Below are 110,424 nucleotides of genomic sequence, written 5' to 3'. Positions count from 1 at the left end.
TCCAGTCTCAAGCTCCAGCAACACAACTCACCGGGATCCCCCGACCCAGTTCATCTCCCTGAAACGTCTGAGGCCCCAGAGGCTGGAAGCTCAGATGCCTGGGTTGTGTACGGAACCACTTCTTCAGCCTCAGCCAATTTATTAGGCCTCGGCCACCTACTTCCGCCCCGCCCCAGGGCCGACGGCCCACCCTCCCGACAGCCTCTGCGCCCAGGCTGGCTGCTTGTTAGCCTCCCGAAAGCCTCTGCGGTTTCTGCGGAGACAGTGGCCTGATAGGGCGGCAAGGGACCCTGTGGGAAAGCAGCCAGTCCGCCTAAGGGAAGAGGAATCAGCAGTTTTAACCGCTCAGGCAAGGGAAGCCTAAGTAAATGAAGTTTCGGACTGTGGCCACAGGGTTAGAGTTTCAAGCCACCGCCACCATAATTTCATTTAGTTCTATATTGGTCTCAGCCTTCTTTTTCAGATCAAAGATCAGACTTGGGGGAGAAAAAGAAGGCAAAGAGAAAGTTATAAGATTCCTAATCCTAACGATGTTTGCATTCCCCGTTTATCACTCTGTATCCAGTTCCTTTAAATATCTTTCACATACGGTTTTAATATTCCGTAAACAGTTGTTTATTAGAAATCTTGCACGTTGGTGATTTACTCTTCGGTACATTTTTATAAGTTTCTGAGAGTGATCAAAATTTTATTTAAGCTGTAAAGGCCCAAAGACTCTCAACTTCTTAACGAAAAAAAAAAATCTCAAAACAAAAATTGAATTTTGCTATTCATTTCTGTGTTATGTTTGTATATCTTCATAAAACATTTATCCTACAACCTGCTCTATGATATTTTGGCTGGAAACTAGAAATCTCTTGTCCCCCCAAAAATGCACAAAGTAATTCCACCCGTTCCCCAATTGTCAAGATCGTTTCCCAGAATTTAACCTAGGGAATATCTCATAATTTCAAATATAAAATATCTCCTATTAAGTCATTGGGAATAAATATTTAAATAGGATTACCTCCCAGGGTAGATATCTTGTTTAATGATATAAATACCAATTTTTATAATAAAAATTCATCAAAGTATATCTATTATTGGTTTGAATTAGACCAAGTGAATATTTCAGAACAAATTTCAGAACAAATCAATCTTCCACATTGTATAGCTGGTCATTCTCAGTAACCAAACCATACAGTTAAGTTAGAAGCAACGACCCAATGTTATTAGCTTTTCCTACTTTTAACATTTTTTGAACAGGAACAAATTGACTAAAAGGGTAAAATAACTTGCTAAAAGATTAACTGACTTTTGGTATATTATTGTATGTGGAAAGGACATAAAGGAGAGGTTAACCAATTTACTAAAAAAATCAAGAACTGGGAGCTGGATATAAACATCTCTTCTCCCTGACTAAAGTTACTGCTTTCCTTCCAGTCAGTCACAGGGAGGCAGTAGATGTGGTGAATTACGCTAAGGAAAAATTAATCTAGGAGACACATCTTCAGACAAGATATTTTCTGGGTTTTCCTTCACAGCAAAAGACATTTCCTCATGAACTAATTATTAGGTGGTTATTTATAACAGCTGAAATGTTGACCTAAGATCTCATCTTCAGTGTTGTTTTATACCTCACATGAATAAGACTAGCATGATCAATAGATAATGAGTCAAACACAGTGCTATTTTAGGGCCAGTAGGGCAATTAGGTAATCTCTTGGGTCAGTAAACAGTTCAAGAAAGGAATACAGCACAGATGAAATACTACTTACCATTTGTTGAAAGGAAATCCATCTAAAATTCTTAAACCTTAATTTATCTTTGTTACTAAAAATTACTTACTTTCTGGTGATTTACTATATAAACATACAACATATATATAATCTACAATATATATTGTTATTTATGTGTAGATGTCTTTATTATAAAAATCATTTCTGATGTTTTACACTTTTAAAGCATATAGTTTTATATGTTTTGTATATATCCTTGAATATATATAAGCATGGGAGTAGAATTTAAATGGTTTTAATTAGATCTGTACTTAAGGGGCTCAACATCAAGTCATATCTCACATTGACCTTTTCCCCAGTTCTAGTAACTGGCTTTCAACCTTCCTTATACCACAATTCTAGCAACCAAATTTCTATCTTATTTTCCTCATACCTAGTCTTTTGCTCCAAGACATTAAAAACTTGTTCCTGCACCTCAGCGTCAGTATCAGTTGGTAAACTGACCTACCTACAATTAAGTGTGGGCCCATTTGGATCTCTAATGTTCTATGCTTCTAGACTCCCCCTGCACTGCTCCTTCTATACAATGGCTTGGCCTCCAGTGATGTAAGCCACTTGCCTCGATTGCCGGCTGCTTTCTGACCTACACATCCCTCTGTGTAGCATATTCTGCCTGGCTGAACATCCTCCTGTCACTTCCATTTAAGGTTACCCTGGCCCTCCACTTCTCCTGTCACAGTCAGGAGATGTGATATAAAGAATTAAAATTTATAAATGTAAGACAGCCTCATTTTGACACATGAAAAGCATGAGATTAGGAGTAAAAGATGTTGAAAATAAACACCTTAACACTACAATCTCTACATACAGACTTTGTAAATTTTAATGAAATGATTGTGCTGCTAATATGGCCAGCTATCAAAGAGACTTGCATGACTTTGCCACTCACATGTTAGTAAATTTGCTGAATTGAATGCAAACAAATGAAAAGAGACCTGTGATGATTCTTGGAATTAATATAGGTACATGGGAAAGTTAAGAATATTGTTACTTATAAAAGTCAGAATAGTTCTTTACTCATAGTAAAATGAAAATGAAAATCATTCAACACTGAGACAGGTTATATATTCTATCACAGAGGTTGGGAAACTTCTTCCGAAGGGGGTCAGATAGGAAATATTTAAGCTCTGTTTTATCTACCCCATTCTGTCACTGTAGCTTAAAAACCAGAAACAATAAATAAATGGGTATGACTGTGTTCCAATAAAACTTTATTTCCAGATGCTGAAATAAAAACCTCATAAAAGTCTCACATCACAAAATATTATTCTTCTTTTGATGTATTTTTGACCACTTTAAAATGTAAAAACTGTTCTTGGCTCAAGGGCCAAATTTGGCTCACTGCTTGGGTTGTAATTTGCCAACCTCCATTTTAGTTTAATGCATATTTTCCCAGGCTTCCAGATGACTAGAAATGTGTATGTATGTTGTGTATGGGGGTGGATGGGGAAGCAAAAATGTTTTTGCATATTCAAGAATATACTCATCCTTACCAAAAAAAAAAAAAAAAAAAAAAGGACCTTTACATTTTTTTTAAATATGCAAAATTTTGCTTGGCTATTTAGCAGTTTAAGTCCTCCATTCGTGATGTAGAGAATTTTTTTAATGCTCTTGGTTATTATCAAATAACAAAAATGGAAGTGGGAAGTAATCAAATTATCTCAAAGCCTTAACAAAAGCTAGAAAAAGACAAACAAACAAACAAACAAAATCTCTTAAAAATAAGGTTCTCGAGAAGCTATTTCTACCATCTAACTGGGGTTGGATTCCCAAATGGTTAACTTTTGATTATAGAGTCACATACCTCCAAGTAACAACTATCTAAAGGACACAAGGAAGGAGATAGAAGTGAAACCTTGCACTCGTTTATTTAATAGTTACATTGTAAATAAATATGCTCCATTGCTAAAAATAGCCGTTATGGAGTTGGAAGATTTTTACTATAAGGACAAGTAAACATACGGATGGGAGTATAGCAAATAATTATTTTTTATACTACAGAAGACTTCTATTTACCAAAAACAAACAAACAAACACCCCCCCCCCAAACAAAACAAAACAAAACAAAAAACCCACAAAAAGGAATATCCTCAATTACAACTTGTCTGATAGGTTCTAGGACTTCATGTGGAACCACAGAAAAAAACAAAATGGGGGTTGGGGCAGCGGCACCAAAGATCATATCTAAGTATTTGATACTTTGTTTTTTCCAGTGGCCTCCATACTTGTCACTTTCTTTTCTCTCCATTTTAGATTCATTCAATACTCTTTTCAGACTCTTTATGTTGACACTCTTGTCCCTCCTCCCCCATTTCCCTCGTTCCTTCTCCCTCATCTCGTTTTACAGCTCTTGAAAAATCTCCCTTCCTTTTTGCTCTTCCCCTTGTGGTATCCACTAAAACCTTAGAGAAGAGACGTATATCCTGAAACTTCTGTGGGTTTCTAAGTGACGCTGAGCATGCTCAGTAGCAAGGGCAGGTTTTGTTGCCAGCAGCTGCCCTGATTCGACCTCTCCAAAAATAGACATTTAACTCTTTGAACTCCCGGGTAAAGATGTAATTCGTTTTGCTCTCTCCTCATTTTCAAGGTTCAAAGGGAGGCAGCGAGGATTCCAAGGTCCCACCGCTCTGCCAGCCAATGAGGAGCCTGAGAGGGAGGAGCCTGGGGCGGCTTGGTGCAGCTTGAGCTTCTGAGAGATTCATCCCCGTAGATGCAGTGGAGTCTGAGGTCTGCTGCATCTGTCACAGCAGAACAAAATTAAAACAAAAACAAAAACAAAAACAAAAACAACAGAAGAGGAGAAATGCTGCAGACTATGGAACGCTGTAGGACTTTCTGAAACATTTGCTGGGGATTCCCGCGGAGCATGATCTTTTAAAACCAATTCTTTTTGAAGCCGGTTTGGGTAACTGGGAAAATGACAAATATGCTAAATGCAGCAGCTGATCGGGTGAAATGGACCAGATCGAGTGCTGCTAAAAGGGCTGCCTGCCTGGTGGCTGCGGCATATGCTCTGAAAACACTCTATCCCGTCATTGGCAAGCGTTTAAAGCAATCTGGCCACAGGAAGAAAAAAGAAGCAGTTTACCCGGCTGCAGAGAACAGAGAAACACTGCATTGCACCGAGAACACTTGTAAAAAACCTTGTCCTGGAGTGAATGCAGATTTTTTCAAACAGCTACTAGAACTTCGTAAAATTCTCTTTCCAAAACTTGTGACCACTGAAACAGGCTGGCTCTGCCTTCACTCAGTGGCTCTAATCTCAAGAACCTTTCTATCGATCTATGTGGCTGGTCTGGATGGAAAAATCGTGAAAAGCATTGTGGAAAAGAAGCCTCGAACTTTCATCATCAAATTAATCAAGTGGCTTATGATTGCCATCCCTGCCACCTTTGTTAACAGTGCAATAAGGTACCTGGAGTGCAAATTGGCTTTGGCCTTCAGAACTCGCCTGGTAGACCATGCCTATGAGACCTATTTTACAAATCAGACTTATTATAAGGTGATCAATATGGATGGGAGGCTGGCAAACCCTGACCAGTCTCTTACTGAGGATATTATGATGTTCTCCCAGTCTGTGGCTCACTTGTACTCCAATCTGACCAAGCCTATTTTAGATGTAATCTTGACCTCCTATACGCTTATCCAGACTGCTACATCCAGAGGAGCGAGCCCAATTGGGCCCACCCTATTAGCAGGACTTGTGGTATATGCCACTGCTAAAGTTTTGAAAGCTTGCTCTCCCAAATTTGGCAAATTGGTGGCCGAAGAAGCTCACAGAAAAGGCTATTTGCGGTATGTGCACTCCAGAATTATAGCCAATGTTGAAGAAATTGCCTTTTACAGAGGACATAAGGTAAGATAGAAATTAAGGTGATGGGTGAAATGTGAGACTCTTCCAGCTGCCACTGCAGTGCTAGATAGCATCTGTTGTGCTGTCGATGGACCCACTTCTTTAGCGTTTTAGATTTCTATGACGTCTAAACCTGTATTGAAGTATATGCTTCCTTACCTTTCCGATTACAAGCTGTTAAAGAACTATGGAGTGCAAACTTTTCTAAAGTGTCATAAGAATACGATATCCAACAATCTGAAAAACAGCCTGCTTAGCCTCAGGTACCCAAATATGCTCAGAAGTTTCTCTAAAGCATTTTCTTAAAACTAAAGTTCTAACTAGTCCTAGAGCATTAGAAGAAAATGTTTGTTTGGAAACTAAGTAAACACGTTTCCACTGGGATGGAAAATTTAGGATGGTATTCTTGTTGTTGTTGTTCTTTTGTTTTTCAAGAAGGGGAAAGAAAAACAAACCCGATGCTTTTACATGAAAGACAAGTTTGACAATTTTGCCTGCCTGGTCAATGGACTGACTTCAGTCCTAAGAATTGCAGGAGAATGTGTCTCACAAGTAGTATTTGCATTACTATTGGTTACTGTTCAGTACCATATTTTGACACAAATAAAAAGAGGCAGTGAAATGAAATTTTGTCTAGCTTTCAGGGAAAAGCTAAGATTAGAGAAGAAATGAGGATGAGAAAAAGAGTTCCAGAATGTTATTTTTAAATATTAAAGATTTTCAACATGAAGCAGATCCCTAAAATAGTTAGCCTAATTACATAAGCAGGCAGTGCATTAAAGTAACTTCAGAATATTAAGTATGATGGAAATTTTTAAGGTGATGAATCTGAAATCTTAACACAAATGACTTCACAAATGAAATATTAAGGAATTCTAAAATTGAAGATGGTATTTTAATTACCAAGCAGTATTATTTAATTTTTGAAGCATCATCAATTATCAAAATACTTTTAAAGTAACAGCAACCTGAAGAAGAAAATTTAAAGCAAATTTAGGACTTTTACTTCCACTTGAAAATTGGTCTCATGCGTTATATTAATCATACTGATTGGTCATTCCTCTTGAATCATTGAACTCAGTGATGTAAATTATAGCATGTTGTAGGCTTCTTGCATTTAAGACAAAATCCAGTAAATTGAGTTAGTTCAAAAATGGAGTCTAATTACACGTATACGTGTCACATCTTTATTTTTAGGTATTTTTGGTGTGATCAAGAAAGATAAGGTTCTAACATTGCTTATTCATGTCTTACAGGATATTATTTAATCTTAACATCTTATATATATAATTTTGAAATCATAATTGTAAATCAGTTATGTGTATTTTATACTTACTATTCTATTGACTGAGTATCATGGTTTTTTAAAAATAATACAGGTGTGACCAAAATTAAAAAATAATGACTAATTCTGATAGTGATCTATATTTATTCATTGTTAGATCGTAGATAATAATATCCTAATTAAAACAAAATAATATGTACTTATCTTTTTAAAAAGTCCTCAAACGTACAGTATTTAATTTTATAGCTCATGCTGAGTTAATTCTTATCTCTGTTTGCCTCCATAGGTAGAAATGAAGCAACTCCAGAAAAGTTACAAAGCTTTAGCAGATCAAATGAACCTCATCTTATCCAAACGTTTGTGGTATATCATGATAGAGCAATTCTTGATGAAGTATGTTTGGAGCAGCAGTGGACTAATTATGGTGGCTGTACCTATTATCACTGCAACTGGCTTTGCCGATGGTGGTAATGGCATTTATGCTCCATCTCAACTATATGTTTAAGATTATTTCTCTTGAAGGTGTCACTGCTGGTTTGGTGTGAGTGAAACTGTGTATATAGTCATTGTTCTATGGTCATTTATTGGTCAGAAACAACGGCAGACTTTGCAACATCCAATAATGAGACCAGCAATATGAAAAGAAGTGTCTCAAAACACCTTTCTAGTTCTGAGATATTTCAGAGATCCCTGATGCAGTGTTTCTGGAAGTTGACCTTGAGCAATCTTAATTATTCTACCTAATACAAAATGATTCCCTAGTTTGCATTTAAATTCAAAGCAAATTAATACCTTCAAAAAGAGTATTATACAAGTTTTCCGCGTGTGTTGTAAACTTCAGTTCTGAACATCCTATGCGTTTAGTCTGTAGATATTCTATAACTGGATTAGTCCTGATTTGTGATTTGAAGAACTGGTTGACTACATGAAGGAACCAGGAATATTGTTTCAAGGAGTGTTTCAGGCCATAGAGCAAGGTCTTCTCTACTTGTAGGTAATGTAGATAATTTCCTCGGTAGCATGATTTAGTGGCATTGTGGAAGTAGGGGTTGGCAAGTTGCAGGCATCTAATTCTACTCTATCACCATCTCAATGGTTTTTGCCAACATTGTCATCCTTTGGAATAAATGAAAAATATAAGGGCAAGAAGGACAACATTAAAATGTTGTGTAATACCTAAGATGGGAGTTTGGGTTGTAATTGGCAGGGACAGGAGGGAATTAATTAAAGAAGTATCATTTTCTGCTCTTCCACTGATATAAAATATTCCCCTTCCTCTTTAGAAACCACTCGACCAAAATGGGCCTTGGTGTTGAAGGCACTAGAGAAAAGCGTGGGCTTTTAGTAAGACAACTCTTGGCTTTCCCTCTTCTTGCCTGCATCCTCTTAGTCATGTTAATTAAACATTCTAAAACTCAATTTTCTCATCTATAAAATGAAAATCAGAAGGACTACTTCAGAGAATTGTGAGACTTTAGTAAAATAATGTTTTTACAGTACAGAGCATACTCTTGATGTTCTTGATACATGGTGATAATTATTACCTAGAAAACAAAAGGCAACACTAAGAATAGTATAACAGAATATAGTGTAACAGAATAGTTACAGTTATTTTTGGTATGGAATTGAGAATCAATAGCTATTCGTTGGAAGTCGTCTAATAAAAACAAGTACAAAATTACCTTTTCTTTAATGTTTTGAAACAGTGCTTCAATGCTTTAACCAATTCTTACAAAAATATTTGTCAAATTTGGGTCATTCTTAACCTAAAATTGTTCACTTTAGTAAATTTAGATTCGTCAATTCCTTGTGATGTGTGCTATACATATACCAATAAACTCCACAACTTAACTGTCTAATAGCCAGTGCATTTAGACTGCTAGGGAAAGTGACTTTTATCTGTTTTAAAATTTTATTAAAAAAATCATTTTAATAAGTTTATATTGAAAAAGGTATTGTTAGTAATAATATTTTTAGACTTAATCCTTCTGTAATGAAATAAATTACTTTTCAAAAGAGTATTAGAGAAAAAAAAGACACTTCAAAACCTATGGTCTTAAGATTAGTTTTACTAAGAAACTTGACAAAATTATCAGATATTTGTAGTAAGTCTCTTTAAATGTAGGGGTATTTTTAAGGTTTCATATATGAGGAATATTAGAGACAACCCCAATGATGAGATAATGGTGTAGTTCTATTAGTCCTTAGAAGCATTGGTCTTATTAGAAAACCCTGGAGTATTCAACAAAGAACAGAGAAAATGCAGCTATTAGTGGGTGACAAATTAACCCTACAGAGACCAGTTGGAAGTAAACAATGTATGCAAAGAATCTAACAATCTTACTTTCATAGGTGATGTAATAAGATATTTAAAAATAGACCCTATAAATTCTAAAAAATGCCTTATTAAACTAAAGAAACAACATTAAAAATTTAAATAGAAATTATGATAATGATTACATTTATGCAAATGAACAAAGTAATTCTCAAAGCTTCTTTTCAAATTTTTTTTTAATGCTTATTTATTTTTGAGACAGAGAAAGACAGAGCATGAGCAGAGGAGGGGCAGAGAGAGACAGGGAGACACAGAATCTGAAACAGGCTCCAGGCTCCAAGTTATCAGCCCAGAGCCCAATGCAGGGCTTGAACTCACAAACCATGAGATCAGGACGTGAGCTGAAGTCGGACACTTAACCGACTGAGCCACCCAGGTGCCCCTTAAAGTTTCTTTGAAAAGAAAATTTTATACAAAGAGAAGCAATATGGCAATTAAATAGACAAAAAATGAATTCACAGATCAACATTATAAGAGTATGCTTCCACTGGGTGTTGTATGGAAACCAATTTGACAATAAACTTCGTATATTGAAAAAAAAATGAAAAAAAAAGTATGCTTCAATATTTTCTGTAACTTCTAAAGTTACTGTATGATGCTTATAATGTTTATATGTATATTTTTACTAAATGTACTTGACCTACAATGATTTAACACACAAAAATATTAGCTTACCATTTTACTCAGACAAAATTATTTATCTATTTTTTTAATGTTTATTTATTTTTGATAGAGACAGAGTGCGAGTGGGGCATGGGCAGAGAGAAAGGGAGACACAGAATCTGAAGCAGGCTCCAGGCTCTGAGCTGTTAGCACAGAGCCCAACGCGCGGCTCGAACTCATGAACCATGAGTCATGACCTGGGCCGAAGTCAGATGCTTACCTGACTTAGCCACCCAGGCGCCCCTATTTATTTATTTTTTTAGATAATGACATATCTTTGAGCCCTTAGGTCTTGGAATTACATACCCTATATTCTACTCTTGTCTTTAATCTTAATTTACACTTATGCCCTGCATTGCCCTTTATGTTAGAGATGAATTAAGTACATGATACTGTATATTTTAAGACAAAAAGACATGAAAAGAAATGGGTGATTAAGAGAGGAATGGCAGGCGTGCCTAATTGTCTGTCGGTTAAGCATCTGGCTCTTGATTTCAGCTCACGTCATGATCTCAGAGTTCATGGGATCGAGCCCCAAGTTGGGCTCTGTGCTGACAGCACAGAGCCTGCTGGGGATTCTCTCTCTCCCTCTCTCTCTACCCTTCTCTCACTCACTTGTGCTCTCTCTCTCTCTCAAAATAAATAAACTTTTTATAAAAAGAGAGGAATGACAAAGAGAAAAGGAGAAAAAGTAGGATAGAGAAAAGATAGAATGAAGAAAGAAGCAGGCCACTGCTCAAATTTTCACTCTGCTGTTTAATACTTAACCATCCTTGAGAAAGTTACATAAGCTTTCTATGTCCCAGTTTTCTCATCTTAACTATAGGGATAAGAATATATATCTTACAGAATTGTTATGAAATTATATGTAAAGTATTTAATGTGCTTTGAAACAGTCCTTGGCAACAAACAGAGGGTTACTGGAACGGTTGTGGGAGGGGGGATGGGCTAAATGGGTAAGGGGAATTAAGGAATCTACTCCTGAAATCATTGTTGCACTATATGCTAACTAATTTGGATGTAAATTAAAAAAAGAAAATTAAAAGAAAAAAAAAAGAAACAGTCCTTGGCAAATAGTAAAAGCTTAGGTGGAAGCAACTGTTAATATTTATTATATTCTTAACATGTGGGCACTGGAGTCAGATTTTCTGGGTTCAAATGCTGACCCTTTTGCTTACTAGGTAAAGCTGTGACTACAGGAAAATCATTTAACTTTTTTGTGCTTCAATTTTCTCATTTCCAAAATGGGGGAAATTATAGCAGGGTTGTTATGAGGATTAAAACTGACATACGTAAAACTTAGAATATTCCCTGCCTCATAAGAAATGGTCAATAGATGTTTGCTGGCATGGTTCTCATAGTTAAAGGAGCAAAGCATTTGGAAATGATTAGGAAATCAGAAGTATAGGAGCATGCACAATTTTTCTTTCTTCCTTTCTTTCCTTTTTTTTTTTTTTTTTTGGAGGAGAAAAGGAAAATAGTTCTGTAGTAGTTTTGTTATACCATTTACCTACAGCTTTAAGTGAAATCTTCTGGTAAGGGCAGGATTATGTTTATGTTCAAGTTCCCATTACAAAATTGCATACAGAATCATGCTATTTTCACATCAGAAGAGGAGCTTCCAAGTCATCTATTCTGGAGCCCCAGAATTGCCTACATTCACACAAATGGTTAGTGGAAGCACTAAGGATGGAAGGCACCACATAATTCCTAGTGCGCTATGTTTTCCCCCGTCACCATGTGGCCTCCATATTAGATACTGGAACTTGCTCTAGAAGCGATTTAACTTAGTTTGACACTAAGTAATCATGTGACCATATGGTTGAAAAAGAAGCACTGATATAGTTAATTATGTATATTTTCTATTTTATTTTTTAGAGGATATTACTTTTATCTGGTGTCAAAAGAGAGATTGAAATGCTATGAAGAAAATCTCGAAATTTTTTTTATTTTAACTTCCAATGAAGTTAACATACAGTGTTATATTAGTTTCATGTGTACAATATTGTGATTCAACAATTTCATACATCACCCAGGGCTCGTTATGACAAGTGCACTCCTTAATCCCCAGCACCTATTTCACCCATCCCCCCCAACCACCTCCCCTCTGGTAACCATCACTTTGTTCTCTATAGTTAAGAGTTTGTTTCATGGTTTGTCTCTCTCTCTCTTTTTTTTTTTTTTTTAACCTTTGCTCATTTATTTAATTTCTTAAATTCACATATGAGTGAAATCATACAGTACTTGTCTTTCTCTGACTTATTTCGCTTAGCATTTTACTCTCTAGCTCCATCCATATTGTTGCAAGTGGCAGGATTTCATTCTTCTCTTATGGCTGAATAATATTCCATTGGGTGTACATACCACATCCAGTCATTAATCAATGGATACTTGGGCTGCTTCCATGATTTGGTTATTGTAAATAATGCTGCTAAACATAGGGATGCATGTATCCCTTTAAATTAGTGTTTTTGTATTGTTTGGGTAAATACCCAGGAGTACAAGTACTGGATTATAGGGTAGTTCTATTTTCGGTTTTTTGAGGAACCTCCATACTGTTGTCCATTGTGACTGCGCCAGTTTGCATCCCCCCAATAGTATAAAAGGGTTCCTTTTTTCCACATCCTTGCCAACACTTGCTGTTTCTTGTGTTTGGATTTTAGCCACTCTGATGGGTACGATGTGATATCTCATTGTAGTTTGGACTTGCATTTCCTCCATGATGAGTGATTTTTGAGCATCTTTTCATATGTCTGTTGGCTACCTGGTATCATCTCAATTTTTTAATGTTATAGGCCCCTTTTCTTCTGTTCATATCAAGAACAGTTCTGGGCAAGGCCAAAGAAAGCTACTTTAGTTCTCTCCTACCAGATCTTATCACAGGCATGTAACAGGGAAGCAAGCTTCTAAGCTGCTAGCACTACGGGTAGTACCTGCCTGTTGGTGGTCTGCTAGTGTAAGGCGGCAGAGCAGAAATAGTAACTGACAGATACTGCGCTTAAGAACTGAACTAAACTCTATCATCACCTAGTAACATGGGTGATGTTTTTTATTCCTAAAAGGTACCTCCCACAAAATCATAGTTATAACTCCTGTTGTGTTAGTGTCTCATATTCTAATGTCAAATCATTGGAATATAATTTTATATCATGGGTCAATTTGGATGTAATTCGTCTCCTGTTGACCAATTTATTGTAACAATAATTACCAAAACATATGAAAGACATACTTTTTTAGCTGTAATTAGCTATGCCTATTACATAGCTATAATTTTTAAAGTATAACATACATGCAGTAAAGGACCCGATCATTAGTGTACCACCAATGAACTGTCACAAAGTTAACAAATATAAATAATTACCACTCCCAAGAAATAGAAACTTACCTACATCCCAGAATCCCCCATGCTCCTTGCTAGTTTTATTCCCATCTTCAGCCCCCTGTCCCCAGTCCCACTTACTCCCATTCCCAGTATGCCCCAGTAAAGGTAATTATTCTACTGACCATTCATTAGTGTTTGCTGGGTTTGAAACTTGTATAAATAGTATCATACAGTACACATAGGAGTTCTAGTTGCTCCACATCTTTGTCGATGTTTGATGTCAGCCTTTTTCATTTTAGGCATAGTGGTAAATCACTGTGGCCTTAGTTTGCATTTCTCTGATGACTAATGAAATTAAGCAATTTTTTTTTTAACATTTATCTATTATTGAGAGACAGAGAGAGACAGAGCATGAGCAGGGGAGAGGCAGAGAGAGGAGGAGACACAGAATCCGAAGCAGGCTCCAGGCTCCAGCTGTCAGCAGAGAGCCGGAGGCAGGGCTCGAACTCGCAAAACGCGAGATCATGACCTGAGCCTAAGTCAGATGCTCAACTGACTGAGCCACCCAGGCCCCAAGAGATTAAGCACTTTTTATTTGTTTATTGGCCATTTGGATAGCTTTTCTTTTTAAAGCAATTTTTTAGTGTTTATTTTTGAGAGAGAGAGAGCGTGTGCGTGCGTGCGCGCGCGCATGAGTTGGGGGAGGGGCAGGGAGAAAGGGAGACACAGAATCTGAAGCAGGTTCCAGGCTCTGAGCTGCCAACACAGAGCCTGACACTGGGCTCCCAACTCATGAATAAGTTACTTTGGTTTTTTTCATTTTAATTATTATTCTTTTCTTTTCTTGTTTCTTTAATGTTTATTTTTGAGAGAGAGAGAGAAAGAGAGAGACAGAGCACAAGTAGGGGAGAGGCAGAGAAAGAGAGGGAGACACAGAATCCAAAGCAGGCTCCAGGCTCTGAGCTGTCAGCACAGAGCCCAATGTGGGGCCCAACGCAGGGCTCGAACTCAAAAACCTCGAGATCATGACCTGAGCTGAAGTCGGACACCTAACCAACTGAGCCACCCAGGCACCCCAGATAGCTTTTCTTATGAAGCGCCAATAAGTTTTTTGCTCACTTTTAAATGGACTTTTCTGTTTTTTTCTTATTGATTTGTAAAAATTCTTATGTACTCTATAATGTGACTTTTGTCAGACACACACACACACACAATCTTAAATATCTTTTCCCACTCTATTCTTACCTTTTCAGTCTCTTAATAGTGTGTAAGAGGAGTTCATTTTAACAGTTCAGTTTATCAATCATTTTTGCGTGTATGGTTAGTGGTTTTATGTCTTATTCAAGAAATATTTGCCTAATCCAAGGCCATGAAGATATTCTCCTACTTTATCTTCTAGAAAATTATTGGTTTTTCATTTCACATTGAGATCTTCAATCCAATTAGAATTGATATTTTATACAGCGTGAGGTAGGGAAAGACCATAAGGTTTTGCTGAGATTTGTCAATGTGATAAAGATAAAATTCAAGTGCAAAGAAATAAACTCAGATTATAAGTCCAAAGAAAAAAGTACGGAGGAATAACCTACTATTTTAATTCTTAAAAAATTAATAGACTTAGGGTGCCTCGGTGGCTCAGGAGTCACCTGCTGAGAGTCCAATTCTTGATCTCAGCTCAGGTCTGAATCTTAGGCTCGTGAGTTGAAACCCTGCTTTGAGGTTCTGTGCTGGGCATGAAGCCTACTTAAACAAAAAATTAATAGACTTAATTTTCTTAGAGCAGTTTTAGGTGTACAGAAAAATTGAGCAGGAAGTACAAAGAGTTCCAAATAAATATCCAGTTTCCCTCACAGCTTCCCCTGTTATTTACATCTTGTATTAGTGTGGTACATTTGTTACAACTGATGAACCAATATGCACACATTATTAACTGAAGTGCATAGTTTACATTAGGATTTATTCTTTGCATTGTACAGCTGTAGGGTTTTTGACAAGTGCATCATGACATAACCTTAGTTTTTAAATTTTTTCTCACCTTTGCAGTGAATAACAGATGTCACCATCTTTCAATATATACTTTTTATTAGCAGAGCTGAAAGGTTGAAGTAAAATGAGCAAATAATGTTAAATATTACATCCTTAAATGAGAAACATTTGACAAAATATTTAAACTATTTGGTGAGGAAAATAAAATGTGTTGACCTATGATACAAAATACGTGAGTGCCCTAGGTCATGAATTTATATTCTGCCACTAAGGAATTTGGCTTTTTCATAGAAGTTATGCAGTTGGCTGTTGTATGCATGACAAAATACTACTGGCACTGTCCTCATAGTACCTGCCAAAAAACAACCAATAGAATAAAAGTCAAATGAAATCGGTCCACAGCTATTTGTAATTTTGTTGCTAAAAGCATGAAGAAAACCCAGTAAGCACTAATCTGCCAGAGCAACATGGAAAGTACCATGCCGTATCAAGCACAAATCCATCTGTGCTAGTGTTTTTCCTTGTTAACAGAGGCTGTTGATGAAAGCTGCTACTCAAACCCCTTTTAACCTAAATTCATAAAATTCCATAATTATTTTAGATCATCAGCCAGATTCTCTATGAGCCAAACCTATTCTTAGAACTTTAACTGATACAGCAATTCATTATTTTTGTAGCTTGCTGAGAACCCTTCTGTAATTTTTTTGTGACTATCTAAATTTTATCACATTTAAATGTGTTAAGAATATCTACATTCTGTTCCCAGTCTATTTATCCAATCACATCCTTCACTCCTCACTTCTACCAGCACTCAAAGCCTTTCTTTTTTCATTCTTCAAGGAAACTAACTTCAAGGGACTAATGGTAGTTCTGTAAAGCAGTGATTAACAGTAGGGCCAGGAGGGACCATAGTGGATTATCATAAAATGTCTCCATGGACACATGGTGATTCTGATATTCAAGTGAAATCTGTGCCTGCCACCACCCATTCTGTAACATGAGCAGGCTGTTTATCATCCAATTGGCATTGCTTGAAATTTCCCTTCTCTGTGCCATTACTTACGCTGTACTTGTGATTTCTTAATTGTACATAGTCTTCAAGGCCTCTGTCACAGTCGGCTGCTCCGTGAAACATTTCCTGTGTCTTGCAGCAAGAATTGATTTTTGCCCTCTCCAAACACCTCACACTAACTCTTGTCATAGGCTACCCTGCGTAATTTAGGAACTTGTCTTCTGTCTCCTACCAGACTGTAAGTCCCCCAAGGAAAGAGTCTGAAAATCACATTTATCCTTGCATGTCATATAATACTGTGCCTAATTTCTTAACACATCTAGTTGTTTAGTAAATATCTGCTGAGTGAATTTTACCTTATATTATGCATGGAACCCTTTCAAACTCAGCTGAGCTGTCTATGAGCAAGTAAAGGTAAAAGTATTTGGTAGTCCTAGCAGGGCACAAGTTAAATATTTGCACTGTTGTAGAAAAGAAAACACAAAAAACGAAACAAACAAACGAAAAAACACTTTACACTGAGATAAAACAGAGAGAAATATATATCAAAACGGGCCTATGGCTATCTATAGCATTCTAATACTTTCATTAATTTATAGTATTTAATTTAGAACTTTGGAGATAATTTATGGGAGAACCATGTTGAAAATCCTATAGACGATGGGAAATATAAAGTAATGACTGGGGAGAATAATTTAGAAGAATAAGACTAAATTGAGTACATACGCAATAATAACCAAAGAAAGTAATCACCGCTAACACTTAGAGCACTTATTATCAGCCATGGATTAGACTAATACTTCATTTGTATCTCACCTTTAAACCTCACAACAATCCTTTGAGATACAATTGTTTAAGATAGTAGTATGAATTCCCTCATTTACACATGAGAAAATAGGCATGAAGAAGGTCATTGGCTTGTTTTATTTCTCTTACCATTTGTCATTAAGTAGTAGAGCCTGCATTCAAACCTAGTCTACCTCCTACTCTTGACCGTAATTCTGCTTTGACAGTAATTTAGGATGTTCATCCATGTATCCATTTATTCATCCATGCATTCAATACACATTGAGGTGTACTCTGTGCTGGACACTCTGCTGAGTACTGGGAATAAAGAGTCAAAAACAGTCTTGACTCTTAAGGAGCCTATAGATTATTAGAAAAGGCAGACGAGGGTTTCCAGGGAAATCTCTTCTAACGAGTTGACTTTCTTAAAGAAAGAGCTAGGCAAAAAAAGGAAGGGAAGTGTAGTAAGTATATATATTAATGGTATATATGCCATTTCAAGGAAATGATATATGCAAATACCAAAGGATAAACAGAATTTTGTATGCTTGAGGTGAATGGAATATTGTATGTTTGAAGTGCTGTAGGTACAGTTTGGGTGAAACATATAAACTAAGTCTAGATTATGAAGATCAGCTAATTTACATTTCTATTGAAGGAATCACCCTAGAAATACTTGCTTATATTCCAGTTATTACTAGTTTATTGAACAAATCACTAGCATTTTATTGCATAACTGTAAGAAGGGCTGAATGTTGAATTTGGAAAGGTTTGAAAAAATGCTAAATGAAAATAGTCTTAATTGGTAATTTAATTGCTCTAACTCTCTCCTAAAAAAATAATGAAAGGAAGCTTTAAATAAAATCCGGTAAAAATACTGTATTTTCAATAATTCATTAAATTTCTAGAAAATTGCTGATATTAATGAAAAATTTACACGTGGGTTTTTTAGTCACCATTTCATTTGTAAAAATGAAACAGTTACTTGAAAAAACTCAATAGTTTTGTAATTGGCTTTTAGATCTAGAAGATGGCCAAAAACAAGCTATGGTTAGTGAACGGACAGAAGCCTTTACTACTGCTCGAAATTTATTGGCCTCTGGAGCTGATGCTATCGAAAGGATTATGTCGTCATACAAAGAGGTACTTGCATATCTTGTTTTCAATTTGATTAAAATAAAATATTTGAAAATCAAGAAAGATGTAAATTATCAGATATACTTAGCATTTTGAAAGCATCTTTTCTCTACTATAAATTCCTAAAACTGTAATCAAGATAAAGGGCAGCAACTCCTAAGTGTTTTGATGCTAATACTATTTGAGTTTTACACTCTCAATTGAAACTCCCCTTTTTCGGTGTATAGTTTTCTTTTCTTTCTTTTTTTTTTTTAATGTTTTTTTGTTTATTTTGAGACAGAGCGAGTAAGTGCACAAGGAGGGGAGGGGCAGAGAGAGAGAGGGAGAGTGAGAATCCTAAGCAGCCCCAGCCCTATCAGCTAGAGCCTGACTTAAGGGCTTGATCTCAAGAACAGTGAAATCATGAACTGAGCCCAAATCAAGAGCAGGGCACTCAACTGACTGAGCCGCAGAGGCGCCCCTAGTATGACATATCTGTTTAAAAAAAAAAAAAAGTCCATTAGGTGTGGATTCTGGAACCAGAGAACCTACATTTAAAAGCTTACTCCAGTATTTACAAATTATGTGAACTTCATCAAGTTCCTTAACCTATCTGCATTTGTTTCCTCATATGTGAAGTGGGGATAATGACGGCATTGATTTTGTAGGGTTGTTGTGAGTCAATGCATGTAGAATATTTAAAACAACAGGGGCATCTGGGTGGCTCAGTCGGTTAAGCATCCAAGCTTTGGCTTAGGTCATGAGCTCATGGTTTGTGAGTTCAAACCCCGTGTGGGGCTCTTGCTGACAGCTCGGAGCCTGGAGCCTGCTTTGGATTCTGTGTCTCCCTCTCTCTCTCTCTGTCCCTCCCCTGCTCACTCTCTGTCTCTCTCTGTCTCTCTCAAAAATAAGTAAACATTAAAAAAATCATAATAATTATAAAAACAACACATATTAAGGAATTCAATCACCGCTAGCCAATAATATCATTTATATACTTTGCAAACTTGTACTCATCGTTCATGACAAGTCAAGCCTCACCAACCGCATATAAAATCCTCTTGTGATTCCACCTTCTTCCCCACCTTCCTTGCAGAGTCTGGGTCTTCCTTCTCCGTGTCCCAGTAAATCTGATGCTTTACCACATTACAATTGTCTGTCTGCTCACCAGACCTTGAGTGGAAAGCAGCAACTTACTCATCTTTGCAGTCCTAATCATTTTAATACTTGGAATATTGTATGTGGTCAAGAAATATTTGCTGAAAGAATGGTATTAAGACCTGAAGATGTCACAGTGTTAAAATTAGAAATTATTTATTTCAGATATTATATAATATTCCCATGATTAATCATTTTCACCATTAATTTACTCTTTTGGCTTTTGTATCAATATGAATCACCAGACCATCATTATAAATTTATCTGCCTATTAAATCAGCCTTGAATAGACCATATAAAAGAGTAAGAAAGTTTGTGATTTGCTGACAAAAGTTTTCAGTGTCATTCAACAGCTGATTTATTGAAAGGATTTTTTTTTTTTAAAAAAAGTAAAACCGATTGTTTAGGTCATATACCAAAACAACTCAGCTTTAAATTTTTCTTCAAATAATAATTTTGATAATGTGTACATCGTTTTTAAGATAGGTTTTTGATGTAATAAATCATTTATTAAAATTAAATGACAAATCAAAGTTTTACGCATCTCATATTAAAATACTTTGCTACCTAAGTCACAGAAAGAAATCGACTAGTTTTTTCTACATTGTATCCAATACAAGAAATAATTTAATTTTGCTTTATTTTCCCTGAATATACTTGGGATCATAGAATGTTCACATCTAAAGAATCTTACCATTGCTGTAACAGCACAAGCAAGAACCATGCGTTCTCTCTGCTGGTTCCAGAAGAAACAAGATTCCTCTCTAGAGTAAGAGTCCTAGGGCAAACTCCCTGCCTTGTATCCCAAAGTAATTTGTCAACAGTCATATGCTCACTCTCCCTACTCCACCTTGCATTCTAGCATATTAACTCATTGCCTCTTGCCTTTCTTTAACTGACCCATACATTTCATTTTGGACCCATACATTTCATTTTGGGTTTTTTCCTCTATGCAAATACATTTACCTGAGTTTCTTTTGAATCTGTATGTTGTTAATTCTTGGCTCTGTTTTGCTCCACTTGGGGACTCAAGGGATTCTTCTAGATAACATTTTAGAAATTACCGATTAAAGAGTTACAACATTAATATACAGAAATGAATATTTCTCACATAGTAGAGACGTGTGCTAGAAGGCTATTGATAACTATACATACTCATTTACGGCTTAGGTTTTGCACACACATAAATCTTACACAAATGTCAGCATTGTTGTATTATCCCACAATTTATTAGTGACATGCCTTGGTTATTGGTACCAATTTCCTAGTAAATATTCCCATAAGGGAATGGTTTTTGTACTTTTCTTTTCACTGAGAAAGATGGTCTTGACAGGAGATGAGTCACCTTTCACATTACCCTGATAACAACAAGGTATTATTTTAATAGAAAAACAGCAAGGGATTCAACCTAAATTGGACAACTGGCAGAATAAGAGCAAGACACCATTCTACTTAGCCTTAGGGACTAAAACAGAGATTTATCTCATTTTTAATCTCACTCAGAATAAAAGTCAGATTTAATGTTTTTCTTTGGGCATGTAAATCATGTTTGGCTGGAAAAGAAGCTGAACTATGGGATTTGGACTAAAAAGGATTTGAAGCTTTTCACTGAGCTCACTTCCAGTATTGATATCCTCTGACAGGAGTGTTTTCTTTGGCGAAGCTTAGGAATTTTGACAATCGATTTGACTTAAAAACATTCATTTCATAATAAGGAAAAAAACCCTATTTTTCTTATATTTAAAATCTTCCATTTTAAATTGAAAAAAGATATCAAAACAAAGGATTGTTATTTCATTGAATGACGTTAAGCTTTTCACAAAATTTCTAATTTTCTGGAAATAAAATTTGTCATGCAAACAGGAGCCAAATCAGAAATTTGATTGAAAGATTTTAAGCCTCACTAAAATTCTGAAATCTTTACATTTTATTTTGAACACTCATTTGAATGAATAATTTTTATGGGTTTTATAATTCCAATCAAATTTACATTGACACTGTGTTATTTTGTTCTCTTGGTAAGCCTTTTCTGTTATTTTTTATCATTAACAGATGTATTATTTTTTTCATGTATTATGAAATAAGATCTTTAATATTAAATCAAGAAGCTAATAGATCGCATATTTATTTAAAAGTCTATCTGGAGTATATTAACTCTATTTTATCTCTGTGCTGATTTTAGATCACAGAATTAGCAGGCTATACTGCTCGAGTGTACAATATGTTTTGGGTCTTTGATGAAGTAAAAAGAGGCATTTATAAGAGAGCTGCTGTCATGCAAGAGTCTGAAAACCATAGCAAGAATGGAGTTAACATAGAATTACCCCTCAGTGACATGTTGGAAATCAAAGGTATTAAAGCAAATGTTTTATATTTTCCTATTTTGAAATGCTTACTTTATCAACAGAACCAAAATTTTTTAGAAGATCACTGTTATTAGTTACCAAGAGCTAATATTTACTTATTTAAACAACTATTCCTAAAGTTAGTGTCACAGTTTGAGGAGTGGTGACTAACATTACCAAGAAAAAATTATGCTATTTTATTTAGAACAAATTTCTAGAATTATTTTTAGAAACTGAACATATGGCAGGATGAATTGTTTGCTTTTAAAATTCAAATACAGAATTAGAGCTAACATTTTATTGTTCTTCATTATTCTATATTTTTTAACTTAACTTTAATTATCACATTTTAAAAAATTGTGTTATTCCACACCTTAATTCTCTTATTGCAGCATTGTATTTTTTCTGTAGGGAAGGTTAATTTAGTGAAATAAACAATTATAAAGAATATAGCTAGGTTATATCAGATAGAGTTTATCTCATTATGCTCTCATTATGATGTTGACATTAGATTATTGTATAATGTTTCTGAGAAATATTTTCCAAATATATGTGTCAGAATGTCCAAATTTACATTAAACCTCTTTTGAGATGTAGATACAACATATACTAGCTTTTATAACTTAAACTATTCCTTAACTTTTAGGAAGAGTTATTGATGTGGATCATGGAATTATTTGTGAAAATGTTCCCATAATTACACCAACGGGAGAAGTGGTGGCTTCCAGGCTAAACTTCAAAGTAAGATGATATTCAAGAATCTTCTGATTGTTGCCATCACACTAATACAAAACAACTCAGAATTCATGTACCTTATGTTAAGTACTTGGAGGAGCATATGGAAAGGAGGGGAAATCAAGAAAGGTATGCATAGTGGCTCAATTACAGAAGCAGTTCCTCAGAAAGCAAAGAGAAAGAGAAATTTGATTTCTACTGCTTTTTTGCTGGGATGAAAATCAAAATTTCTCAGTGCACTGAGGGCCCATACAAGGTAACTTTTGGGAATAATAGAGAAATTCCTCAGAAATTAATATCTGGAAAAAAGATTTTAATTTTTTCCTTATAGGGATTACTCAAAATATACAAGCCTATGTTGTAATGTATCTACTAAAATATAAGGAAGAGGTCATTAGCAAGTTTACTTCTGCTATTATATATTCTCTAAATATAATTTATATTTCCAATAATCACCTCTTCCATAGGAAGAAATAATCAGAAGATTCATGGATTGGAATTTAGTGTTTAATTTTGTTGAGATTAAGAGTTGTTATTTATTATTCTATGTCTTGGTAACAAAAACCAAGAAGTGAAAATTGCTTAGTAAACCAGAGGCCCTAATTTAAAGCATTGTAAAATTTGAACAAACATTTTTGGAATTCAAGCACACAATAATTCTCTGATAAGCATTAATGACTACAATGAAGGCATCTAAATTTACAAAGACATGATTGGACTTGGTAACAGAATTACAAACATGACAACACACATGCTAATGATTTCAGCATGGACCTCAGTCTAAGTTTAATTATTACAGATGTGCTTGCAAATGAATAAGCGTTCTGGAAGATGATAAGTACTGAACATGGGAAAATTCTGTGTTAATAAATATAGGAGAAATTGTGTTTGTTTTGAGAGAGAGAATGAGTGGGGGGAGGGGCAGAGAGAGAGACTCTTAAGCAGGCTCCTCAGTGTAGAGGCTGATTTAGGGATTAATCCCATGACCCTGGGATCATGACCTGAGCTGAAATCAAGAGTCGGATGCTTAATCGACCAAGCCACCCAGATGCCTGAGAAATTGTATTTAAATTACAATTTGGTTAGGCTTTATTTTTCCATTTATAGACTTACAGAATGATTTAATTACTTGGATATGATCATGAGTACCAATTAGGTGCTAATGATGCACCATAATCTTAAGTAGATTTGAAATAAAACATTTGAAGGGGCATATATGGAATGTTTAATTATTCATTAATAGTTTAGCAATTTTTTATTTATGACTTGTTATACAGAGTTTGTCAGGTTATGTTTTGTAGTATCAATTCTTGTTCCATTTATTAAATAGTATTAAGAGTCTTGAATTATACCACCTACTAACTACATTATTGTGGACACATCACACTCTTTCTGTGAAAAAATTCAGGGCTCAGTTTGTTTTTTATACAAAATGAATTTAAAAATACTTAATCTAATGAAATGTCATCAATTTTGAAGTTCTACAAAGATATATGTTAATATAGTATACTTTATGATAGTTGGCTTTGTTTCTGACTCGGGGAGTTTTATTTAAAAAGTGTCAGGTCCCTAAAATATAATGAAAATTCTGTTTCCTATATATACATTGACAAACAGGTTTCTAGAGGAAAAGGTTCTTATCCATTATGGGATTAAAAAACTATTTGATAAAGAAAATTCAATGATGTGGGAATTATTTTTGCTTCACACTCACTGTTAAACATAAGAAAACTTATGCTAATAAAATAATACGAATATAGAAAAGGCTTCTATTATGGCTCAAATGTGTTAAATTTCTGAGAATTCCTAATAGAGAATGATGCTATTAAAATATTTTGTGAATATGCCTTTTGCCATGCCACATACCTTTAAAAAAATCATTTAGGAGGTATTTATGCTTCTACAAAATTAAACTTCCTTAACCCTCTCTCTAGTGACAGAGTGCAGCAAATCACAAAATTAATTCTTTCTGGGTTCTTCCCAGGATTTTCTTCAAACTTTATTCTATCAAAATAACTTTTCAGTTGGCTACAATTAGGGAGAAAAAATATCTATAGTAAAATGTTTAGACTCAAGCTCACTGCTGTCTTATGTCCTTGTGGTAGCTGCCTTCAGTGCTTGAAATGTTCTTTCTCCTGCTCTGACTGGCTGTTTCTTGTCACGCAGGCTCAGCCTAAACGTTACCTCCTCAAAGAGGATTTTCCTGTCCACCCATTCAAAAGAAGCATCCCCCTACCACCTCCAACCCCACAATGCCACCATTGGCATTGGCATTCTTTCCCAAATGAATCTTTCTTGTTTTGCCATTATAAAAGTATTTATCACTGCTTAATTTTTGTTCACATGTTTCTTGCCGTCTTTCCCATTGGAATATAAGCTCTATGAAAACAGAAATGTGTCTTGGGTAGCACTGTAGCCCTTGTGCCTAGAGGAATGTCTGGCACATGGTAGATATCCAATCAGTGTTTACTAAGGAAATCTAATTATTTAGACAGAACATAAATCTGAACCATTTTGGCTTTACATATACTTATTGTATACATCCCTAGCTCCTTTATCTTAACCTCCTTCCCAATCCTTCCCTTTTTTCCTTCCCTTCCTTCCTCTTCCCACCACCTTCTTTCAACAAGAAGATTCCAGCTTATGTTATACACAATATGTAGACACGGAAGTGATCCCTTATACTGACATAATGCAAATAATATAGTGTTTTTTCACGTTTGAGTTTTCTTTTTTTTTTAAAGTTTATTTATTTATTTATTTATTTATTTATTTATTTATTTATTGGGTGAGGGGGGTAGAGAGAATGGAAGAGAGAGTGAATCCCAAGCAAGCTCTGTGCAGGCTAACAGCACAGAACCTCGGTGCTCAATCTCAAAAACTGTGAGATCATGACCTGAGCCAAAATCAAGAGTCAAACCCTTAACAGACTGAGCCACCCAGGCGCTCCTTCATCACTGAGTTTTAAATATGACATATTCTATATCACTGATACTTAGATATTTGTGTCCCTATTATACAAAACTGTATCTACAAGCATACAGATTTCTGCCTTTCATACGTTGATGCTCTATTCACTTTTTAGTACTGATTACAAAATATCATTTGTTCTTAGAAATGTTCTTATCAGTGTTCTTAAGGCAAATTTTTAAATGCTGTTCTTTTTCCTTGTTTTTTACAATGCCTTTTAAATACCACACTAAGACAACTTCCTGATTCTATTGGGTGGAATGGGAATTCATGAAACTTAACTGTTTAAATTTAAATGATAAATAAGATGGAAGATTCTAAAGAGAAGCATCCAACTGATAATGGATAAATAACTTATTTTATATATATATACACATATATGTTTTAATTCATTCCTAGAATTATATATTATACATATACAACATATGTAACATATATATAACACATATAACATATATATAACATATATGACATATATATGTATATATATATATATATACATATATATATGTTTTAATCCATTCCTAGACATAAGACTAAATTATAGTCTTCTTGCTTTCCTCTCTCTTGGCTTGGTAAATGTATTTTCCCCATCTGTGAACAAAACAGAATTAGAATCATTTCATCTCTCTGATGAGCTTTTGTGATTGTGTAACATTTCAGACTGCTGAAATAGAAAATTAAACCAACCATCTGGATCTTAGAATAAACTTTGCTTTATAGCTAATAACTCCAACTGACAAATACAACAAAGTTGTATTTGAATTCAGTATAAATTTAGTCAAATATTAATATAAATAAAGTCAAATTTAATATATGTTAATTTAAAATTTTATACTTTCTTATTTCCCATGTGGTTTTGTTTCTACATATATGTATAACATCTGATGACAGGACCTCAATTAAAATTTTAGAAATCCAGTGCTCATTCCAAGAAGGTCTATTTCCTTTGGAGTTGGATTATCTTATCATGCTATTAGCCTCAGAGCAAAGTCAAAGCCAAATTTGATGTTCTCAGTTGTGATATATATATTTTTTGAATCCTTGCTAATCCTAGGTTATCATGTGTTTCAAAATTTGCAAAGAATTGCTTTTAAATGCTGCCAAATGAAATCACTTTTAAATATTGCAGTTTATAATTCTATTTCTTACTCTAGGTACAAGAAGGAATGCACCTTTTGATAACTGGGCCCAATGGTTGTGGAAAAAGTTCTCTCTTCAGAATTTTAAGTGGGCTCTGGCCTGTGTATGAAGGAGTCCTCTATAAACCACCTCCCCAACATATGTTCTACATTCCACAAAGGTACGTACATATTTTATATCACAAGAACATTTCATTTTTCTTTTGAATTATATTGATTTCCTTAGGCTCCTCAGTTTGTCATCTTTAAACAAGTTTTCACTCAGAGCAGCTATTAAGGAAATAAAAATTTAGTTATCCAAAAAGTTTTATTATTGCTTTGATTAGAAGTTTCTGGGACAATACCACTTCTTTTTATTTTCACATCTATCTAGATATAATGAGCACTCAAAGACTACAGATGTTAATCTCAAGGAATAGCAAGCTAGTTGAAGGAATAATTTGATTGCTTTAGATGTCAACTTATCTCTTCTCACAGAAAAAATATTACCTGGATAGTATACTAATCTCTTCATCAAGCTGTATACATTCATATGTTCTAAAATTGTTCACTTATATTTTAAGAGCCTTTATAAAATAGTCTCTATTACTGTTATGCTATATTATTAATGATTTGAAACTACCTTAATTAAAATTTTACTCTAAGAATGAGTGTAAAGTAAGCATAGAAATATTTAAAAGGAACATTGTTTCTTTTGAAGTCTTTAGCCATCTTTCCTCATAGGCATTTAGAAATATCTGAATACAAAGTCATACGTGAGAATTTGGAATATTTATTCCTGCTCATCTTTTCCATCTGTCATCACCCTGGGTTAGGTAGACATCACAGAGTACTTACTCCTATTGTGTTAGAACATTCTTCTGTGGAACCTAAAAGAGCACTTAGGCTGGAGGTATAGAACCAGAGCAAATGTGAAATTTATATCAAGTATGGTGCTATCACATGTCTGTCTTGCTCCTTTTCTTTTGTCATAAAGTGCTTGCACCTTCCTGCCCTCTGGTCTAATTTTTAGACCGCATGTTGTAGTTAGGCAGATGAAGTTATGTGGGGTTCTTTGCTTTAAAGTAAGACTTATGGGGCGCCTGCGTGGCTCAGTCGGTTAAGCGTCCGACTCCAGTTCAGGTCACAATCTCGCAGTCCGTGAGTTCCAGCCCCGCGTCGAGCTCTGGGCTGATGGCTCAGAGCCTGGAGCCTGCTTCCGATTCTGTGTCTCCCTCTCTCTCTGCCCCTCCCCAGTTCATGGTCTGTCTCTCTCTGTCTCAAAAATAAATAAACATTAAAAACAATTTTTTTTAAAGTAAGACTTATGTTAGCAGTGGAAAGCTACTTGAAGTATAAGAGAATTAAGAAATGCGTTAGCAATAAGAAAATATTGGATGTGAGCAGTGTCATGAATTCTTATGTTTACCACAAAATAGATAACATCTTGTGATACCAGAATCCTTCTCTTTCTCTATATGATTTAAAGTTTCTTGGGAGATCTTCTGAATCTGACAACTAAATTATCCTGCCAAAGCTTAAGTTTCAGACACTAATGTGTTAAGTAAATGGATTTTTAATTTTTAATTTAGGTTATAAGGCATAGAATCATGAGGAAAATATTCTATCATAGAATTCTACTCTCAATTCAAATAAAATCATATATATATATATAAATTTTATATTTTAAGCTATTTTAGATTTCCTAAATAATATAAAAGGTACAGTTCGTTTTTTTTTTTTAATTTTTTTTTTATTATTTTTGAGAGAGACAGAGACAGAATGCGAGTGGGTTAGGGGCAGAGAGAGAGGGAGACACAGAATCCAAAGCAGGCTCCAGGCTGTGAACTGTCAGCACAGAGCCCTACGTGGGGCCCGAACTCATGTGCCGTGAGATCATGACCTGAGCCAAAGTTGGAGGCTAAACCGACTGAGTCACCCAGGCACCCCAGAAAGGTACAGATCTTGAATATAGCTGTAACCTGAACAACACAAGACATTTCCAAGGCATACAAAAGTGCATAATCAAGCAAAATCATCCTTCAGAAATTAAGGAAAAATAAAGACTTTCCCAGACAAACAAAAGCTGAGGGAATCCATCACTACTAGACCTGCCTGAAATGCTGAAGGGAGTTCTTGAAACTGAAATGAAGCTAGCTAGTAACATGAAAACATATGAACATATACAACACTAGTAAAGGTAAATATATAGTCAAATTCAGAATATTCTAATACTGTAATAAGATGGTATGTTAACCACTTAAATATTAGTATGAAAGTTAGAGGACAGAGTACTAAAAATCACTACAACTCGTGTAACTTTTAAGTGATACACAATATAAAAAGAGATAAATTGTGATATTAAGAACATAAAAGAAAGGGTCGAGTTTTTTAAAAAAAATATAATGATCATTCATTTTTGAGAGACAGAGAGAGACAGAGCATGAGCAGGGGAGGGGGCAGAGAGAAAGGGTGGCACAGAATCCGAAGCAGTTTCCAGGCTCTGAGCTGTCAGCACAGAGCCTGACACAGGGCTTGAACCCATGAACTGTGAGATCATGACCTGAGCCTAAGTTGGATCCTCAACTGATTGAGTCACTTAGGCACCCCAGAGTAGAGCTTTTATATGCAATTGAAGTTAGGTTGTTACCACAAAGTGAAAACCTATAGTAGATTCATAGATAAAAACAAGGGAATCAGCATACTACCACATAAAATCACCAATTCACTCAAAGAAATAAAAGGCATCCAAATTGGCCAGGAGGAGGTCAAACTTTCACTCTTTGTAGATGACATGATACTATTTGGAAAACCCTAAAGATTCCACCAAAAAAATCTGCTAGAACTGATTCATGAATTCAGCAAAGTTGCAGGATATAAAACCAACACACAGAAATTGGTCGCATTCCTATACACCAACAATGAAACAACAGAAAGAGAAATCAAGGAATCTATCCCATTTACAATTGCACCAAAAACCATAAAATACCTAGGAATAAATCTAACCAAAAAGGTGAAAAATCTATACACTGAAAACTATGGACAGCCTATGAAAGAAATTGAAGAAGACACAAAAAAATGGAAAAAGATTCCATGCTCCTGGATAGGAAGAACAAATATTGTTAAAATGTCGATACTACCCAAAGCAATCTACATATTCAATGCAATCCCTATCAAAATAACACCACCATTCTTCACAGAACTAGAACAAATAATCCTAAAATTGTATGGAACCAGAAAAGACCCCAAAGAGCCAGAGCAATCTTGAAAAAGAAAACCAAAGCAGAAGGCATCACAATCCTGGACTTCAAACTATACTACAAAGCTGTAATCATCAAGACAGTATGGTACTGGCACAAGAACAGACACTCAGATCAATGGAACAGAATAGAGAACCCAGAAAGGGACCCACAAATGTATGGCGAACTAAACGTTGACAAAGCAGGAAAGAATATCCAATGGAATAAAGACAGTCTCTTCAGCAAGTGGTGCTGAGAAAACTGGACAGCGACAGGCAGAAGAATGAACCTGGACCACTTTCTTACACCATACACAAAAATAAACTCAAAATGGATGAAAGACCTCAATGTAAGACAGGAAGCCATCAAAATCCTTGAGGAGAAAGCAGGCAAAACCTCTTTGATCTTGGCCACAGCAACTTCTTACTCAATGCGTCTCTGGAGGCAAGAGAAACAAAAGCAAATATGAACTACTGGGATCTCATCAAAATAAAAAACTTCTGCACAGCAAAGGAAACAATCAGCAAAATTAAAAGGCAACCGACAGAATGGGAGAAAATATTTGCAAATGACATATCAGATACAGGGTTAGTATCCAAAATCTATAAAGAACTTATCCAACTCAACACCCCAAAAAATATAGAATCCAGTGAAGAAAGGGGCAAAAGACATGAATAGACACTTCTCCAAAGAAGACATCCAGATGGCCAACCGACATATGAAAAAAATGCTCAACATCACTCATCATCAGGGAAATACAAATCAAAACCACAATGAGATACCACCTTAAACCTGTCAGAATGGCTAACATTAACAACTCAGGCAACAACAGAAGTTGGCGAGGATGTGGAGAAAGATGATCTCTTTTGTATTGTTGGTAGGAATGCAAGCTGGTGCAGTCACTCTGGAAAACAGTATGGAGGTTCCTCAAAAAACTAAAAATAGAACTACCCTACAACCCAGAAAATGCACTACTAGGCATTTATCCAAGGGATACAGGTGTGTTTCGAAGGGATACATGCACCCCAGTGTTTATAGCAGCACTATCAACAATAGCCAAAGTATGGAAAGAGCCCAAATGTCCATCGATGGATTAATGGATAAAGAAGATGTGGTATATACGGAGTATTACTTGGCAATCAAAAAGAATGAAATCTTGCCATTTGCAACTATGTGAATGGAACTGGAGGGTATTATGCTAAGTGAAATCAGTCAGTCAGAGAAAGACAAATATCATATGACTTCACTCATATGCGGACTTTAAGAGACAAAACAGATGAACATAAGGGAAGGGAAACAAAACTAATATAAAAACAGGGAGGGGGACAAAACATAAGAGACTCATAAATATGGAGAACAAACAGAGTGTTACTGGAAGGGGTTTTGGGAGGGGGGATGGGCTAAATGGGTAAGGGGCACTAAGGAATCTACTCCCGAAATCATTGTTGCACTATATGCTAACTAATTTGGATGTAAATTAAAAAAAATAAAATTAAAAAAAATAAAAAAAGAAAAAGAAAAAAGAAAAGAAAAAAAGAAAAAAGAAAAAAGAAAATCAGCAATTCACAAAGGAGGGCTGTGAAGAGGAAGAAAGAAGTCAGAGAACTACAAAAAAAGCCAGAAAACAATAAGCCAGTATTAGTAAGTCCTTGCCTATTAACACTTACTCTAAATGTAAATGGATTGAATTCTCCAATCAAAAGGCATAGACAGGACGGATGGATAAAAACAAAAAACAAAAAACAAAAAAACAACAAAAAAAAACAAAACAAGACCCAACTATATGTTGCTTACAAGAGACTCACTTCAGCTTTAAGGACACAAATAGATTGAAAGTGAAGGGATGAAAAAAGATATTCCATGTAAATGGAAACCAAAAGACACCAGGAGTAGCCATGCTTATATCAGACAAAACACACTTCTGGTGAAAAATGGTAACAAGAGACAAACAAGGTCATTATATAATGATAATGTGTCCAATGTGTCAAGAAGGTACAATAATTGTAATATATATGCACCCAACAGTGGAGTTGGGTGCATATATAAGCAAATACTAACAAATATTAAATATGGGTGCATATTAAGCAAATACTAACAAATATGAAGGAAGTTACACAATACATGAATAGTTGGGGACTTCAGTATCCTACTTTCAACAACAGATAGATCATTCAGACAGAAAATTAACAAGAAACATTGGACTCAAACCATACTTTACACCAAATGGACCTAACAGACATATACAGATATTCTATCCAAAAGCAGTAAACTACATATTCTTCTCAAGCACGCATGGAACATTGTCTGACATATAACACAAAACTAGTCTTAGCAAATTTAAGAAGATTGAAATCATACCAAGTATTTTTTTTTCATTATAATAGTGTGAAACTAGTATCAATAATAGGAGGAAAGCTGGAAAATTTACAAATATGTGAAAATTAAATAACACGCTCCTGAGCAACCAATATGGGTCAAAAAAGAAATCAAAAGAGAAATTTAAAAATCTTGAAACAAATGAAAATGGAAACTAAACATATGGGATGCTACAATAGCAGTTCTAAGGCGATCATTTATATCAATAAATGCCTGTATTAAAAATGAAAAAAGATGTTTCTAATAAACTTAACTTCGTGCCTCAAAGAACTAGAAAAAGAAGAAAAAATAAAGCCCACAGTTAACAGAAGGAAGGACATAACTAATATCAGAGCAAAAATAAATGAAATAGAGACCAAAAGAACAATAAAAAAAGATCAACAAACCTAAGAGCTAATAATTTGAAAAGATAAACAATATTGATAAACCTTCAGCTAGACTAAGGGAAAAAGAAAGAAGACTCATGAATAAAATTAGAAATGAAAGGGGAGATATTACAACTGATACATCTAAAATATATACGTTCTTAAAAAACTATTGTGAACAATGTTATACTAATAAATTGGATAACCTAGAAGAAATGGATGACTGCCTAGAAATAACCAATTTACCAAGACTGAATTATGAAGAAAGAAAATATGAAAAGACCAATAACAAGAAAGGAGATTAAATTAGTAATGAAAAACCTTCCAGGAAAGAAAAGCCAAAACCAGTTGGTTTCACTGGTTAATTTCTAACAAACATTTAAAGAAGAATTAACGTCAGTCTTCTTAAATTCTTCCAAAAAATCAAAGAGGAGAGAGCACTCCCAAACTTATTTTATGAGGCCAGCACTACCCTGATAACAAAGCAAGATAAGGACTCTACAAAATAAGAAAACTATAGACCAATATCCGAGATAAATATAGATGTAAAAATTCTCAACAAAACTAACAAACCAAATTTAACAGCTCATTAAAAGAATCATTCTATGATTAAGGAAGATTTATTCCTGGGATGTGTTCAACATATGCAAATCAATAAATGTGATGCACCACATGAATAGAATAAAAATCGTATGATTATCTCAATAGATGAAGAAAAAGCATTTGAAAAAATACAACATGCTCTCATGACAAAATCTCCCAATAAGGTGGGTATGTAAGGAACATACCTCAACATTATAAAAGGCCATATATGACAAACGCACAGCTAACATAATACTCAACAGTGAAAAGTTGAAAGTGAAAGCTTTTTATCTAAGATCTCAAGAACAAGACAAGAGTGCCTAATCTGACCACTGTTATTCAACATAGTACTAGAATTTCTAGCCAGAGCAATTAGGCAATATAAAGAAATAAAAGACATCCAAATCAAAAGGGAAGAAGTAAATTGTCTTTGTTAGTAGATGGTATGATCTTACATATATATAGAAAAGCCTGAAGGCTCCACCAAAACATTCAGGACAAATCAATGAATTAAATGAAGTTGTAGGATACAAAACCAACATACAGAAATTAACTGCATTTCTATACACTAACAACAAAGTATCTGAAAAAGAAGTAAAATAATCTTATTTACAATACCATTGAAAACCATAAAGTACTTAGATATAAATTTGACCAAGGGGGTGAGAGATCTGTATATTGAAACTATATGACTTTGATGAAAGAAACTAAAGAAGACACAAATGGAAAGACATCCCAAGTTCATGGATTGGAAGAATTAATATTACTAAAATGTCCAAACTACCCAAAGCTGTCTATAGATTCAATGCAATTCTGGTCAAAATCTCAATGGCATTTTTTACAGAAATAGAAAAAAAACAATCCTAAAAATTGTGTGGAGCCACAAACTGACCTGAATAGAGAAAGCAATCCTGAGAAAGAACAAAGCTGGAAGCATTAACTTCTGATTTCAGCTATACTGCAAACCTATAGTCACCAAAACAGTATGATGCTAGCATAAAAATAGACATAGACCAGTGGAATAGAATCAAAAGACCAGAAATAAACCCCTGCATATGATCAGAGGTTTATTATTAAATTATTATTTAATTATTATTATTAAATAAACCCCTGCATATTTGACAAGGGAGCCATGACTATACAATGAGGAAAGGATAGTCTCTTTAATAAAGGTTTAAAAAAAAAAAAACTAGATGACCACAGGTAGAAAAATGAAATTGGAACTGTATTTACATCACTCACAAAAAATGAACTTGAGATGGATTGAAAACTTGAATGTGAGACCTGAAACCATAAAAGTCCTAGAAGAAAGTAGGGGAAAAGCTCCTTGGCATTGGTCTTGGCAATGATTTTTTGGATATAACACCAAAAGCACAAACAGCAAAAGCAAAAATCAATAAGTGGACTACATCAACATATAGAAGGGGAGAAAATATTTGCAAATCTTATATCTAGTAAGGGTTTAATATCCAAAAAATATAAAGAACACATACAGCTCATTAGCAAAAACTCAAACAGTCTGATTTAAAAATGGGCAGAGAATTGAATAGACACTTTTTTCAAAGACAAATGGCCAACGGGTACATGAAAAGATGGTAACATCACTAAATGCAAACCATATCGACAATGAGATATCACCTAACGCTTGTGAGAATGACTGGTATCAACAAGACAAAAGATAACAAGTGTTGGCAAGGATGTAGAGAAAAGGGGATCCTTGTGCACTGTTAGTGGGAATGTAAATTGGTTTAGCCATTATGGAAAACAGTATGGAAGCTCCACAAAAAATTAAAAAGAACTGTCATATGATCCAGCAATACCACTTCTGGGTATATATAACTAAAGGAAATGAAAACAGGATCTTGAAGAGATATCTGTATTCCCATGTTCATTGCAGCATTATTTGCAATAGCCAAAATATGAAAACAACCTCAGTGTCCATCAACAGTTGAATGGCAAGAGAAGATATAGTACACACACACACACACACACACACACACACACACACACACACAGGAAACTTCTTCAGCCAAGAGAAAGAAGGAAATCCTGGTATCTATGACAACATGAATGGATCTTGAGGGCATTATGCTAAGTGAAATATCTGACAAAGAAAGATGAATACTATATGATAACACCTACATGTAGAATCTAAAAAAGCCAAACTTATAGAAACAGAGAATAGAATGGTGGTTACCAGGAGCCAGAGAGTAGAGGAAATGGGAAGATGTTGGTCAGGAGCACAAAATTCTAGTTAGAAGATGATTAAGTTCAGGGAATCTAATGCACAGTGTCATGATGACCATTAACAATAACATACACTTGGAAGTTGTTGAGAGAGTAAATCTAAAATGTTCTCACCATAATAAAGTAATGATAAATATGTGAAGTGATAAAGTCATCAGGTAACATTTCAGTGATCATTTTGCTATATATAAGTACATCAAATCAACATTTTTATATCTTAAACTTACGCAAAGTTGTATGTCAATTTTATTTCAGTAAAACTGAAAAAAAAAAAAACCAAAATAATGCCACTGGACTGTACACATAAAAATGGTTAAAATGGCAAATTTTATGCCACGTGTATTTTACCAAATCTTTAAAAAGTGGGAAAATAAAGAAAATACATAAATCCCAGTGTTTGCCCTCAGAGAGACCTATGTTATTTTGCAATGAACCTAAATCACTGAGAAACCTGTTTTTAGTTATGAAATTTACTGTTGGCTAAGCAAAAGGTCAACTGCAACTTAGTTAAGAAGAAATGAGACTGAAACTCTGTTTTTTAAGGCTAAATGTGTTTTAAAATAATTACTGTTAAAAGTCATTTTATCTTCATTATATAGCTTCTAGAAATATGAAAATTTGTATTTATATTTAAAATTTTATAAGACAAATATCTCATATGCAAAATAATATGCAAAAAAGCATAGAATGTACATAAATGTATATGTAAACCAAGAGAGACTAAATGTAGTATTTATTTCTTATATCCTAAACACTGCTGATTTTTTTCAAGAACATTTGAAAATAATCTCATAAGTGTTTATGATTTCAAAAAAAGCTGTGACAACCTACTTCAAAATATTTGCCAATAAACATTTCTTCTTCAAATATTCGTATTAATGAGAATTATTATCTAATGGTTTATTGCATTAATTTAGGGAAGCAGAATATTGATTAAGTACTACTTTGGCAGAAACAAAAACTGTAAAGTGAATACAGGATCGAGTTTTATGTACCTACAGAATAAATTTCATCAGTCACTAACAGACTTTATTAAAATCTCCCTGTTTTCACTTTTTATGACTGAAAGACTTCTTGATAGAGGGTGGATCTCATTGTTATTTTCATGGGGGAAAAGGAGTGGATTTTGTTAAGGTGCATATCTAATAATATCATTTGTATTCAAAAGAAAAAAGTGAACTGAGGAAAATACATGTTCTAATTAAGCAAATTGGGACACTTACATTTTATTTTATTTTAATTATTTTTAACGTTTATTTATTTTTGAGACAGAGAGAGACAGAGCATGAACGGGGGAGGGTCAGAGAGAGTGGGAGACACAGAATCTGAAACAGGCTCCAGGCTCTGAGCGGTCAGCACAGAGCCCGACGCGGGGCTCGAACTCACGGAGTGCAAGATCATGACCTGAGCCAAAGTCGGACACTTAACCGACTGAGCCACCCAGGCGCCCCGACACTTACATTTTAAATCACATCTTCAGAGAGTGTTGCTGTGGCTCACTTTGCAAGCTGGGAAACCTGAATTCCTAAGAAATTGTGAAATCTCCTCAATATCAGCCCAGATACTGTCTTCTAATACTTAAACAATGTTAATAATGAGAACCAGATAAAAGAAAATCTGGGCCTTAGTTCAATAGAAATAAATATTGTGCTAGATAAATTAGTTTCAAAACAGCTTCCTCTCATCCTATTTCATTAATGATTGGATACAATAACTACTAGAACATTTGATACGTTTTAGCAAAGAAAAATGTTACCTCTAATGTAGATTTAGTACTCTAAATCTATGGGATGATATATGGTGAAATGTTTTGTTTTGCTCAGATGTAACTTTAAAAAATATTTTGGCAATTTTAGGCTATTGGAGACTGAAATTCCTGAATAATGTGACTGTATTGTAATCTTCAAACTGATGACTGAAACTCATTGTTCCCTACTGTTAGCCATCTTGACCCTTAGGAAAAGTTTTCCACTTGAATACAGATCCCGAATTTCTTTTGTCAATTCTTGGTGCAGTTTCTCTGTCTTCCCAACTACCCAAGGGTAGATTTGTGATCTGCTTTTGCATTCACTAATCCACTAATTTATGACCCATTAGTCATGTTGTAGTTCTTCAGCCATTAAACCTCAAAAGTCCAATCTTTTACTTGTTTAGTTCACCTGCTAACAAAACATTATTATATGCTAACATTCACCTAAATGGGGAATTGAAACATTTTGGTGGGGTTTGGGGGCACAGAGAGTGAGGAGAGGGAAGGAGAGAGTGGGGAAGGAACAAAGAGGGAAGGAATGGAAAGAAGGGAGGGAAGGAAGAAAGACGTAAGAAATAGGTGTTTATTAACAAAAGGTAGCAAAATCTTGGGTCTTTCATATTACTTTTTCTTCTTTTTAATCATCCAGAGGACCATTTGTATACTTCACATATTTCTCCTCAGCAACAGTCTCCAGTTGGTCACCAACTCACTATGTAATTCTGTTCCCAGAGCTCTTGCTCTCACTACCCTTCCTTGGTAGAAATATCTTGGGACAGAAATTTTAACCATGATGTTGTTACTACTCAATCCTTATGCCTTAATACTTAACATTCAACAGATCTGAAATAGATTCAGACTTCCCATAATTGTGTATGAAAAGAAAACTTGTGCAAATTTTTGTCTATCTTTGACTTTGGGGGTTGAGAAGTAAAAGGTTAGGAAAGTGAGAGGACTGTATTATAAGGGTTGAATTAAATTTGACTAAACATTTTGTAAAAGAAACAGACAACAGAAAAAACAAAAGGAGGAAAAAGAGGCATAGAATGGCCAGGATATTATACTTCATATCTTGGGAACATTAATGTATATTATTTTTTGTCAGTACTCTTTTTTTTTAAATTTTAAGTGTTTATTAAAGCCCTGCTATAAGATACTATGTAGGATAGACAGTAAGACATAATCACTCTCAATGTAGAGCTTATGTTAAATTTGGTTATAAACAAAAACATGCAATCAACTTCAATAAAAGTAGGAAAAAGTGCCTCAAGAAAAGCAAGAAATGCTGTAGATGTTCAAAAGGAGGAAAACCATGATATAACAGTGTGTCATTTGACCCAGGTTTTGAAAGTTAATTAGGATTTTAACAGTTGTCATGAATTAGATGTTTCTCCCATGACTAAATAGATCAGAAATGCCTCAGATTCAAGTACACATACAATTATTGTTTTTCTTTTTGGACACTTCTAAGCAAGGTTGCCCTATACACCTTTCCTCTAATACACCACTCTGAGAAAAGCAAACATTTATTAGACTCACCTCCACTAATATTATGTCATTGATATATCCCGGAAATAACAGTACCCATCCCCTAGGTCCTTAAGCAGTGCTAAAGTGTTCTTCATGCTGAAGTTCTTTGAATTACTTTTTTTTTTTTTAATAAAAGTTTAAACAGTTGTTTGTTTATTTTTGAGAGAGAGAGTAAGCAGAGGAGGGGCAGAGGATCCAAAGCGGGCTCTGTGCTGACAGCAGTGAGCCTGATGCAGGGCTTGAACTTACAAACTATGAGATCATGACCTGAGCTGAAGTCAGATGCTCCACTGACTGAGCCACCCAGGCACCCCTCTTTGAGTTTTTAAAAATTTTTGGTACTTTGTGGGTCTGTCTGGCATTTGTCTAATTTCCACCTAAGGAACTTGTCTCCTCTTTATAAGTAAATGGTACATTTTCCTTATATATGTAATATAAGCTTATATGTTAAATTTTAGTCTGTTAATGCTCCTTGAGAAATATAAAAGATGACATAACTTCTATTATAATCATTACTTCTCATTCTCTTTTGTCAGCAGATATTCTGAAATTATAAAAAAAAAAAAACATTTTATTTATCAGTTCAGTAATTGTTTACTACTTCATTCCAGGAGAGTATATTCAAGTACCATGTAGCTTAATCTTCTAGACTAAATGTAAATACTGCTTAATAAAGTAGTTATGAACCACATTTTTAAGTTAAATGAAAGAGAAAAATCCTAAATTTGATTGTATGTAAGAATGATAGCATGATTAAAAAGATTGTAAAGAAAATTAAATATAGATAGTTACCTCTGACTATCTTTTAATGTATAAACAGCACTTACTGATTATGCTCTGCATAAGTCATGCTAAATAGAATATTTTGAATAATTAAATTGGAGTTCAAAGAGATTAGAGACTTTAATACTTTGAGTTACATAGCATTTCAGAGCCCGAAGTTAGAGTTCATCAAATCTCTGGATATAAATCCCTCTGCATTCACTGCCTCTTATTTTCAGATTAACAAAATAATCACATTAAAAACATCTACCTGTGATTGAAAAGAAAAAATAAACCACTGTTTGACCTTAAATGTTTTCTCAGACAATCATAGTAATTAAATCTTCTTGAGCGCTGTCCCAGATTTATGGGGAATAACAAACTATGATTCTTTTATAGTTTGCATTCACTTTCAAAAATTTCTGTCTTTTTCAATTGTTTTTCTTAGTTAGATGAGCTTATGACATGAAACTTCTTCTTTTAACAGTGCCAGCATTTAATCCATGCTTTCTGGGATGGCATTTCCACTCATGCCTTTAATGATTTAGCCTATGCATTTTTACTTTTTTTTTTTTTTAACTGAAGTATAGTTGACTAGCCTATGTTATTTTTTACCATAAAGTGAGTTAATATTGATTTTTAGTTGAGAATCTTATGACCTCTTGAAATAATTGATGGATCCTGAGGCATCTTTAGCAAGGGTTAAGTATCTCTGGACTTACTACTTTGTTTTTTGTTTTGTTTTGCTTTTTGTTAATTTAAAATACACTAATTATTATGCATTAGTCACTATTCTACACATATTATATGTTCTTAATTTTTCTGTATGAAAACACATAAAGTTGGCATTAGTATTCCTATTTTATAGGTGAGAAAACTTAGGTTGAAGTCAAGCAGCTGACTACAGCTAACATTTGAACTTACGTGTGTCTGACTCTAAAGTCATTTTCACTTGGGTATTGCTAGCAGCAGGGCATATTTCTCTAAAAAATTACTACTCTCTTGCCTGACCTTGCAAGTATCACCATCTAGGGTTGTTTGGTATGCTAAATCTGTATTAATATCAAGCTATTGTTCAGAAGCAGAGGTCCATACAATGCTAGGGGAACATGGCAACCCCAGGCAATTTTAGCATAGTACTGCCTGTCATTCATTTATGTTAATGTGAAGGAAACTATATTCTTGTGTAACATTGAAATTCCTTTAAACTATGTTCAGATCACTTTCAGATTAGAATATGTTCTCTATTCTTTCGTATTCTTCTAAAACCCACTTATCTATAAAGTTTTAAAAAATCTCTAAAAATATTCCCTTAATTTAAAATCAGTCTTCCTGAAGAGATATAAAACAAGCAAATCTTAATTTTAACAATGGATTATGGCGTTAAAAATCATTATTTAACCTTTATGTTGTCAAAAAAAGAGACTGTATTCTGCAACAGTGCAAGATTTTTGGTTTAAGTAGTTCAACAGAATGAACAAAACACTTAAATAACACCAAAAGCACCCACATTGACAAACTGCATTGCAGGCCAAGATGTGTATGTGTCAAATGAGTTTTGTAGATACTTAAAAATCTGAACATCCTAGGGCACCTGGGTGGTTCAGTTGGTTAAGCATCCAACTTCAGCTCAAGTCATGATCTCCTGGTTCGTGGGTTGAAGCCCCACATTGGGCTCTGTGCTGACAGCTCGGAGCCTGGAGCCAGCTTCAGATTCTGTGTCTCCCTCTCTCTATGCCTCTCCCCTGTTCAGTCTCTGTCTTTGTCTCTCAAAAATAAATAAACATTAAAAAATCGTTTTTTAAAAAAAATCTGCACATTCCTTTGAATTGTTTCTATATAAATACGTCCCAAATCCAGGATTTCCTATTTGGAGGGATAGAAGAACTATGTTATAGTAGACCATCATTTAAGCCACACATATAAAACCAGAGAATGACTATTAGAGAACCAGGAGCATGTGAGATCAGGAGGGAGGTTAGAAGACCTAGTTTGCCTCCTCTCTCCATGGCGGACAGAGTACCCTCATAGTCAATAAAGTATTTTCAGTGAGATCCTTGCTTTCCTTTGCTTTGCTTTTTTTTTTTTTTTCTTTTTCCTTTCTTTTGCCTCAGCTGTCAGATTTAAAAATGAGGATGTGGCTTGGAAAAGGACCTAAGTAAGAATATAGGGGAATGCAAGTTAAATATCTCAATTACCATTTTCCTCTGGGTTTCTAGCTTTCAGACTTTTTGATTCTTAATGAATCTCTAAGTGCAAAAAAAAATAGGGAGAGCCTCTGAAGGACAAAGAATGTGCTTATTTAAGTAAGATGCAGGCTACCCGGACCATTGCCTGAGTGGAATGTTGGTCTGAAAGGGTTGCTGGAATAAAGGAAGAATGTGATATGCTTAATTCAGGGCTACTCATGGAGCCCCATACCCAGTTGGTTACACATACACTGGTCTTGCTGCCCCCAAATTAGACAAATCTGGGCTTAGGGAGTAAGAGTTATTACTAGAACAGACTTTGCCCATGTTGAGTTACTATTGAACAAATCTTTATAGAATATAAGCTAGAAAGGGCATCTGCATATCTGTATGTCACTGGTGGTACCTACTGAATCTAAAGAATAGTATATTATAACAGTGCAATGAACACCTGATGAATGATTGAATAAATGAGTGGATGAACATCTCCATAGATTTGGTTTCTACTGCCAAATCAGTCTGGCTCCATATACTAATTAGGAAGCAAACTATTTATTTTGCTGCATGCACTAGATATGTCACGTAATCCTCTTTATGATATTTGCCACTTCACATGTCCCTTGTAAAAGAAATGATTTTTGCCATGAAGAAGGCTCAGTTATATGGCTGTAGCTAATTCACTTCTTTTCCTTTGCTTTATAACTATTAGACTAAAAGCAAGTAAACTTTGCATAAATATCTTTGGGCAATTGGCTGACAATTGAAAGTATACATTTTGGTACTTCCTGTGTAGTAGTTGGTACAGTTCAGTTTTTTAAAACTCTCTTAAAGAATCTATAAATGTAAACAATTTCCTGTAGCTTTCTTTTGCTTGGGAAAATATTTAGGATAATTTTTTTCATATTTAACTCTTCTATGGGTTAATTTATGAAAATAATAATGGAAATAATCTTCCTTTGCTTCTAAAAGTTTTCCTCAATTTATGAGCCAATTATTAGGTTGCACCATATGGAATTAGAATTTTTGTAGGTCAAAAAGTCAAATAATAGGGATTTCAAATGGTAATCTAATATAATGATAAATATTCTTAAAGTTGACTTTTACACTTGATCTTAGCCAAAAGGCCGAGAAGCGATTAAAGTTGACTTTTAAGAAGTTTGCATTCTCATCAGGTTAGCCATACTTTGATTATTCCACTACATTATTCTTATTACTTGGAAATAAATATAGTCCCTGCTCTTCAGGGGGCAGTGCACATCTCTCCTTTGGTGCCTAGGAATAACATTCTAAAAATATAATTTCGATAATAGTTCATATCTCCTTAGTTGAGTATTTCTTCTTTTTGCTACATATTTATTTAAAGAATATTAGGAATGACTTATGCATTGAGGACTCAAATTTAATTCTTGCTATTCATGAGAAAAATCAGATGACATGATTGGTCCCAGTGTGTACATTTATATGAATTATTAATAGCTAGACCTTATGGCTTTCAGATTGCTAACTTCTTATCACTATGGTTACACAGCAGTACTTAGCAGTACCTTATTCTTAAATTTAACACATATCATGTTTAAATCTAGTTAATATTGCTGTGAAATTTTTATAACCATTGTTGAAAATTAAATTCCAGATGACTATGAAACATTTCACATTTTGGGTGATCATTCCAGACTCCAAGCACAAGAGACAGAGCCAACATTTCTCAACACTTTCTCCTTCTTTCTACTTTTGTCTCTATTAAAGAAAAAAATAGAGATACCATGAGTATAAACCCTAAGAAATGTTAATACATTTTACCAAAGCAATCATAAACTGTCAGATTTTTAAATGTTAACACAGAAAAGTGGGAGTAGAATACAAATTATAAGTGTACCCTGAGACATTTGTAATATAAATATAAAAAGCCATAATCACTGCGAATTGATTTGATCTGAAATAATTTTAATTTTACTATTATAACTAATAGTTTTAAATATAGATGCATTTGAAGTCATCCCAGATTACAAAGAAAAACAATTATGATAATTGTTTAAATAATAATTATTATTTAAATTATAATGTGATACCTATGAATTTATTCCAATATCTTTTCCACAGCAAATAGTGGTGATTCTAAATGTTACTTAGAGAAGAGTAAATTGAAACTAGTTAGTGCTTCTTCTTTGATATCTGCTAATTATAAGCAATCTATTTTGTTGCTTGTAGTAGGTATGTTGCAGGATCCCCTCTCTGATGGGCCAGAGCAAGTAAGCTAATAACATTCTGACATGGTAACTGGTCTACCTGAAATATTTAGAAGATGATCTGAATAGGTCTATATGTCTAGAAAGGAAAGTTCAGTAGAGGGTACTTTAAGTGCTTATCAATTCTGTAAAACTCTAGTAGGACCAGAGGAACTTGAGCTAGCTTAAAACGTTAAACTTCAGGCCTATGAGCTGGAAAGGATCACATGCAAATTAATCACATAAACATTGGGTATAAGGTCCTCATCTGTTATGTTTCCGAAGACACTCAGTATCATCCCAACTTCTCTGGATATAGCTTTTCCAGAGAGTTTGGTGGTGGCTTCATAATATTTTTAAATGCTTATATTAATAAAACCTATCAAAATATCCTTAGTTGCCATGTACCTCATTGGACACATATAGAATGTGTTGTTTTTACCATTTTACATGATTTTTAAACAATAATTGAGAGAAAATGGGACTTTAATAAAGCAATATTTGTTGAGTCCTTATAAATATAAAATTTTATAAATTTTTTTATAATTTCATCTGTATTCCCTTTACATAAATTTTCAAACTAGCAGTTTTCATATTCTATTACATCATTTGATTAACAAATAGCTCAAATAATAAGTTATGTGGACATATTTGCTGTTCCTCATTTTGCATCATAATATGTTTATGATTTGGCATTTTGCTTAAATCTCACGTTGATTGAATTTTAAATACTTTGTGGCTAAACACCATGTTTGTTTTGTTTTGTTTTGACTTTTATTTCAAGAGTGCTTATTCAAAATGTTATTAGACTTATAAACCCAATAAAAACTTCAGCATTGCAAAAACATATTTACTTTGCCTTATAATGAAGAGCCATTTTGAAATAAATTTCCCTATCTATTCATCAAAGAGAACTGACATATTTCAAAAAGCGTAGCAAAATCATAAATAATGTAAATTAGCCTTTTAAAGAAGTTACAGAGTTTTTCTCGGAGCTCCAAGTTCTTCTTACAAAGAAAGCACATGGAAGGAAGCCTTACGTGCATTAATACCTTCGAGGCCCTTATAAGTTGCTCCAGTGAACTAAGTGGTGCTCCAGTTACTAAGAGAAGTACTTCTAGGTAAACCCAAGATGGTTTCTTGAGTGTTTAACAGAATACGATTTCTAAAATTTACATAATTATGTACTTGTTATTTATTAATTTTGTGAAAATAATAAAAATTTGCTATGTGGTATAAAATCACAAGTATCTTAGCTGGTTAAATAGGAATTCCTTTGCATCTGTTTTTTTTTTTTTTTTTTTTTTTTTAAGATGTTGCTTCTTCACATAGGTAGAGAACTTAAGCCTAAGTAGAGGTGATTTTTTTTGTGTGTAACAGTTTATTGAGTGCCTACTATGTGCCTATACTATACTAAGTGTTCTGACTACATTGCTTCATTTAAGATTTATATAAACCCACTGCTTCATTTAGTTTTCATAACAAATGCAATAAAGTAAGTTACTCTAAAAATGAGGTAGTTCTAGTTCAGAATTTGGGTCACATTGCTAGTACATAGTGGGATTGGAATTTCAGCCCAGAGCCTATTATCACAACTATGACTCTATACTGTCTTCCCTGAAATGTAGATATAAAATATGATTTCATCCAATATTACCAGTTAATCAAGTCTTATGGTAGAATCCTATAGAAACACTTGTGAAATGAATGTTCAGGTGTATTTTATTCATTGTAGTCTCCCTTATATATTGTGTCATGGCTGTTCTACAGATCAAATTATATCTGAGGTTTATACTAAGGTATAGAATATATCTGTGCTTCTAATTTACTTTGGAAATTAGCAAAAGTACTACCTACTAAGGTTTCCTTGGATTTCTTCCTTAACTTGTCTGAGTACCAGCTGAAAAACTACTCATTGACTCTGATAGTCAGTTTCTATTTTATGCTACTAATATTATTACCAGATATTAACTTAGGATACTGTCACGTTAGATGAATGCTTAATATAATGTAAACAAATAATTATGCATCCTAATTCTGATTTTTTTAAAAAATTACGGTTAGACTGGAGAAGGAAAGATAAAGAATAAGACAGAAGATATAGAAGACATATAGAAGAGAGGAAGATATAGGGACATGGTAGAAGAAATGTGACCAGAAATGGTGTAGTCACTTCAGAAAACAGTTGGGTGGTTCCTCAAAGAGCAAACAAAGAATTATCATATGCCCCAGAAATTCCACTCTTAGGTGTGTGCCCACTGTTTCTAATAGTCAAATAGCGAAAACAACTGGAACATCCATCAACTTATGAATGAATTACCAAAATGTGGCATATTCATACAGTGGAATATTATTCAGCCATGAAAAAGAATGAAATACTATGACATGCTACAACATGAACAAACCTGAAAACATTATGCTAACAGAAGGGCCATCACAAAAGACCACATATTGTGTGATTTCGTGTATATGAAATGTCCAGAATAGGCAAATCCATGGACACAGAAAGTATATTAGTGATTGGCAGTGACGGGGAGGAGGGAAGAATGGGGAGTGTCTGCTATTGGGTATGAAGCTTCTTTTTGATGTGAAGAAAATGTTATGGAATTAGATAGTTGCAATGGTTATATGAGCTTGTGAATATAATAAAAAAATCATTCAAAAAGTATTGTGTACTTTACTAGGGTGGATTTTATGATATGTGAATTATATATCAATTTTTAAAATATGGCCAGGGATTCCCATATTTTTAAAGACCCCATTGAAATCTTTACAGGAATGTATATATATCTCATTAAAATACAAATACTTTTATTTTCAAATATTAGTTAAACCTGTTGTAAAATAACCTTGTGTTATCTGTGCTCCAACTAAATCATTTGCACGTTATGGGAAAATAGGCAGACGAGTGACCTACAAAAATATATTTATATTTAAAACCTTCAACTTTCTCTCTCTCTTTCTCTCACACCCTTCCCCTTTAAAAAGTAAGTTGCAGTAATCATAAATCTTCATCCGTAACTACTTTAGGGTGTGTTTCCAAAGAGCAAAGATATTCTTTAGCATAACCACAGTACAATGATCAAATTCATGAAAATTCACATTGGTATTATTATCTAAACACGCTTTTGGTTCCCAAACTGGCCCCTGTCCCTGGAGGCAAAAGTAGACAGAAGAGACCATTCCTATTTGGCAGGTGGCAGGTGGTAATAAGCAAGGGAACTTACCATATGAGGCTTGTCCTGGGCAGCTACAAGGTGAGTGGATCTCTGCACTCGCCCACCAGAATCTTAAGTTTGTATAGAGGCCTTAACTGGATTCAGTCACATATAGCATCCAGACGGTCCCAATAACACCATGCTCTCTCACTCTGCTTCCTTGGAAACGGTTCCAGCTGTGGGAATGGTAGGCAGAGCATACATTCCAAGCATGTGCGAGGGGGTGAGGAGCCTTCGATTGTCCCAGTCCAGCTCATGGTCAACTGGCAGTCGTGTCCTTCAAATGAGCCCCAACAACTTCCCATATTTAAATTTTCTATTTTTAAATTTCCAATGATCATAATGCTATCCTTTATAATAACTACTTTTTCTCAATTCATTTGCATCTAAGATGCCATGTTACTCTAGTTTCTTTTAATCTCACCTCCTCAGCTTCTCTTTGTTGTTGTTTTTTTCTTTTTTATGACATTTATATGCATAGAGTGCAGAACTGTTGTTATTATTTTAAGAAAGTCCCTGGAATTAGTTTTGATTGGTAGTTTCCTGATGCTATGATTCAGGTTACATTTTTTTTTTTTTTTTTTTTTTTTTTTTTTAGTGCAAGAATAGTACCTATTTCCAAGATCTGCTGGGTAACCAAAAGCTTGGCAGTTTAAAACAACATAAATGTATTCTTTCATAGTTCTGGAGGTCAGGAATTCAAAATCAAGGTCTTGGTAGGTCTAAACCCCCTAAGCTCTAGGGTAGAATCTTTTCTTGCCTCTTCCAGTTCCTGGCAGTTTCAGGCATTCCTCTGCCTGTGACAACATAACCCCAATCTCTGCCTGCGTCTTCACATGACTTTCTTCCCTGTGTTTCTCTTCTGCTTATAAGGGCAATTATTGGATTTAGGGCCCATCTCGTTAATCCAGGATAATCTCACCTGGAGATCCCTAGCGCAGTTACATCTGAGAAGACCCATTTTTTTTCCAAATAAGGTCACATTCACAGGTACCGAGGGTTTAGGACTTGGGCATATCTTCTTGGGTCTGCAGTTCAACCCACTACAGTATGTAAATGATGCTGTGTCCTTCTCAGAGGATAACATCAGGACATACCAAATATAGACAGAACAGAAAATAGATTTTTTTTTTAAAGCATGGATTTATATGGACACTCTAATTCAAATTAAATATTACAGTTCTTTCCTTCTCACCTTCTGTATTTATATCTTCTTTCTTCAGGAGTGAGAACCCTACCTCCTAATATTATTAAAATGTTTACTTCTTTGGTCAATCCTGCAACATGGGTAAAACAATTTCAGAATTGCTACATCTATATGATTACCAACAAGAAACTTGCCAAATAAGGTTCAAGATTTCTTTGTGGTTCTTTTGGTCTTCAACTGAAATAGTGTAGCCACGCACAGGTTCCATGGATCACTACCTCCTCCCCCTTCCGTGTGGTTGTTATTCATTTGATATACTATTCAGTTCATGTGTTTGTGTTTGTACTTAATGTTAAGGTTTCTTCCTTCACCCTTATTGGTTTAATGCTATTTTTTTGAACAATGACATTTTAACATGATTCTAAAAGTAAAAATATATAGAAAGGATACTTAGGCCACTCCCTCCCCTATCCATTCTGCCTTGTTTCTCCAATCTCTAGTAGGTAACCAATTTTACTAGTTTCTGGTTTACTTTGTTTCCTTTTATGAATATAAGCAGATAAATGTATACTTTCTCATTTCGCTTTCATTTTGTATAAAGGTAGTATATTGTATATTAGTGGTTCTCAAATGGGGATGGTTTGGTGCAGGGGGTAATGTCTGGAGACTCTTTATTGGGGGAGGGGCATCTAGTGGGTGGAGACCAGGTAGGCTGCTAAACATTTAGAATACATAAGATAGCCCTCAACAGGGGCGTCTGGGTGGCTCAGTCGGTTGAGCGTCCAACTTCGGCTCAGGTCATGATCTCACAGTCCGTGAGTTCGAGCCCCGCGTCGGGCTCTGTGCTGACAGCTCAGAGCCTGGAGCCTGTTTCAGATTCTGTGTCTCCCTCTCTCTCTGACCCTCCCCCGTTCATGCTCTCTCTCTGTCTCAAAAATAAATAAATGTTAAAAAAAAAAAAGCCCTCAACAACAAAGAATTACTGGTTTCATTTATCCATAATGCTGCTGTTGAGAAACCCTGCTATACATCTACTTCTGCACTTTGATTTTCAACATAAAACTATTTTTTGGAAAATCACTCTGTAGAGATGGTCCACATCCTGTTTTACAGCTCCACAGTGTAGATGCTGTAGTTTATTCAGTCTCCTTTGTATGTGCATTTAGGTTGTTTTCAATATTTTGCAATTATAGATAATGCTGTGATGGATAGCCTTACACACTACTATCTTTGTAATTTTTGAAGTATATCTTTAGAATAAATTGCCAGAAGTGGTTCGAAGGCCAAAATATATGATGGTTTGCCAAATCCCCTCCAAAACGTTGTACATTTTTTCACTGTCACCAGTGTTTGAGACTACCTGTTTCTCCATAGGTTGCTAGTTGAGTAAGTTGTCAAGTTTTTGAACTTTTACCATCTGAAAACTAAGAAGCCCAGTGTAGTTTTAATTTGCACTCATTTTATTATTAATGGCATTTCTCTGTCTCTGTCTCTCTCTTTTAGAGAGAGGGATAGAGGGTAAGCAGGGGAGGAACAAAGGGAGAGGGGAAGAGAGAATCTCAAGCTGGGTGTGGAGCCTAATGTGGGGCTCGATCTCACAGTCTTGAGATCACAACCTGAGCCGAAGTCAAGAGTTGGACACTTAACCAACTGAGCCACCCAGGTGCCCCTAATTAATGGTATTTTTTTTTTTAAGTTTTGCTTGGGCACGTCTCTGGGCCAAAACCTCAAATTTTGTAATATTTAACTCAAATAATTTTAGACGATTACAGAAGCAATGTTTATAAAATACAGTGAAACAAGATAGGTGTTTCTGTGTGAAAGTATCCAACTATTCCTTGAGGAAACTTTTCTTTGTGGCTATGTCTCAATAAATTTTTACATGAACATAACAGAGTATTATCCTGTCATGCCTGAGAGAGAAATACTCGTCACCAGGTAATAAATGTAATTCTAGAAATACAGTATTTAAAACGTGCTCTCGAGCTTTCAGACCACAAGAACGTCACACTGAGTAAACTAAAATGGCTTTGTACGAGGATTCTTATGTGGTTGGTGTTTTATAGGCCATACATGTCTCTTGGGAGTCTTCGCGATCAAGTCATCTACCCTGATTCGGTGGATGACATGCGTGACAAAGGCCACACAGACCATGACCTGGAATGTATTCTACACAATGTCCACCTCTATCACATAGTTCAAAGAGAAGGAGGTAAAGTCTACCATTTTCTAAATGCATTTAACTTTGTTTCAAAAACTAAACTTATGTAAATCATCCCTATTTTAATTTGAACATGTGCTATCATTGGAACATAAACACACACATGGACTTCACAGCATTTATTGATTTTCCATTCTTGACGTCCTGTCTTCTGCTCGGGTTGTATTTCCTACAGCACACCAGGATTTTTTATTGTCTGCTGCTAGCATTTGAAAACAGTTTTTTGGGGGGGGGCGCCTGGGTGGCTCAGTCAGTTAAGTGCCGACTTTGGCTGAGGTCATGATCTCATGGTTGGTGAGTTTGAGCGCCGTGTTGGGCTCTGTGCTGACAGCTCGGAGCCTGGAGGCTGCTTCTGATTCTGGGTCTCCCTCTTTCTGCCCCTCCCCCGCTCGTGTTCTGTCTCTCTCTCTCAAAAATAAACATTAAAAAAACACATTTTTTTTAAATGAAAAGGGTTTTTTTCTTCATATTTGAATATACAAGTGTCTCTGAGGCCATCATTAATCTAGATGCATGTAAAATCTGTGGCAGAAATATCCTCCTGTCAAGTTCTCAACTTACATTAAACTTAATAATTTGAAGAGTGGTATCACAGAACTTCTTTTTTGTTTTCAGACCCACAGTCTTACCAATATGTTTTTTCCCTCTGTCAAGCAGCACATAGAGAATTAGATAAGATATAGAAACTTATTTTTTTAAGTATTTTTTAATGTTTATTTATTTATTTTTTGAAAAGTGGTGGTGGGGAAAGAGGGAGACAGAATTCCAAGCAGGTTCCATGCTGCCAGTGCAGAGCCTGATGTGGGGCTCGAACTCATGAACTGTGAGATCATGACCTGAGCTGAAATCAAGGGATGGACATTTACCCGACTGTGCCACCCAGGTGCCCCAGGAACTTCTGTGCTGTGTGTTTTATGAACAAGGCATTTTTTTTAAATATATGAAATTGATTGTCAAATTGGTTTCCATACAACACCCAGTGCTCATCCCAAAAGATGCCCTCTTCAATGCCCATCATCTACCCTCCCCTCCCTCCCACCCCCCATCAACCCTCAGTTTGTTCTCAGTTTTTAAGAGTCTCTTATGCTTTGGCTCTCTCCCACTCTAACCTCTTTTTTTTTTTTTTCCTTCCCCTCCCCCATGGGTTTCTGTTAAGTTTCTCAGGATCCACATAAGAGTGAAAACATATGGTATCTGTCTTTCTCTGTATGGTTTATTTCACTTAGCATCACACTCTCCAATTCCATCCACGTTGCTACAAAGGACCATATTTCATTCTTTCTCATTGCCACGTAGTACTCCATTGTATATATAAACCACAATTTCTTTATGAATAAGGCATTTTTGAAAGAGTAGAAATAACAGTTACACATATGAGCTTAAAAAAGAATTATTTTCTAATAGTCACACTTTCAAATAACTTGTAACATAATTTGATAGCCTAGAAAAAGTAGTGAAATAACAAGCTAGAATTCTAGGTTTAATTTTGCATAGATTTTATCTTTTACTTCCTAGCCCATTTACCTATCAGAAATACAGTGATTAAGAATGTGAGCTTTGAAGTCAGAGTTCTGGACTCAAATATAATTAGCACTGTTCTGTGTCTTCAGTTCTAAAATGGGGATAAATATCTACCTATAAGGATTCTGTGAATATTAAATAAGACTCTGCAGAGTCACCAACTATATGGTCAATTAATCTTCAACAAAGCAGGAAAGAATATCCAATAGAAAAAGGAAAGTTTCTTCAACACATGGTGTTGGGAAAACTGGACAGCAACACGAAAAAGAATAAAACTGGACCACTTTCTTACACCATACATAAAAATAAATTCAAAATAGATTAAAGACCTAAATGTGAGACCTGAAACCATAAAAATCCTAGAAGAGAACACAGGAAGTAACCTCTTTGACATGAGCCATAGCAACTTTTATCTAGATATGTCACCTGAGGCAAGGGAAACAGAAGCAAAAATAAACTATTGGGACTTACCAAAATAAAAAGCTTCTGCACAGTGAAGGAAACAATCAACAAAACTAAAAGACAACCTACCAAATGGGAGAAGATATTTGCAAATGACATATCTCAAGAAGGATTAGTATCCAAAATACAATGTTTTGGGGTATAAACAGATACCAAAAACCAAATAATCCAATTAAAAATAGGCAGAAGACATGAACAGACATTTCTCCAAAGAAGACATCCAGACGGCCAACAGACATGAAAAGGTGTTCATCATCACTTACTATCAGGGAAATGCAAATCAAAACTACAATGAGATATCTCCTTACACCTGACAGAATGGCTAAAGTCAAAAACACAAAAAACAAGTGTTGGCAAGGATGTGGATAAAAAGCAACCAAACCTCTTGTACTGCTGTTGGGGATGAAAACTGATGCAGCCACTATGGAAACAATATGGAGGTTCCTCAAAAAGTTAAAAATAGAACTACCCTGTGATCCAGCAGGATATTTACTCAAAGAATACAAAGACACTAATTCGAAAACATAGATACATCCCTGTTTTTATTGCAGCATTATTTACAATAGCCAAGATATGGAAGCAGCCAGAAGTGTCCACTTATTGAGGAATGGATTAAGAAGAGGTGGTATGTATGTGTGTGTGTGTGTGTATATATATATATATATATACATATATATATATATATATATATGGATATAACAGAGTATTACTCAGCTATAAAAAAGAATTAAGTCTTGCCATTTGCAAAGACATGGACGGAGCTAGAGAATACTATGCTGAGCTAAATAAGTCAGAGAAAGACAAATACCATGTGATTTCACTCATATGTGGAATTTAAGAAACAAAACAAATGAGCAAAGGGGAGAAAAAAAGAGACCGAGACAAGTCAAGAAACAGACTCAACTCTAGAGAACAAACTGACGGTCACCAGAGGGGAGTGGGTGAGGAGTTGGGTGAAAGAGGTGCTGGGGATTAAGGAGTGCACTTGTAATGAGCACTGGGTAATGTATGGAATTTTTGAATCTCTATATTTTACACCTGAAACTAATACAGCACTGTATATTAACTAACTGGAATTAAAATGAAAACTTAAAGAAATGCTCTCTAAAGAGCATTTGTAACAGTGGCACATAGTGAATACACAATAATTAGTAGCTAATGGTAACATTACTACTTGTAATATTGATACTATGATATTTTGTCTTTGTGTGCCAGTACTTGGTATATTACATGGCAATTTCATATACGTTGTTTCATTTATCCCTATAATAAGCAAATGAGGCAGACAGGAGAGGTATTATTACACTTATTTTTATGGTGTTTATAATCACAATTCATAAGTACTAAAAATATGGAAAGCAGATTATCTTTTTGTTTCATATGATCATCTCCTTCACCGTTTTAAAACACCGGGGAACCAGAATAAATGCTACATGTTAATCTTGGGTAGGTTTGAAATCCAATAATCCAAATAGAAATTTACAATAAACATGGGCTATTCTATTCTTTCAGAAGTCATTGAGAAGTTTAAGAACTGTTTTTAAGAATGTTCTTACCTTAATAATGTAACAGTAATTATGGTTTATTGAGTGTCTACTGTGCAGAATATATTAAGCAATGCACATTGTCATCTTATTTAATATTTAAAACTGTCTAATGATGGGGGTTTTACTAACCCCATTTTACAGGTGAAATTCAGAATTTTAGTAACTTCCTCAGGGGCCCACAGCAAGTGTTATGACAGGGATTCAAATAAAGATCTCACTTGAAAGTCAATGTTCTATAGTAGGCTATGCCACTGTGCTATGCAATCTACTAGCTTCTTAGACACTAATAAGAATTGTTATATCCTTACGCATAAAACAATTCCAAGGAAACCTACTCTACTTGCTTCATCCTTAAAACACGAAGCATGTTTTTAAGCCAAGCTGAAAAGCATCTAAATTTGCAAGGACGTCACTTACTTTGGAAGAAGTGTACTGAGGTTCTATTTAGACTAGCTAATACTTTGCTTAGAGAAATGCTTTGCTCTAGTAAAAGATGGAATGAAAAACTATGTTTCATTCCACGAAAAGAGATTAGAAAATAGAAAAGAGTAAAAGTGTTACCAAATGTTACCAAAAGTGTTACCAAATGTTAACATGAACTAAATTAACATGTACCTCTCAAGGAAGCAGGAAAACTGTCCTCAGCTGGCGTAGTCTCACTTACTCAGCATCAGAGATGATATTATGACTCAGAGGTTTGATTTATATGTTCTGTGATCAAGCAGTATTGCCTATTAAAACTTCTGGGTTTAGTGGGACAGAAGACATGATTTATTTAAATATGTCAAGCTAAAGTTTCCTTTGACCCAAATACTTTTCTCTTGCCCCTTCTCAGTTGGCAGGAGCAACAAATTTTTAAGCCCCAAATATTTCTCCACTATGAAGCAATCTGAGCTTATTTTTCAAATCCTTGCTTATGTTTCATAAATGTTATAAAATTCAGTTATCGAGAAAAATTATATTTCGACAGTTTTCACTAGAAGCAAGAACTTGAAATCAGATGGCATTTGGAGATTTTTCTCTTAACATAAAATTTTAAGGCTATATTTAAAATTTTTTTTATGTTTATTCATTTTTGAAAGACAGAGAGAGACAGAGCACAAGCTGGGGTGGGGCAGAGAGAGAGGGGGACAGAATCTGAAGCAGGCTCCGGGCTCTGAGCTGTCAGCACAGAGCCTGACGCAGGGCTCAAACTCACAAACTGTGAGATCATGACCTGAACTGAAGTCGGACGCTTAACCAACTGAGCCACCCAGGCACCCCAAGCTATATTTTTAAATGAACAGAAAATTCCTGAAAGTTTATCCAAGAAAATGAACAGTGGTTCCCTATTGGGGAGTATCATTGGGAAACAGGGAAAATCTATTCAATCCACTGCACAGAAAACAACAATGACTCTACTCCCTATTTTCTTTTCCTTTGACCCAGTTTATTTAAAGTTTAATAAAGGTGAAAATTCAGCTGACAGAGAAAGAAGAGGCCAAAGAGCCTGAATTTTTTCTACATGGGAAAATTACGCCTTGAACACTTGGGATTTGGAACTGTTGTCCTAAGTGTATGTGGCAAGTTTTGGCAGTAATTTTGCTCTTTGAAAATCAGACTTTGCCTACTCTGCTCTATTATTTTCTGACATTTCCATGAATAAATATTTGATATGGCCCTCTCTCTCTTAGGCCTCATGGTTTTGTTTTCTTTCTTTTTTCCTTTTAAATATTTATTTATTTATTTTGAGCGAGAAAGAGAGAGAGCACGCAAGTGAGGGAGGAACAGAGAGAGAGAGGGAGACACATCTGAAGAGGCTCCAGGCTCTGAGCTGTCAGCACAGAGCCTGATGTGGGGCTCAAACCCATGAACCATGAGATCATGACTTGAGCTTAAGTTGGATGTTTAACCAACTGAGCTACCCAGGAGCCCCTAGTTTTATTTTGGAGTACACTTCTTTTGTTACAAAATAAAGATAAACCATAAAAATAATAAAAATCATTACATTTCCCAATATTATAAAAATGTGTAACTTAGAAAGTAAAAGTCTCATAATTCCATTCCTGTGGGGTGTGAGCTATGTGTGTGTTTATAGAAATGCAGTCATAGTTTATATAAATGTGTATGTGTATGTCTATATCTATACATACACACAATTCTGCAACTTGATTTTTCATACAAAGATGTTCCAAGTACATTTCTACATCAGTATGTATAGATGTAACCAATTTTTTAATATATAGAAGCATTGCTTTTTGTATAAATATCCAACAGAAAGTCAGTAGTGAAGATGTAAGAGAGCAGATCCTGGGTGGCTCAGTAAAGTGTACAACTTTTGATTTCAGTTCAGGTTATGGTCTCATGGTTCATGGGATCCAGCCCTGTGTCAGCTCTGCACTGACAGCACAGAGCCTGTTTGGAATTCTCTCTCTCCCTCCCTCTCTGCCCCTCCCCTGTTCTCTCTCCCAAAATAAATAAATAAACTTAAAAAAAAAAAAACAACAACTTAAAACTAAATAAAACCCAGATGTTGTAAGAGATAGTGTGGATATAGACCTACATATGAATCCTAGCTCTGATCTCTAGCTGTGTAAACTTAGACATGTCAACTCCTCTATGGATTTCAGCTCACCCACTTATAAAATGCAACAATAAGATCTAACTCATAAGGTTATGGATATATAATGAGAATTATATATGGATATATAATGAGAATTATATATGAATATATAATGAGAAAACTCAGATAAAGTGCCAGGCACATGGAAGCCATTTAAGTTAGTTTCTGTTTTACTCTTTGTAGATTGGGCAATAGGCCTATGCAAATTGTTGGTCTTTTCTCCTACCACCCTCCCAAATAAGTATAAGTGTACCAACTTTTTGGAGATATTCAGAAACAAACAAATTTTTTAAGTGCCAGTATTTAGAATCTTAGAAGATGTTTTGTCAGCATAAGGAATTATTACTATTAAAAAAAACATGAAATCTAAAACAAAATGTTTATACATGAGGCTCTCTAGTTTATCCAAGCATATGTTCTGTAAAATATCAGGTACTTTGGGATGCCAAGGTGGCTCAGTCAGTTAAGCATCCGACTTCAGCTCAGGTCATAATCTCATGGTTTGTGACTTCGAGCCCCACATTGGTCTCTGTGATGACAGCTCAGAGTCTGGAGCTGCTTCAGATTATGTGTCTCCCTCTCTCTCTGCTCCTACCCCTGCTTGTGCTCTGTTTCTCTCTCTGTGTCTCAAAAATAAACATTAAAAAAAATTTTTTTTTTAATACCAGGTACTTTGTGTTAATAACTTAAACTTGCCAGGAATCACTTGTCTGGGGTAAAAATGGTAACAAACAAATGCCTTATAAAAATATATGTTTTTATATATTTTTAAGGATGGGATGCTGTTATGGACTGGAAAGATGTTCTGTCAGGAGGAGAAAAGCAAAGAATGGGCATGGCTCGCATGTTTTATCATAGGTAAGTAGGCTATACTCAGGAAACTAGTTCATTATTGTAACTAAAAAAAAAAAAAAAAAAAAAACTTTGAACCCGATTCGATGCCCTCATCTTTAAAAATATCTTACTCCTTGGAGCTCCTGGGTGGCTCATTCAGTTAAGTGTCTGACTCTTGATTTTGGCTCAGCTCATGATTCTGCAGTTTGTGGAATCAAGCCCAACAATGGGCTTGGTGCTGACAGTGCAGACCCTGCTTGGGATTCTCTCTTTCCGTCTCTCTCTGCTCCTCACCCACTCATGCTCACTCTCTCTCTCTCTCTTTCTCTCTCTCAAAATAAATAAATAAACATTTGAAACATAGAAATATCTTCCTGGGGAATAGAGGGATGGGCAAAATGGGTGAAGGAGATTGGGAGATACAAGCTTCCAGTTAGGGAATGAATAACTCATAGAAATAAAAAGGCACAGTATAAGGAATACAGTCAATGATATTGTAGTAGCACTGTATAGTGACATGTTAGCTACACTTGTGGTTAACATAGCATAATATGTAAACTTGTCTAATCACTATGTTGTACACCTGAAACTAATGTCAACACGTGTGTCAACTAAAATAAAAAAGAAAGAAAAGAAAAAGAAAGAAAAACTAATCCTTAGAATATATAGGTTTTACGCTTCTTAAGTAATTTTTTTCATGTGTCAGAAGTCTGTCAGTACTTTTTTTGTATTTCTTATGTTGAGTAATGCTAGATGACAAAATTAAATTTTCATGTATAGAGATAGACAGAATATGAGCAGGGGAGGGGCAGAAAGAGAGGGAGACACAGAATCCGAAGCAGGCTCCAGGCTCTGAGCTGTCAGCACAGAGCCCGATGTAGGGCTCCAACCCACAAACCGTGAGATCATGACCTGAGCCAAAGTCAGATGCTTAACCGACTGAGCCGCCCAGGTTCCCCAAGAACATGGTATTTGTAATAATGTACATGGTTAGTTCAAGAATATGGCAAGCTAATTTGCAACAACATGGATGGAGCTAGAGAGGATTATGCTAAGCAAAATTAAGTCAGTCAGAGAAAGACAAATACCATATGATTTCACTCATATGTGGAATTTAAGAAACAAAATAAATGAGCAAAGGGAAAAAAAGAGAGAAAGAGAGAGAGGCAAACCAAGAAACAGACTCTTAACTATAGAGAACAAACTGATGGTTACCAGAAGGGAGGTGGGTTGGGGGTATGGGTTAAATAGGTGATGTAGATCAAGGACTGCACTTGTGATGAGCACCTGGTGATGTATAGAGGTGTTGAATCACTAATTGTACACCTGAAACAAATATTACACTGTGTGTTAACTAACAGGAATTTAAATAAAAACTTAAAAAAAAAGAATATGGTGAACTAAAAAAAAATACAAACCAAAATTTGCTAACTCAGAACTTTTAGTTCAGTATTTTAAAATGTCCCTTTCTCAGATGATGTGGTGAGATTCAAGGGTAAAGTTTTCTGTTTGACATTTATGACCAGCTGTTAGCCACTATCACCCTGAATCTGTTTGAGCCTTGTCCATAAATATTCAGTAACATGATCACCAGCATAGCTGGTGAAATATAATATGGTGGAATGTAAAATGTGACCATAAATTTCTCACTGTGTCAGTGTGTTAATAAAATAAACCCTGTAACAAAGAGCAAGAGGCATTAATCTAAACCCAAAGAGATCTGTAAACACTTGTAACTAGAAATCAATAGTTGATACTTGGTATCTAAAATATTTTGGATATAATGTGAGACTAAATAAGCTCAGGTTACAAACATCACTAGAAGGAAAATTAGTGATCTGTATAGAAAGATCAGTGAAGATGAGCAAGTTGTTGGAAAGCAGAATCTGTTGAGAAAAAACAAAATTAAATAGAAATTTCAAATCCAGTGAAGGAAAAGAATAATTATGAGAAACTGCCTTCCCTTGTTCCCAAAGGATTAATATCAATATTTGAATGCAGTATGAAAGACCTGAACTAACTAAAATGGAGAACATTGGCAGGGAGTACTAAGTATCACAGTAGTATACTCTTTTGGAGAGGATTTTAATTTTAATGTTTAAAGAATGATCCGAAGAGTTCTGTCTTAAGGGGATAGAGTAGATCCTTCACAAAGCTGCCTCCTCTGATGATACATCAAAACAAAAAGAATGGAAAATCTGAGAAACAATATTACATAATGTTTCACTTGGTTATATCAGCCCAGATTCCAGCTATTGCTTAATTTAAATACACACACACATGCACACACATACACATACACACATACCCCAGTTCTGCCAAGAAAACAAAAGTACACAGTCTATCTTACATCTGCTAGACTAAGGATTGCTATGACAACTGAATGTAAGACATATACTTTATTTCTGATTCTAAGATGGCATCTCTTCTCTGTTTAGCTCAAAAAGCGACACAGTACAATAAGTAACTAAATTACTAGAAGGAGATTCACACAGAAAAAGAAAAGTTTATCTCTCTTTTATACTTCCTTTTCTTCTTCCTCTTTTTTACTTAAAAAAAATTATTCACAAAACAGTAATCAACTCTGAGACAAAAATGTAATGCTTAATACTTAAACCGGAACAGTAACCAAAAACCACCCAGCACAACTATTTCTGTTAATGTCATGGGGAATCTCCAGTGATCCTTAAGTTCTTTGCATGGAAAGCAGTTGTTAAAGTCAAATGGGGTGTTAAAGTTAAGTTGACTCCTATATCTATTAGCCTTGTCTACCCATCCTGGAATAAATAAAAAGATCCTATTAATAAGATCATAGAAAAACAATTTAAAGTACTAAATAATTATACTGAAGAAGAAATTACTACTGGTTTCAACGTTTACCTTTTCAGTGTCATTTATTTTTAAAGATCAGAATATCTTCATGGAGGACAGTGTCCTGGAAAAATACTTAATACTGGTTTTCAGCTCTAAAATAAATAATAAATGACAGTGCATGAGTTGACCTTTGGTCCCATTGACCAAGCTAAGTCATGTTGTTGAGTACCAAATATATACCCAAAGTCCAGATGACCCTGTCTCCTTCTTGAAAGAAGACAGGGAAGGGGAAAGAAAGAAAGATAAGAGCAGGGGGTGAGATGAAAGGACGAGAATAAATAGAAGGAAATGGTATCCAATGATAGGTACCTCTGATAGTGGTAGACAGTCCTTTCCAAAGTAAAAATTGAGCTAGAAAAAGTAATTAACTGAGTGTAATGAGAAAATAGTTACTGATTTTTTTCCCTTAAGAATTTGCAAAGCATGGTCTCAGTATTACCAGGTTAAATGCCAGTGTAAATTTGTCCGATTAGGCATACTACTTTTGCAGAATTTAGTAGCAATGAAATTCCATTAATAGTGTTTTGGTACTGACATTGTTGATAAAGTTATCTTCTCAATAAATCTTTGCTAACAGGGCCTTGGCCTTTTTGATAATTAGCTACTGTAATGCATTTTTCATGTAATTAGTCAGAACCTGTCACCAGGAATGAACTTGCCTTCTATGGGAAAATGCACTCAGTGACCTGCCTCATCTTTCCTATGTCTCATACCCATGATTCACCCATTTGCATAACAATAAAGCTTATTGTATAGTGAGTAGGCATCAGGAAATCTATTTAAAATTTAAGAATAATATGATGTCCTAATCCAAAGAGGGAGGGTGACCCCTCTTTTACTTTATCATTTGTCACCTTTACTAATTTCATATACTCTTTTGCTCCTTTAAAGTTAACATTGCAGGGCACCTGGCTGGCTCAGTTGGTAGATAGAGCATGCTACTCTTGATCTCAGGGTCTTGAGTTCAAGCTCCACATTGGGCATAGAGCTTAAACAATTAAAAAATAAAGTTAACGTTGCAACTCATATTGTCCATGTAAAGATATATAATTCAAATAGGAAAGCCATTAATTTATTTGTGTTAATTTTTTTTTCAAGACCAAAATATGCATTACTGGATGAATGTACCAGTGCTGTCAGCATTGATGTTGAAGGAAAGATATTTCAGGCTGCAAAAGGGGCTGGAATTTCCTTACTATCTATAACGCACAGGCCTTCTCTATGGTAAGTGTTTCCAATGCTAATTTGCAATAGATGGTTTTTCTTTATATTTCTTTCTTTTTTTTCTTTTGTTTAGGGAGAGAGAAAGGAGAGATCATGCAAGCAGGGGAGAGGGGCAAAGGAATAGGGAGAGAGAGAGAGAGAGAGAGAGAGAGAGAGAGAGAGAGAGAGAGAATCTCAAGCAGGCTCCATAATCAGCCTGGAGCATGACCTAAGGCTGGATCTCACAACCTAGGATCATGACCTGAGCCAAAATCAAGAGTTGGATGCTCAACCAACTAAGCCACTCAGGCAACCCTCTATATTTCTTAAATAGTAGCTTTGCCTAGGGGTGCCTAGGTAGCTCAGTCGATTGGCAACCAACTCTTGATTTCGGCACAGGTCATGATTTCTCAGTTCATGATATCGAGCCCCATGTCAGGCTTGGCACTGACAGTGCGGAGACTGCTTGAGATTCTTTCTCTCGCTCTCTCTGCTCCTCCCCAGTTCATGTGCATACACATGTGTGTGTATTCTCTCTCTCAAAATAAATAAATTAAAAAAAATTTTTTTTAAAGAGCAACTTTGCCTAAACTTTCACTATAGAGCATCAGATACTTCACTTATTCTACGTATATTTCTGTTAAGTTGCACACTAGTAGTAGAGATATCCCAAACCTCACATCGTAACATATATGTGCTATTTAAAAACTATTATCACATTCCAATAATTCTGAAAAAAAGTGGAAAAATCAAGTGTGTTTAACTGAAAATATTCATAATCCATAGCGTGTACTAGGAATGAATATATTTGTGTAATTTTATATCATCTTTTTACCCCTTTTTTCAAAATCCAGGAAAAAACCTGCACAACATACTATTCCTACAGATGATTAAGTTGGAGAAAACACAAGGGGAAAAAAAGCTTTTTTTTTTTTTTTTTTTTTTGCTTTTGTTTTAAGGAAAATTCAAAATATTTTCTAAATATTATCCCATTAAACCTAATGGGATTTCCCATATTTAAAGAAATGGCAACACTATTTTTACCATTCCCCTACTTTTCCCATTGATTGATAACCATAATAATAGTTGATAGTGCAGATTCAGCACCTATTCTGGTCCAGGCTCATTTTATTCAAGTCTCATAACAACCCTATAGAGAGTATAGATAGTCTAATTATTCCCATTTTATGATTAAGAAGCTGAGAACTAGAAAAATGAGAAAAGTAACTTACCATGATCACTCTATACTATAGTATGCTGCTCTAGTTAGTATAAGGAGCTCAAAATGCACCTTATATATAAGCCATAAAAACACTGTTCATTTATACTATACTCCACTACTTTGGTATTTGTTTCATCAATCAAAATCTTTTCTTTTGACATATTAGTTACTACAGTGGATTCTATATGCTTTAGCCTATCTCCCAAGGGACAGGCAGGACTTTTCCTCTCTCTCTAGCTGGAGTATTCTGTAGCAGGTGGCTAATCACATTCTGTGCCAAAGCCTCCATCACGTAGGTGACTTCAAACCTAGGCTAAGTAACCAGTTTTATTTGAGTTAATCCTAGAAGGCATTCTAGAACTTCCACTGTATAGAGAATACTTACCTTAAAATTGTGAGTAAACTGAGTATTCAGTTTAGATGAGGCTTTCATTGTTGAAAATTCTTTGATTCTGTACTTCTATTGAGAAGATACTAACCTGTTTTGTCTTCATTTAAACATTCAGATTTTTCATAATTTTCCCTGCAGAGAGTTAACCTGAAAATAGAGCATTTCATGAAATGACCCTTTCTATAGAACTTTGTGGTTTGTCTCTCTGTCATTAAGAACTAATTAGCATCTGGAGTGATAAAATCTCTCCAGAAGCAGTCTGGATCTAGTCCAGGATGAGTACATGGCAATGAATGTGATTCCTCTGACTTTTCCCTGGAGAAAACCAGCAGGAACTGGATCTCCACAACAATTATGACATTTGTCTATAAATCCCTGTATCAGCGATGGCATAGAACCACGCCAGAACTCTTGAACCCTTTCTGGTATACACTTGTCATTTCCAGACATGCTTCCTAATTGATCACATGTTAGGATAACATGGAGTTATGTCTTAGTTCTGGTAATTTTCTGACCTCTATCAATTAATTTATCACGTTATTATGTCACTCAGTTCCTTATTCGAGAAGCCTAAAAAGGCATTGGAAACATATTCACTCATTTATTTTTTTCTCAATTGAAGGAACAAATACGTTTTGGTTGCTGTGATTTTAAATACTTTATTTAGAGTAATTTAGTATGTTACAATAAACTGACAGGAAGAGACAGAAATATCCCATATACTCTGCCCCTACATATGCATAGCTATACACAATAGAATGAAACATTTGTTATGATTAATGAACCTACACTGACACATCATTATGACCCAAAGTCCATAATTTACATTAGGGTCACTCTTGGTGATGTACAGTCTGTGGGTTGGAACAAATTTTTAGTTGCATATATCCATCATTACAGTATTGTATAGAGGATTTTAACTGCTCTAAAAATTTTCTGTGCTCTGCCTATTCATCCCTCTCTTTCCTCAAGCTCTGGAAACCACTGATCTTTAATGCCTCCATAGTTTTGCTTTTTTCAGAATGTCATATGGCTGGAATCATACAGTATGTAGCCTTTTCAGTTTGGCTTCTTTCACTTAGTAGTACTCATTGAAGTTTCCTCCATGTCTTTTTATCGCTTGAAACCTCATTTCTTTTTTTTTTTTTTTTTTAATTTTTTTTTTTTAACGTTTATTTATTTTTGAGACAGAGAGACACAGAGCATGAATGGGGGAGGGTCAGAGAGAGGGAGACACAGAATTGAAACAGGCTCCGGGCTCTGAGCTGTCAGCACAGGGGCCCCATGCGGGGCTCGAACTCACGGACCGCGAGATCGTGACCTGAGCCAAAGTCGGCGCTCAACCGACTGAGCCACCCAGGCGCCCCAAAACCTCATTTCTTTTTAGCACTAATATTCCATTGTTTGGATGTAGACAGTTTATTTATCCATTCACCTACTAAAGGACATCTTGGTTGCTTCCAGTTTGGGAAATTATGAATAAACCTGCTGTAAACATTCATATGAGGGTTTTTAGGTGGACACAAGTTTTCTCAACTCCTTCGGGTAATATCAAGGAGTGCAATTGCTGGATCATATGATAAGAGTGTGTTTAGTTCGGTAGGAAACTGAAAAATTGTCTGCCAAAGTGGCTGTACCATTTTGCATCCCAACAAGCAATGAATGAGAGTTTCTGTTGCTCCACAGCCTTGTTGGCACTTGGTGATATCAGGGTCCTGGATTTTGGCCATTCTAATAGGTGTATAGAGGACAGATATTTTTTTAAGCTAATAACAAAATCTGTAATTTTATGCCTTTTAATGAGAAAAACATGTTTTTAATTGTAGCTATTCATAGTACATTTCCCCATAAAACTAAAAATTATGTTACTTCTGCAGTATGAATTAATTTAGGCATTTTAGGTTGAAGAAATCTATCATTTCTGATTAACCTTTCTCCCTAGATGAAATTCTTATTTTCCCTGAAAAGATACCAGATGAGGGAAAACCGTATTACATTTTCCCCAAGACAGCAAAGTAGTAATTATTGATTGTAAAGATTAAAATCAATATCAGTATATAAAAAGGTAAAAAATGATAAGAGCTTATTAAATTATTTGATTCCTGGATAGAATTATAACTTTATATCTACCACTTTCCTAAGCTTGACTCGATTTGTGCAGGAAGTCTGTAGATTATCTCTGAGTCTCAGTTAATATAGTAGTTTCCTGTAAAATCCTCTTAAGCAAACCCTGAAATACTATTTAGCCCATTATGTAGGACACACCTTTGAATCTCAGGTAATGAAACACTCATACATTTTCTTCCTCCCATGTAGAAATCAAATGATGTTGTGAGACTGGAGGGACGAGCCAAACCTTCATTATACCTTGAAGATAAAAGTTGCCCAAGATCAGAACTACTGCATCCTGAAATTGCTCCCAGCTGTACATCCAAAGTTAGGAAAAGCCCAGGAATATATATATATATATATATATATATATATATATATATACACACACACAAAGATCATTAATCTCTGTCATATGTTATCAAGCATATGAACTTTCAACCTTCATCTTGAGAGTGATTTTATTCTTTTAGACACAGTTTAACCCAGGTTAATTTCCTCATCTTACAGCATGATAAAACCATCTAATCAAAATGAGATGAAACCACAGGTCCTACAATTGATGAATAGATCAACAAAATGTGCAAATCCATACAATGGAATATTATTCAGCCATAAAAATGAAGGAAGTACTAATATATGCTCCAACTTAGATGAACTTTGAAATCATTTTGAGTGAAAGAAGTCAGTCACAAAAAGCCATGTATTATATGATTGTATGTATATGAAATGTCTAGAATAGACAAATCCAGAGACACAGAAAGAAAATTGATGGTTGGGAGGGGTTGATCAGAGCAGGGAAAAGGGAAGGACCGCTAATAGGTATGGGGTTTCTTTTGGCGGTAAAGAAAATATTCTGGAATTGGATAGTAGTGATGGTCACATGAGCTTCTGAATAAACTAAAAATCACGGAATTTTACACTTAAAAGGATGAGTTTGTGTTATGTGAATCATATCTCAAGTTTAAAAAAGGAAGTGAATTTACTTGAAATAAGCCCACTGATTATAGTAAATAGAGACAGATGAGTGCTTAAAGGGGATCAAGAAGCAACAAAAACTGGAAGGAAAAGACAGGAAAACTGAGGGACACATAGGAGTATGTGCCACGTCAGGAAAGTGACAAAATGCAGGGACACAGCAATGCAAGGCCAACTCTGCTAGCATTATTCTCTCCACACATCCCCCACAAATTCCAGAAACCAATAATCTTAGCCTCTTTTTAGGACAACATGGATTACCTCCTGTGTCATCAATAAAATAATCTCTATACTTGTCTGAAGTTTCTAATTATGAACCAGAGCCATGAGAAAGGATATTAAACTGTATGAAGGCATGGAAGTATCTTTCAAAGATTTCTATCAAAGAGTTCATTTTTTTTAATGTTTTAAAACTGGGGCGCTTGGGGGGGCCCAGGAGGGTAAGTGTCTGACTCTTGATTTTGGCTCAGGTCACGATCTCATGGTTGTGAGATGGAGTCCCGCATTGGGCTCCCGGCTAGATGTGCACCCTGCTTAAGATTCTCTCTCTCTCCCTCTCCCTCTGCCCCTCCCCAGCTTGCACACATGCACGCTCTCTCTCTTTCTCTTAAAAAAATGTTTTAAAACTTTATTAGTGAGGACTTTTTACTTATGTAGAATAATTCATTCCGAAAAGGTAGTATATTAATGAATTGATATTGTATTTCCTTTATTTTTCTTAGTTTTTTTCCCCTGTATAACTTTAAAAGTTTACTTTCTTCTCTCAGCTTGCTTTCCTTGTTCCCATTCTAACTAAGCTTTGATATTTATTTAGGGGCCATACTAGGTTCTGAAGATAAATAGATACAAACAGCATATCTTCCTTTGAAGTTCATATATATTCAGAATATAAAATAAATATAAGCAATGGAATTCCAAAGAGATTAATGACTTTTGAAATTAAAAAGATTATAATATTTAACCTCATGAGGGATTCTTGAAAATCAAATGTATAACAGTCACCTTACTTAAAATTTGCCTTTGGATACCAACTGGAATGATAAACCTAAAATGGCTTTTCACAATTATTGCTAATAATATTATTTCATTTTGATCATGCAGGAAATACCACACTCATTTATTACAGTTTGATGGTGAAGGAGGCTGGCGCTTTGAACAATTGGATACCGCTATCCGTTTAACACTCAGTGAAGAAAAACAAAAGCTAGAATCTCAGCTAGCTGGAATTCCCAAAATGCAGCAGAGACTCAATGAACTATGTAAAATTTTGGGAGAAGACTCAGTGCTGAAAACAATCAAAACCGAAGATGAGACATCCTAATTTGTTTTGACGTGTTTTAAAAGTTAATTTTTAGGTAAAGGCTCAGAGACACTCTGTTACGTTGCATGCATTGTGTTTAAGCACAGAGAAAAAGGAAGGAATGTTTTATAAGACTTTAGCATCAAGGAAATATATGATCTGACTTTTCAGAGGAAAATAAACAAATGCATTATGTGAGATTAGTCATTCTCGCTTATACTAATTCCTAGTGACGGCCTAGTTCACCTGTAAAACAAGATTTTCTAGGTGAATTTATGATGAATACCAGATTTGCTATGTGTATGTGATGCATCTGAAGTTCTTAACAAACATGGGAGATATCTTGAGAATGGAACAACTTAACATTTTTTGGTTTGAAAACAGGTGCATAAAATTAGAAGTTTGAGTAATGTCTCAGTCCATTTATGGTTATTAGGTTTAATAGCTAGAATTCATGTTCATCATTGCTAGTGGTCACCTAAACCTGCATACAAAATAGCTGACAGTTTGATAAATAATGTCAATATGAAAAAAAATTATTTTAATGGCAGTGGTTGAAAGAAAGAAGCATGGCTGTACGTGTGTAAAGTGCCATATCTTTAAATTTTAGATTTTCAGCATCTTAATGTGGACACATAACAAATTAGTCTTAATGAGAATCTTACATACTTGTTAATAAACCCTTTCGTTTTAAAAAGAGAATGGCCAATACAGAAAAGGAGTATCCAAACAACGTATGTCTCAGCCTGTTACTTTGCTTGGCAGCATTTTCTACTGCAACTTCTGTCTAGAAATACTCAGCTTGTTTTTGGGCTCAGAGGAGGAGTCCACCATATTTTTAAATAATAGCGCTATCATGGAATATAGGGGTTCTCAAAATCACAGTAGTAATAGCACACTTGAAATAGCACTTTAGAATTTACAATCCTCATTTATATCATTTCACTTTAATTCTTATGGCAATCTATTGAGGCAAATATTCTTTGCCTACTTCGCGTTTGCGGAAATTGACACTCAGACTTGCCTTAATTATGCAATTTATTTAGGGACAGATCCAAGGATCAAATAAAGTTCTCCTGATTCCTTGATCATTGCTATTTCCACTTTCTACTATTATCCTTGAAATCTAACTGGACTGTAATATCAATAAAAGTTAGATGAGATGTTGAAAAGAAAATAAATTTGGTAATGATAGGGCTGTTACTATGTGGTTATTGTTTACAAGACATGGAAATTAAATACAAAGTGGAAAGGTCATTGGTCTGTGGTTTAAAATGAACCAAGAAAGTTAGCAAATTTTTCAGCAACTATACACTCATACTCAATATCGATGTACCTCTATAGCCAACAATCAGAAGGGAAATTAGTTGTGTTATAAATTTTAATATTTATTGAATGTAATGAGAAAGAATCTGCATGGAATAGTCCATGTGAAATAAAGCTTATCTATTCATGTGCCCTGGAGTTGGAAATACAAAATCCAGAACTGGCATTTTAATCTCGTACTGCCTATGCCACCACATTGACAGGCCAGGAAAAATGAGAGTGATCAGTTGTTAGAGGTTTTGGATTTTATTTACATATTTAGACACAATCATAAGAGATGCTAAGTCAGTGATTCTCAGACTTTATCAGGTGGTAGAGTACCCAGAAGTCATTCATGATCACTGTAGTAGAACATCATGACGTGTTCACATTTGCAATTCTTCCATGCTAATCAAGACATTTTTAGTTATCAACAAATGTAACCATCTTGTATGAAGGAAGTCAGTAGAAAATCATAATCAGTACATCTGTCTAGGTTTTTCTGTTAGTATCTTCAGGTACTCAGTGAGGCAAGTGTCAAAGTTTCAAAAAAATGCATGGACCCAAAATTTAAACTTGATAAAAATCATCCATTAATCTTAACTTCTGTTTAGTGGTTATTCAGTTTATCCTGCTGTAGGAAACAGTCGGAGGCAAGTGTCTTGTTAACTCTTAAAGGTACAGGAAGAAAATGAAAAGTCCTCATTTGAAATATGTGCGTAATTTCCATGCCTTAATTTTCACAATTTGAAATATAAAGCATTTAGGACCTGATATATTGTTTTGAAACCTAGAAATGAATGCCAAAACAAATATTAGATTTGTAATTAGCCCTTATTTGATACATCCTATCAATGAGCTGAAGTAAGATTCATTATTTATAATGTACAGGATTCAAGGATGTTTAAAATTCTGTACTAACAACTGTACACACTGTAATTTAAATGTTAAAATTCTAAGAGAAACATGGTTTACATGAGCTTTTTGTGCCTATTTATTTTCTGAATTTTCATCAAGGACCAATATCCTCCAACTTGGAGGGGAAAAAAATCTGTGATTTCAATTTGTGTTGATGTACCATCTAACTGTTTCCAAAATGGTCCAATGGGTATACCATATTTTGCTATTCTTATAGTTACATTTTACAAAAAAACATGAACAAGATTAAGATATCAAATAGCCATCTTTGAATACAGCAAAGGGTAGATGAAAAGAAAAAGAAAGGATATTTCAATTTTCAAACTACTTTACTACTTTCACTTTTACTACTTTTACCAGGTTATCTATTTACCCAAACTTTTGACTTCTGGGTTTTTTGGGTTTTTTGTCAAAGAAAGCTGTAAGTTTATGGAGATTGATTTTTAAATGTGCAATTTTTGGCTAACTTCCAACTTGGAAAATAAGTTGCATTCTATAAAAATGTTGCATTTTATTTCTCCAGCATGTAGTGTTAGGCCAAGCATGAATCTAAAATTGTGTGCGTTCTTGTAAACAAGATAATGTTTAAAAATCCCTCTCCGGTAATCTCAAGGACGATGACATATCCCGATATTCAGCCCAAGTTTACATTTGTTTACAATGGGAAGTTTTTCCTCGACAGTAATTTGGGTTTTGTTTCAAATTATGCTTTTCCAGTAAATGTATAAATGAACATGTTAGTTTTTTATTTGAGACTTTTGTTCCAAGTATAATTTCATATTTGGCGATAGGTGTCGCCTATTAAAATCTTTTTGGAATAGTTTTTGATTCCATAAGCCTAGAAAAATTTGTGACACATTGGAACCCAAAATCCAGAGAATGTTACACACTTCTGAGGTGTGCAGAATATGGTAATGATGATCAAACCATTGATTAAAAGAGATACCTTTGAAAGAATTACGTTATGGGCAAATATGGGTCTCATTTAGAAATGTGAAGTACTTCCATAGACCCCAGGGTATTTACATTTCTGCTGATATACCCTTAGGTATGTCGAATATGTTTTAGAGTTGTACTTGTCATGTTTGCCACATGAGAACTTTCAGATGGATGCAAAAAATATTTTTATTAAAAGCAAATTCCTTCTTCATTGTTGGTGCCTTTCTTGATTATCAAATACAAAACTGCTTTACAGTTTTTATTGTGAAATGTTCAAAACCAGTTGCCTATACTTATACACAGGGCTTGTGTTAATGAAAGCAAGTGAGAAAAATGTCCTTAATGGTAAAAATAACTATGTAGCTAATCTAGAATGTGGCTATTTGTGAATGCTCTATGATATAGTCTCCAATGTGCAGTTGCTTGAGCTCAACATTTCTTGTGAATTCCTTAATAATCATTAAAAAACGTTTGATTAATCAAAGGAATTACAAATTATTCCAGTGGTAGAAAATACCTTATTTCTATATTTTAAATGACTTTGCTGAGCGTGTCTATATACACCTCATTTACAAGTTGTGTGGTGTACAACTGTATGGAGTGCTATGAACAATAGTCCCCAAATAGTTGCTTAAATATTTATTTTCTTTATTAATTCAACACATACTTACTTATTAAGTACCAGCCTATGCCAGGCACTGTGCTAGGTTCTAGGAATAAATAAAATATGGTCCCTGTACAAAGAAGCTTACCGTTCATTGAAAATTAGGAAAATGAGTACCCTGAGAGAAAAACTCAATAGCTACTATTTATTATTTACCAAGAAGGCACAAAGCATTGATACATATTGACTTATTACATCTTCACAAAACTAATTCAATAAAAGTGGAAAGTGAGGACAGGTTAAGTAATTCATCCAACCTCATACAGCTACAGCTATAGAGCTGAAATCTGAACCTAGCAATATTGGATTACAAAGCCATGTAACTCCCATCACCTCCTTTTTAATTAGTTTAGGTCAATTTGTCATTATCATTGTTTTAAACTCTAAACTTTTAAACTCTTAAGTTATAAGTATATTTTTAACTGGCTCAAGGTTTCTGGTTAACCAAACATGCATTTTTTTTTCATCTAAAACAGAAATTTGTCACTTAAATTGTATTTTCACTGTTTTTATTATAAATGTTGGATGCAGTCCTATGGGAGAAAGAGAACAAAAGGCAAATTTTCAAATGTTTTGAAGAAGAAATGTCCAAACCGGTTAACATTCATTCATTCATTCATTCAGTAAATATTTATTGACACATTCAAGGTACCATTTATTGTGCTAGCGATTTTAAGTGAACAACACAGACCTGGTCTCAGTCCTCATGAAACATTTTAGTACATCAATAGTAAACAATTGTATGCCTGTTAGATGTTATGTTCCCATCTAAATGGCATATTTGTTTTGTAGTATCTTCTCAATTCTTGTATTTCCAGCCTAGGACAGCCCTGTTGCAACATTTAAGCAATAAGCATTTTCTGGCAGCAACATTCCCTTGATTACACATTTAAAGGCTTCATAATCCTCATGCCCTCTAACTTGGTCTAAATGACAAGGTCCAATAAAACCAGTCTGCCTGCAGGACTATATCATCCTTCACCAGTAGGTGCTCCCATGCATTTAGCATGTTTTCTTGAAACCTGAGAAACAGCTTCTCAAGTTCAGGTCATGTAAAGTGAACCAGTTGGGTACAATGAAAAGTACTGCTCTTGTGTTAACACAAAATACAGATAACTGTAGCAGGATAATTCTAAAGAGCAAAAATTAAATTTAAAATAAATAATAATTGTAAAAGTGAATACACAAGGCTTCTAAAATGAAGTACAATTAAAATTATATGTTCTATCTCAGTACTTGTTACCCAATGTAGAAGATAAAGTGATTAAATATTTACCTTACGTGTTCTTATGTGATTTAATACCTATAATATAGATAATGCAACTATGAAACAATGAAATATTAAACACTAAATATTCACTTGCCAAAGCATCTAATTATAGTGAGTTAATCCATACAAAATAGGAGGCAACCTTATATACCAAATATATTATTCAACTTTTACCTATTGAATGTATTAAACTTAATTAAAATTTATTGGGCCTATAAATTCTTTACTAATTAAAAAATAGAAAAGTTTATTCTAATGAATATATATAAAATGAATGTAAATATATATGTACATATGAAGTTGTGCACACACAAAAATAGAATGCACATGTTTTAAATCCCAAATGGAACATTTGCAAATTTGATCACATATCAGGCCACATAACAAGTCTCAATAAAGTTCAATCAATTTCTATATGAAAAAAAATGAATTGGGCCTAAAAATCATGTAAATGTATAAAACAACAGAAGTTTGTAGGGCCTAGGGACTCACATAAGGATGAGGTAAAAGAGGTCCTAGATAAGATGCCATCTTTTCGGAAAGCTAATAGAAAGTGGCCTTTTGCAACATGCAGATATTGATAACTCAAGAGTGATAAAGACTGAGGGAGTAAATGTCAAAGTCCCCTTGTTCGGGCTAACTTGTGGCTCCATGCAACAGTTTTCCAAGATCCACAAACATGGGGTTTACATAAGGGAGGTTAATGTAGATCCAAGCAGATACATATATTGTCCTGCAACTTCTCTGTCTCTCTCTCTCTCTGTATCTCTCTGTCTGTCTGTCTCTCTCTCTCTCTCTCTCTCTCTCTCTCACACACACACACACACACACACACACACACACACACACATTCTAGAAGTTTGATATAAAACAGCGTAATTATTTTGAGACTTAAGTAGTGAAAAAAATATTTTTCTATTGTGATAAAAAACATAACAAAGTTTACCATCTTAACCATTTTCAAGTTAGGGTTCAGAATGTTAAGTACATTCTCATTGTGAAACATATCATCTTACAAATTGGAAACTCTATATCCACTAAACAATAACTCCTCTTTCTCCCCCTCTCCAGTCCCTAGTAACCATCATTCTACTTTCTGTTTCTATGAATTTGACTATGTTAGGTACTTCATGTGAGTAGAACAAAACAGAATTTGTCCTTTTGTGACTGGCTTATTTCATTTAGCATAATGTCCTTAAGCTTCATCCATATTGTGGCATGTGACAGGATTATCTTCTTCTTTAAGGCTGAATAAAAGCCATCGTATGTTGATACCACATTTAGTTTATCCATTCTTCCATTGATAGAGCAGGTTGCGTCTACCTTTCGGCTATTGTGAATAATACTGCTATGAACATGGGTGTGTAGCTGTCTCCTTGAGACTCTGCTGTCGATTCTTCTGGATATATACCCAGAAGTGTATTGCTGGATTGTATGGTAGCACTGTTTTTAAGTTTTTCAGGAACCTCCATACTATTTTCCATAAGTCGCTGCACAAATTTACATTTCAACAGTGCATATTCTTGTATATTAAGCCCATACTGCTAGGTAAAACTCTAAAGTGCGGGGGGGTTTCGTCTCCTGAAAGAAAAATTGAGCATCTTGGGGATTACCTAGTATTTGCCTCATCCACTTCCTCTCCTCTCCACCATAAGTCAAGAAGTGATACTCTGGTTTTAATCTTCCCAACAGGATGCTGATTATAAAATTTTCACAAACATTTCTTCTAATTCACTGATTCAATAGAAATTAGATATCCCATTAACTATCTAACTGGATGGCCTCTCTAACTGCTTCACGTTTTCTCTCTCTGGGACCACAAGTGTACATCCTTCCTCTTTCTGCTTCCCTGGGTAGGTCTCAATACCCCTCCAGGTTCAAAGATCCTATACCCTCATTAAATAAATAAGATGAAGTCTTTCCTCAAATTAGTCATGAATTGACTTTTACCTTCTTTAATGTTTATATAAAATTCAGTACCAAGAGAACAACCTTACCCTACCTAATGACCACTGGACTTCTGATGGTAAGAACAAAGGGGTCAATTCAAAGCAGAAAGCAAATTTCAATTCCAACCCACAATAGAGCCTGTAAGAACACAGCATCTCTTCTTGCCTCACTGAGAGCAAAGGGTAGGCCGTCCAAAAATGGACAACTTTGGTGTGAACATTATTTTGAGTTAAAAGCAATTAAAACCCAGCAGATTCAGGAAAAGCTTTTTACCTCCCCCTGAACTGCTTGCTTATATAGGGAAGAGAGCTATTAACATATTCCTCTTTAGTAAGAAACTTATCTACATAATAAGGTAACCTTTGTTTTTCAAACACCTCCTTTCACCTTCTTGTTAATGGTCTTTCTCCCCTTTGTATCCTCAGACCCCTCTCCCCTCTCCTTAGCTCAAGTAAGCGTCATGTTGCCTGACTGCCTTTGGAATTTCCATGTCTGTATGAATTCCCCACAAATATGTTACTAAATTTTATTTTCTCCTGTTAATCTGTCTCATGCCAACTTGATTTTTTTTTTTAATTTAATGTTTATTTTATTATTTTTGAGAGTGACAGAGCATGAGCAGGGGAGGGGCAGAGAGCAAGAGGGAGACACAGACTCTGAAACAGGCTTCAGGATCTGAGCTGTCAGCACAGAGCCTGACGCAAGGCTCAAACTCACAAACTGTGAGATCATGACCTGAGCTGAAGTCAGACACTTAACTGACTGAGCCACCCAGGCACCCCCATGCCAACTTGATTTTTAGTCCAGCCAGCAGGACCTTGAAGGGCAGAAGAAATTGTTCCTCCCCAACCCTTACCACAAGCCTCAGGTGTAGGCCATGCGGGGCAGAGATTAGGAACACAGGCTGTGAAGAAAGACTGCTTGGTTGAGTCCTACCTCTGTCACTCCCTGCTGAACCTGTTGCTTCACCTTTCCATGCCTTAGGTTTCTAATTTTTAACAAGAAGATAATAATGGTACTTACTTGGTAGTATGTTGTGAGGATTAAATGTATTCACCCTTATAAAGTGCTTAGGAGAGAGCCTGACTTATGTTTACAGCTATTACCATTTACACATATTACTGCTATGAGTTATTTAAGTAAATATCTAATCAGCATCCTTCCAGAAATGGTTGATTTTGAGAGTCACGGAAGACAGAGGGCTAATTTAGGGGGAGGGGTGATACTTTGGGGGTGAGAAACCACAAGTGTGAGGTGCTAGCAGACAAGAAGCTCAGCTTATGTTGAAGGGTGGTTACTCAACATATGTTTGTGGAATAAATGACTGAATGACTGAATGAATAAATAGGTGAGGCGTTGGCAGAAGAAAGAGAAAGGGAGATAGGCACATGCCAAAGCTAAAACTGCAATTTTGCCTCATGCCAATGCTAGCTGGCATATCACTGAAATCGTGTGGACATGCCATCTTCGCAATGGGTCCATTAGTTACTGAAGCCTGAAACTATGTATACACTGCTGTGCCCAATAAGGTGAAACTAATTTTCTTCTTAGAATGTCCCGTCCCACATCTGCCAGGGTCCCTCCACTTCAGTGTGTCTACTTCATGCTTATTTCTTCCACACAATCCCCAAAAGGGAATTGGAGAAAAAGAAAAATGAAGAGAAAGATAGAGAGGAAATGGTACTATGTGACTGTGGTGGCAGTGACGTTGGAAAGTATGCCTAGAGAGAAGAGCGTAATCCTGGAGACCTAGTACCCTTGTTACACCCACTTCCCTCATCTTCTCTCTTACCTTCTCAAGAGGAGAATGCCTACATTCCCACGGAACTTTAGAACAGGTGCCCATTGAAGACCTTCCTCCTTTATGATGAAGATGGAAAATTGAGGTTTGTCACAACATCCGACTGATCTATTTTGAATTATTTTAATGCCCCAAAACTATACTGATCACACCCATCTGGAAAAACTCTAATCATGTGTGACCAAGTCTCTTCATGCCTGGACAAGAGTGGCTGAACAATACTGACAAGTCACTCGTCAAAGTAAAATGTTCACTATAAATTTGTGGTCACCAAAGACGTCTCAGTAGCACTCAGTAATCCCACTATATTCCTTAGTTCACTCACTTTTCCATTCTCCACAACTATTTTCTCTGCTCTCTGAACAAGTCCAACTCTCCCTCCTTCTCTTTTTCTCACAGCTGGTCTCTGACTGACCCTTTCTTTACCTTTCTACTACCAAAGGTGACAACTTATCCTCAACCACACCCATTTGACCCTGTCCCTTCTGACACACAGAGGTCTGCTTCTCTTGTTTGCTAAATTGGTGGCTCCTAGGAATCACCACTGCTACCTTCTCACCCCTCACACTCCATATCTAAATTTTTTTTTTAACGTTTATTTATTTTTAGGACAGAGAGAGACAGCATGAACAGGGGAGGGGCAGAGAGAGATGGAGACACAGAATCGAAGCAGGCTCCAGGCTCTGAGCAATCGGCACAGAGCCCAACGCGGGGCTCGAACTCACGGACCGCGAGATCGTGACCTGAGCTGAAGTCGGACGCCTAACCGACTGAGCCACCCAGGCGCCCCCCTCACACTCCATATCTAATTCACCAACAAATCCTGTTCATTTTGCCTTCTAAGTAAGTGCTTTCAAATCAGTCCCTTTTCCATCTTTGCCATGTTAACAAGGTTCAAGTAGAAATCTCCTACTGGGTCTACTGCCATTGCTTCCTGACTGATCTTACTGTGTCCATCCAATAACTCCATGTATCTATTCACTTTTACAAAAATTATTTTTAAGTAATCTCTACACATGGGGCTCAAACCCACAACCCCCAGACCAAGAGTCTCATGCTCCATGACTGAAGAGCTCAGACTGAGACAAACAGATGCCCTCCATCAATCTATTCTTAAAAACAGGGGCACCCAGGGGCGCCTAGCACTACACATTAGTTTTGCCTGCTTTTAACTTTATGCAAGTAGGATCATACTGTATGTATCTTTCTAAGTGTGGCTTCTTTCATTTAAGATCATGTGCATGAAGTTTATCCATGTTGCAGTGTAAAATCATAGTTTGTTCATTCTCATTTTTATATAGCAGTCTCTTGTATACTTACAGCACAGTTATTAATTTTACTCTTTGTTAAGTTTATTGATTTATTTTGAGAGTGAGAGAGAGCACGAATGAGGGAGGGTCAGAGAGAGGGGAGAGAGAATCCGAAGCAGGCTCCTCACTAGGAGAACAAGAGCCCAATGCGGGGCTCAATCTCACAAACCATGAGATCATGGCCTGAGCTGAAATCAAGAGTTGGTTGCTTAACCGAATAAGCCACCCAGTCGCCCCTAGTCCCACTCTTGATAAACATTTAGATTGCTTCTGGATTAGGGCTATTAAGAACAGCAAACTGCTATGAACATTGTTATACATGTCTTGTGCTACAAATGTGCACACATTTCTCTTGGACCCATCCATGCTAGTCATAATAGCTACAGTGACCTTTCCTAATGCAAATCTGATCATATTATTCTTTCAATGATTTTTGGTAATTCTTGGGAAAAACTAAAATCCTTCATTTGGTCTGCAAAACCCCACATAATATGGATTCTCTCCTTGCACAGCCTTTTCTCAAACCTTGCCTTCTTCTGCTCCATGTTCTTATTTCCTTTCCTGAAATGGGAAACATCATGGGATCTTTTACAGTTTCTTCCCCTTGCCCAGATAACTACTCTTCTGCCTCTTTACCTAGCTCCCTTATTTTTTCTTCAGATCTCAACCCTGTCTTCAGCCCCAGAGGGAAGCTTTCTCTAACCTTCCTCTCCAGTTTAATTTTCTTAACGTTACATGTGAACTTTTTATCATTTGTCACATTTGTAATTTTATCTTTCTTTGATTAACATCTATATCCATTCGGCACCTCTCCCTCCCTTCCCCAACATACACTAGGTCATCAGTTTCAAGAGGATAAGGACTACAGAACTTGCTTGTGATTGTTTTTTGTTTGTTTGTCTGGTTTGGTTCTAGCTTTCACCCTAGACTTCTGCCTGGCCTATAGTAAGAACTCCATAAATATGTGTCCAATGAACGAATGAATGAATCAAATTACCACTACTCATTATGCGTAAGGGCTACCTGAATGAAGGTCGAGTATCAAAGAATTGCTGTTGGGGTCACTAATCATTTTGTGAGAGGATTATTAAAACAACAGCAACAAAACTCTTCTCTCTTTTTCTAATGTCAAGAATCTGTCACCATGTTCATCAGCCTCACTTAAAGTCAGGATTTGGCTTGTTTCACATGTATACAAGTGTTAGTTTAATTTTGCCAATTGTAGATAGCATTTTATGGGCAGATTTGTAACTGTCTTTTCTTAAAATATAACTTAAGGATGAGGATATATTTAAACACTTCCATATTGATGAAATGTTAATTACGGGCCTTCTGGTTATTTAGTTCACTCCAGTGCAGCTCTGAGGCACAAAGACAACTCTCATCACTGCTAGCATGTCTATAGTGGAATTCTGTGGGGTCTGGTTTATGCTCAAAAGTACAGAGCAACATTTTTTTTAAATGAAAGAATAATGAAAAAATAACAAACAGAAATACAAAGTACTTTCCCAGACATAAGGACTATGGGTAGATGTGTGAAAAGTAGATGAATAAATATAAAGGGTACCATCTGGGTTGGATAGTTTACATGGATTTTTCATTTCTTTATTTAATTGTTTGCATTTTTATGTGATGCTTTTAATAGTATAGGACTTTTGCTTAAGTCCATTTTTCAATGATAGCATCATAACTTCTATTAGCTTCTAGGTAGGTCTAGGTATGTATGAATACTTTTTGGGATTTTTAAAAAAAAAATTTTTTTTTTAATGTTTATTCATTTTTGAGACAGAGAGAGACAGAGCATGAATGGGGGAAGGTCAGAGAGAGATGGAGACACAGAATCTGAAACAGGCTCCAGGCTCTGAGCGGTCAGCACAGAGCCCAACGCGGGGCTCGAACTCACGGACCGCGAGATCATGACCTGACTGAAGTCGGCTGCTTAACCAACTGAGCCACCCAGGCACCCCGGGATTTTTTTTTTTATATTTTAGAATGAGTGGGTATTCAGCATTAAGAGATTGCCTTAATGCTTTAAGTTACTTGGATATCTAAGTACGGACTAATTTTAATTTGTTGAATATTAAAGCAAAAATTAAAGTCTACCTGAGATATTTCAAATATAGATACTTTACATTTTTTGAAAATCTTTTTTTTTTAATTTTTTAAAATCTTTATTTATTTTTGAGAGAGACAGAGTACAAGTGGGGAGGAACAGAGAGAGAGAGGGAGACACAGAATCTGAAGCAGGTTCCAGGTTCTGAGCTGTCGGCACAGAGCCCGATGCGGGGCTCAAACTTACCAACCATGAGATCATGACCTGAGCTGAAGTCAGACACTTAATTGACTAAGCCACCCAGGTGCCCTAGATATTTTACATTTTTAACTGTATGTGTGGATTTACTTTGCATTTTAAATTATTTGAAGTGAATTAAAGAAAATAATTAAAGAAAATAAAGAAAATGGCTTTGTTGCTAAAGGAGGTTTATTTGCCCTTACATGTATCTTCTTTTTTTTCCATAAAATGATGTAAAAGTTAGAAAACTTTCAGAAGAAAATGAGATTTATCTATTAACTATAGATTTGTAGAAGTAGTGATTTGAAAACCATAACAATTACCTGTGTTTGTATTTGTTTAAATATCTAGTTCCCTCATACTTAAAATAATTTTATATTAAATGTTTTCTAATATCTCTTCAGAACTATTATTATTTGACTCTTCTTTCTTAGATTTTATTCTCTGATTTCCTAGCACTGTCAGAGTGGAATTGTATCCTAGTATGTAGCCCTCTAGTGGCTAAAACTTAAAAGGGGCACAATATTAAGGGGGGAAAAAAAAAAGAATCCCAATTCTTCCAGAAAGAAGACCATCCATTTAGAGAAGGAAAAGGGCGAGAAAGGGCAGAAAGTAGGTGACAGACAGTGAAAGGAAAATTAAATGAAAGGTCAAAGTTAGCATTGTGAAATAGGGAGATGAGGACATAAGGAGTCAATATTTTCTGAGCAGATGTGGTTTTAGAAAATTTTTGTGTATTTTCTCACTTTATCTTCACAAAGACTCTATGGATACAATCCTTATTCTACAGGCAAAGAAACTGAGGCTCAGAGGATAAAAGAAATAACTGCCCAAATCACACAATTAGGGACTAGAGAGGTGGAATTTGATTCCAAAATCCATGCCCTTAAATATCAAGTGAAGTTGGAAACATTGAAGATGAGTTGGATGGAAGTTTTCCTTCATTCCTTATGGGGTTGCAACTTCCTGTTGGCTCAACAACTAGATCAACAGGAGTATGATGGATGAATGTGACAGGGGCACCACCCTATCACACACACCTATCCACCTACCTAGGGTTCTTGTGGAACTGGAAGTAAGGGGTGGAGTTCACTGATGACGCCCAGGCTCATACTCTAACCATAATGCATTAGCTCAAAAGGGTGGAGGGGGAAAGAAAAACAGCAATACTATGACAAATTAAGCTAAAGAAACAGTTTCTTTATCCCCATTCTGCACAACAGTGTTCACATGCAGCATGACGTTAAGAGAGATAATAGACTTCATGTTTCATAAATGCCTGCTGCTTCTTATTTTTCTTTATCTATTTTCATGATATGTAATACTGTATCTATAGCCAAAGGCTAGGGATGGGCTGTGTTTGGTAAAACATTATACTAGTTCCAGGCAATATCTAGAGACATTGTGTTGCAGGAGAGGAAACAAGACATGTGTCAAGGAGTACTACCTGTTAAATACTCAATACTATTTGTCAGTTGTTACAAAAGTAGAGATTACTACTTTTTAAAGTAATTTAAAATATACATATTTTAATGAACCCCCAGCATATATAAAGAAGAAAATTTCCTATATGGTAGTTCTCATTATAGTAAAATTCACATGACTATCTGAATTTAAAATTTGAGTAGGTCGATCTTTTTCTTAAAAATATTATTAGGTATGGGCTCCTGGGTGGTGGCTCAGTTGGTCAAGTGTCTGGCTCTGGATTTCTGCTTAGGTCATGATCTCGCGGTTTGTGAGTTTGAGCCCCTCGTCTGGCTCTGCGCTGACATGCGGAGCCTGCTTGGGATTCTCTCTCCCTCCTTCTCTGCCCCTCTCCTGCTCATTCTCTCTCTCTCTCTCTCAAAATAAATAAACATTTAAATATATAATATATATTAATATAATTATATAATATAATTTGTTCCCTTTGTTATATATATATTAGTAGTAGTTATATATATTATATATATATTAGTATATATATATATTATATATATATATATATAATTTGTTGATCTTTCAAGACACATCTATTGTTCTGCCTCTTAATGCTATTTGCATACTTCTCTTATCCCTTTCAAGATTATCATTTCTTTTGAGTAAATAGATTATTTTGCTCATCACGATAGTTTTGTTTTTAATGGTAAAAGTAATCCTACTTAAGCAAGTCAAAAAAGTCAAAGTGTATGAGAAAAGCACTCATAATCTCTGTCTTCCCCCTTCCATTCCTATCTCATGATATATCACATGTGAACAAATTGGTGGGTAGTCTTCCACACTTTTTCTATTTTCATACCAACAAATATAGGATTTGGTTTCTTTTTATTGCTTACTTCGCGTATAATTCTATAACTTGAATTTTTTTTTACATATTATAGATATCTTCTCTTACAACATTTATTTCTAATTTGTTTCTATTTCAGTAGATGCAACACATTCCATACTATAAATGCACTGTTCCACTGTTCCACAAAATAGATATTTTGTTACTAGGTTTTTTAACACTATCAACAATACTACAATAAACAGATTTGTGCATTTGGCCTTCTATATTGATAGCTAAGTTCCTGCAGAATAGCTTCTCAAGAGCAGGATGGAGGAATTAATAGATATTTCCAAATCTCTAACCAAAAAGATAGTAGCATTCCCTTTAGGGATACATAAGAATATCTGTTTGCCTGTTCAGTCTCCAGTGCTGAATATTATCAATCTTTTAATATTTGTCAAACTGGTGAAAAATAGTACCCAATTAATTTTCTAATTTGCTTCTTCCTGACTATTAGAGATGTCAAATTATCTTTTCAAAAGTCAAATGTCAAGTTCCCTTTTTAAAGTTCTATTACCTAACACCCCTCAGCCCAAGTCCTACCACTAACCTGAGTCTTGACAATGTACATGTGAAAAACTCATTCAAGAACATGGCCATTTTGTTCCTTGACTGTTGAAAAACATCATCAAAAATACATGACCACTGATTGACCTGTGAACTGGACTTGGGTACTCAGGGGCTCCTCACCTCCTCCCTTGTCTTTGGAATGTGGGTTCTGCGTACCTTTCCTGCTCCCAAAGGTTGTTCGAAGGACATAACTTTGAGATGGCATTGTGGTGTTGAAAACACCCACACAGTATTTACCTTACTGAGCCTGTCAGGGCCTCTTTATAAACTTTTAAGATTGTGGCGGGGGGGGGGGGGGGGCGGGAAGGAGGTGCGGGAATTCATTTGTCTTGCTGCTGCCTCAGACCAGCCTTGTATGTTAGTTCTCTTTGTTATTATTAAAACTACCACTTACCAGCCTCTTTCTTTGGTCTCTCCCTGTCCTCCACATACAGAGTACAGTTTAAGATTGCACCAGAAAAGCTCGCCAGAGGCCTGGGAACCAACACTGAACTCTTCATCTTTAATGATATTCACCTCCACCCACTTAAGCCATCCACTTCCATGGACACAAATGAACTTGTCATTATCTGGAACTACTTGAACTTCTGAACTTAAATTCAGACATCTCATTCTGACTACTGCCTTCTTTCTACTCTTTCATGTCTCTTTCTCAGATATTCCCACAATACCTGTCAATTCATCTAACTGAGGCTTCCAGTCAATTAGATATTTGCAAGATCATCATACACAAGCAAGAAACACTTTTCCAAATGTGAGGCAATCAAAGCTTCAGAAAGCAATGCTTCTTGGTTTTGGGGGAGATTATATAACATCCAGTGATTTTTTCAATCCAAGAAGGACTCAGGGAGTGGATGGGAACTTGGAGATTGGTTTGAGTTGTCACAAAGACTAAGGAGTCATTACTGGCATTTAATGGAAATGTTTCCAAGGGATGTTATATGTTCTTCATATCTGGAACAATCCCTTATAAAGAAGTACTGTCCCAATTAAAATATAAATAGTGGCCCTAGTTAAGATATACCAAACCCCCTCAATAATTTAAATTAAAAAGACGAATGCAGATGTACATAAATTTTTTTTATGATTTATAGGTTTCTGCTGACCCCTCAAGCCCATTTATGGAGCCCAGATTAAAAACTCCTGCATCAGATTTCTGATATCTTTATAACATGCCATGATCTTGGAATTTTGTGCTCATGTGCTGACAGATGATTAATAGGGTACTTCTGTACCAGAGTATTCCTAGTAGATCAGAAAATAACTCTAATCAAAATTACATTCTTAGGAAAGTAACTCAGAATAGTTCCTAAGATTGCATTTAAGAAGATTGCAGTTAAGATTGCATTTTTTGACAGCTTTCATTAGAGTTTTAACTGTTGAACTCAGTCAGGCTCATGGTCTTAAAGAGACCCCATTACAACATTTAAGAAACAAGATTGACAGTTGTAGTCACATCAGAATAAATTCAATTATGCAAGATTTGTAATAGCAAATTTCTGGTATAAAAGGGAAAAACCTATATATGAATATGAGTCTAATATTCCTAAAACCTGAATTTTTTACTTAAAAAGCACTTTTTGTCATTAAAACTATACCAGGTATACAGTAGATTTGTGTTAAATACACTCTCATGCTTCCTTTGCAGGGTGTTTATTTACAAGAAAGCAATACTAATCATCCATATAACTTCCTGAATTTGTGTTCTATCACAGAAAGCCTTATCAGTTCAGTAATTCTAGTTAATGTAATAGGATAATGTAATTATGTTTCATTTTGTAAGGTATACAACAGGGATCTCCTATTTTGCTGTCCCAGTTTTTCAATAAAGTTTTGATTATAGGCCAAAAACAAAAAAAAAAAAAACACACAAAAAACAAAAAAACCCAGTTCCTACATAAACTAGATACTGTTTAAAAATATGACTGGCAGTGTTCAGCTGTTTCAAAACTTCTTTCTCTTGATACTTCTGCCATACTTGAAGCCCACAAAATAAACTGCTTCTCTTTCTCTTTGGGGAACGTCTAGTTAAATATGAACATGATAACCCCTTCACTTTGGTTTTCCATAGAACAGCTGAGGTTATAATTTTCACAAAGAGCTTCACTAAATCTAAGGATAATTTTTAAAATACCATAAAATGCATAAATTTTATGTAACATTATCATAATTAATCATAAACGCCCTCTTCTGTTTCATATTCCACCTGAAGAATTTATTATTTTTTTTTTAAATTTTTTTTTAACGTTTATTTTTGAGACAGAGAGAGACAGAGCATGAATGGGGAGAGGGTCAGAGAGAGAGAGAGAGAGAGAGACACAGAATCTGAAACAGGCTCCAGGCTCTGCGCTGTCAGCACAGAGCCGGAGGCGGGGCTCAAACTCACAGACGCGAGATCACGACCTGAGACGAAGTCGGACGCTCAACCGACTGAGCCACCCAGACGCCCCTGAAGAATTTATTATTGAGGAAATTCCTTTTCCTGCGTTTCCTTGGAAAGGGATTAGGTAGAACTCACGTTTCCATAGAAAGTCTAGATAAACAATGGATTTTAAGGACATTTTTAATCTTCATAGAGAATACATCAACATAAAAAAATGCATCAATGTTGTACTGAAATTTTTCTTCTCCTCAAAATTAGGTAGAGTTATTTCTTCTCTCCTTAATTACAGAAATAAGAATTCCTTTCAGTTATAATTGTTTTAGCTTCCATTTATTGTATCCGATCCTTTTTGTCTTTATACATCATTACCCCCTTCACCTGGACCGAATAAGCCACCTAAGTGCCCCTCAAAAATAATTTTTAACTTAAAGATATTTTAGTAAATATTAATGTGACTATATCAGTGAAGAGTAGACCAATTTTCTAGATAATGAAGACAAAGACTGTATTAAGGTGAATTAGTTAATTTAGATTTCTTTTGAATCAGTAGAAGCCACAAAATTATTTTTCCTCTTTTATACAACTTTGCCTTTGGAGGCCTAACTAATAATGATTCAAAATAATTAAAATGCTATTTTGAAAGTTACACTATTTGGTACTTCTCAATGTGGATAAATAACATTACATTATGTTATTATTTTCATATTATAAAAGCTTATAGTCTGAAGTTACAAGTTAAGTCACTTATAACTATTTACATAAAGAATATATATGAAAGTGATTATTCTTTAAACTATTTCGAGGTTTATGTTCAGACATTTATTTATTTCTATTTTTTAATTAAAAAAATTTTAATGTTTATTTATTCTTGAGAGAGAGACAGAGCATGAGCAGGGAAAGGGTCAAGAGAGAGGGAGACACAGAATCAGAAGCAGGCTCAGGCACCAAGCTGTCAGCACAGAGCCTGACATGGAGCTCAAACTCACAAACCACAAGATAATGACCTAAGCCAAAGTCAGATGCTTAACCATCTGAACCACCCAGCTGCCCCTCCATTCAGACATTTGGAAATGTACTATCTAATTTATGGGAATTAGAAGTAAGACTGTGTAAATCTTTCTGAACATTGAAATTACCATATTTCATTCTTCTGAATTTTTACTTCCCAAAAACACCTGGGAGAACTCAAAAACCAATTTAATAAATTTTAAAAAACTACTCTCCACAAATTTCTTATATAAGAACTACTTTTGTTTATGTATTTTTCCTTTTGATGACATCTATACATTTTAAACATAATTTACAGCTAATTTTCAATTAGTGTTTATTTACTATACATTAGGGAATAATCTAAAGATGAGTTGTGCATTAGTCCATAATTTCAAGGAAGTGACAATCTAGAGGCGGAATTTACCCAAAAGCAAGAAGTTATTGATTAGCTCCCATTTCATCTAGAGAAACAATGATGAATTGGATAGACATGATCGCTTCCCTTGTGGACTTTGTATTCTCGTGAAGGATTCAGATAGTAAGTTTGTATATAAATAGAGAAAATAACTACAACTTATGATAATCAATAAAGAAAAAATGAATAGGGTGCTGTAAAATAAGTAAAAGGGAATACATTTTAGAAGATGTATTCAAGGCATGGTGCTGTGTTCCATCTTTGAGACAAAAACTCAAAGATGAAAAAGACATAGCTCTGATCTCCAGTTCACTATCTAGTGAAAGGCATACGATAAATATGTAAACAACTACATGTACCAGAATCAAATAAAAAACATAAAAAGATAAAAGCAACATATATAGAAATGAACAGTCACTAAATAATCCTGATTGGAATTATTCAGGAAGCATTTATGGGCAAGGTAATGTTTAAGTTGGGTTTTGAAGGATGACTATGCTTTTGCTGATAGAATAATGAGTAAAAGACAATATGACAAAAGGAAGAGAAGGGTGAAATTACACTCCAAATCCAGGAAATGTGACTATTTCACATTTGGTTCAAGTGCATAAAGCGGGGCTTGTTGGGGCTAAATGACTGTGCTAACAATGAAACTAAGACCAAAATTGATTTTCTGTTCTATCTAGTTCAGTCTAAGGTAGCTGCTATTTCTTATCTAATTCATTTCTATAAATATTTTTGGGTGCCTCCATTTTAGTTCTTAACAATTTCAGTTCAAACTGGCCATTCTGAGAGACCTTATGGGTTACCCAGGGTATGTATACATGTGAATATGTGTTTTCATGATTTAGGATAGGTGTACATACCCACCCAAACATTTATATATGTATACATACCCTATAGTGTAAATCTCATTTTCTCTACACCTCTCCTGTTATCTCCTTTATTCACCTCCATACCTATCAGGCAATGGACACATGGCTATAAGACCATGACAGACAGCCTAATGAATGTCTATCAAATTCTTTAAATTAGAAAAAAGAAACAAGCTATAAATGCAATGAGGTAGCATTATTTTTATGAAAACATTTAAGCAGAAATGATAATCCCAAACCATACAGAACAATATTTTAGCATTAACCTGTGAAAGAAGAATAGTAAGTTGTAGGAATAACAGAGCTCTGGATTCTAATCTCAGCTTAACCATGACTCACCTGTATGACTCTGGACACGTACGTCATGGAACCACTCTGCGTTTTTATTTCCTCATAGGCAAAAAAGGAATGACAATATTCATCCTACCTCATAGGGAAGATGTTTGGACTATCTAGTGATTGTAGAGTGTTATTAAAACACACTGCATAATTGTTATTTGGTCTGAGTCTCATCCTATGTAATCCAATGAGAGTTTTATTATTACCCCTTTAATTATGGCTGCAGATTTTATATAAGGCTTCCCATTTCCTCTACCTTATTCCTCATAAAAGAAACTTTGAAATATATCTCTGTGGTAAATATAGTAGCTCTCTTTTTCTAACTATCTGTTAAAGAAGGACTATTGAAACAATGAAGAATACTGTGTGGACCCAGAAGATATTATGAAAGACTAAGGACTACAATAGGAGGTCATTTTCTGCCTGAGGAGTCAATAAATTAGCTCCTTGACACAATTAGTAACAACTTCTGTAAAGGAACTATTGTACTTAATTTTAGAATCAACACCAAAAATTGCAATGAGCCAGTATTTCTTTACTACATATAAATTGTGATCAAATCAGCTTTTTACAGTGAGAATAGTAGACTTGAAGTCATGAATATCATTCAGTGAAAAAGCATTGGAACAAAAACTCTAACTTCCGCAGTTAGCGTCTGTTTATATTTGGGCAAGTAATTCCTTCTTGTTACTCTCTTTTTATTTTATTTTGACTACAAAAATCAAACTAAATAAAATAAAGTTTCTCAAAACTTAAAATTTAACAGTATTTGCTAAGCCTTTTCTAAGTTTTAAAGTGTTACATAAATGTTGCATTATTATTATTATTATTATTATTATTATTATTATTACTGTCTTGCCTTTGATACTTTCCAAAAAGTGCTGCTTAAAGGGTTATTGTCTATTTCCCTGTCAGTTTCCCAGGGGTCATACTGAAAAATTGTGTCATATAATGTCCTAGGTGATAAACTTGAGCATATCACAGTAGCTAATGCTCCTGTATAGATTATATCTCAGAACATGTGACTAACTTGAGTCCAGGGAATACAAATTATTGCAAAAAGTACCTAAATAAATACATTTCATGGACTCAAGAAGGAAAGTAAATGTATAGATTTCAGGAAATCCTCTCAGTCATTTTTAATAAGTGAAGAAATTTCATTTGCTTTCTCTACCATCCACTTAACATCCATTGGTATCCCAGAGCTTCATATTTTTTTTCTACCTCAGTTATATTGAGGTATAACTGAAATAACATTGTGTAAGTTTAAGGTGTACAACCTGCTGATTTGATATATTTATATGTTGCAAAATGATCACTGTGATAGCATTAGCTAACATCACCATCCTGTTACATAATTATCATTCCATTTTTGTGGTGAGAACATTTAAGATTTACTTTCTTGGCACTTTCAAGTACATAACTTAGCATTATTATCTCTAATCACTATGCTATACATTAGATCTCCAGAACTTGTTAATCTTATAACAGGAAGTTAGTACCTTTTGACTAATATCTCCCATTTCCCCCACACCCAGCCCCTCATAACCACCACTTTACTGTTTCCCTTAGTTCGATTTTTTTTAGATTCCACATATAAGTAATATCATACAGTATTTGTGTTTCTCTGCCTGATTTGTACACTTAGCATAATGCCCTCAAGTTTCATCCAAGTTGTTGCAACTGTCAGGATTTCTTTCACTCTCATGGCTAAGTAATACTCCATTACTCCATTGTATGTGTGTGTGTATATATATGTCACATCTTCTTTATTTATTCATTCATTAAAGACACTTAGGTTATTTCCACATCTTGGTTATTGTGAATAATGCTGCAATGAACATGGAGTACAGATATCTCTTTGAATCCTGGTTTTATATTCTTTGAATATATTCCCTAAAGTGGATATATCCCCAAAGTGGGATTGCTGGATTATCATTATGGCAGCTCTATTTTTAATTTTTGAGGAACCTCCATATTTTTTCCATAGTGGCTACACCAATTTATATTCCCACCATAGTACAAAAGTGTTCTCTTTTCTCCACACCCTTACTAGCACTTATTTCTCTAGCTTTTGTCTTACCAACTTAAGGATACAGAGAAGTGTCATGGGTCCATCTTACTTTTCAGAGTAGAAAACTGTGGAATCAGAATCAGGGTTGTACCCCACGGTGACATCTCACTTTCTGAAATAGGATTAGAGAACCACTAATAGGAACAGGAATGCAAATAGAGTTTGGAAATTCTGCCTCAGGTCTCACTTGAGTCCCAAACAATCCATAGCTGATACCTTCAGAATTTAGAGATATTGTTTATGGATCAACATAAGTTTAGCTCTTTGTTTAGCTATTTGCTTTTTCAATGGATTTATCAGTCTTACAGAGATTATTAACATCTGTTTATTTACTTATTTTTTAATTGAAGAGATTATTTAAACTAGCATGCTAGCATTACAGGTAGCTGGAGGGTAGTCTCACGTGAGGTCTGGAGATCACAGAGGTATAAAGGATGTAAGCTCACTTAAGAATTCACTCACAGTTCTTTTCTTGGTTACTTTTAGATATCACAGGGTTGTGGTTTCCTTCCTTCACACCACAAAAGTCACTAAAATGGCAGCAACTTTTGCTAAATTTCAGTGGTCCTTAAAATCAGCTTATTAACACAGTCACCAGGGATTTTTAAAAATATATATTTCTGGGCCCCAACCCCTGAAGATCTGTGCTGCAGCCTAAGCACTGATAAGCCAGTTATAGGAAACACTGCTCTACTCTTGCCTACTTTCCTCAAAATAGTATCATCATTATCTTCATCATCAACACCATCATCACCATTCATTGACAGTTTGTTAAATGCCATGTGCTATGCCAAGTTCTTTTCATTTAATACTTAAAATCCTGGAGAGTATTTTATCCATGTAGCAATATGGAAACTGAAGAATGAAGAGATTAAATAACACAGACACGAAATGGCGGAGCTAGGATTCAAACCTGATCTGTCCAACTCGTCTTTCCCTTTGATAATACCTCATACTTGACTCTCCACAAAAATTTTTTTTCAACAGTCTTTCTACGTCCCTTATTTTCCTTCCTGTCCCTTGCTTATGAAACACAAGCTTGGCTTTTCCAAGAAGTTTTGTAAACATTCCAAAAACGTGTTGAAAGCAATTTTTTAAATGCCCTTTACCTCAGAAAACATCTCCCAAAACTTGGAAATAGACCGTTTTTTTTGAATTGACAAAACTTATTTTACTTAATTGCATTATTTTTACTGTCAGTCTACTCCAACTCAGAGTTTTTTCATGTGCACCCTTTTCCCCAGTTTTCCAAGTGTAACTGATTCATACACTCATTTGACTAATGTATCTAAAAGTCTCACACATAATGCTTTCATTTTCTGTGTGTCAATGTTGAAGCAAAAATAAAACATTTTTTTCTAAGTGGCACTGAAACTCAGATTCTTTGCTTTGAGAGTTACAATAGAAATGATTAATAAAGGTTACCTGAAACTGTCATGATCATGATTAAAGTCTAAATGTTAGTCACTGATATTTACTAATCTGCTCTACTGGGTCTTGAAAGAGGCTTAAATCTGGTCTCAAAAACTCTCCCACTTAACAAATTATATTATAAGCCAAAGGTAATATGATAATTCTTAAACTTTTTGCTTCATTTTCTAGAATTAAAAATCAAATGCTGGTTCCAGATTTTTAAAAAAGGAAACACACACATATACAAATACATATAGAGTAAGAATTTTAAAATTATCTTTTTTGTGTACCATTTTAATGACTGGAATATTTGTTTCTCATTGTGGTCCTTCCAATATGTGAGTTCAACAGAATTCTGACAGCAATGAAATAGTAGGTTTGGCTGCTGTGATAGTAAGGCCCATTGTATCAGTGAAAACTTCTTTTAGATGGGAAAACATCCTTTCCATCCTCACTTTCATGACCCTCAGCTCTCCTTAACTATTTATTCTCTTAGGTAAAAAATATTTATGGATATATGAGTGACAAACATTACAATTAAGTTCTACTTTTGTATTATTTGTCAAATAAATTAAATCATTAAAAAAGAACACAACTTTGTACTTTTTATTTTGCATTTAATAATCAAGGACTACAATAAATAGATAAAGGAATGGCATATTTTGATTTTTTCCATATACTTATTTACTTTATAACTCCAAACTGTTATTCCTTATACACAGGAACAGAATACATTAATTAGTGTAAATCCAATGATACAATCTCATCCCAGTAGAACAAGAGACAAAAAAAAAAAAAAAAAAAGTAGTCATTTCAGCAAATAGCAAAGAAAAAGCTGCTTTAAATGTCAAGGCCTCAAAATGAAGAAATCAGGACACTATAGATGCTGGAGAGGATGTGGAGAAACGGGAACCCTCTTGCACTGTTGGTGGGAATGCAAATTGGTGCAGCCACTCTGGAAAGCAGTGTGGAGGTTCCTCAGAAAATTAAAAATAGATCTACCCTATGACCCAGCAATAGCACTGCTAGGAATTTATCCAAGGGATACAGGAGTATTGATGCATAGGGGCACTTGTACCCCAATGTTTATAGCAGCACTCTCAACAATAGCCAAATTATGGAAAGAGCCTAAATGTCCATCAACTGATGAATGGATAAAGAAATTGTGGTTTATATACACAATGGAATACTACGTGGCAATGAGAAAAAATGAAATATGGCCTTTTGTAGCAACGTGGATGGAACTGGAGAGTGTGATGCTAACTGAAATAAGCCATACAGAGAAAGACAGATACCATATGGTTTCACTCTTATGTGGATCCTGAGAAATGTAACAGCAACCCATGGGGGAGGGGAAGGAAAAAAAAAAAAAAAAGAGGTTAGAGTGGGAGAGAGCCAAAGCATGAGAGACTGTTAAAAACTGAGAACAAACTGAGGGTTGATGGGGGGTGGGAGGGAGGGCAGGGTGGGTGATGGGTATTGAGGAGGGCACCTTTTGGGATGAGCACTGGGTGTTGTATGGAAACCAATTTGACAGTAAATTTCATATATTAAAAAATTAAAAAAAAAAAGTCAAGGCCTCCATTCTAGTTTTTGGTAAATAAATAAATATCTATATTTAGTATATTTATTATTGTTATGTTATTATATATAATATATAACATATTATTATATTTATTATTATTATATTTGGTAAATAAATATAATTAATTAATTAATTTATTTATTTATTTTGGCAGAGAGAGAAGTTAAGAAAGAGAATCCCAAGCAGGCTTCCCACTGCCACACTGCCAGGACAGAACCCAATGCAGGGCTTAAACTCATGAACTGTGAGATCATGACCTTAGCAGAAGTCATGCTTAACTGACTGAGCCACCCAGACACCTGGACAAACTAGATTTTAAACTAAAGGTTGTAACAAGACATGAAAAAGAGCATTACATCATAATTAAGGGGTCTATCTATCAAGATCTAACAACTGTAAACATTTATGCCCCCAACTTGAGAGCACTCAAATACATAAAACAATTAATAATCAACATAAAGAAACTCATTGATAATAATACCATAACAGAAGGAAACTTTAATGCCTGACTTATAGCAATGGACAGATTATCTAAGCAGAAGACCAATAAGGAAACAATGGCTTTGAATAACACTGGAACAGATGGACTTAACAGATGTATTCAGAGCATTTCATCCTAAAGCAGCAGAATACACATTCTTTTCAAGTGGAACATTCTCCAGAGTAGATCACAAACTGGGTCACAAATCAGGCCTCAACAAGTACAAAAAGATTGAGATCATACCATGCATATTTTCTGACCACAACACTATGAAACTTGAAGTCAACCAAAAGAAAAAAATTGGAAAGATCATAAGTACATGGAAGTTAAAGAGCATCCATCCTACTAAAGCATGAATGGGTTAACCAGAAAATCAAAGAAGAAATAAAAAAGTAAATGGGGGCACTTGGGTGATTCAGTCGGTTGAGCGTCCAACTTCTGCTCAGATCATGATCTCACAGCTCGTGAGTGCGAGCCCTGCGTTGGCCTCTGTGCTGACAGCTGGGAGCCTTGAGCCTGCTTTGGATTCTGTGTCTCCTGCTCTCTCTGCCCCTAACCCACTCACATTCTGTCTCTGTCTCTCTCAAAAATAAATAATCATTAAAAAAAAATAAAAAAGTAAATGGAAGCAAATGAACATGAAAACATGACAGCCCAAAACCTTCGGAATGCAGCAAAGGCAGTCACAAGAGGGAAGTAGATGGCAATACAGGCCTATATTAAGAACCAAGAAAACTCTCAAATACACAAACTAACCTTACACCTAAATGAACAGGAAAAGGAACAGCAAATAAAGCATAGAGCCAGCAGAAGAAGGGAAATAATAAAGATTAAAGCAGAAATAAATGATATAGAAAGAAAAAAAAAACAGTAGAACAGATCAATGAAACTAAGAGCTGGTTCTTTGAAAGAATAAACAAATTGATAAACCCCTAGCCAGATTTATCAAAAATAAAAGAGAGAGGACCCAAATAAATAAAATCATGAATGAAAGAGGTGAGATCACAACCAACACCACAGAAATACAAACAGAATTATAACAGAATATTATAAATATATGCCAACAAACTGAGCAATCTGGAAGAGATGGACAAAATCCTATAAAGATACAAACTACCAAAATGAAACAGGAAGAAATAGAAAATTTGAACAGACCCATAGCCACAAAGAAATTGAATCAGTAATCAAAAATCTCCCAACAAACAAAAGTCCAGGGTCAAATGGCTTCCCAGGGGAATTTGACCAGACATCTAATGAAGAGGTAATACCTAGTCTTCTCAAACTGTTCCAAAAATAGAAATGATAGCAAAACTTCCAAACTGATTTTATGAGGCCAGTATTACCTTGATTCCAAAACCAAAGACACCATTAAAAAGAAGAATTACAGACCAATATCCCTGATGAACAACATACAAAAATTCTCAACAAGATACTAGCAAATTGAATTTAACAGTATGTTAATTCACAATCAAATGGGATTTATTCCTGGCCTAGAGAGATGGTTCAATATCTGTAAGTCAATCAGTGTAATACACCACATTAATAAAAGAAAGGATAAGAACCATATGATCCTCTCAATAGGTACAGAAAAAGCATTTGACAAAATACAGCATCCATGTTCAAGAAAGTAGGGATAAAAGGAACCTACCTTCACATCATAAAAGCCATATACAAAAGACCCACAGATAATATCATCCTCAATGGGGAAAAACTGAGAGCATTTCCCCTAAGGTCAGGAACATGACAGTGATGTCCACTCTCACCACTGTTGCTTAACATAGCCCTAGAAGTCCTCAGCAATCAGACAACAAAAAGAAATAAAAAGCATACAAATCAACAAAGAAGAGGTCAAACTTTCCCTCTTTACAGATGACATGATACTCTGTGGAAAACCCAAAAGACTCCAAAAAAAAAAATTGCTAGAACTGACACATGAATTCAACAAAATTATAGGATATAAAATCAATGTACAGAAATCTGTTGCATTTCTTTTAAAGAAATTTTTTTTTAACGTTTATTTATTTTTGAGAGAGAGACAGAGCATAAGTGGGGTTGGGGCAGAGAAAGAGGGAGACACAGAATCCGAAGCAGGCTCCAGGCTCTAAGCTGTCAGCACAGAGCCTGATGCGGGGCTCAAACTCATGAACCATGAGATCATGACCCAAGCTGAAGTCGGACACTTACCTGACTGAGCCACCCAGGTGCCCTGAAACCTGTTGCATTTCTATACACAAATAATGAAGCAGCAGAAGGAGAAATCAAGGAATCAATCCCATTTACAATTGCACCAAAAATCATAAGATTCCTAGGAATAAATGTAACCAAAGAGGTAAAAGAGATCTGTATGCTGAAAACTATAGAACACTTATGAAAGAAATTGAAGAAGACACAAAGAAATGGAAACACATTCCATGCTCATGGATTGGAAGAACAAATATTGTTAAAATGTCTATACTACCTAAAGCAATCTACACAGTCATTGCAATCTCTATCAAAATAACACGAGCATTTTTTTACAGAGCTAGAACAAATAATTCTAAAATTTGTATGGAGCCACAAAGTTCCCTGAATAGCCAAAGTAATCCTGAAGAAGAAAGGAAAGCTGGAGGCATTACAATTCTGGACTTCAAGATATATTACAAAGCTGTAGTCATCAAGACAGTTGGTACTGGCACAAAAACAAACACATAGATCAATAGAAGAGAATAGAGAAGCTAGAAATGGACTCACAACACTGTGGTCAACTAATCTTCAACAAAGCAAAAAATAAGATCCAATGGAAAACAGTCTTTTCAACAAATGGTGTGGGAAAACTATACAGTGATATGCAGAAGAATGAAACTGGACTACTTTCTTATACCATACACAAAAACAAATAAAAAATGAATGAAAGTCCTAATGGGAGATCTTCAAAAACCTAGAGGAGAACATAGACATCAACCTCTTTGACCTTGGCTGTAGCAACTTCTTACTAGACATGACTGGAGGCAAGGAAAAGAAAGGCAAAAATGAACTAATGGGACTTCATCAAGATAAAAACCTTCTGCACAGCAAAGGAAATAATCAATAAAACTAAAAGTTAGTCTATAGAATGAGAGAAGATATTTGAAAATGACATATTGGATAAAGGATTAGTATCCAAAATCTATAAAGAACTTATCAAACTCAACACCCAAAAACCAAATAATCCAGTTAAGAAATGGGCATAAGACATGAACAGACATTTCTCTTCTTTTTTTAAAATTTAAATCCAAGTTACTTAACATAGAGTATAATAATGGTTTCAGGAGTAGAATTTAGTGATTCATCACTTGCATATAACATATAACTTGTTGCTTATCCCAACAAGTGCCCTCCTTAAAGTCCATCACCCATTTAGCCCATTCACTCCCCACCCCACTCACCTCCCTGTACAGACATTTTTCTAAAGAATACATCCAGATAGCTCTTTGTTGAGAGTAAAACAGTAACATTTTACTCTTCTTGTGCACATAATTACATACATAAAAATAGCTAAACAGCATGTACTTTAAAAGAATATATGATGAACTCATTTTCATGGTAATATTAATAATGTTGATATCCCATTACAACTTGATTTTTAACTGAAGGTATCCATTATATGGATGTATCATTATTTACTTAACCAATCTCTCATGTATAACTTGAAACCCAGTTTTTTTTGACATTGTAAAGAAGGGATAAATATCAGCACATTTACGAATATTTTGTTAGGTTAAATTCTTAGAAGTGGAATCAGTGATAAAGGATTTGTATATTTAAAACATGCTGCCTTAGCGATTATACTTAGTCTGTGGGGTCAGTGACACAGAACTCTCTGTAGTAAATGGGCTGTCTTGAGTAGGGTTCAGACTTTAGAACAAATAGTACACTTGCTGACGTTTGAAATGTGATTAATAACTGACTATTAAAGACAGTCCTACAAGGTAAAGGCAAAAAAAAAAAAAAAAAGTCACAAATCCTTTAGAAGCAACTGAGATAGTTGAAAGATAGTGGAAAGATGCATAGTTGCTGAACAACTGTCAACAATCCAGGGCTCATTGCAGGGGGTTGGGGTGGAGAAGGTATGAACTGCTTCTGTGGTTGCGTTCAGAAGCTCATGTCTATTTTAGCACCAGCTGGTCTTATACTTTCTTCCTACTCTTCCAATTCCTTTCCTTGCTGAGTTCCAGTCTAGCCTCTGGGCTTTGAAGTGGTGTGTTCCCTTTCAACGTTCAGGCCCCAGAAAATACAGATAATTTTGAGAGAGACAGAGCAAGAGTGGAGCAGGGGCAGAGACAGAGAGGGAGACACAGAAACAGGCTCTAGGCTCTGAGCTGTCATCACAGAGCCCGACGTGAGGCTCGAACTTGGGAACAGCAAGATCACCACTTGAGCTGAAGTCAGAAACTCAACCAACTGAGCCACCCAAGCACCCCCCATTTTTTTTTCCTTAATTTGATTTTAGAGAGAGAGAGAGAGCAAGAGCAAGCACAAGTGGAGCAGGGAGCAGAGGGAGAAATATAGTCCTAAGCAGGCTCCACTCTTGGTGGCGAGTCTGACACAGGACTTGATCCCACAACCCTGGGATGGTGATCTGAGCCTAAACCAAGATTTGGAGGCTCAACCAACTGAGCTACCCAGGCACCCCAGGCGTCAGATAATTTCTTAATAGATGGTGTCAGTTTTGCTTATAAACTGGAATCTGATCATTGTCCCCAATAAATATCCAATAATGTACTGGGACATGCCAATGAGTATCCTGTTACTTTGATATATGAGATCAGCATCTTCTGCAATCTTTGCAATTCCCTATAATCTTGGGCCATAGCAGAAAAGGGATAGTTTCTTTTGAGGCAGAGATGAAGAAATGGAGTTGCAGTTAGGGAGAGGGCAAGGAAACGTTGATCACAATAGAGAAAATTGACCTTAATGTACAGTCTCAACAGCATTATATTTGTATGGGAAGGATTTGGAGCACATTCATTCATTTCTTATTCATTCATTCATTTATTGATTAAACATTTACTAAATAACCATGAAGAATCAGGCAATTAGTCACTGGGAAGTCAACATTAAATACTTCATGGTCATTGCCCAGAAGGGGCTCACAGTCTGAAAGATGCACATGCAATATTTTTAGTTCTATCTAAACTTAGAAATGGGGAGAAATGGTAAATATAGTTTCCAATATAAAGCTTAAGTTGGGATTGAAGAAGTAGCAGAATTGGCCTGAGCACAGTCTGCAGCTAAGTAACAGGTTGTAATGTCTGGGTGCCCTGGACCCTGAAGAACCTAGGATTGTATCTTACAATTGCATTTAGGTGATGAATCACATGTGCTTAAAGAATTAGCACTTAATGGCATATCATGGCTATGTTACTGAACTAAGTGCTACTAAGTAAGAACAATTATGCCTTGACTTCATGAAGTTTATATGTAAATTCATTGGTCATTGGAGCACCTGAAGAAGAGGAGAAAAAGAGACTTATTTGATGTTTGGCTAGTGAGTGAGAAGTAAACCTGATACAAGATCTCTTAAGACAAGTTATCAGAATGGTTTTGGCTGAGTTGAGCTCATCCCAGAAGCCACCTACCTAGGTCGAGAAGGAAAGCTGCATAAAACACAGAGTTAAGAAGCAGCTATCTTAGAGCAGCTAATCTGTCTCAATTTTCTCACTAGTTCCTTCAGAAAAGCTGTACCATCTTGTTTGAAAACAACGTGCAATGGTTAGTCAATATTGGAAAGGATGACAGTGCGAAATCAAAGGAAAAGGCAACAGTTAAAATTACATTGCAAAATTATGATAAGAAACAGATTACCCAGGGGAGATTGTGCTAGCAAAAGCCAGATAACTGAAATAAAAAATCTGGCATCTGTGAACTTTGTGATTAAGTAGACTACAAAATGAATGTTTAGGAATTTCAATTAAATTCTATGCTTCTCTTTGGTGATGATCCCACTTAGTTTTATGATACTCCAGGTATCTCCAGCTATCTGAAAGGGTGTTGTGAAATTTTGTAAGCAAAATAAACTTACTAAAGACAGATAATTAGGTATAAGAAAATATGCTTGACTGGAACTCATGAGATTTGAATTCTATTTTAGTTTGCCAATAACTAGTGTGAATTTGAACAAAAGAATTCTTTCTGACTCTCAGTTTCTTCACTTTTAAGTTACGGAAATGGACTGGTTTTTACAGTACCATCTAATGGTATAATTTTGTTTTTTTGCACACCTCGGGCCCCATATATGTAAGGGGCTGGGCAGGAAGTGGTATTTGTGATTTGGAAATCAGAGTTTTGTAACTCTCCAAAACTGAGGACTCATTATTACATGCTAAATAACCTCATACTTTCTTTGGGAAGATGGGGATGAAAAATTGTCTTGAAGCTGGTAAGACCCACAGAGCACACAACTAAGCCCGAGGGAAAAGTAATATTTATTGGAGGCTGAGTCTGGCAGCGAAGAAGGGATGGGCCAAAGGAACCCATAAGGGGACTTTTTCCTACCTATCTTATTATTTCTTGGGAACTTCTTTTTTTTATTGTATTTTATTATTATTTTATTTTATTTTTCCTAATAAATGTCACTAATATCTGACTCAATAAAGTACCATAATAGTCATTTTCTGGGATTTTACAATCCCTGAAGTCATGTTGCTGATTGCTTTACTTTAGTCTTGGCAGAAGCAGGTAACATACCCCTGCTTTTACATGATTTACAACTGAACAAAGCCTTTTGTTTTCCCCTGCTCAGTTCTTAATAGGGAAGAACAATTGTTTTTTTGTGTTTTGTTTTTAATTTGTAGGAATCATTCTGAGCTGCAGTCAACACCCATCCCAGGCATGTAGAGTCAAGTGTTGTGGCCAGCCAAAAGGTGACTTTTGGGTCAGGTATTAACAGTGGAACAACATTCAGATATTTTACCTATTGGGTGTTAAAAGACTTACTTGTGAAATACTTAAACACAGGACATTGTGGCTTTAAAAAGTGTGCAAATGTTTAGGTTGCCACCATTTCAAGTGGTTGCTCACAAACAACCAAGGTGTGGCATTTGTACCACACAGGTCCTATCTTGCTGATTATTTATGGTAATTACACAGGAAGTGAATGAACACAGTGCAAGCTGGAAAAATAAAGAGAGGTTGTGATTTGAGGGGATGGGAGGGGAGAAGTGAAGAGATAAAGGGATAGTGAACAAAAAGGGTGTGGTGTATGTTCTGATTCTGAAACCTTAGTATCTGTCAACCATGCAGTAGATATAAAGATCTCTGTAGCATTGAAACTACTAGAAATCCCCTTTAAGCTTTTGTTCCTAACTGCTGCTTTTGAAATGTATTCTCTTAAATATACACTAGAATTGTCAAAGAACTATTTTCCAATTTAAAGCAAAATAAAGTAATTTGCCATTTCTCTTATCTGAATCTTTATGTGCTGATTGGAAACTATTGTTTGCACAAAACCATTTGTTGATATTTCCAATTTTTTAATTTCTGCTATGCTGCTGAATAGTTCTTTCCATAAGCATCTGCAGAATTTAAAACATACATTTCCAAACAGTTTCTTGTTTAAAGGATTTCAAAACTTTTTGTTTATAATGCTGATTAAAAAAAAAGAACTTGGGGAATATTTCATATTCTGTTTGGTTTGATTCATACTAGTATCTGTACTTTAGCTTTAGTATATATTACATATTTAGTATATATATTAATATATATACTATATACTAAATAATATATAATTACAATTATAATACATATAGTAATTATGTTTAAAATATATAATAATTAATATATTATATGTATATATAATATATACAAATTTATATTTAGTCCATTTTTGTTAAACTGTCTAAGCTTTAGCTTTCTTAGCAGTAAAACGGGATCTGAATACTTCCTAAAAATTACTGAAAGGATGAAACAAGATAATTAGACAAACAACTAGCACAAATTCTGACAGTGGTAGTTAATGAATGAATGTATATTATTAGCCTGACAAACACAGTTACATCTTCCAGATGTTTATTATATAGATATCAAAGGTCCAAAGGATAATTAGAGATATGAATTCAGAGATCTTGAGAGTCCCATCATTCAAAATTCTGCATCTATTCACATAATTTATATTATGTGGTCAGGAAAGGTTTCCTTGTATATATGTTTGTCAGATAAATAGGATGAGTATGAGCTAGGCATCTTGAAGAAGGAGTGAAGAATAAACAAAGTGGGGATAGGGATTAGGTCAAGGAGAGGAAATGAACCTACGCAAAGTTTTGCTGAGGCTCCCAAACTTGGCTGTACATTGGAATCATCTGGGGAGCTTAAAAACATATTGATCCCTAGCCCTGGGTCCCACCCCCAGAGTTCTGATTTAATTGGTCTGGGATGCCTAGACTAATGGGATTTTTTATAGTTCTCCAGATGATTCTAATGTACATTCAAGGTTCAAAACTATTGTTCTGCAGGCAAGAAATCGGGGAGCTGCAAGAAAACAAAGAGAAAAGGAAATGGGTAAGGAGGATAGAGTGGCTAAGATGGAAGAAATGGACAATTCACGAAATGCCTAGCAGGCTGTGCAGTGCTATCCTGTGCTGAACTATGCTAAGGACTTCAGGCTTTATTCTGAACAGAGAATAGTTGCAAGGAAAGGTGTTGCTTTCACTGGGTGCAGGGTCAAAAACTGACTGTAAAAGTAATTCTAGAGGCAGGAAAGGGCATCTGGGTGGCTTAGTCGGTTGGGCATCCAACTCTTGATTTTGGCTCAGGTCATGGTCTTGCTGATTGTTGGATTGAGACCCACATGGGGCCGTGTGCTGACAGTGTAGAGCCTGCTTGGGATTCTTTCTCTCTCCCTCTCTCTGTTCCCCCCCAGCTCCCATGTGTGTGCACTCTCTCTTAAAAAAAAAAAAAAAAAAGACTAGAGGCAAAAGAGAAGTTTCATGAATTAGTTTGCAGTTGTGCAGGCTAGAGAAGATGGTAGCCTAAGCCAGGGCAGTGGCAGTGGATTGGAAAACAATGGAATGATTTGAGAGAACTTAAAGGAAGAGCTGACAGAAGTTGGTGACTGACTGGAAAACAGGGTGAGATGCTATTAATTAAGGTAAGCCAGAACAAGTGGAAGTCTGTGAGAAGAATGTAAATTCAGTGTTGGAAATGCTGATTTGAAGTGTCCAATGGATGTCTAGATGGAATTGCTGCTAAGCAGCTAGATATGCAATTCTGGACCTAGAGAAAGCAAGCATGGGGTCATGTGCATTGGATACTGAAGGCAAGGGATCTGTGACTCAGGTCTCACACAGACTTCCTTTTCCTCCTTTCATTGTACCTCCATGGGGCTGGCCCCACTGGACCTGAACTTCATTTAGGGCCTGTCACACAAATCATCTTTTAACTTAGCATGTAATGTCAGTATAATACGAAAATAAAGGGGGAAAATGAGAGGAAGACAACTTATTACAGAGAACTACTTTGTCACAACTCTTTCTGTGGAGACGGTAAGACACTGCATAAGCACCAGAAAGACAAAATCAAATATGACATGGGCTGTGCATCCCACAAACCAAGGTTGTTTCTTGGCAGCCATGTTTTTTCTTACCTGATCTTGGCCCCTTGGTCAAAGCTAATTGGACCAAATGTGGTACCTGACTCCTGCGGGACCAATCTGATACACTCTCTGGAGAATTTAAACTTGAGAGACATATTAATCACAGAGCTCTGGAAGGAAAGTCAAAGGATACCTGTTGTAGAATTGCCTTGTTTCCTCCATTCCTGTGAATGGTTATTAGACTTTTCCTTGGATTCTGTATGGCAGATTATACTCATGGTCCCAGCATAATGTCCATAAATTCTTGTTTAAATTGGAAATATTCTAAATATTTAACATAATGCAGCCATTGCAAAATTGGGAAGCCCTCTAATTTACTCTTTAATACTATTTTGCAAGATTATTCATTAAATGAAAAAAAAGGCACTGGAAGAGTTATATGGATAGTATCATCTCATGTGAAGAAAAAAATTTCTGTGCAGGTATGCATAAAATTTGAAATGACTGACAGCCAAAATTTTTAAAATTTTTTTAATGTGTTTTTTTTGTTTTTTTTTTTAATTTTTGCGACAGAGAGAGACAGAGCATGAGCAGGGGAGGGGCAGAGAGAGAGGGAGACACAGAATCGGAAGCAGGCTCCAGGCTCTGAGCCATCAGCCCAGAGCCCGACGTGGGGCTCAAACCCACAGACTGTGAGATCATGACCTGAGCTGAAGTCGGATGCTCAACCGACTGAGTCACCCAGGTGCCCCTGACAGCCAAATTGTAATAGTACTTCCTTCTTCTGGGTTTGAAATTGTATAGTTAGTATTTAATTTCTTTTTGTTTTTTTTTTTTAAGTTCAAAAATTTTTTTGTTTTTCTTAACCTAGCTTGTATTGATTTTTGTAACTAGTAATCAAAAGACTCTTCACACAATTGAAAGCATGGAGATAAAAAACCTCAAGAAGCTTAACTCTGTAGTGAGACTCGGAGAGGGGCAGAGCATTAAGTTGGAATGACATTAATAATTAGAAAAGATATTAATTAGGAGGTGTAGTCAGACTCCAGATTATAGCAGTCTGATATTTTTCCATGTTTATCACTTTATAAACAACAACCCCAGGTTCTAGGAATAATTGAGTATGAATTATCCTTCTTGCCATACAAGTATCTGAAGATAAAGCTTATAAACCTGTCCAATTTATAATAGCATAAGAGATTGTTTTGAATATTTGAAACATTTTCAACTGAAATTTTTGAACCTAGTCTGGATTTAGTGGCAGTAGGAAAATGTTTGTGCTAACTTGTCCTTAATAACTGCTTCAGTATCAGTATCAACTTCTAAATCTATAAACACCTCCATTAATCTTCTTTTTGACATGATATCTAGAACAAAATGACAGCAAACTCAGCAAAGATATTTAAAATATCCAGCTACTTGAAGAATAAAAATATGCCATCTAGTTTATGCATACCCTCAAGGAATAAAAAAGTGATGTTATTTTGTTTAAGTGTGTCTACCACAATCTACTGCCAACATTTTGCAATTAACAATTTCCTCTCATTACTAAAAGGTAACAATGTAGCTTGTACACTCATCTAGATTCCATGCAGTTATGAATAACCTCTCAGTGGTATCAGTTGAAAAATGATTTGATTTTTTCAAAGATGTAGGCATATGCAATTAATTGTGACAGTGATTTTTAGCCCACATTTACTGCAAAATATAACACATTGAGGAGAATCTATAGAAAAATGCAAATGTTACCACCTCACATATTAGGAAATAGAACACTGCTGGCAACCTAGAAGTGCACCCATGTATGCCTAAAAGAGTGTATCCTCCCCCCTTTCCTTTAGATATAACCATTATTATGATTTTATGATAATAACTTTATATATATACATATATGTATACGTATAGGTATATGTATATATATAGTTTTAAGACCTAAGGTAAAGGTAGGGGCACCTGGGTGCACAGTCAGTTAAGCTCTGACTCTTGATTTTGGCTCAGGTCATGATCTTACAGTTTTGTGAGTTTGAGCCCCATGTTGGGCTCTGTGCTGACAGTGTGGAGCCTGCTTGAGATTCTCCTCTCTCTCTCTGTCCCTCCCCCTGTTCTCACCCTCTCTGTCTCTCAAAATAAATAAACTTTAAAAAAAAAAAAAGAGGGTGCCTGGGTGGCTCGGTTGGTTAAGCAACCAACTTTGGCTCAGGTCGTGATCTTGGGGTTCATGAGTTCGAGGCCCATGTTGAACTGGCTGCTGTCAGCACAGAGCCTGTTTCGGATCCTCTGTTCCCCCTCTCTCTCTGCTCTTCCCCCAGTCACACTCCCTCTCTCAAAAAATAAATAAACATTAAAAAAAAACAGACCTAAGATAAATGCAGTTTGGTGTGAACCTGATAATTGTATCCAAAATTTTATATGAAACTGTATTTTTATAGAATAGGGATCTCCAGAGCAACATTGCTCAACAGAGCTTTCTGTGATAATGGAAATGGCTCAAAAATCACTCTCTTTTCATCTCAGTTTTTCCCTTTTAAAATTTTTCATTCTATGAGATATTCTATAAAGTTTACTGCCTTTGCAAATAAGCTACTCTTCATCACTTTCTACAAATTAAAATGAAATCAGGATAGAGAATCTCTCACAAAATAATTCATTGAGGATACTGTTAGGCCTGATGCTTTTCATAGGAATTCCTGAAACAGCAAAGCATTTACACCTCATGTAAGAGAAATAACTGCTGAGCACACTCCCAGCATGCTTTGTCCCTATTTGGCTGTCACTACAGCTGTGTGACAGGTGCACAGATTCTTTTTCCTTTTTAAAAATAATTGCAAATAGCCTTCCCACCCCCATCCACTCAGTAGGTGGTCCTAAGCCTTAAACAAAACAAAGCAGCAAAGAAATTATCTCCTTGTCATTTAATTCTGCTTATTAGGAATGGTCACTTTCCAGAGTTAATTCAGCAAAACAATTGCCATTCTCTATCATTGCAGAGGTTAAGCACATGATAGGCTTGGCAAAAGTAGTGAGCAAATGCTCAAAACTCGGAAAGTAATTGTGTGATGTACTATTGAGAGCATTAATCAAACACTAGAGCAAGGAGACTACAAACAGGAACAGCAAGAGCTTAGGAACATATTTATGGATATGTCTCCTCAGGCAATGGAAACACAAGCAGAAATAAACCATTGGGACTAAACCAAAACAAAAAGCTTTTGCACAGCAAAGGAAACCATCCACCAAACAAAAAGGCAACCTACTGAATGCAAGAAGATATTTGCAAATGATATATCTGATAGGGGTTAATATCCAAAATATATAAAGAACTTTTACAACTCAACACCAAAAACCAAACAATCTGATTTAAATATAAGCAGAGTACCTGAATAGACATTTTTTCTGAAGAAGACATACAGATGGCTAACAAACACACGAAAAGATGTTCAACATCACTAATCATCAGGGAGATGTAAATCAAAACCACAATGAGATATCATCTCACACAGTCAGAATGGCTATTATCAAAAAGACAAGAAACAACAAATATTGGCAAGAATGGGGAGAAAAAGGAACCTGGTGTGCTATTGTAGGAAAGTAAATTGGTGCAATCACTGTGGAAAACAGTGTGATTCCTCAAAAAATTAAACAGTGTGATTCCTCAAAAAATTAAAAATAGAAATGCCATATGATCCAGTAATTCCACTACTGGGTATTTACCAATAGAGAATGAAAACACCAATTCAAAAAGATACATACATACCTCTATGTTCATTATAGCTTTATTTACAATAGCTGAGATATGATAGCAACCCAAGTGCCCACTGACAGATGAATGGATAAAAAAGATGTATATATATGTGTATACATACATATATATACGATGAAATATTACTCAGCCATAAAAAATGATGAGATCTTGTCATTTCCAACAACATGGATGGACCTAGAGGGTATTATGCTAAGTAAAATATACCAGGCAGAGAACAACAAATACCATATAAGTTCATTCATATGTGGAATCTAAAAAACAAAACAAACAAAGGAAAAACAAGAAGAGTCTTATATACAGAGAACAAACTAGTGACTGACGGAGAAGAGGTGGGTGGGGGATGGGCAAAATAGGTGAAGGGAATTGGGAAGTATAGGCTTACAGTTATAAAATAAATGGAGATGGAAAGTACAGCCCAGGGGGTGGGGGGGGGGCACCTGGGTGTCTCAGTTGGTTAAGCATCCAACTTCTGCTCAGGTTGTGATCTCGTGGTTTGTGAGTTCAAGCCCCACATTGGGCTCTCTGCTGTCAGCACAGAGCCTGCTTCAGATCCTCTGTCTTCCTGTCTCCCTTCAGATCTCTCTGCTCTCCCCCACTTGTTTTTTCTCTCTCTCAAAATAAATAAATAAGCTTTAAAAAAAAGAACATCATAGGGAATATAGTCAATAATACTATAATAGGCTGTGTGTCCAGGGTCCTGCAGATCTGTTTCTTGCTTCAACAGTATTTGGACCGTACAGACCCAGGAATGCCCCTTCTGTCAGCCTCCTACCAGCATCCAAACTTTTTTCCAACCTTTTTTCCAGTCACAAACTTTGGAGCCATATTTTCAGCCAGTCTGCCTCTAGGACCAGCCAACACCCTATGTTGAACATAACTCCTTATTACTGATTACCCATGAGCTCCCATATTTGTCAGAATTATTTCACCGATGTGGGAGACACTGTCAAACATCTGGTCAACATGCATCTGCTGGCCTCCTACACCTACCTCTCTCTGGGCTTCTATTTCCAGTGGCTCTGGAGAGAGTGAGCCATTCCATCTACGAGTTGGTTGAGGAGAAGTGTGAGGGAGCTGAATGTCTCTTAAAGGTGCAAAACCAGTGCTGCAACTGCTCTCTCCTCCAGGACATGCAGAAGCCATCATAAGATGAGTGGGGTAAAACCCTGAACACCAAGGAAGCCACCATGGTCCTGGAGAAGAACCTGAACCAGGCCCTTTTGGATATGCATGGTCAGGGTTCTGCCACACAGACTTCCATCTCTGTGACTTCAGGGAGAACCACTTCCTAGATCAGGAGGTGAAACTCATCAAGAAGATGGGCGACCATCTGATTAACCTCCACAGGCCAGCTGGCCCCCAGGCTGGGCTGGGTGAGTATGTCTCTGAAAGGCTCACCCTCAAGCATGACTAGAAGCCTCCGAAGCCCAGAAGCCTTTGAGAGGCCCCTCTGGCGTCCCTCTGGTGCCAGGGCTTATGCCTGAGCCTCTCTCTGCAGTCACTAAGTAGGTTTTTAACCATCTTGGAGCCCTCCCAAGGCATGGATCAAATGGAAACAATAAAGCTTTTAGCAGCAAAATAATATTGTAATATTATAATAACATTGTATGGTAAACTACACTTATCATAGTGAGCATTAAGTAATGTATAGAATTGTTGAATCACTATGTTATACTCCTGAAACTAATATAACATTGTACGTCAACTGTACTTAAAAAATTTTTGAAAAGCAGTGATAGAATAAAACATGTTTGGCTACCTAAAAATGTTAAACTCCATATTACTATATGATCCAAATGTAACAATAGGTTACTCTCTATTTTTGTTTTGTAAGGAGGAATTTTTAAATCAATTTATAAAAACACTAAATAAATGACCACAAATAAATCCCAAATTAGTTAATACATCTAGTAAACAAATACCTCCTTTCATTTGGTCCCTTCCCTCATCAAATTAGAAAAATCTTGGGAATGCCTGCTATTAGCCTGGCTTGGTCCAATCACTGGAACTGGAGGTGGTAATACCTTTGCAAACTCCTACTTTAAACAGGTGGCCAGGGCAAAAGTTATACAGAAGGTGGGGGGAAAAAAGATTATGGTACATGCACCAAAGGAAGGGAGTTTAAAGTGTTGGGTGCACAAAGTGATTAACATAGTAAAATTTGGGAGTAATATAAAATTTAGATCAATTACTTTACTTGTTAGTAGCAGGTTATATGGAAAATGTGATTGGGAAAAATGGAGTTACTGGCTAATACATAATTTCCAAAACTTTGTGCCTCTCTAATGGGAGTAGCTAAGAATTTCCTCTAACTATAAAATTATGTCTCTTCTTACCAGAAGAGATTTCATGAGATTGATAGCATAAATGGGGATTTAAATTGAAACTCCAAATTCTTTTGCCATGCAGATACAAAGTATGAAAAAAATAAAAGATCATAGCATATAAAAATAAACATTAAAAAAAATTTTGTTTCTTTATTTTTGAGAGAGAGGGAGAGACAGAACGTGAGCAGGGGAAGGGCAGAGAGAGAGGGATACACAGAATCCAAAGCAGGCTCCAGGCTCTGAGCTATCAGCACAGAGCCCGACATGGGGCTTGAACTCACGAACCATGAGATCATGACCTGAACTGAAGTTGGATGCTTAACCAACTGAGCCACCCAGGCGCCCTAAACATTTTTAATTTATAGGGAAAAAAAGTTTTATATTTAGTTATCCAGTGAGTCTTAAATTCTACTGAATTTAAGCTTTAATTCTACTGAAATATTTGGAAGTCATTCTCACTGAGCTGGCCAATTCCCCTTATGGAGGATGAATAGAACCATCTCAGCTCTGAATAACTGAACACAGTGGTTTCCAAAACAGGAAACAATCTGCCTGGGACATATCAACGCAGCAATTTCCTTTTCTGAATGAATGTATTTGTATTAAACTGGGAAACATTTCTGAACATGGTTTACTAGCTAGAAAACCATGCTCTTGGGTAATGTTTTCACAGTTTGCCATCATTAGATGAGAAGAAACATGAACTGTAAAGAACTCTATTTCAACTTAATCTTTTTTCTCACCCTCAATATATATGAATAGTCAAGAAAACTGGTTCTGGTACAATCTATCTTGAATTTCATCACAAAGAATAAACAGCCACAGGAATTCTGCAGGTTTATTATTAAATATGAACGAATATATTTTTAATTTTTTTATTATTTTATTTTATTTTTTAATGTGAAAATTATTGTCAAATTGGTTTCCATACAACACCCAGTGCTCATTCCAACAGGTGCCCTCCTCAATGCCCATCACCCACCCTCCCCACCCTCCCACCCCCCATCAACCCTCAGCTTGTTCTCAGTTTTTAAGAGTCTCTTATGGTTTGGCTCTCTCCCTCTCTAACTTTTTTTTTTCCTTCCCCTCCCCCATGGTCTTCTGTTAAGTTTCTCAGGATCCACATAGGAGTGAAAACATATGGTTTCTGTCTTTCTCTGTATGACTTATTTCACTTAGCATAATACTCTCCAGTTCCATCCACGTTGCTACAAAAGGCTAAAATGAACAAATCAGGAGACTATAGATGCTGGAGAGGATGTGGAGAAATGGGAACCCTCTTGCACTGTTGGTGGGAATGCAAATTGGTGCAGCCACTCTGGAAAACAGTGTGGAGGTTCCTCAAAAAATTAAAAATAGATCTACCCTATGACCCAGCAATAGCACTGTTAGGAATTTACCCAAGGGACACAGGAGTGCTGATGCATAGGCGCACTTGTACCCCAACGTTTATAGCAGCACTTTCAACAATAGCCAAATTATGGAAAGAGCCTAAATGTCCATCAACTGATGAATGGATAAAGAAATTGTGGTTTCTATACACAA

At 35.5% G+C, this 110,424-nt stretch overlaps 1 protein-coding gene and 2 pseudogenes across 3 annotated transcripts; 2 read left to right on the top strand and 1 right to left on the bottom strand.

Moving 5' to 3' along the window:
- The first annotated feature begins 281 nt into the window (after window positions 1-281).
- On the top strand, window positions 282-70,732 carry ABCD2 (ATP binding cassette subfamily D member 2). Of its 3 annotated transcripts, XR_006219891.1 has the most exons (12): window positions 282-364; window positions 4,366-5,634; window positions 7,203-7,383; window positions 18,042-18,163; window positions 21,477-21,645; window positions 22,286-22,380; window positions 26,502-26,647; window positions 50,162-50,307; window positions 57,222-57,306; window positions 61,255-61,380; window positions 65,289-65,408; window positions 65,592-65,673. XR_006219891.1 is itself a non-coding variant. In XM_007090799.3 (11 exons), exons 2-11 carry the CDS (start codon window positions 4,696-4,698, stop codon window positions 67,378-67,380), a joined length of 2,229 nt encoding a protein of 742 aa, XP_007090861.2. In that variant the 5' UTR covers window positions 282-364; window positions 4,366-4,695; the 3' UTR covers window positions 67,381-70,732. The 3 variants fall into 3 exon arrangements, 2 of the variants coding, with proteins under 2 accessions (XP_007090861.2, XP_042848043.1); XM_007090799.3 differs by lacking the exons at window positions 65,289-65,408; window positions 65,592-65,673 and adding an exon at window positions 67,161-70,732; XM_042992109.1 differs by lacking the exon at window positions 65,592-65,673 and having other exon boundaries at window positions 65,289-65,419.
- On the bottom strand, window positions 42,562-42,641 carry LOC122240588 (annotated as a pseudogene).
- A 36,717-nt stretch (window positions 70,733-107,449) lies between the features above and the next one.
- LOC107180433 lies at window positions 107,450-107,966 on the top strand (annotated as a pseudogene).
- Window positions 107,967-110,424: the final 2,458 nt, after the last annotated feature.

The sequence above is a fragment of the Panthera tigris genome, chromosome B4 (genome assembly GCF_018350195.1).
Source record: "Panthera tigris isolate Pti1 chromosome B4, P.tigris_Pti1_mat1.1, whole genome shotgun sequence".
Taxonomy (NCBI): domain Eukaryota; kingdom Metazoa; phylum Chordata; class Mammalia; order Carnivora; family Felidae; genus Panthera; species Panthera tigris.
The sequence above is the reverse complement of the archived record's forward strand: the minus strand, read 5'-3'. Positions and strand labels throughout refer to the sequence as shown.

Bases quoted from the DNA above. Each gene is read 5' to 3' on its own strand.
- ABCD2 (XM_007090799.3), top strand. From the start codon at position 4,696: ATGACAAATATGCTAAATGCAGCAGCTGATCGGGTGAAATGGACCAGA. The intron at 7,384-18,041 runs GTAATGGCATTT...ATTGGCTTTTAG, and splicing joins AACTGGCTTTGCCGATGGTG to ATCTAGAAGATGGCCAAAAA. The intron at 26,648-50,161 runs GTACGTACATAT...GGTGTTTTATAG, and splicing joins ATGTTCTACATTCCACAAAG to GCCATACATGTCTCTTGGGA.